At 41.5% G+C, this 105,717-nt stretch overlaps 1 protein-coding gene across 1 annotated transcript; it reads left to right on the top strand.

The window, feature by feature from the left end:
- The first annotated feature begins 38,019 nt into the window (after positions 1-38,019).
- AGPAT4 (1-acylglycerol-3-phosphate O-acyltransferase 4) lies at positions 38,020-102,731 on the top strand. The gene is made up of 8 exons (XM_086626831.1): positions 38,020-38,197; positions 69,010-69,179; positions 77,808-77,969; positions 80,921-81,074; positions 87,562-87,664; positions 89,829-89,904; positions 95,169-95,367; positions 102,640-102,731. The coding sequence occupies exons 1-8, from the start codon at positions 38,020-38,022 to the stop codon at positions 102,729-102,731; spliced, it is 1,134 nt and encodes a 377-aa protein (XP_086482957.1).
- Positions 102,732-105,717: the final 2,986 nt, after the last annotated feature.

Below are 105,717 nucleotides of genomic sequence, written 5' to 3'. Positions count from 1 at the left end.
AAAACCTTAAAAAAAAAATCTAATTCATATTGTGATTTGAAATAAAACAAAACAGAGCAAATTAAGTCTTTAGTGCCTGTTCAGCGTGTTCCTCTTATTTCAGCTCTGAACTATCAAGAATGGAATTCGTCTCACCGAATTTAGCTATATAGCTGGTTCGGCAGCCTCAGAGTCTCATGCAGAGACCTGTTGTGCATGTGTATGGGGAGGCCTGCTGAGTTTTAAGTACAATCAGTTATGGCTAAAGGCGTGATGGCAACATCCCCGCCAGAGACAGGGTGCAGCTCCTGACAAGACAAGCAGGACTGCAGAGCTCCCACACGCTCTTGGCATGGAGAGACGGGTCTTCCTTCTTTTTAAAACTTATGTACTGGCATTGATGGCTAGCATCCATGAAGCCCAAAGCCAGCCTTGGCAAACATTTCCTCTGGTTCACCACATACATCTTTGGAAGTGGTCCTGGGCAGCCGTGGGGGTAATGAAAAGAAACAAGACTCAAGCACAAAACACAATGGAAACCCACCTGAGGGCATAAGCAGATGCAAAGGTTTCAAGAGCTTGTAGGTTTATGTTCTCCACTAGCATTACACTCTGGAAACACTAATACTTAACTATATGTTCTGTATATTCAAAGATGGTGATTTATTATGGTGACATAAAGCAAAAAAAGAAATCTGTATCTTTTTACATCTAGGTTTGCCTTGGTTAATTGAATTCTCTTTACCTCAAAATTTCTTCATCTTTCATATTAAAACAATTACAGACTTGTTCTTGGCACTGCAATCCGGCTCCTTTTAGTGTATGTTAAATGGATTAAGTACAGGATGTATGCTGAAGTATTCAATAATTATTATCTTTATAATAATTCGGCTCTATAACAACAAAGAAAATTTCTGATATTTAATTCCAGCTGGCAGTGAAATCTGAATACCAAGTAGATTAAGAAAAAAATATATAACAGCTTGGCTCCTTAAGGAAAAAGCATATCTCAAAGCTTAGCATAAATATACCCTTGGGAGCCGTGACTTTGACTAAAATATCATTTATACGTCTGTCTTATCTGGTCGCAAACTGCAAACCAATTTCATTTAAAAATGTACACTTAAAAAAAAAAATCAGTAAATGGCACTGCAGAAGAAACATTACGCCACTGTTGGGAAAGAACAGTCACAGTCTCAAAGGACAGCAAGCAGTGGGGTTTGCTTTTTGCATATGAATAGTAAGGTACCATCTATAGTGCAAACCAGTATGGTAGCAAAGCTTTTTGCCTAAAGATCTTGTAGATCATATAAACTGAAGTAAAATTTGCATTTTGGGAGGGAACTTGAGGGTACTTGAAGGTAAGAGGCCAGATTCCAAGAGGTGCTGCTGCCCTGGAAGTCTGGGAGGATTTAGCCCTTTGAGCCAAGCTTTCTCACACTTTGAGGCAACAACAGCTGCTACATCCCTCATTCACTCTGGCGCTCAAACCACTATACAAGTACATCTCTGGGTGCAGTAAGCTCCATAAACAACATTTGCAACAAGATCGGAAGGATAAAGCATACTACCGACTCTGAAGACTGTTAGCCCCGTGCTAACTTAATTTATCTGATTTAGTGTTGACTACTGTGGTGATGGCTGATTTAGGGAAACCCTATGCGAGACGGAGAGCTGCAGTATAGCTCTTAGTAACTAGATTTTGTTCCCAGGCAGCAAATTCTCATGCTCCCTTTAGTTCCCCTTCAAGCAACAGAAAAGCCTGAAGAAGACAAGCGCTGGACCAAGGCTGCCAGAATAAGGAAACCCCATGTCTAATTGATCCTGATGGTCTTTCAGCAACTTCACTCAGATGTATCTGACAGGACAGGATTGACAGCGCTTAGGCAAAAGGAGACAAATGTACTACTTTACATTTTATCTGACGTGATTACAGTTTGTAAAGAAATATTTCTATCTCTAATTAGCAAATTTAGAAAAACATCTCTCCTGTTTTTTCAATATATTTGTCTACTGATTCCTATTCTGTATATTTGTGTATGTGTTTGCCCCTGTGATTCCCCGTGTACATCATCTACTGATTTCCAGCTGTGGCTCCTCTTCAGATAGTTAATGCTCTGGTAGTTATCAACTTGATTGTCTAGGAGCTACTAGAGTACATGCACAGAGTAGTCCCTTCTCGTATTCTGGGTAAGTATGTGCAGACCAGAAAAAATATAAATGGCTTTAAGCAAGCAGTAAGATAAGCCAGTTGAGAGAAGCTCATTTAATCATATAGAGAATCGTATTTAATGTAGTGGTTTGTGTATCTGCAGGGATTATTTTTTTTTAGAAATCAGGTCATATGCCATTTCAGTTTTCTTCATTATTATTAATAGTGCTTTTTTCTTTGCTTTTAATTTGTTTTTCTTGTCTGTGTCTCCATTTTTCTGAATAATGGAGTAATGGTTCTATGCCAGTAGATAAAATATGCAGCAAGACATCACCTGTTACATTACTTTTTGGCTTTTATCCCTAGAAAGCTTGAGGAATCCACATAATCCATGTAGGCAGGGAAGTGCCATTATCTGTATTTTACAGTCAGGGAATTCAGTCGAGAGAGCACAACCAGACTACATGGAGACAACAGCTCAAATACACAACCACCCTTTCCTCATAGCTGGGGAAATCTGTGGCTGCAGCAAAGTGGAGACCACCTGCGTGCTGGCACGGTGATGACACAAGCTCAGGAAAGCAGGAAGCAAGTCTGAAGTTTAAGGTCCAGAGGACACCAGTATGACATTAGGGACACAAAGAAATGGTAAATAAAAAAAGGTAGGATTTTCAATGGACTAAAGAATGGTAACCTAACCTGATATCCTTTGCAACCACTGGGAATTTTACCACTGGCTTCACTGGGAGAAGGCTAATTTAGAGACTTCGAAACCACCATTTAGTTTTGACTTTTTAAGCAATATATAGGAGACACTGAGAGAACTTCATGTCCCGGTTTTCTCTTTGTCTCTTTGTTAGCTGAATATTTCCTCTACAAAACACATTCATGCCCACTCTCTTCACCTCATTTTAGTGCAAACTAAACCAACAAGGCTTAGTTACCAACCTGATGTCAGAGTTGGTTTAAAAATCTTCAGTTAAGTACCGCTGAAGCAACACACTGTGCACTCATTCTTACTTGGTACATGATTGTATTGTCTGCCTCATAAACAGAAATCTCGACAGCCTGCCGGTTTTATCTGCTGGTTACCAGGCCAAAAACTGGTTAGATGAAGGCCTCGAGTAATGATCAAAAGGTGGTGCTAAAATGAAAAGCACGAATCAATAAAAAGATATGGTATTTGGACACTACTTCTGTTGGGGCCGGTATAATGTTTTTCTTGGAATGGATGCTAAATGCTCTTGAATAGGTTCAGCCAAGTGAGTTGTGTATGCCTGGAAGCCGAACCTGGAAAGCCCTACACTGCTCTTTTCCAAAGTAAAGAGATCAAAATATGGTAAATGGGTTTGAAATTTTTTGAATGAATAGCCGAAGTCCATGTGTTTGCACAGCTGATGGAGTTAAAAAACAGAAAAAAAAAAACCACATCCTCACTAAGCTACACTGACATTTTTCAAGTGTGCAGTGATACAACAAATGCCAGGTTTGCTTTTTTTTTTTTTTAAACCTGCTTTTCAAAGCCCAAAATGACTGTGATATTTACATTAAATAAGTCAGTTAATGAAGCTGAAATCAATTCTGAGTCAAGCTTGTAAGTTTTAGCAGTGATGTAACTGAATCTAACACTATACCAAAATGTTACTCAGGCTTTGCTTAGCAAATATTAAGGTGCTTATTAGCTGAGTTGCAATCACTCAGGTCCTTATTTATTTCAGAATTAAAATGGTCAAGGCTATTCCTATTGCCTCATTCTGTTGGATTTTACAGAAAGCAAACACAGGCTTCAAACCAGTGCTAGCAATAAGCTCCTGCATGGTAGAATATCTTCTCCTAAGTAATCTCTTCTTGTGTGACATTTACTGTGCATGTTTAAAAACAATCGGTGGCATTTCATTTTTAGTTCTCTTTTTTGTGTAAGCTTTGGAATAGAATGGAATAAATAAAAATATAAATCCAAGTCTACACATCAGAAAGCCTACTTTTCTAGCTGTTCCAATACAGCTATACCACAGACATACCCAATACAGTATACCAGCGTGGTAGACCAGTACAGTATACAAATAAGCTGTAGATCAGCAAATTTACATATTTATGTATGCCATTATATTGCATATTTTTTTAAAGACCTTTGTCAGTCTAGAAAACTCATAAGGCCCTTCCCTTCTCAGGAAGAACCCATTCCAATAGATCCCTGTGATGAGTCTTGGCTGGGGCAGCTCAACTGCTCGTGCATAAACTGTATCATCATTTGGATGAACTGGAGCACAGGTTGCTGTCATACCTGGACTTCGATGTTTGTAAGCACTCAGCTCCCACTCAGGAACCGAAAAAAAAGGCCAGGTTGTCAAGGTAGTTTGAAAAAAAATGCCTTCTTTTGGTACCTAAGCACAGGTAGTGCACATACATACATAAAAGAGAGCAGTTGAAACTTTATCTCTGATTCTGATACTGAGCAGTATGGAAAAATCTGGCCCTAAGAAACTTTAAATCAGTTAAGTTTGCTTCTTCAGAAAAAAATAAAAAGTCCATGATCCAGAAGCCCTTTGTACTGAGCACACTCAATGTTGCTTTTCTGTTCCATTTCCAGCAAACAAGGTATACTTCAATATATAATATTTTCCTAGTTGTGTTTTATTTAAACATTTGTATTAGATTGTAAAAGGCCTTAGCAGAGCTTTAGCAAGTCTCAGATAAATGATGCATACTTATTATTACACAACACTGCTTGGGTCCAAAGAAAAACGGATTTTCTTATTGCCTTCACCCCACTATGGAAGAACGCACTATTTTTACAAGCAGAAGGCCTTGACAGATAAGATGATCTTATGAGATCACTTCATGTATGTTCCTACAGCATGTGTTGGCCTACTCCTGAATGAAAATTCCAACTTTGAAGACTATCAATCAATTATTTAATTGCTTGCAGGAAGAGAGCAAACATCCAGAAGTCTTTCTTATTAATGCAGTCATTGTCTCAGATCCAGCAGCTTCCTTGCTGATCAATGGCATTACCAGACAGATGTCCATACCAGAAGGTTTTCCTGATACTTAACACCACCTTATTTCTTTCCCTTTCATGATATTAAGATCTCAGGAGTAGAAATGTCATCTTAGTTTGTTGTGTCCAGCTTACCCTCACAGGCACCTTGTTAGGTAAGGCTTTCCATGCATTTCCAGAGTACTCCTGCAAGCAATTTATTTAAAGTCTCATTTGCTTTCATGGCAAGGCAATTCTGGAACGTGATTCCAGTTGCTAGTGATGAGAAATCTTTCCCATTCAAGGTATTAATGGTCAGCTTATTATTATTTATCATTACATCAATACCATTTGTAAGTTTAAGGTTTTCTTTTTCCTGTTTATGTTGCCTATTCCCTATGTTCCCTGATTGGATGGAGTAGACAGATATCATATTTCCACTCCATTTGTTTTATTAGGCTAATAGGCCAAGCTTAAAAGCTTGGATCACTATTTCTCTTAACAACCTGGAATCAAGTTATTCCGATTTTACTTTACCTTTTTTCCAGTATTAGTGACAGACTTTTACATACAACAGCAGGTGTGGTTGCACCTCCGCCTTCCGTGACATTCACACCTCTGTCTCCCTTGGAAATACTTCTGACACATGCCAGATCACAACACTTTGTTCACAGACACATCATGCTGACAATTCATAATCATTCCGTGATGGTCTACACCACCCAAAGCCGCCTTCACCTTGTTTCCGCATGATGCATTTCCAATTTATGAGGTGTCTATGCTTTCTTTCTGACTTTATTTTTCTCAGTTTCTGCATTTATAACAGTGCTAGCTGGCTGCTGCTGTGCATCTCAGGATACAAGCAAGTTACCGCAAAGTGAGCAAGTACAGTGATCACCCCTGTGCATGTTTGTATTCTGTTATAAATGCTTTTCCCAAGTGCTACAAGAGCACTTTTTACTGCTTTTCAGTGCTGTAAACCTGCTGTGTTTAATGAATCTAGGACCTTGATGGGTTTGAATACCTCCAGTTTGGTAACTTATTTAAGTGTCTGCCAAACGTGTTTCAGTTTTTCATCCTTAAAGTTCATCTATGCTGCTATTGATAGACCTCATGTAGATGAATGTGGTCAGCTGACCCTGGCCAGCAACTAAGTACCCATCCAAACACTCACTTGTTCCCACACCCAGCAGGATGGGGGAGAGACTAGGAAGAGCAAAAGCAAGAAAAAAACTCTCATGGGTCAAGATAAAGACAGTTTAATAACTGAAGGAAAGAATAAAAAAATAGTGATACAAAAGCAATCAGTCTTAGCCTCCCACATGCAGACAGATGCCCAGCCAGTCTCTGAGCAATGACATCTTTAGAAGGACAACCTCCCAGGCTTTATTGCTAGGCATGACATTATATAGCATGGAATATCACCTTGGTCAAATCAGGTCATATGGCATCCAGTCATTATTAGCCAGCTGGATTGAGTTGAATATGATGAACTAATTACTAATCAACTCAAGGTACCGACCCTGCCTACAAGAGGCAGGCCATTTCCTCCTGGCTGTGGAAGATGCAACAGCGTCCTTGGTGCTGCAGCCCAGGCTGGTGAGCAACAACTGGTGACCCCGACGTGATACATCCATGAGACCCTGGAAGCCCCGACTCCCTCGCTGGAGCCAAGAGCCCGAGCCAAAAGAGCCGGAGCCGGAAGCCTGAGCGAGAGTCCTTTGGAGAAGAAGGTAAAGCCGCAAGCCCTGATGCGGTATTCGCGGGAGGGAAGCGTGCTGGAGTTGGATGAAGGGACCGGGTCTCTGCTCACCCTAAAGCCTTTGTGAAAACAAAAAATGGTTTAAAACAAAAAGGGGGAATTATGGCATCCAGTCATTATTAGCCAGCTGGATTGAGTTGAATATAATGAACTAATTACTAATCAACTCAAGGTACCGATCCTGCCTACAAGAGGCAGGCAATTTCCTCCTAGCTGCGGAAGATGCAACAGCGTCCTTGGTGCCGCAGCCCAGGCTGGTGAGCAACAAGGTCACCTGCCCCTGCTGTGTCCCCTCCCATCCTCTTGCCCACCCCCAGCCTACTCATTGTGGGGGACAGAGTTAGAAATATAGAAAGCCTTGATGCCATGCAAACACTGTTCAGCAATAGATAAACACTGGCGTGTTATCAACACCAGTTTAGTCACAAATCCAAAACACAGCACTATACAGGCTGCTATGAAGAAATTAAGTCTGTACTAGCCAGATCCAGTACAAAGACCTTGCTTTAAACTAGCTGCTGCAAGATAACTGCTACACATGTGGTCACGGTAGCATAAATCACCTCCTGCCTTGGTGTCTCTAAGTGCTCTGATGTGTAACAAGGATTGAAGTAACAATGAAGTTTTTTCTCAGTGTGAGTATTAACAGGGTTTCTTTACCTGACGGGCAGCCTATTTTTACAAATTTAGTGTCTTCAAGATCTTTTTGCCTTAGCAACATCTGATTGAAATTGGCTAACAGCCCCCCTTCTGTGGGAAGACTGACAGACAGCTGCACAGACAGACAGATTCAGACAGCAAGGAAGCTAGGCTAAAACCCAGACAGCTACATTAAATTCTCACCAAGCTACTGACAAGTGTGGAGTGAAGTCAGAGAGGTGAAGCTAAGGAGGCTAAACAGCCTCAGTTTATCATTAAGTGATGGCTACGCAAAGCACTAAGCATTCTCTAGTCCCTTTCTACTTGAAATTGAGATCAGAAGCTTCCCATTAACTTAAGGGGAATAGAAGTGCATAAATTTGGATAGGTGGCTGTCATAAATAGATTAACTTCCCCTCTCTCACTCTTTGAGGCTGCACAGGAAGCATGAAGAGGAAGTTGTTGGATGAAACCCAAAAGCTGGGCCTTGTCCTGCAATGTTAACTGCTGTTTTTTCTACTGACTCATGGGGAGAGTAAGGTTGGCGTTAATTAAAACACATCAGTGATGAAAATTGAAGAAATTATCTGATTCATTTTCATCAAATATCTGTCTCTGTCTTGACTACAGATGAAGTTTGGAGGAACCATGCTCCTGACTCGCATATCTCAGTTGAGTACCTTGACTGGTGGGATGACACCAGTAGCAGACAGCCTGCTTTTGGCTACTATTTAAAGATCATTAGGACCCAGGCAGCACAACTCCCAGCTCACCAGGGGGGACGTTCAAGTCACAGCTGATTATAGTCAAACTTTTTTCTCTGGTGGCAGTAACCCAGTGATACACAGATTATGGAACCAACCTTCTCACTTCAGGCTGATTCAAAGCATGTAACACCCAGGAGAAAGACAAGATGAAGAAAGACATAAAGGTGGCTTTCAGTGATCTTGATCTTCTGTCTGCCAGCTTCCAGGCTGGGCCCAGTTTATCAGCAAGGAAGGAACAGCAAGTTTTCCAGAGGGGATTATAATGGCTCTTTAACAGTAAGTGCCAGAGTTTGAAATAATGCCACACAATCACATCCTTATATTTCTACTTAGTTTAACATCTCATGGGGATTTTTTAAAAGTACGTTTTGTCTTCTTTTTATTGAACTCATTGTACTATGGTGATTGGCAGAATACGAACTATATTGCTAGGTAACAACTTTTTTTAAAAAATGCAAACAGGATACATTTTTAAAGAGCTTTTTTCATTCTTTATCACAGTATCTAAGAAATCTGAAGTTAAAATAGGATTTTGTCCTCTCTACCATTTATGTACTTCTGAACATTTTCCACAGTTATTTTTGTCTTATTCCACTTACTAGGGACTAAATAAATTGCATTCTATAGACATTGAGTAGAATATTAAGAAGATACACCATATAGCAGGTATGATTTTATTTCCTATACGTGCTTCTTGGAACATATGCTGCTCTATAGCATGGATAGAGTTTTCATTTCTTTCCGTAGGAAGGAATAAAAAAGTTCTAGACTCCTTACAGGGTTTTTTTAATAAGAAAACAAAAATATAACACTTCACGGGGTCAGAAAATTGATTCAAAAGCTACATAACATTTTAGCAAACTGCTTAGTGAAAAATCCAGCAGCAAATGCCAGCACCACCGGCTAAGTGGCCTCAGTGCACGCTCTCTGAAGAGAGCAATGGCTTGTCAGAAACCATTTCTCAAAAATATGGTTTAATGTTTCTGGAGACCCTAAGACTTCCACATTCTGAGAGTAAACATAATAATATTAAAATGTGCTCGTATAGTTGTGCAGTTCATTCACATCCTACTTCAGCAAGAAGGAAAAATAAGCTTTTTATGTACAACTTTATCCCTTTGTTATTTCCTAGTTACAGACATCGTGAATCTTGTATTGTAAACTTCATAAACAGTGGTACCATACGCCTGCTGAACTACCACAATTACAGGAGCAACACTTCAGCAGGATTAAGTTAAAAAAAGGTAGTCTTTGCATCAAGAAATGAACTTTGTTATAAATACATCAACCAGCATGGGAAGTCAGGAACACTGGAATATGCATCCTGACCTGCCTCTGATGGCTTGTCTGGCCTCGAGCAAAATGCATTAATGTGTACTTGCAGAACTCTCGGTAGAATTATTCTGTGATAAAATATCTCCTTCTGTAGTAAACAACTGAGGAGCAATAGTTTCTCCAAATATTCTTCAGTATTTCTTATTTAATAGCAAAAAAAAGACACAAACCCTAATGAGTGCTTTGCTTCAGTCTTATTATCTTAAATAAACAAAGCAAGACCTTGTAATTTCACCAAAAATTGAGTCTTCAAGAGTGAGCAGTGGTAGGAAATTTCAGTTTGAAAGCTGAAAGTTTTCTAGGGTTATATGCCATTGGAAGAGCTTTGCTGTTAAAGGAAAGTACTAGGCGTGCTTTTCACTTTGCTATTGCAACCTCTTATATCCCGACTCCGTAGTTTTCATTGATTACAGTAGTGACTTTTATATCTAAGGGACAGTGTTTTGACCCTGTACACACAAATGGCCGGGTTATCAATGTTCTGTTTTACAGTACAGAGGAAGTTGTTAAGTAGGATGATAGAAGAATTTCATCTTTCCTCTGCCACTCTTTCAGGCTGCCTCTGCATACTTCAGTCTCTGCCAGCCAGGATTGCCGTGCATTACCACTGAAAGAGGCTGCACGTGAGGAGTTGTGTGACTAGAAACTGGACATAAGAGAATGGAAAAACTGCATTGCAGAACAAAATTTGGACTTAGCAACACACCCTGTCTCATTGACAATCCAGATTCCTCCTCTTTGAACTCTATATCGAATTCATTCTACATCTCTCTGGTGAGAACCTAACTCATCCCAGATGATGACTATCACATTCCCACATACCTTTCTGGTGCAAGGGGGGCATTTAGAAACAGCACAATATGCTGACTTAAATTAGGCCCAAATTTTCTTTCCTTTTTCTGAAGAGCAGCACCAGTAATCATGAAGGAAGTTACTTACCACTTAGGGTAAAGCTGGCAGGATCAGACTCATGCCCCTGGCCTCACTTCACAGACAAGTTGTGAAAATAAACTTGGACACTGTTAACGGTCAGTACCATTAAAAATGCCCATGATGATTTAAAACATATGCAATAATGTTAGCTTCTCTTGTTGCCACACACATTGAACAAGGAAGAAGAAACAGTTTTGAATAACTTCTCATTAAACGAGGCCTGCTTGGTCTTTGCTCCGAGTATGGGAAGAGGTCTGTAGAAAAGAACTGGGCAGCCATGTAAAATGAAACCTACATAGCATATGAAGACCCACAGAGGAGGCAGTAAATTTGGACAGGCCACTTTCTTTCTGGCGTTTCCATCTTTGCGTGGTTGACTTTGCAACATACTTTTTGCTGTTTATGTGCGTGTGTAGCATATAAATCTGAACTGTAACGGTGTATTGAAACACTTATTAGCTCTATGAAGTTTGAAATCTCATGCTGTAGCCACATTTTGCTACTTGGACCCATTTCAAGATCGGTTGCATGTCTGTTCCCTCTTCTCATTTCTTAGGGAGCTAACTGTGAGAAGTAAGTCACTGTACCTTCCCTACCTTTCTGCATAGATCCAGTTTCAGCGGGGACCTTGGCAAACGTCCTCTGAAGAATTTTGCTGAAGTGGCCGAAGACGCTACCTTGCCCGTCTGTGTGCCCTGCCCTTCTTCTGTTACTTGCCTTATTCCAATGAACAGTTAGCATTGAGCAGTTCACCTTCAGAAGTGATTTTGCTGAAAAATTGGGCTATGCCTTGGAGTAGGTAAGACACAGGCACTTGTTGCTTCTGCCTCTTCTATAGGATCAGCAACCCAAGAGGGTAAGAAGGGCAGCTAGGAGACCAATAACATCTGAAAGTGCCTCTGCGAGACTTGTCCGAGTCTGTCTGCTAAAAAGCCCTTAGCTATGTTGGTAAAGCACAGTCAGAGGGCCACAGTCTCCTCTAGTGTAAACCAGTATCTAGTCTCGTGGAAATCCATGGAGCTACATTAGGTTTACACCAGTTGTACCTGTCATAGTTTATGCCCTGATAAATATTTAGCCAGCAGAAGGCAAGGTTCCCTATACTCTACACTGATTAGATGCATGTCAGGCCAGGGCATATCTTCCTCTACATGGAGCTGCAGGTCTATCCCATCCCCATCTTCCCCCACATCACCCCAAACAGTGCTGCCACAACCTGCCCCAAAGTGATTTTGCAGTTGCTCAGGTAGCGAGCTGAATGCAACATTAAGGAATTCAACTCTTGTCTAATTAAGACAACGCAATCAACTGGTCCACAACCACTAAGGATCTTCTTAATAATTCTATTTTTATCAGCTTGAGTGCCAGACACTGTAGTGTGAGGTGATCATTAGTGCTGATATTTGAATCAGGAAGTTTTATCTTACTGTATTTTCCCTCATGAGCATTTGCTCTCTGCTAACCCACTCCCTCTGCCATTACTGTGCTGGCTCCCATTTGCTGCTAGCAACCAATATAAAGTAATTTGCTCTAAATTACTTTAAAAGTACTGATGGCCATGCTTCCCAAAAATACACTCTTAATAACTAGCTTCTAGGCACAATTTTAAGATACAGGAAACTAAAAGAAAAAGAAAAAGGAACAAACTCAAATTGCCTTAAGTGAAAAAATTTGGGAAAGAAGGTTTTCAAGAGCTACTTTCTTGTGGGAAGAGGCATATTGTCTCTTTGTTCACCTTCATTTCCTAATTCAGAAATGGCTTTTAGATTCCCAAGACATTTATAATAAAACAGTTTACCTATAAAATTAAACAATTTCTGCTGCACAAGCTTGTCACTTGTTGCCTCCATTTAGCTATGGAGTAGTATTAATAATATTTCAGCAGTTCTTATTAAAGCCTTACTGTGCTCCATATTGTCTACCATTATAGCAAAAGAAGACTGTCATGCCCTTAAGGTGTCCTGTCCCGGGTGTCCGGTATTTCCTCCCTCCCACCCTCTATTGTGAGCTCTACTGTAGTAACAGAGCAACAGTCTGAGAGCAAGTTACACTTGGAGACACATCAGATTCCCAAAAGGTCCTATTCCATTAAGAGAAGAGCTGAAATTTGACAGCAAAATCCACCAAAACGCTATGAAGGCTGCCGGACCCCTCCAGCTACAATACACAGTGATTCGGCACACAAGCCCAGGAATCTTTTTTCGGCTGTATGAAGCATACCGATCTATGCAGAAGTCTTTACCACAGAGTTGTGCAAACCTCAGTTTCTCACATGATGGAGACTCCCACACACACAGGACATTGCTGTTTCAAAGCCCATATGTCTGGTGAGTGAACGTAACACTGTCTGTAAGATCCTTACACTGCACTAAACTGAGCACTGGCAAACTCCTTTGTCTTCGTAGAAGCTTTATTAATTTCAAGCAGATTTTAGGAAAGACCCCCTTGGCACAACTCAGTGCAAGAGGGAGGGTCCAACTAGGATTGCAATTGTTTGACCAGTGCCAATACACAGGATTTATTTTCAGAGTTCATTTCTTTGCCTAAATAAAGTATTTGAATTAAGAGGGAAAAAAGCTTTTCATACCTGCCAGGTAGAAAGTTTTCCCTCTGGCAAGCCTTTTTAGTTAGTTGTCATGATGGTATCACACTGCCTGATGTAGGTCTTGTAACAGTGCTAGTGCGAGGTGGAGATTTTTCACCCATGGGTTTTACAATTATATCATCTGTGTAGAAATAAACACCAATTTTTTCATTTTTTGTGATTTCCCTTTATGACAAAAAAAAAAAAAAAAGACAGGAAAAGGACACAACGGGACAGAAGAGACATTTCCAGTGTATAAAGAAACTCAGACTTCTAGGTCTCTGATGTGTCAAACGGTACAACTCATTGGGAGTGGCAAGAGAAAGCAATGCTGAGGGAATCAGCTGCAGCCGTCTGTCTCCAAGGAGCAGCTGGTGACGAGATGCTGTTATTAATGAAATGGGATTGCTCAGTGCTGTCGATTTACTGCAGCTAGTGTAGCCAATTCTGATGCATGCTACCATGCCTGGGAGGTGGCAGGCTTTGTTGGCCAGTGCTGATAATACTTGAGACACCTGTGGTTCAAAAAAGTGTGAAAAGCAGGAGATTCAGAGTGCTTACGTAGACTGTTTTGTGGTTGAATTGCCAGGTGACTGATTGACAGATCCCAGAGCTCAGTTTCCTGGGTTAGTGATTCTTAGTCATCTGTGAGTTGGTGAGTAGGAAATGACATTAGCTATGTTATTCAGATTGGAAAAAAAAATATGAATCAATGGGGTTTGTAGGATTAATAACATATTGCTAGCACAGAAGTGAGCATACAAATAAGACACTGTCAAACCACTCTGAGAATGGTTGTGCCAAACCTGTAGCTACATGAAACAGCTGGGGCTGATCTCGCAGATCCAGGAGCTGGTAAGGACATGGGCTCACCAGGCTGTGTGTGCGCACACCGAGCCTTCTTTGATAATGTTGATGGCTTGAGCTCAGGGGCACCTGAACTCCTGTGACAAATGACAGTCAGTAGGATGACATGAGGCTTCTCCGCAGAGCAAGAGGTGCCTCTTAACAGCAATCCAGGTCCTTGGGCCCAATCAGAATTTAATATATCACACAAAAAATGATCTGACATGTACTGCGTTCGCTTTGGTACTTCTGTATTTCCTACTGTGTTTTCTATAAAACAGCATTGTTGATGTGTTTATGCTTCCTTCTAATACAAATACATGCCTACTCAAAGCAATTCTGATGCTGGGCTATAGAGTCAGTCTTTCTCAGAAAACAGTCCATTCTATGTGCTGCATATAACAGTTTTTCATGAGGAAACTATCTAAACTTGTGGTTGTCACGCTCATCTGACCACAAAGTCCTGGCTGTTTGAGTCCCGTTTGTGAAGCAGGCAGCCCTTGATGAGGTCCTTGCCCAGCACCTGTTCTAAGGTACCACCTTAGTACCTTAGTATCAGGTTTAGGTGGCCATCTCCAGGAGGTTCGCCCTTCAGGGCCAAGTGGGAGAATTGCCCAATTTCTGGCTGAGCCATTTGGGCATTTAGCCATAAGGTCACTTAGCACAGTTTCCTACTGGAGAGGTATTTGGAGCAGGGCCTTTGCCTCAGGCTTGAGGAACATATTAAATTGGTGACAAGGGACTCAGCAGTCTCAGGCAATGTGATGCTCGAGGAACTTGAGGATTGGTTCAGGACAGCCTGCCAATAGTTTGTAAGAGGTTGCTAATTACTATCAATTGCAGTGATTTTTCCAATGGAAGTGGATGCAATTGCAAATTCATAATTGCAATTTCACATCGACCACAAAGAGTCATCTGAATAAACAGCCTTTAATTCACCACCATCCTTTGCTGGATTCAGACTGCTGACTAGCTCCATACCCTGTTGTTGCATCCCTAGTTATCCCTTAGGCCCCGAGATTTTCACAGAACCAAAGAACAGAAGGGAGGAAGTTACAATGGGGCAGCTCATGCCTTGAAGCCAAGGTGGAAGGGCTGGTTTCTAGCGTACAAGAGAATCAGGGCCCTTTATACTGACACACTGCTGAGGGTTGCTGTGATTTGTGCTGGAGGCCACACTTCGGACTGAGGTAGACAAGAATACAGACAGCACATGGGGGCAGCTGGAGGCAAAAGCAAGCTTTTACAGAAATGGCCTGATCTTTTGTATCTGATAGTGCTTATGGAGAGGCTCTGCCATGGCACAGTGGCTGGCACTGTTTGGAAAGGGAAAAGGTGTGACATCATCGCTTTGTTTGTAACTACCAAAGCATCCCTGGATTACATGCCTTTCCTACATCTCTGGCAAATCCTTTAAGCTTTCCCTCATACACAGGCTGCAGGACAGCAGGGCATGGTACAGAACTGGAACCAAACATGTATAAAATACAAGTAAATAATTAGTAGATCCCAGCAAGACACACAAAATCTTTCACACTGAGGCAATTTCACTTCAGAAGTGTAGCATCACCCTTTCAACAACGTTTTCTTTCCATTATGGCCTGCCTTAAGAGCACTGAGGTGTTTGAAACAGCCTAGGCACTACGAGGCCTGGGCTTCTGAGAAGTACTCTGCCATTTTCTTACGTGTGTCCGTCCAGTCTGCTTTTGATTTCCCGGATCCTTTTCTTTTTAAGCGACTGCTGCTGAGGGATGATCAGATGTCTTCATGAGATTTCCAGCTATTTTATGTAAAAATATTCCTGTTTTAAGGTTTTCATTCTTACTTAAAAGTTTTATATCCAGGAACTATTTCCTTTTCTCTGGAACTTAGTAATTTTCTTAATGCAGAATTCTTATGCAGTAGCCAGTTACGGAGCTGTGTCGGCATCCACTGAAATCAATGAATCACCACTGGGAGCCAGATCAGGCCCAAATCATAGAAAACAAATAACTAAGAGGTCAAGGCAGTAGACCTGTCTGCTGCTGTGACATTGGAAATACGTGGGCTCCCAAGACCACAGCTTCAGAATGGCAGAAAGATTAACTGGAGCAAATTGAAGGAAAAGTAGTGTCTTGTACAGTATTCACACAGGACACAGATTTCCTCTATTAGTGGGATAAGGCAGTGTAAATGTATAGTGTACTGTGGTTTTTTCAGTGATATCACAGGTATTTGGCAGCCTACGAGGCAAAACTAGTAGAAAATCTATTTGACCTTTTCACCCTTTTCTCTAAGTCCTGAGCTTCTAATGCTGTTTGTGTTCTCTATTATTATAGCTATTCAACCTGTTTCTGCAATTTAGTATCAAAGATGTCGTCCCAAATTTTTTCATTTCCTATTGTCCATAATAGACATTTACAAGAACTGTAAGTATTCAGCTTTTACCCAATTAGCTTTTAGCTAATGCCTTTTTATTTAAAAATCTATTTCATCAACTACCGGCTCATTTTAAGAAAGCAAGCAACAGTACAGAATGCCAGCTATCTCCATTTTTGAGGGGTCAAATTACTCACACCAAGTGTCCTAGTCTATAAGTGTACCACTAAATTTAACCCTTGAGTCTTCACGAACCGTACTTCCCAGAATCTCTCTAAAGTGGGGGATCTTTATGAGAAATTAATGGCTCTACTAAAGTATAAATAAATAAATAATTTATTGACACAAAACTGTTCTTCAAATACATGAGACTGCACAGAATCAAATATATATATCACCATCATACCATACAAAGAACTGCTGCATAGTGGGATATTTCCTGTCCACCTAACCAGGGTGTATCCCATAATTTTCTGGGGAATAGACAGCTCCCTGATGTCCCTTCAGGTAAAGCAGTCTTTACAAAAGTAGCACATGAGAAATACTAGATAGAGACTGCAACAGCTGATAAAGACGAGAGTTGTGTCCTGTCTTGTATTTCCAGTAAGGACAGTGTGGTGCAGGGTGGTGAGAGGAGCTCCCACAAGAAACGTGTTCTCAGTGAGCAATGTGTAAGGATTTTCTTGCACTTGTTAACAAGTTTTGGGGTTTTTTTTTAAATGACCTTTCCAATTATGAATGAAAAAGTATTCAAATGCTAGCTTCAATGTAAATTTGTCAAGGGAACTAGCGTTGCTTCCCTGGCAGAACGAAGATGAATGCTTTAAGTGTGGCTTAGAGCTGCCGTCTTTTACGGGCAGGCGTGAGCATGCAGCCATTCACTGGGTGAGGACCACCGCTACAGAATCCCATTACAAGCTACATCAAGCAGCACACACTTATTGCAGGGATTGCCATTTTCTGTAAGTTTGTAAAAGCTGAAAATGGCAGGCTGGCACAGCTCATCTCTACATATTATTGCAACATACAGCAGCCTTGTCCTCATCACACTGAAATAATTATTTCCTCTTCTATGGGGGGAACTGTACATGTAGAAACAAAATGAATGGTTGTGTGGATTTGTTTCTGCCTGTTAATGTCTGTGTAACCTATATATGCAGATTAGGTATTGCCCTTGAAGACCTGGAGAGTAGCCAGTGTGCCTCTTCCCTGGTAAACTTAATGTTTATGCAGTTATGCATAAGCAGCGTGTGTTATTACAGGGTCAGAGCTACTCCAGCTTCCAAGTCACTCAGGCCAAGATTTTGTGCTACAGTTTCTTATCTCTGCTTCTGGAAGCGTGGCAGGTTTCCTGAGTACCCTCTAATCTAAACAGCACTTACCCTTGCAGCTCCAAAGTGATCTTTCCTCTAAGATCTTAGAGGAATTTCATCCTCACGCACATACCCATGACAGTAACAGATGTTGGCATCTTTGTGTTTCCAAGGTGCCATAGAAGCCCTCACCTTTTTGCCACTCTCTGAAATGTGTTTGATGAGAGCTGCAAGGTTTCCTCTTGCCACATCAGTGTGTGTTTGTTTGTGTAGTGGGGGTCCTACTGTCATTTGAAGTTATCGCTGTGATGCAAAAAAATTGTTAAAACATCAGGCTTGTCTGTGCAAGCCTTGGCGGAGGAAAGTGGCAGCCTTGCAACCCTCTGAGCAGGGCACGCCCCTTAGCTGGCAGAATCACCCTCCCGGGTACGTTTCACTTCAGTTCTTATACTAACAGATTTGGATATTTGCATTTTTCAGCCCTACATTGAAGTCCAGGTGGCTTAGCAGCTCTTGTGCGTGTAGTCATGTAGACTGTCTGAAATCTGCCATTTGCGCATACAGTTATCTCTAAAGCCAGTCACCTGAGACAGGAAGTTTGGGCCCAAAGTGGTCCATACAGAAGACTTCATTTTAACCATGCTTTAAGAAAAGAGGAAAAAGAAATCTGTGGTATTTTGTATTATTAGACACGTGTATAGAGAGAAAAAAAGGCGCCTCCTCTCCTTATCAGTAGGCTCAAGTTGAATACTTAAAACAGTCATGGAAATAGTATTTGCTTGTGTGTAAGTGCTTATTTTGTGGATGTCAGCAGATGTGAAAATATTGAGTCTAATTCTGCACAAGGTAATTTAGAAAACTTTTTTATGGTATGGTCCTTGGTATTTGTTAAAGGAACGGTATGCTTTAAAAATGATAAATGTACCATAATTGATTAGTAGCCATGGTCTTGTTGCAGAAAATGAAGCATGCTGAAAGAAGAAACATGTTCAAAAACCCCTGTTTTTTTTCTCTGTCTCAGCCGGTATTCTTTCTGTATGTACTAGACTTTGTAAAGGATCAAGTTGGAGAGTCTGGAGCTTAAATTCCTGTAACACATCTCACACAGCTCTTTTGCTAATGTGTATTCAATTAAAGAATGAGACTATTCTAAAATTAACTGTGGCCTCAGGGTTTAGTTTTAACAGGATGTTTCCATTTGTGGGTACTGTGTGGCTTCCATGCAGGGAAGTGGGGTTTTCTATATGGAGACAGTGGATCCACTGTATAGCTGAGGTAGAAGAGGAGCTGGCAGGTGTTCCTGTTAGGGCTAGTCCACACTAGACAAACTTGCCCAGAAAAAGCTAGTTACACAGGCTATGAGCTACACCGCCACCCTGCCACTGGCATATTTAAACTGATACACTTGCATCTGTATTAGGACTTCTGTCATTACAACAACACACTGTATCAGTACCTTTCATTCTTGGTTTCCATATTTAAATAAACTGTTAGCATATATTAACTTATGTACACATATTTTCACCTGGTTTCCTGAAGGAAAAAATTTGTGCAGTCATGCTATATGCATCAATCCTTACAATGATGCCTGTACTTGTTAGCTGATTTTAATTAAGGCCAAAAAAGCAGCAGAGATCTCAGACACAATTACTTTCCCACTGATGTCATAAAGACGGATAAGCCAAGCACAGGGAAGACTTTCTGTTATTGCCACAGCCTTTATGACACTCAACCTACACAGAAGAGAAACATGAATACTTTTAAACGCAGGAAACGTCTTTTATAATCTGCACCTTATTAAATATTAGAGAATCTAACCATTAGACGTACAGCAAGAGCAAACTGGGCTTCTTGAGTCCAGCTGCTCATGGCAGCGTATCATAGCATATCCCTATATAGTATCTACATTATCAATCTAGCAGCATCAATGCTACAGGTGCTGCCTCTTTCTATAGGCTGGCATAGATAGAACCACAGAATTTTCCAGAATAGAGATTTTCCAGAATAGCTTTTGCCTGCAATTAAATTTGTGAAATCAAATTCATGAGGCACTTAAAAGTGCATGTGGTGAACAGGGTTGGGGTCCAGCTGTTAGAACCAGCAAGCAGTTAATTTCACTTCAGTCATGAGAGATCACAGAATCACAGAATCATAGAATGCTAGGGATTGGAAGGGACCTCAAAGGATCATCTAGTCCAATGCCCCTGCTGGAGCGGGACCACCTAGATCAGATACCTCAGTTCCTTACCTATTGGAATGTATGCTTTGCCCAGCAGGAGCTGCAGGGTTTTTTGGTTTGTTTTTGTGTGGAAGGGGTTTACTGCTGTTGTTGTGGTTTTTTTTTTTTTTTTGTTGGTTTTGTGTTTGTTTTGTTTTGGGTTGCTTTTTTTTTTCTTACAGGGAAACACATTGGGAGTCATGCATTTCATGCACAGTGAGAAACGGCCCTTGGATAGTTGGGAGGAGTCATGCCTGGTGTAAGTTCCTGACTCAACTCTTGAGTCTTACCCAGTGCAAATAAAGTATTTGCATGCCCACCATCAACAAGGAAAGAACTTCATTGAGGTTGCAAACTCAAGCACTCAGAAGAAGGAAATGCCAAAATTGAGGCCTGAAGAAACTTAATTTAGCTCCCCTTGGCCATATGGTGTGGCTTTTTTTTTTTAATTAGCTATACAAATCTTAATATACTCTATTCAGTGCTCTGGAGGGTAGAATTTAAGGTAAGAGAAAGATAATCTGATTCCTTTTTATCCTCCTTGCTCATAGCACCTAAAAAAATACACAGTGAGGACCTTGCAAACCTTGCTTTTAATACAGAAGTATTTTTTTGCTATGGGCTTTCCAGTCTCAGTCTTCACTATGGTATCCAACAGCTTCGTAAGAGTAATGCGTTTACCTTTTAAATCCCAATTTAAATAAGAGAGTTTTATTATTCACGTTTTCCTGGTTAGACTTTTAAGAAATAGATACCGCATCAAAACTAAGATTTAACTCTCCACTGGAGAGTTTTATCAGGTGTAAAGCATCTATAAATCCTGTTACGTTCAGCTGCAGCTTAACACTATTGAAAGCAAGAAGCCAGATTTTTATTACGGCTTCCCAGAAAATGGGGAGCATACAAATAATCAGCTGCAGAGATCTTGGTCTCAAGGTCAGATAAATAAAAGATATTCAGGCACTACCATACTCAGTATCAGGGTGCCTGACTTTTAGACCTTTGGCTCTCAGTATAACACCTAGACCCTGAGTGAGATGCCTTGAAATAAATGTCCCAAAAACCTGTACATGTAGTACACAAAGCTGCTTAAAGTAGCTAGTAGGGGATGCTTAGGACATAGCTGTTCTGCAAACCCAGCCACTCTCCAGAATTAAGTACCTCATTCAGGGATTTTAAGCCTTCTCCCTCTGCCTGGAAGTGTCCCTTTTTAAAAATGCAGCCACAGGGTCAGTCTTTTAAAGTATGGCTGTAGAAACACCCTTTATCAATCTCCCTCCGTGTAATACTTCAGCAGCTAGACCACTGGTCTGAGGACGTCAGTGAGCTTGATTCAACTCCTTCATGACCAAATAGGAGGAAGGTTGCCAAATCTTGACCTCCTGAACATTAACGCTCACCCATCCCACCAGCAGGAATCTATCAGGGCCCTGATGGCAGCACTAGGTCCTAATGGCCCTAACCAGCCTCACCTGGGACCCCTACCCATACACTTTGCCCATGGACTAGGGCTCCATTTAAGCCCAGGTCTGGGCCTTTATCTATTAGTAGATGCATGCACTTTCAGTTTGGTCTCCTGCCTTGCTTCCTGTATGGATTGATGTTGTAGCCATGTCTCCAGCTGTGGTGCTGCCTCCTGCTGAGCCTGACTGGATTCCCTGTACAAACTCTGCACCCGATTCATTGCTTCATCTTGGCTGGGACTGTCAACGGTCCCTGCACCGTGCTCCGACTGCTCTGTTCAGGTACTGTCGGGCAGTGCTCTGACTAGTGAGGATATCGCCTGCGCCATGATCCCCCTCAGTTCCAGGCTTGTCCTCCTTTGAGCAGCAGCCTTGCTCTTGCTGCTCTCTGAGACAGTCGTAGCTTCTCACCCTTCCCAAACATGGTATTTTAATCGGGACACTTCCCTCTTGCTCCCTAGTGAACACGCTCCAGTGACTAGTCTGGAGCTAGTGTACATCCTCCTTTTGCCACTGTTTAATGCATAGTACAATTTGCATAGTTCAGTGTTTGCTTCAAGTACTTTAAAAAAAAAAAATAAATCTACACTGAAGATGTAACAGTGATGCTATGCAGCTGTTACAGACCAAGACTGTGACAGGGCTGGTCCTGCCCCCCCCCAGCCCCAGAAGCCCCCCAGCCGCGGTGCAGCCACACCCTGCAGAGCTGACAGCGCTGTCCCAACGATATGTCACCTCAGGCATCATCAGCATCATCATCCTCCGAGTGTTTAACAGGCTCCGTTCTCGCTGTTCTCTATTCAGAGAAGCTTCTTGTCACTCCACAGAGCCTGACGGCAAATGTTTGTGTTTTTCACAGACGGCAAACACCGCGTGCCAGGGTGCTCGGTGCTGGGATGACTGCTGTCTGCATCTATTCTTCTCCACAGCGCCAGGCCGTGGAGTTGGTATCTCGTTCCCCAGTTTCTACTTGAAGTGGCAGATACTCACAGGTGTCCTTCACCTCACGACAGCTTGCCGCCTGCCCTCCGGCAGGGCCTCCGCGCGGGCACAGCCCAGCCCGCCCTCTCCATCTTTACCCCGCGTTTGCCCTCATAAAGGGACCAGGAATAGCCGGTCCAGACCCAGGGGCCCTCAGGGGAGGGGGGCTGCCCCGCGCCCCTTCCTGCGGGTCCCCGCTCCGGCCGCCCTTCCACCCCGAGCGCCATCACCGCACGCTCTCCAGTAGCGGAGCCCTCCTGCTCCGCTCCCGCCTCCACCGGGCGGTGCCCCGAGGGGTAAGCGAAGCCGGTGCGGGGAGGGGTCGCCCCTTCCCACAGCTCCGGGAGGAAGTGACATGGCAGCGGCGCGGACGGGAGGGGAGGCGAGGCGAGGGGCGTCCCGTCCGCCCCGGAGCCGCCCGGCGGGTGGAGCCTGGCGGCCCCGCCCGAACCGCCCGCCTCGCGGCGCGTGCAAACCGGTGGCCGTGCGCGCGGCTCGGCTGCCGCCCCGCCGCCCGCCCGCTCCCGGCGCCTCCGCGCGGCGCGCGTGCCAAGGCCCGGCGGCGCCAGGTACGTGCTCCTTCCCTGGCGGCCAGCGAGCTCCTCAGGTGCGGGGCCGCCCTTCTCCAGCCGGCGTGGTGCCCGGTTCGGGACAAACGGCCCCAGAAGCAGACCCACCCCGGCCTCCCTCCCCGAAACGGCCGCTCCCCGGCGTGCGGGAGCGGCGAGGCGAGGGGCCGGCAGCCGCCGGCGGGGTGTGCGAGCGAGGCGGGGCGCGGCGCGGCCGGGCGGGAGGCGGGCTGCGGACAGAACTTCTATGATTTATTCGCCGCCGAGCCGGGTCTCCCCCGCCACCGCCCGGCCCCGTCGCCCCGTTTCTCCCGCGGCCGCCGAGAATTTTCCTGCCGCCCGCGGGCCCCCTTTGTGTGGCGAGCGCGGCCCGCGCCGGGGTTTCCGTGGAAACGGCAGAGCTGCGGCGGCCTTTGCCCCGCTGGGCCCCCCCTCCGCCGGCGGGCTCGGGGCGATGCCGGTCGGTCGGTCGCGGCGGCCCTTTCCACTTTCGGTCTTCTCCGCTGGCGGTGCCGGGGGAGGGGGCGGGAGGGGCGGTTGCCGTGGGAACGGGCGGGTGCGCTCTCCCGTTTGCTGCTTCCTCCCCGAAGGCGCTTCTCCGAGCGGGGAGAGCGGAGGGCGCCCCGATGGCGGGGAGCGGGGGTTTCGGAGGGGACGTGCGAGCGCAGTCACAGGTCGCGGTGGCTGTTTTTTCCGTGGTACCGACGAGCCCGTGAGCGGTGGCTGGGCGGGGAGAGGGGGAGCCAGCCTGCCTGGTGATGTGCTCGCGTGTCGCAGGGGCTCTGCCTTTCATCTGTCCCTGTCTCTTCATAAAGATGTTTCGGCCGAATTAAATAATGGCCGCAAACTGACTTAAGGTGTATCGACTGATATCGTGCGGTGCAGGGAAAAATCCAGGGGAGGTATTGCTTAAGAAGTAATCCTTTGTAGCATTTATTTCAACAAGTGAGTAGTCACTCGTATGGCTGAAAAGACAACCTAGAGAAGGGTCAGTTTGAACAATGTCACACGGAGACTTCTGGTGTTTATCTTTGTTACTCGTTTCTAAGAGTTGTAAGTGTTTCAAGACCATGTGCAAACCTGTAAGAATGATGCGCCTTATGAAGGTGCTCGTGTGGGAGAGAGCAACCTTGCTGCTACATGAGAACTGAAAATACTTTACAAGAGGTAGAAGGATGCCAGAAACTCTCAAAATAAATAAATATCTCCCAAACATTTCTTTAAAACAGTGATGTGTCCAGCAAGGAAGTTGCACTAGGCGATTGTAGCCTCAGTTTGTACTGATGGTAATCACTTCACTCTAAGAGTGATTGCAAAAGAGTTAAAAGCTGGTGGAGTAGGGGTGAACTACTACTTCAGCTGAAATTTGCAGCCTTCTTTCTTCTCTAACTTCTCATGTGAATGATAACATTACTGTAAATGTACAGAGGTCTGTTTATCATATGCCAGGACTACCTCTGTATAAATACCGACTGCATGAATCCCTAAAATAGCTGATGTGCTGTAAATGTTTGCTGTCATTTACTGACTAGCAGCTTTCTCCAGCTGTTTGTATCTGATCTTATGCTGTGTTTTTCTGAATACTATGGATTAAAATACCATTTCAGGAATTTGTGTAAATATCGTGCATAGCTTTGCTCTTTCCTGTTAATGTTTTACAAACCCATGTCTGAATAAGCTGTATCTAAAAATGAGACTTTAACCATGTTTTATGGGAGACAGAAGGCCAGGATTCATATGGAAGAATGTGTCAGCCTGCAGTGAACAGAGAAAGTATTGTAAGCTGCTGATAGATAAAGGTTGCTCTAAAGCAAAGTTTGGTTGTATTGTTGGCAAGCATTAAAATAACAGATTTTAATGAATGCTTCACAAGAAGCTGTGAAAGTATTATATTTTGGGAGTGGAGAAATTGCACAGAAAGGTCAGTTCTTGCCCAGAGTCACAGAACGGAGAACACTGTGCCCAGAGCACAGTCATTAACTGTGTTTCTTGAAACCCGGTAGATGTCAGTTTGGTGGGAAGGTTGTTTTTTTCAGTAAGCCTTGCTCTGTCCAGCCAAAATTCACAGGCACTGAAGCAGTCTTCATCTTCTCTCTGGAGTGAGGCATGCTTTCCTGGAGTGACGGTTTACATCATTTACAGTTTCATGTCCTTACTATGCCATAACAGAGAAGAGCTTCTGTGTAGGAGAAGGGTCCTCTTGCAGGTGATGGATGAGGATCCTATGACTGTGCTCTGTCCTACTGAAAAGAGGTGATTTATTGTCTTCTGTTGTATACCCTGATTTTATTGCTGGAAGGTGAAAACTGGGAATAATGCTCCTTGAAATCTCTTCAGTGCAGGAAGACACTGTCACAGCTGTGCTGAGGTTGGCAAGATATTATTCTTGTGTCGCAAACATGCACTTATGCCCCTTAGAACTTGTATTAGTAATTTGGTCTTAAATTTTAAGAAGTCGAATGTCCACTGCCTGATGTAGAAAAACACTTCTGTAACTAATTGCATCATTACTACTGCTGTTGGTATATCCTGATAAGGGAGCAGATGAACAAGAGGGCAACAGCGCATTGTAGTGGGCCTTCCTCATTAGGGAAAACGTTATATGAGTCAAAGCAACCGTCTCCTCCAGTGTGTTTGATTTAGCTGTACTGAATGCAGTGGGCTTTTCTGTAAGGAAACAAGAAACGTGACTGAGAGCAGTACCTAGTAAGCTTTGTTGCTTTTTCGCACTGGCACGCAGCAGCTGAGTATGTGTTTTTTCCCCAAGCGCTTTGTCTGCGGGGTGGCTTTCCCCAGTGATTCAGTTTCTGGCGTTTGGGAAAATTTACCCACCAATCCGTCGTTTGGTGGTCTTAAGTTCATTCACATCTAACTGTGTGGTGAGTACCCTGATCACCTCTGACTAATGCTTGTGTGCTGCTCAGGAACTGCTGACTCACTTCGTTTTCATACGTTTTCCCTGTCCTCCTCCAGTGCCTTGGACTGGAGATGTGATAGGGTCAAGGTAAGGTCAGAGAAAGAGGAAATGGAAATGAATGAGAATAACTGTGTGTTGTGGCACGGATGAAGATACTGTAAAGACCCCTCTTTGATAATATGAGAAAAAGTTGATTGACTGCAATGGATTTCCTGAAAAGGTACATAAACCATGTGTTAGGAACTGGGCAGAGCAGTCTAACAGCTGTAGTGAGCCCACGGTTGGGAGATGCTGGGTTATGGTCTCGCCAGTGGTCTGCTCTTCATTTTGAACTTAAAGCCTTTTTTCTTCTGTGCCTCTGTTTTCACCTTCAGCCCTTCTGTCTGTCTTGTTATATTCTGCCACAAAGAGCTTAACACTGAAGACATTTTCTGCTGCTTGCAGAAGGGCTGACCTCGCTTGAGGTTTCTGCTGTAGCATAAATAACAGGAACAGGGAAAGACAATTAACCAGTTCTAGGCTGGAAACAAGTCAGAGGTAGAGGTCACTGAGAGAGGGTTTACTTGCTGGAACGTTAGGAGCTGCAGGCAGAGACAAGCACACTGATTTCATCTGCCTGTGTGACTGTTTATTAATGTCTGAAAAAGTTCTGACATGCACCAGATTTCCTTTTAATCTGACCAACAAAGTTAAATTTCAGTCATGTTTTTCCAGCAGGATCTAGGTGAATGAAAAGGTTTGCCTGTGCAGATTCAGTTGGCAGATTATGCAAGTTTTTTCACTTATCAGAAAAAGGGGGAAGACCTATCTCAAACCTGCTCTTAAAGACAGGGAAAGAACATTTTTGAGAGAAGTCTATGTGTAGAAATGGCACGTGATTTTTAATCCATTTTAAGTGGCAGCTACTGTGTGACAGTTAAACTGTGTTCTGCTTCTTCTCCTGTCTCCACGTTATACTTGTCTTCACACATCATAGTTTGCCTCTTTTTACCATGTTTTTTAGCACTTTAGAAATAATGTTACTACAGATCCTGCTTTGCACGTCTGGAATGTCTGGAAGCATTCTGTCTGTAGCAGCCTACACCTGCACTTGAATGAGGTTTTTCCCCTTCAAAACACAGGTGGTTTGTCAGGGGTTAACAAGTTTATTTTAAGGTTCTGAGGATATGTTTAGACAGTGCTGAAACTTGCACAGACATTTACAGTTTTTTTCCCCTTGATCTGATATTACTGAAAATTACCATAAAACAATGCAGTAACATCAGTGTTGCCAACTGTGCAGATGATAGGCAGGAGTGATACCACTATCTTCCCACAACCAACAAATGTAAAATAAATATCTATAGAATCAAAGTAATTGAAAGAAACTGTCCATTCCTGTTGGCCAATAGTGGTAGAGACGCAATAGAGTTATAATTAGGCAGAAAAATAACTAGGGAAGTGCTATTCCCAAGTTCATTGAGCCTTCATTGTGTCACTGTCTGGTTTTTACATGCCTATGCCTGTTCCCCTTAGAGTGCATTAGTAACTGTGTTTCACCAGAGATGGAGACAGAGAAAGCTGCAATCTGAATTTATGCCTTGTAAAACTGTCTCAAATTTATTCGAAGTTAGCAGGTCAAATGCCTAAAGCCAGGCTTTTAAAAGGATTTAGGCACCCGAAGTTGTGCAGAGGTGTTGTAGAAAATCCAGGTAGATTGTGGTGTACCTGATGGTTAATTTAGTGCAAAATTTATAAAAATGTTACTGGATTCTTACTAGCATGTTTAGGAACTGTAATATTTGCATGCTTGCCATCCGGTAAGGTGAACACTGTTGGATCAAGCACTATCTCTGAATGATTTTGCTGGAAGTTTAAGGTGGTTGACTAGCTCTGGCTTTAGATGCTGAGAATACAAATTCATTGATTAGTTATATCACATTGGCTGTTTTTGAGGGATAATGTTTTCCAAACAACAAGGACTATTGAAGCTTGTTGAGAGATTTCTTTTGGTTTCAACAGGATTTGAATCAGGTCCAAAATGAAACCTCCCTGTATTATTGGACTTGATAAATCTGGTGCCTGTGATAAAGACTTTTATTCTCGGAAGTTCTCAAATTAAATCAGGGTGTCAGGGACTGATGATTGGGGAGAATGAGGAGGCTGAAAGTATTCTGAGTTCACGGTGTAGCAGAACGGTTCTGAACACTTGTATCTTAAAGGCAGAGGAAGGCAGAGGTGAGTGAAAACTGCTGTGGAATAGGACCGCTGAAACGTAGGTAAAGCAGTCCCCACATTTGTTTGCATTTTTACCTGGCATCTGGATATCCGATTGTTTTGTGTGTGCAGCTGAGTCTTTCACTAAAGCCAGCATCTTATTTTTTGGAACCATGCCAACCACATCTCAGCTGTAAGACATATGTTTTTCTAAGTATTGGGTGTTACCTCTTTAAGGCAGGAGTTGGTTTTCTTTGATTAATAAATCTGGAAGCTTCCCTGCCACATTCATACTTCAGTTAAACTTGTTCCTACACAAAGAAGCATTAGAAAATACTTAAGGAATAAATATTAATACGCAGTGTATCCCTGTCTTGGTGCGGCTACATCTTGTGTATACACTGTCATTTCCAGTTTGGGGATGTGATTTTCGTAAACGAGAAATTCAGCTACTTCATATTCTTCAGTATCAAATGATACTGAATCATATCATTCTATCATATCATACAGCCAAATTAAATTAATACTTAGAAGTTAAAAAATAATCTTGCAAATCTTTTTCCGTTTAACATTTCCTTAGTATTCAAAGAGCATACTAGTGAATGTTATTTCATATTAATTAAAAATATGCAAATGGCTTAGCTGAAGGAGGCAGTCTGCTGTCACAGAAGAACAGAAAAACTAACAGCTCATTTGGAGTCGTAATCAAGTGGATGGCACTTTCCATTTCCAGCACTGTGAACAACATCTTGTGATTTGTACTGGAAACTTTTGGTTCCCTTCACAGATGAGGTCAGTGCTGTTCCCTTGCATCCCTGTGTTTAGGAAGCATGGAGGGTGCAGCCTGTCCCATGTCCCCCGTGCGTCTGTGGCAGCGTGGTCAGCAGGGCTCAGACCTGCTCAGTGACAAGCAGTTGTCTCCAGCAGGCAATGCAGCTGCTCAGAGGGCACACTATCTGAAAGATTTTATACTGTTTTTCTGGGGGGAGGGTAGAAAATTTGTTACCAGCCCACAGTCTGGTGGTGGAGCCCCACTTGTAACCCGTAGTACTGCCACGATGGGTATTTTTTTCAGCTCATGACTTATGCCCTCCTATCTCTGCTACTTGTTGGTTTTTTTTAAGATTTTTGCTGCTGCAAATTCTATATTGTTCATACTTGCATTTTCCGTCTTTCTGAATAAACTAAACAAAGCCACACAAGTTAGGAATTGGACTTCTAGGAAAAGACTTAAATAGGCTGCCCAGAATTTCTGAGATATAAATCACAATTCCAGCAAATATAAAGAGGTCGTTTCATAGGAGCGTACTGAGGAAAGAAATTATTCTTTTCCGGTGGTGATGATTTTTGTCTTCTGATTGTTGTCCTTGAAGCATCTAGCAATGCCTTTAATTCCTTCTTGGGTAGGAATAATGAGAGAGATGTGGTGTTTGTGTGCACATGCACACAATACTGTTGGCTTGGTACTAAAGTTGTAACTTCTAGTTTATAGTACAGAGCCATCCAAGTTGCTGGAAACTTGGTTTTCATTTCTTGAGGAATGGGGAAAGGAAGGGAAAGTAGAGTTCATGCGATCGGCACATACATCCTGATTTAACCATTTCCTGTGTTTATACCCTGTTGCATCATCTGCTGCTACTGAAGATCCTTGTGGATGTGTTCCTTCCCTCTCCTCTCTGTACACGGCCTGTCAGAAGCTGTTGCAAGGCAAACTTGAGCATGGGCAAGAAGGCAAGTAAAGGAGGATGAAAAGTACTGTTTTGTGCTGAAAGCTGGAGCCCAGGGAACTGGCAGGTTGTGGTCTGGAGTTGGCTCTGCCATGCATTTGCCATGTGACTGTCACAAGCTCTCTTAAGAGTCTTGTTCTGCGTTCCTGGTGTGTGAGATGGGGGCAGCAAGACAGATCTTGCCAGGCTTACTTCACATAGTGTCTTCTAAATGGCTGTAGCTTTTCGTATGAGAGGGATGGATAAATTCAGGAAAGAATTAACAAAAATCCATACTGTTTTCTAATCCTATCCATAAAGTGTTTGATCTTGCATATAGAATAGACTTTCCTGTGCTACTAAGTCTGCTGAGTGGATGTGAAACTCTCTGCCTGGATTAGAACTGCTTACCTCTGTAGTTGTGTGGCAAGCTGTCTGTTGCAGAACTGGGGTTAGGAGGTGATACTTTTGTAGTCTAACTTTGTAACTAACTCATTGTGGTAAGAATAGGAGGATTAAATATTAGAGCTTTGAAACAAACATGTGATCCATGTTTCCTTGTTGCCTCACATGTAAGCAGGCTTGGATGTGCGGGAAAGTATTTTGTCTGTTGAGAGTATAGGCAGTTCCGTACCTTGTGCTGAACCTCTGCATGTTTGGCAAGCATAAACCACGAGCCTTCGTAGGAGAGACCTCCTTTCCAACGCTTATTTCTTATCAAGAGAATGTTTGGACTCCCAGCACAACCTTTTTTTTTTTTTTTAAAAAAAAAAAAAGCACAACCTAGTTTATATGCCAGGTCCTGAATAATCCTTGATCCTGCCTTCCTCATCCCCCATTTTTTTTGGCTCTTGTAAAAACAGTACTTTTATAATAACCACTAGAGAACTCAGTAGCTACTCCTGTGTTGGATCTGTTCCTGAAATGCCCAGGGTATCAGCTATAGTGCTGTGTGCCCTTCATGCTGGGTGAATACCACAATGCAGGTGGCAACATCCTGCTGTACTGCCCCTGCTGCCTCTGTCATTTTTAATGTGTTAATTTCCTGTATGCAGGAGTGATGGTCTGGATCTTATCCATTGAGAGATTTCTCACAGGCTGGGCATTGAGGACTGATGGCTTAACTAGTAAGGCTCTGATCTCTGTACCTGCACAGTTGCCTCAAATGGTCCACGACTGTTCTGTACGCAATTCATGTATCGTAAACTCAAAAGCATCCGTACTTATATACATACATATATTTATATTTGAGAAGATTTAGTTTGTTGCAGACATTCAGATTCTGTTATTTGATAAGCCACTGTACTTTTGCAGCAAGCCAGATGATCCATTGAAGTGACTTTGTAGAAACACGTTTTGGGGGGGTTTGGTTTTTTATAGAGAAGGGTGCCAGATGATGGTAATGCGTGGGCCTGGTTACCTTTGACTAAGCACTTAATGTTGCCTGTGAAAGCAGATATTGAAATTGACTGTGAGCATGTGATATAGTTGCTTGTCCTAGACTCTTTGCTGTTGCTCACTCCAGTTGTTTTTGAGGACCTATCCATGTTGCTTGTATTTGTGTGACAGCATAGCCCACGTCCAGCTTAGATTCTCTGTATGCTTTCTTGTAAATTTTTGTTTGCTGTTTAGTCATGCTCCTTTGCTTAGTCCCTAAATTTGACTTGTGTTTGTTATGTTGCCGTTGTTGACAGTGCAAGTAACTTGTTAGATTAGTGGATTCAGATAAAGAGGAAACAGAGGGCCTCTGTGGTCCTCCAAACTGAACTCTGGGTCTGAACTCTGATAGACTCCTCCAGGTCTTAAATATCTTAATGGAGCTCTTTTTTTTTTTTCTTTTTTTTTTATTTTCCTAAGCAAATTGCAGATAATTGTGCTTGGAGAAATATGTATATATATGACGTATTAAAATACAGAAACTTGTGTGGAAATCAGTTGAAGAGCAGCACTTGGCATGCTGGAAAGAAGCAACTTGCCTTCCACTGCTGTTTTGTGAACTTGATGTTCTGCACCCAAGATAACAGCTACACTTCACCCTGACATATTTTTTTTTTAAAGATCCTCTCTAGGAGCTTGAACAGAAGTGCTTAACTTCAAGGGTTTACCCTCTTCAAATAAATGCCTCCCTCAGCATCGAGCCCTGAAGTCCTTAAACACTGCACCTCCAAGGAGTTCTATATTACCGTGTGTTTAAGCCTGGCTCCCTGTGGCTTCCTTCTTCAGCTCCTTCCTCCCTGAATATTTCTGCTCCTGGAAGAAGGAGCAAGGCTGAATTGCTTCTCACCAGAACTTGGGCAGCAGCTCTCTTGTCTTTCCCACTTCTTCCCCGAGTATGCATGCCTCTCCCAGGCTGCCTTCGTCCCCTATACGCTCCTGTATAAACACTTTACTTTCTACGTGGTCAGGGGACAACATTGAAGCTATTGGGGCTAACAGCAGCTGTGCTGTGCATTTTACCAGCAGAGATTATGCACACACAGACAGAGAACTTGCGTCCTGGCAGGCGTGTAGAGTTTGTGGAACTGTCCTTGTTCTACATTAGATCACAGCAGGAAGAAAATATAAAAGGGAGAGGGGAAAGCTTTAGGATATGTTTAAACATTTCAAAAACCTCCTGGGTTATTCCATTTCTTCAGTTATACCTGTTACGCTAATTATCTCTGTACTCAGTAGAAAATAAATAAAAATTCAGTTTTATAGCAAATTGGATAAATGAAATTGTATACGGAACAGTCATGGACCATTTGAGGCAACTGTGCATTTGGAAATCCTAAAACACTTGCTCATAGATTGTGTTCATTCTTCATCAGCCTTTGAAACAGCCAAACTGACAGATCTCTCTCCTTGTACGGTGTTTGTTACAAAATACACAGTTTCAGGAATGCATGACTCCTCAGGAAAACCTAAAAACATTCTTCAGTTCCCTGAACTTTGGGGGAAGGACTTAGATATGCTCAAATTCTTCCCTGATGGGGGACTTTTCTGATGAGGTGGGGTGGGTTGACCTTGGCTGGCTGCCAGGTTCACATCAAACTGCTCGCTCCACGAAACTCCCCTTCCTCAGCGGGACAGGGGAAGAAAACAAGATGAAAAAAGCTGTTGGGTTGAGATAAGGACAGAGAGACACTCAAGAGTTACCGTCACAGGCAAAACAGACTCCACTGAGAAGATTAATTTAATTTATTGCCAATTGATAAAAGAGTCGGGCAGTGAAAACAGAGACAAAACTAAAACTGACTTCCCTCAAGTCCCTCCTATCCAGACTCACCTTCACATCCTGACTTTTCTACCTCCCTGCCTCCACTTCACCCTGAGTGGCACAGGAGATGGGGAATAGGGATTGCTCTCAGTCCATAACAGTTCCCTCTCTGCTGCTCCTTCTTCCTTGTGCTGTTCCCCTGCTGCTGCTGGGGTCCCTCCCACAGGGTATGGTCCTTCAGCAACAGACTGCTCCGGTCTGGGCCCCCCTGGGCTGCCAATTCCTGCCAGAAAACTTGCTCCTGAGCGGAACTCCCCTCCAGCTGCTGCTTTCTTCAGGGCACTTGCTGCATCATGAGATCCTCCATGGACTGCAGGGTGGATGTCTGTTCCAACTTGGTCCTCTATGGCTGCAGTGGGACATCATGCCTCACTAGGGTCTTCACCACAGGCTGCAGGACAGTATCTGTTCCAGCACCTGGAGCACATCCTCCCCCTCCTTCTTCACTGACCTTGGTGTATGCAGGCTGTTTCTCTCACACTTTTCTCACTCATCATTCATAGCTGCTGTGCAGCACTTTTTTACCCTTTCTTAAATATGTTATCACAGAGGTGTGTCACCATCATTGCTGGTGAGGTCTGCTTTGGCCAGCAGTGAGTCCCTGCTGGAGCTGTCTGGAACTGGCGCTGTCTGACGTGGGAGGCAGCTCCTGGTGTCTTCTCACAGAAGCCATCACTGTAGCCCTCCCGCTACCAAAACCTTGCCATGTAAACCAGCGCAGCAGGGTAATGCTCTAGTAGTTGCATTTGGGGAAGGTGGAAGTGATTCAAACCCTAATTAAGCATGAGGCAAATAATGGATAATTCTTCCTCCAGACTTGGGTCTTTTTGTGTGCATGTACAGATATATTCTCCTTGAAGATGATACATGCATAGACACAACCTCACTTTTGCTAAGGTTTGACACTCACTAACAGAAAGAGAAGAGCACAAGGGCATCCGGCAACTTGCCTTGCGTATGTATTTCATATACAGAAACATTGTTAAAATGGACTCTGATACGAAATACAGTGCTGCTATCTGTGCTGTTCTGATGGCAACTGAAATTCACATAGAGGCAGTGCTGAAACTGCTGTAATCTGACCTGAGTATGTTTTCATAGTCTTGGTTTCTTTAACTCATCTTTCCAAGAATCTGGTTTAGGTGAGAAAATGCAAGAATGGGCGTCATCATCATCATCATCTGCTTGGTTGTTCTTAACTTGCAGCAAAGCGTTTAAGGACTTTATCAAAGAGTAGACATAAGTGAAAGCCTTTGCACAGGCTTGAAACATGCTGATCTGGAAATAACTGGGTATAGTGCTGTCTTGCCTCTATTTGTAAGTAGGACAATATTAGCTTAGTCCAGATGCTGTCACATAGGTGCCATGTTGCTTTCCACACTCCAAGGACTCTATTTACTACATAAACTTTGGAAAAGGTGGGTGACAGTTCTTTGCTTTGTTCTTGTGCTTTCTGTGAAAGTGCAAAGAGTTGTGTTCTTTACGAGATCACTAGTTGTATTTTCAAAACTCTTACAGACTTTCAAGTACAAAATAGCATTGTTAATTGGCAGCAGCATCTGCTGGAAGAGAGGTGTTCCACTTTGCATGTCACTTCTATGTCCTCCTGGTCAGTTATTCTAAGCAGAGGGAAATGCTGAGAGTGGTTGAAGTAGAAAACACAGTGGATCTTGCTGAAGAGTAAAACTTTGGGGGGAACGAGGTAGAGTAAATAGTTGTGGAGTTGGCTTTTACACCTGATCCTGTGATCCCTTAGTCCCATGAATAGATGCTTCTTGACTTGCTTCCTAGACAGACATTTGAGGTTCGGGTCTTTTGTTTTGTATCAAAGGAAAAACTCTTATTAAATAATGTCCCTGTCTGTTTTTGATGCTCTGGCTGGCTATTTTCTCCTCATTTGTTTTAAGGGGTGTTTGATAGAAGAGAGCTTCTTGGCAGCTTTCCGATCTTAATAGCTTCTGAGAAAATGCATTGATTGGCCCTTTTGTTTTCAAAGATTGCTGTAATTTTCAGTCATTATCTGTAAGGAAATCAGCATAATTTATTAAACCAGCATCATGGATTAAGAATTAAAGACCTGATTCTTTATCACTTGAGTTTGTGTTATGTTGATGTTACCCATGAGGAATTTTAGAAAGACAAAGAGCAAGTGGAAGAAGTTCCTATGAACTCTTAAAAAGCGAGTTTTCTAAACCTCTTTCATAAGCTCAGAATTGATTTTGAAAATAAATTTTTAATTTTTGTCACTTGTACTGAGAATAAACTGCATTTCTTGGAGTTTGGGTCATGATAATAGTCCAAAAAGTATCATATTAAAAAGATCTTCTGAGAATGAGCTTATGCCTGAGAAATAGAACCTTAGCTAGCAGTCTGTATACAATGTTTGGGTTGCAAATTTGTAGGGAAAACAGCTTGCATTTAAGCAGAAGAGAAGATTAATCTCTGTAATGTCCCTACTTTTCAGAAAAGCAAAGTTTAAGCTAATTTCTTGTTCCTTTTACGAACAAGTTAGGTTAGGTGCATTTCAGTGGTACTTGTTAAGTGGATTTAGTTTGCCTTTAAAACGTGTTAGAAGCTTTACAGAATTGAAATTTGATGACTGAGGTATGAAAGCAAGGAATAAATTACTTTCAAACGTTTCATCATGACTTCATAAAACTGTAAGACAGTTATTATGTTTTTGCAGGGTCATCTCATCTTTGTTTATTTTAATTCTGTGAAGTTGTGTTTTAAAGACCCAATATGAAGTAAATGATTCACATAAACATAACATTTTACCACAGTTTGACTACTATGACAGTGAAAAAAACCCGAATTGGTGGACTAATGTTCTGCTGGGCTCTTCCTTGTCACAAAGTTTGTCAATCAGCTGCTTACTACAGTAGATTTCTGTGATTATATCAAATAGTGAATTTTCAGGTCTCCACTGTAAATGTACAGTGGTTTAATCTTACTTTATGTATGGATTTTTTTTTGATCTGGTCCCTTACTGATCTCTGGGAATTACATTAGATTAGAGTGATTCTGTGGGATGGAAATTAAAACAGACAGCTAGAACAAAAACTTTTGATCAGTTTTAGCCAAGGATGGTAGGATAAACCCAGTCATCAGAGTTTCAGGCACTGCATGATCTTTTAAACCATCCAGTTGTAACGGGTTGCTTCCATTCTGACTGTTTGAAGAAGTGATCTAATCCTGCTACTTGGTGAAGTACAGTGGTCTGAATTAGGAAGTGAAATCTTATCTTTCACTGTAAGCGTTATTCAAAACTCGTTTTTTTCTGTCTTTTTTTTTTTTTTAAAGTGTTTGGCTCTGTCTTCAGGGTGTGCGATGGAGGGGCTGAGGCATGAATCACTGATTCCTACTAGACACCATTTCTCATTCTATTTATTCTTCAACAAAAACAATGCCTTTGGTCAAAACCGATGCTAATAAATTGTCTGCCACCCTCAGGAACGTCTCGTTAAGGGAATGGTTGGTTAAAGCTGGAAAAGCTTTTTGCAAGGGTCATGACTGTAGTTACTACAATGACAGAGGCCTGATCTGCCATTCTCAGCTACAGATAGTTTCTGCTTTGGTACTGAATAGTACAGCAGGATAAGAAATAAAGTCTGTGATACACAAAGGGCACATTTGGTCTGCTAATAATAGACTTGGGACTGCCATAAATTCTTTATATAAATTATACAACAATACAGATTCTCTTTCTTGAATTTTTCTTCATCTTCCTTGTGGCTAAATAACTTCCTATTGCTTTGCAGCAATTCTTGTGTGCGCGCTTTGCTGTGGTAAGCATAGTCAGCAAGGGCAGTAAAACAAATGTTTCAGGACACTGATCTAGACTCAGTGCCTCACATAATGGGGTCTCATACAATCTAAAAGGATAGGCATAAAGATTTTTTTCATCGGTTAATTCCCTGGGATGCTGACAGCTGCCGTTTTGTTATTGCCTGTGACTGGCACATTCAGAAACACTGTCTCAGGCCTTCCTCCCTGGGCAAACTCTCCTGTGCCTCGGAAGGAGAAACAGTGTAGGAATGGAACAGGATGGCAGCACCTCCTGCTTAACTGTATACCAAACATACTGGGTGGTGTTTTACCGAGAAATCATGTCTTGATATTTTTTCTCCTAAAAAGTGAGACTAGCAGTGGTGGTAGTGATGATGGTGGGAAGTCAATATGGTGTTTGGGAGGCCAGAGTACTTGACAGAGGACACTTCCTCTGAGTGCTCAGCTGCCAAGGTTGGGCTGGTCCTTTCCAAAATTATACAAACATTTCTTAAGTAACCTAAGGGTTGATTTTTTTTTTTCTGGAAACAATGCTGGGTCATGGGTTAGTATTGTTATTGATGTTTCCTTTCTGGGCTTATGGAGTATAACTGACAGAATTGCAGTGTCAAGGAATAATTGAACAAATTGTGTGTATTGTGCATAGCCAAGCTTTTATTCTTTTGCCAAAATCAACTGATATTTGAATGTGACAAGGGAACAAGCCCATAAAGCTAGAATTAAGCAGCTGCTGCTACTTCTTGGTTGGGGAGCGTGGCTGGCTGTAGAGGAAGGCACAACTTCTAATATAAAGCTCTAAAGCTTGTGCTTACTTTGGAGCTGCTCTTGAAGATAGCAGAGGCCACAGTATATGTTTTATAAAGTACAGACAATTCAAATAAAAATATAAGTTGGGTTTTTTTTCTCATATTTTAACAATAAAGACTTGATAGAGGAGTATCGTAGTCCATGGAATGGAGTCATACGCTCATGAGTTTTGTAAAATTAGGACCGATATGTGAAATTTGTTCCAAAGGCAAACGTAAATTGATTCAGAAATATGGTAGTCTCGTTCCATGCTTACTTTTGCAAATATTGTCATTGGGCCTTTTTCTGCAATAGAAGTAACTTTCATTTTACTGTATTTAGTGTATTTAAGTGTAAAACATAGTAAGTCATATATTAGTCTGTTTGTAGAAATAAATGCATTCTGTAACCACTGATACTGTTTGGTTTTGCAGGTTGTCTTCTGAATTTTGGATCTGAAGTTACACTCTTGCTTTCTCAGCAAATCATGGACATCGTTGCCTTTCTGAAGTCTCAATTCATTTGCCACCTTCTGATCTGCTACATATTTATAGTGTCAGGACTGATCATTAACTTCATTCAACTCTTTACACTTATACTTTGGCCAATCAACAAGCAACTGTTCAGGAGGATCAACTGCAGGCTGGCTTACTGCATTTCAAGCCGTAAGATTTCATTTTGGGTTTTTGAAATATTTTCGTATTTTGTCTTGAGGGAATTGGTAGAAAAGTTCTGAAACAGATTTCAAAGTAACCTATATAAAGGTCATTACCGCTTCCTACTGCACTTGCATTTGTGTGAAGAGGTGTAGGCTTTGTTGAAATGTCCCGTTCTGCTGAAATGTTTTGCTCTTTTATATTGGGATACTTGCCTGGCTCAAGGTGTTGAAGAAAGAATGTCTCTCATTTGGCTATCCATCACGTTCTATTAAGCCAAATGAGAAATATTGACCAAATAATAGCTGAACTTGCTGAGAGGCATTATCTGTAGACTTACAGTATTAACAAGTCACTTCCAATAATGCTTTCAATCTTGCATGGTTTTGTTTATGATCTTGGTTTAAGTGTTTGCTGTGTGAATACTGTTCAGAACTGGGAAATAACAGTAAAAAAAAAAAAAAAAAGAAAAATCTTTGATTCCATGTGCTTCTTTCTTAAGCCAGTTGTAAACTGTTGTTTCTTTGAATAGGTATTTCAGACCTTAAGCTGCATCTGTATGTATTCAGTATACACATATAGTTACAATGTAGAATACAGCAGGTAGCCTGTAAGCATTGAAAGAAGCAGAGGTTGTGATTATTTTTATTTTCTAGGGGACATGGGAGCATAAGCTCAGGATGTTACTTGTAGAAAGAGCACTGCTTTGTAACTGCTGAGAGACATGACAATTCACTGACACTTGACTAAACAGGTAATTCCAGTGGAATGAATGAAACCTGTATCCATTAATTTCTTCTTAATTAGAAGGAGGCTGGTACAATCTCCATCTGTCAACAGTGGATTATCAGAGCATGTGTAGTTTTCTTGATATTATCAGTTTGCTTATATATTTGTCTTTAAAGAGCTATGACTGCAGTTTCAGCACTGATTCGTTGCAGTGAAACTTCTGACTTCCACATAATTGCTCTCAACTTGCAGCAGAGAGTATTATCCACAGAAGCTGTTAAAAATATGGTAATGTCCCTGTGTTCAGTAACTGAAACCAGGACAGTGCTGTTAAGTGTGTTCACCTTCCAGAGGGATTTTGATGGGCCCTTCTGAACTCAAAAGTGCTTTCTGAAGATGAAAACTGTTGCAAAGTGCGTGCCTTTTGAGGCTCCCTAAAGATCATTCAAATGTGATGTCCCTGTCAATGAGTGAGTTATGGGTGGTTTCACACTGGGGAAAACAGCCCTCCAACACAAAGTTCAAGAATCGTGTTGCAGAAATGCAGCAAAATGGTTTCCTTCAGGTCACCTGTTCTGCTGCTAGGAACCTGAAAAGTGAAAGGATTGTTAGTATTCACAATGAACTGCTTGAGGGAGAAATCTGCCACGTGCCTCAAATTGGAGGCCACTGGGGATTATTTCTCTCTCATCATTGACTCTGATGCGTAATTATTCAAAGCATTTTTTTAAACATACTTTTGACTTAACAGTCAGAACTGCATCAGCATGTATAGGCCGAAATATGGGGGTACATTTTTGTTATTTCTGTAATAAAGAGAGGATGGCCCTGCTGAAAAAATTCATTTTTCTGTCCGTGTGTACATCCCTGGAGTAGTGAGTTTGCAGGTACTATATATTTTTATGTACAGATAGTGGCATGAGTATGGCCAGATTTTTACCTTTTGCCTGGTAGCATAGTATATGTTTGAAGCTATGGAATGTAGAAGATGCTGTAGAACTGTATACAGGTATATATAGGTATATTATTATTATTATTCATGCGATACCTTCTGCCTCATTCTTCCTTCTGGCTGCTTAGTGCAGAGATGTCAGCTACTCTAGAGTCTCCAGACTGAATCCTTTAGCTGCCCTCAATCTTGTCTCATCTATGCTGGAGGCTAGTCACTGTGTTAGAGCGAGTAATACTGCATGCCAGTCCTTGGTTGGGCAGATGGCTTTGTACTCAGGGTTGCTGATCTAGTCTTCAGTGTTGACGCCACTGGAAAAGGTTGTGTTGTGAGACTTATGCCCAGGCATGCTCAAAACAAAGTACCTCTAGGTTAAAGACAGTTATTTTAGCTTTACATCAGAGCAAGCTAGCATTTGATGTGACTCACCTTAATCTGAGTGATATCTGAAAGGAGGAAAATAATAGTTAATTAAAAAAAGTATTTGGAAGAACTGAAGAATGCAGTAGACCAGTTAATCAAAACAGATGTGTTTTCATAGTAGTGTATGTGTGAGATAATGCTTTCTGGGGGGCCGTTGGTGTGCTGACTAATAAATTACTTGGGTCTGTATCAGTCTGATGAAAGTAATGGAAACAGCCTACAGTTTAAGACAATGAAGCTTAGCCTTGGAGAATGTAAAGAGGCACGTGCTTTGCAATGGTTACAAGCATTATGTTGCTTTGATTGGCTGGTACAGCCTGAGTCACTAAGTCAACCAAAGAGCAAAATAGAGCAGGCATGGTTTAACTTAAGAATGGAATGAAGCTGCCTTTAGATTTTGCAAGTTCAGTCAGTTTCTGTTTTATGTCAAAGGTAGAGATAAAGGATTCCATAAAATCAGGGGAGAGCATTTAATCTTTGACACTATGCTCTTTGGGAAAGTTTGTTTTTTTGGTATTTCAAGTAGTGGCGGTGTTTTCTTCTACCCCTTTTCTTTTATATTGAGTTTGTGTGGTGAAGTTTTGGTAGCAGAGGAGGGACTACAGAGGTGGCTCCTGTGAGAAGCTGCTAGAACCTTCCTTGGGTCCAAGCCAGGCCCACCTCTGGCCAAGGCTCCTCTGGCTGCTCCTTCTGTACGGTGAGTATGGCAACAGCACTACAGCTTCTCACTTGTAACAACTGGCAACCCAGCAGGCTAAAGCTAGCGACAGTGGTAGCGCCTCTGGGATAACATATTTAAGAAGGGAAAAAACAACAACAACAACGACAACAACAAAACAAAACAGCTGGGGAACCTGTAGCAGGTCTGTGCTGGGCTGCTGTCTCTCACCTCGCGGTGGGGCAGCAGCTGCGGCAGCGTGGCTGGGGTGCCTCGCAGGCCCGTACACAGCCCCAGGCTGGGGAGTAGTTCCCTGAAGCCCAGTGTTGTTGGCCACAGGACTTCATTCCCTCTAGACTGAGACTTGAGGAGTGCTCTGAAGCTCCCTGCTCTTGGAGCACTAGCTGAGTGGAGCTCATCCAGCTGGCACTGCTGGGGTTTGTCGGGCCTGGTGTGATGGTGGGGAGAGAGGAGTGGAATGTGAGAGAAATAACTATGCAGACACCAATGTCATGGAATCATACAAAGGTTTGTGTTGGAAGGGACCTTAAAGATCATCTAATTTCAACCCTCCTGCCATGGGGAGGGACACCTATCACTAGATCAGGTTGCTCAAAGCCTTGTCCAACCTGGCCTTGAACACCTCCAGGGATGGGGCATCCACAACTTCTCTGGGCAACCTGTTCCAGTGTTTCACCACCCTCATTGTAAAAAATTTCTTCCTTATATCTAATTGAAATCTACCCTCTGAAGATTCAGTGAGGTCAGTGAAGAAGGAGGGGAGGAGGTATACCAGAGCAGAGATTCCCTTGCAGCCCATGGTGAGATAGCAGGCTGTCCCCCTGCAGCCCACAGAGATCCACATGCAGCTCGTGGAGGACCCCATGATGGAGCAGGTGACTGTGTCTGAGGAAGGCTGTGACTCCGTGGGAAGCCTGTGCTAGAGCAGTCTGTTCCTGAAGGATTGTAGCCTATGGGAGGGACCCACTCTGGAGCTGTTTGTGAAGAGCTGCAACCCATGGGAAGGACTCACATTGGAGAAGTTCGTGGGGGCCTGTCTCTCGTGGGAGGGACCCAGTGATGAAGCAGGGCAAGAATGTGAGGAGGAGGAGGAAGAAGCAGCAGAAACAATGTGTGATGAACTGACCACAACCTCCATTCCCCGTGCCCCTGCGCCACTGCGGGGACGAGGTAGAGAAATCGGAAGCAAAGCTGAGCCTGGGAAGAAGGAAGGGGGTGGGGAGAAGATGTTTTTAAGATTTAGTTTTATTTCTCTTTATCCTACTCTGATTTGACTTGTAAAAAATTAATGTTATTTTTCCCCAAGTCAAGTCTATTTTGCCTGTGACCATAATTGATGAGTGATCCCTCCCTTTCCTTGTCTCAACCTATGAGCCTTTTCTCCTCCCTGTCCCACTACGGGGGGAAGGAATGAGCGAGCAGCCACGTGGTGCTCAGTTGCCAGCTAGGCCTAAGCTGTGACATCTTCCTACCTCCTTTCCAGTATAAGAACATAATATTCTTACTTCTCCACGTGAAATGTCTGCTGTCATACTGCATAGGGGAAGCTAAACTGCTATCGTGAGTAACGACTTGTCCTCACTTCAGTAGTCCAGTTTGAGTTGGGGGTGCTTACCTATTCTTATGAATCAAGCCAGACTAGCTCAAGTAAAAGTATTCATAGAATCATTTAGGTTGGAAAAGATGTTTAAGATCATCGAGTCCAACCGTAAACCTAACACTGCCAAGTCCACCACTAAACCATGTCCTTGAGTGCCATGTCTATATGTCTTTAAATACCTCTAGGGATGGTGACTCAACCAGCCCGTTCCAGTGCTTGACAACTCTTTTGGTGAAGAAGTTTTTCCTAATATCCAATGTAAACCTCCCCTGGTGCAACTTGAGGCCATTTCCTCTTGTCTTACCACTTGCTACTTGAGAGAAGAGACTGACACACACCTTGCTACAGCCTCCTTTCAGGCATTTGTAGAGAGTGATAAGATCTCCCCTCAGCCTTCTTTTCTCCAGGCTGAACAACCTCAGTTCCCTCAGCCACTCTTCATAAGACTTGTGCTCTAGACCCTTCACCAGCTTCATACTATAAAATGGCTGTATGGACTAACTGTGGTTTGGTAGCCGAGGTCATGCAGCGGTGTGAGCTGCTCCTTCTGTATGGTGAGTATGGCAACAGCACTACAGCTTCTCACTTGTAACTACTGGCAACCCAGCAGGCTAAAGCTATAGACTTCAAACTTCTCATCACTGCAAGTTAGAGAAGAGGTAGAAACCTGGATTCCAGTTTGAATGTACAGTGAAAAGCAGTAACTAGAGCAACAACTTGCTTTTAATGGAACAGAGCAGGTGTAATGGCACATACCAAGTTACCTTCAATAATTGGTGCTGAGAAGTTGTTATCTTTCTTCAAACCAATTTTGAATCCTGGGTTGGTCAAATAGGGTGAGTTTAGTTTCTGTACTGACCTGCTTCATTATGTATTAGCATTAGGGAGAACTTTCTAATGACAGCGTTGCAGACAAAAAAATATTGGTTCTGATAAACTGCCAGTTTTTCTGCCATGGCTTTTTATGAAATTTGAATTGGGTAAATTTTCTTTAATTGCAGATTGAAAGCCTTGTTCAGCTTGAGTCTTCTGCTTCCCTAAGGCAAGTTAGTCATTCACCAGATTGCGGTTTGGTTTGCATTTATATCTCCAAGATACTTTTCATGTTTTACTATGAATAAACTCTTCCTGTTTGATCCCATTTGACAAATATCTGCAAGGCAATGGTTAGTTCTAGTCCTTCTTCCTCTGTATGTCTCAACCTTTACTGAAGAGTGTTAGTTGCAGAGAGTGGACATTCAACTTAAAAAGAACAGACTGTTGTCTGTGTTGGTCTTGAAATGAGCTAAAAGACTAGTAAGAGTTACACACTCTCTGTTTGTTTTAAGTTTAAAGAAACAACAAACCCAAAACAAAACAAAAACCAAGGCCTTTGGGCTTCTAACTTTTAGAAAATATTTTCTGTCTCCAAGTATATATTCACTGGCTGGTTCAACTGCCAGTTAATCTCCCTTTTGTAAAATGACAAGCCTGATAAACTCTCCCTAATACTCAACTCCACAGAGTGAACCTCTAATAAGGAAATTGAACACTGCAAACCTCAACAAGGTGGTAACAATAAACGTTTTTAAAATAAGTATGCTTGGAAGATGGTATTAGAAAAAAGGTTGGGCAAGCAATCAATCTTGGTTTTTTATTTTTAAATAATTTAGAGACATCTCATCCTCAGTCTCTTTTTCCAAAAGACTGAGAACCAAGATGTATGCCAAGGAAGGAAGCACTTGGTGTGAAATATCACGGTTTTCATGGATGACATTTGTGCCTGAATTGGAAGAGGTAGGAATACATCTTCCTCCTTCCCCTCCTCTGAGGACAGCAAACCACCACAAAGGGTACGCATGGCTTTTCTGCACTAGCTTGTAAAGTTGGCCAGGCACGTGGAGAGAACAGCTTGTCTTGGGTGTTAGTGCTGTGTGTGCACACGGCTGCATAGCTTGCTGGGGCAGCGCGAAAGTGGTTTGTACTTCCTGAACCAGTCTGTGCTTGGCAGACTGGTGCAGTGCTAGCCCAGGGTGAGGAGAGTGTGCTGGGCTCCTGCGCACTGTTTGGGACATAACTCTGCCATGTGCCAAGACTACAAGAATGGGACATACGCACACAGGACAAATGTGTCGTCTTTAGTGGTGGTGGGTGTATTTACTCAGGAAGGTATTTGCCTGTGAGTGGAGCTGTAGTTGGTAACTTGTCCTCTTCCTGCCGCTGTACTGGGGGAAAATTAGCTTCCCCTTGTGCTGAGAACCACCTTGTGCTCACAGGTTGAGTGGCAAACTGGCCTCCCGCTGATTCTCTGCACCAGTTGAACTTTGCATAAACAAAAGATCTACCAACAATGGCACAGTCCTGTGGCAGGTGCATAAAGGCTTTAAAAGCAATTGACTTAGCTTCTAATCTGCCTTCATAAATAAATTATAACAGTACTAATACCTATTCTTGTGCTATGAAAGGGTTGTTATTACACCTCTGGGTAAAGTTACACTACGTAGGCTTCGGTTTGTAAATCCCTCTGAGGGTAAGGCTCTGCTTTGCATGGAAAGAGGCACTCTGATGCCTGCTTATTGACTACAGCAAAAACAAGGTGGAAACTGACTCTTCTTATGACTGAGCTTTCTAGAAAGAAAACCAGAGGAAATCGAGAACTGCTTCAAGTTTATCATCTTGGCTGGCTGTTACGAGACAGTGAAGCTAATTCATTCCACGCACAACTGTAGGCTTTGCAATGTGAGAACTGGGCATCCAAATAAGGCTCTATGGTAGTATCAGGGCCATGTTAATCCCCAAGGTTATGTTGTTTCCCTGCAGGCAACCCACTGTCTGCTTGGAATTCAGAGGAGCCCTTGGCCGTTTTGCTTGTTGTTTGTACCAGGGTGGTTCAGAGACAGAGAGAATTCTCTCTTCTGATGCAGTTGACTAGGTGGGAAGGGGTGGGCAGCAGGAGGGCCCTGGAAAGGCAGAGCTTTCTTCCTCCACTTCCCTCTACTGCTGTTTTACACTGCAGAGGAAGCAGTCTGCTGTTGTTCAAAGTATGCCAGAGTGTCCTTAATATAATCCTGTAGTCTTTTATTTATAAAGCAAACTGAGTTATGCTTTTCAATGTAGATGTAGCAAAGAGCTTTCATAGGGCACCTGGGACTGCTTTCTTAGGCTGTTTACAACGTTGTTTTGAGTAATATGTGCAAAATGACTTTTTCTCAAGTACTACTTGTCCATATAAGCCTTTGTTACTGTGGTTGCACACACGACATCCATATGAAACCACTGGTAAAGACTATGAAAAGTTTACAGCAACATTGAGGGAAGATTGTAGGCCAGACTTGATAGTAATGCAAAGAGGAAACATTGATTTGAACCTTTGGAGAGCTATACCATCACCTTAGCCTTCTTGTTTTCTCTCAAGCCACACCATGGGGCTGTAGAAATGGGGAGTGTACTAAGGAAATGCCTCTGTTAGTTTTAATCTAGATAAACTCTGCTACTGAGAACAGGATAGTTATGGTAGCATGGAGATCTGAGTAGGCAGGTGCCCAAGTACCTATCCGGGCAATGGGGTGTTTGTTGCAGCCTGCATTGAGCTGCATGCTGCCGTGGCAGTTTTGTTCTCAGCACTCGTACTACCTTGAGTATCTCTAGACAAACCATTGTCATACCTCTTTTGTGCAATGTAGTCTTAGATTCTTTCCATGTTCCCTGCAGATCTGAAGTAGGGGTTTACATGTCAGATGGGGAGGGTTGTCCTGCTTGTAAGTTCCAATCGCTGGTGTTGATCATTGAGCTGTGTACAATAAGGCAGATGATTAGCTTTCTCTGCTACCTGCTGTTGTTAGAATGATGAGTATCATTGAATCTTTGGATTCTTTTGCTCTCAAAAATTAAATTCATAGGCGTATATTGTATATGACAGATTTTGTTAAAAATAAAACATGCTTGGAACAGAGAAGAGTATATATGTGTCATCATATGATAATGTTTAATTTTCCAACTTGCTTTGTCTTCTCTTGCTTGTAAGTAATGTAGTAACATAGTTAGCATGGCATCATAAAAAAGATCTAGTGAAAAACGAGCAAAGCAACAGGAGTGATCTCACCTTTTGTTGCTAGCAAGGACAATAGCATGTGAGAAAGTAGTATCTGATTTACTGAAGCCATCAAAGTAGGGGCAGCAGGAGGTATTCCTCTGGTTTAAAAGTAATATATGAGAAGTTATGAACTCTGTAGCGGTATATTGTTAGCTTCTACAGCTAGATTGCCTTTTAGTGTTTTAAAAAAAAAAATTCATTAATATGGGGAAAACTGTGCTCCAATTTTAAACAGTCTGCGTATCTAAATTTTACAACTTCAAGGTTTTGTTTTTGTTTGCCCAAAACATACTAGTAGTCAGCAGTCTTGCAAAGAGCTCTGTGGATTGTACCTCTCCTGAAAACATGCCTGTTGATAAACAAAATGTGTCAGTATTTGTTCGCAAAAAAAATGCTGAGAGATCATTAGATCAAATGTTTCAAGCTGTGAAGTACACTGCAGCCTGTATTGGTGTGTTTTCCAGGTCTTGCTTGCTTCATTCTGGAGTCTGAGTCTTCTTCTAGGGACAGGGTGACAGAAAGTAGACTTAGAGATGTATGCTATAATAGTGAAATATGAATCTCTTGACTCTTCAAGTGATAGGCTTTATAATGCCATTTATAAAATGAGCCAGCATCCGTTTTAGGGGTAGTGAGAAGATGACACCATTTTTGCTTGTGGATGTGATTCTGAAACGTGTTCTTTTTGTTGCTGGGTATTCTCTTCTCATATGATGGCATGTGCCCCAGTATCCTGCTGTTGGCTTGTTTGAATTATTGTCCTGCAAACTTGTGCATGCATGACCACATATGAGCATATACAGTTTCCTTCTGGTAGATCATATTTACTCTTGTAGTTGGTTTCCCTTCTGAAGCCTTCCAAAGGGTCCAGGTAGATCTCTGTGACCCTGAAATGAGTTTTGTCCTCAGAAACTGATAGTTTCCTTTGCTTTGACAATGTTGATGTTTTGTTAGAGTGGAAATCATCTACTCTAAAGTTTCATCTACTCTAATTCGTTAATGCCTTCCTCCAGCCTGTTTCCTTGTACCCTTTAATACCTGTTATGTACTTGTGGCAGTGCTGCTGTTATCTGTACAGTTCCTCACTGAGACCAAACCTTGAACTTCTCTGCTTTAATTTGGAAAGACCGAAGAAGCCAATCACTGCAACAAGTTCTCCATTACTTTACTGGTAGAGTAAGATAATGTGTTTTTTCTTTGCATCCATCACCGCTTGAACTCCTTGTTTTCCAGATTGTGTTAGCGGAATTATATTCATCACTCTGCAGTGCCTAGCGAGTGCCTCCCTATTTTCCCTACTACCATTAACTTGCTGTATCAAATGATAACATTTCAGTCCCTCTCATTTTATGCCATTTGCAGGTGGTGTTTTCCAGTTTTCATAGTGGTTCAGGTATTGACAGTGAGCTTCAGTGGATCTGCCAAGACCATATGCTGATTGCAGGCGTGCTGTGTGAGTGTAGTGCTGCTCTGTTTGTGAAGGTGTGATTGAATGACATCTATGCATGACCTTGGGCAGAGTTCCTCGTTCAACCGAAAAGGGATATGGTCTGTTATGACCAGCTCTTAGTTTAGGAGAAAGGGACTGCTTTCTGGGAAAATGGATGTGAAAAAAAAATCTTTTCATACTGATACTTGCTGTCCAAGACTGGTGAATAGCTAGAGAGGCACTTAGTCTGATCTTTAATGAAAAGAGCATCTTCATGATCACACGATCACTGATACTATTTTGCTGTTGCTGGAGCCTTTGTAGAGGTTGCTTGTCTTCATTTTCCTTTTTTTTTTTTTTTACCTCAGATTCCTGATCTGAAGAAGGGTGATGGTGATAGCCTGCAGACTGGAGAGAGGGATGACAGGGAAGCAATAGAAGGTGAACCACATTCTGTTTGGTGTCTGGCATCTCACATCACAAAGTTTCTGGTGCTTCTTGTTAAGTATTAGATCTGCCCAGCAAGCTTCCTAGCTTCCTGAACTGGGGTAAATATGGAGTGTTTGTATGAAAGTACTTCCATCTGACACAACATAACTCAGGAACATGATACCTAATGATCCAATCATAGCACAGAATGTGAAGACAGTAATGTTTATACAAGTTTGGTGCTACAGTTGTTTATTCATTAAGGGTGAATACCACAATCAGAGGATCAAATTCTTCTTGGGAGACATTGTGTATTTGTAGAAAACCCATTTTAGTTATAGGGCTGATTTTAGTTGCTAAAATGGTACTAAATCTGAAGGATAGCTGCTTGATCTTATGTAACCTTCCTACAAAGATGCAGATAGTAGTTCATTCATTACGGTCACCAGTTACAAGCAAATGTAAACTAGCAGAAATCCAACCCTGTCTGGGGAAGAACACCACCTCCATAGGCAGAACTACTGGGGAAATTTTGAGTTATTCTGTGTTTGGTCAAGGAATAGCTCTGCTGTTGTAACATCCAAGTGAGGTGCAGTGTGTCTTGTCTCATTGGTTAGCTACGTCTTCTACCCCCCTGCTCCCTTTTGAGCAATGTTCACCACTGAAACTGCATATCTAGGTGATTATGTCTCTCCCAAAAGCATGAAAGTCACATATTAGCAAGTTGTTGTGGAGTAGGTTTTTGGGCTTGTCCTCCAGTGATGATTTCAGCAGCTGGTCCAGTTAAAGTATCTGGTGTCTGACTAGCTTTTTGCAGGAGGATATCTAATCCAGCAAGAAGCAATGTTTCCTTTTAGCAGGTACTTGAGGTCTTTCAGTGCGATGCTTGAGATGAAAGAGGTTTTGAGTCCGTATGTTTGGTGCTCCTCTATGACTAGATGATTATTTCCTGTGACTTATTTGCAGCCTTCAGGTTAAGGCTTCTTACTTGAGGATTATGTTATTTTCTCACTTTGGAGACTGTTTGAAGGTAGCAGGGTCTTGCGAGCAATGTAATTATATGTTGCTAAATTTCCTTTACATCCGTCTTGGTGTAGTCTATGCTTAAACATGGTTCTTCCAACACTGTGTTCAAAAGTAGGAATTCTTTAATTCTGGAAATGTGCACAAAACAATTCTTTTGTCTGCTTTGTGTTGGAGAGGCAGTTACCCTTTTGCCAGACCCATTTTGATCCTTGCTGAAACAATGTTCGAAACAAAATAAGGAACCACAAAGGCATAGAGGTATAAGAGATTGCAGTGCAATTGCTTGTGAGTACATTGTTTTGCTCTTCTGATAGCCCATTTTTATTAGTATTTTACATCTGTGTGCTTTTTCTGTACTCACGCAAATTGCATTGGAGTGTCAATAACATTTCCTTTCTCTTATGGTGTTAAAGAAGTGGGAAGTACACTTCAGTCTGACTATTCTTCAGTTCACTTAGCTGTGTTTCTAAATTGAATCTCTAATATATTGCATCTCTGAGTGTGAGGTTTTCTTTTAAAGTTAAAAAACAGTGAGCTTCCTAGTACATGAGAGTTTTTCCATTGTACATAAATTTCTTACTGCTCATTAGTACTTAGGTAGCTCTGTTGAAATAAAAAATAATCTGGGAATCAATATGTATTCCTCCTTTATTTCCAGCTTGTATCATTGATTTGTTGCTGTAGAAAAGTCCTGTAATCATGATCACATTTTTAAATAGGGAAACCATAAAAGGGATAGGAAGGTTGTCTGCTCTCATCTATGAACAGTGCCTGTTGCAGGTGGGTACTTCTGTAGGACATCTTTCTTGAGACATGAAAAATAAATGTTAGTAGAAGAAATCCATGGAACCAACCTGTCTGTCTGGAAGAGCACTTTTACTGAATTCTGGTATTGCAATTGGAAGGTCATTTGTGATGCTCCCTTGGTGCCTCATGAGGTCTTAAACAAGGAGTCGTGTGCTGGCCTTCAGGGACAGTCCTGGTGAACGGAGGAGCAGGAGGAAATGCCTGCTTGATTGTTATCTGCACTGACTGATCCTGTTGCCACGAGGAACTGCTGGTTTGTTGAAACTTAGGAGTATTGCCAAATTCCTTGGGGACGAAGGATAAGAGGAGCCTTCAAACGTGAGACAAATATCTCTGACACGTGGCTGTTAAATAATTAATTTTCCCAAAGGGTTGGAAAAGAGCATTTCAAAACACTGACTACTGCAGATCTGTCTGTGTGTTAAACCTATTGTACTTGCGTGGCTGACTTTGTTCCACACGCTGCGTAACTTGGAGAGAAGAAGCTGTTTTGTAGGCAGATTGTGTAGGGATGAAAGATAAAACAAGGCTGTGAAATTAAATGCTTGAAATGTGTGGCTGTTTTTTTCTGAAAGAAGGATTGCTTTTAACTTTCAGCATGCAGGTTCTTTAGAAGGAACAGTGGCTAAAGAAATGAACAAAACTTGTTTCTGTATTCCTCCACCCCTCTAGCTCAGGACTGCACTAGAGATGACAACATCAATTGAAACCTTTTGTTTCAAGAATACACACGCTGACTTAAAAGTTCTTCTTCATCTGAAGAAAAATTGTGGTTTACATTTTGTAGGCGTTATGTTAGAAAGAGAGAATCTATTTGGTCAAAGTTGAAAGGTGCATTTCGAGAGGGAAGGCAATATGGGAATGGGAGCTGGGGGGAAGCTGGGAAGCGAGGTGGTGTGCCAACACACATGCAGGAACTGGAAGGGTCCTGTGCAAGGCTCGTGCCCAGATCAGAGCTGCTGGCTCAAATACTAGAGGCATGCCTTAATGTACGGGTTTTAACCACAAGTGCTCAGTGCCTGTCATAGCCCCTATGAGGATCCGAAATACTTTCAGGATACGTTGAAGGCTTGTGCATTTAAGATCTTGCATTAAATCTGATTCTGACCTTGGCTCTCAAAGCAATTAGAGCTTGGCTGTGTTACAGGAAGCTTGGTCGTATTAAACTGTCTGGGGTTTATCTTGTTTGGCATGTTTCATCTGAGAAAACATTGATGACACTCCATCAAAAGGGTGAAATGCTTTTTATCAATAAGGTGTTTGTTGTGTTCATTCTGTAAGAAAATGAAATGGATCGTGTTTGTGGAGCTGCGTCACAGCAAACACCAGAACTGTCGTTGTGTAGTGTCAGCCTTCGAACTTACAGCCATAATGTTTCAATAAAGCAACATATTTTTCACTTGTTACACTAAGCAGTTCATGGAGATACATGCAGGTTTTAATTCTATGACTAAGCAAGCATTGGGGTTAGATTGCCGAGAAGATCAAAGCACAGATAAAGCTTTAGCTTTGTAATGGATGTGATGAGTCTAATCCTTATTTTGTGTAACTCAGCGTCGTGTAACAGTGAGTACACTGGAGTCAAGGATTATTTTCAAGCCAGTTGAGGATTTGACTGACTTAAGTAAATGTCAGTGTGTATATGGGGGGCTGACGGGAAATCTGTGTACCGTCAGTCTTCAGGAACTAATTATGACTAATGCAAAAATCACAGTTCAGATTAAAGGTTCATTTGATTCCTAGAGTTTACAGAATCAGCTGGGAGGGTAGGATTGCCTTTTTTTGTAGATTTGGTTTGGTTTTTAAGTACATAATATATCATCCTCTCTCCTAATCTGTGAATTTTATCTTGAAGTATGTTGACAAATTACTAAATGTTGGGAGGAGGTGGTTGTTATCACTTTAAAGTGGTAGCTTTGTTTTTATTTTAATACTCCAAATAACACATGTATGAAGTGTTCCTTTTAGCATGCTATTCTTTGCCAGTCACAGGGGCTACCTCTGCGTAGAGCACGCCTTTGAGCAGTTACCAGTGAGCTCTGCTTTCAGCAGCCTATGCGTACCCTGTGCTCTACAGAGGAGCACCGCCTTGCATCCTTGTCTGGAGACTGTTTCTGTAGGCTGCATGCCCTGCCTTTGCTCTCTGTGTCTAAAAGCTGAGCACTGGCAGTGGACAGCCTAGGGCTCCCTCTGTGCCTCCCACCGAGGGATGTTAGCTGAAACCCTGCTTCCTGTCTACGTTCCTTGTTGAGTTGTGTGGGCTTATTTTTTTTTGAGGAATGGCCAGCTCTGGTTTGAAATTAAAAGTGTATTTTAAAACAGAGTTTTGAATCTTCTTTTAGGTTTGTTTTTCTTTTGCTGTTTAGCTATTTTTTCTTAGCTAAGAGCAGAGAGAGACTTCCTCTTCAGGTTTGGGACTGGCCCCTTCGTCTGGACCTGCTGTAGAAGAAGCTCTACTCCCTCCCATGCATCTTTCTCTGCAAGAGGATGTACCTCTTGCACAAACTTCATAAATCAAAGCATTCCTTGCGAACTTTAATATCTGCTTGCTTGGCCCACTGCTGTACTGTGTTAAGGAATGATCTCATGGGCTGCAACATCTGGATTTGAAGGACACTGGGTTGAGTTCTTCCTTGTGGAAGCCCCCATGCAAGCTTCATCCCACTGAACCAGGCTGTTGGAGGAGCCATTGTGTGCCTTCTCGCTGGAGTGTTGTCCTCTGCCTCTGCGCTGTTTTTTTCACAAGCTTCTCAGTCACACCCTTGACAGTCAGCAAAAATTGGAAGGAATAATGCTCACAGCAACCTAGGTCATGAGTGATTTCTGTCCTATAGCTGAACTTGTGACATTGTTTCTTCCACTGCTATCAGGCTATGTGGCAATTCCAGTTAGGGAAAGATCTGAACTGGTAAAAATTACACAGTTTTCAAATAAACAGGGCCATAATGAGAGAGGACTTGAGTACCTCCAGGCTGTTCCTATCTCTTCTTGGTTCTATTGTGGTAGAAGCTGTTGCAAAGACATTGAAACAGCAGTGTTGATAACACAGGAGGTTATTGTCTAAGCCTTCAAATAAGGTCAGTAAATTCAAATGCTAAGTAGTGTTTATTTGCACTGGCTTTCTGCTTTCCAGCTTTTTAGGCAAGACTTTTAGAGAAGATCCACATGGCCTGCACAGAACCTCAAAGACCTCAAGTACAGTGCCAGCTGGCAACCTAACAACTCTGCAGTGTGCTCTTGATGGGGCTGATATAGCAGCCAGAACTGGTGGCGTATTACTGTGTTTCCTGTAATTTCAAGCGGCTGAAGTCCTGTGAGAAGTCCAGATGACCATCAAGAAGGATCGATCTTAAAAAGTTGTAAGTCTTCCTGATGCAAAGAGGAAACATCAGCATGCATAAGTTAAAGCAGAGTATTTCAATCAGTTGTAAATCAGTAGTTTATACAGCCTAGAGAGTGGGAAGAGGGTAACTTTGTCTCCATCACTGTGGAAGCTGATAAGTGCTGCATTCAAGTCAGTGAGTCACACGAGTCCTGTATATCTTTAATTTTGAGAAAATTGAGGCAACAAAGGTGGTAAAGATAATTCAGAAGGACTTCTCTAGCTAAGTTCAAGAAAATCACCGACTCTTGCAATAGGCTGCCGCCTTTGTTCTGGGATTTCTGTACGGTTTTGATCAGTTTGGCATGGGAGAAAATTCTGGTACCTGATACACTTTGTGCAATATTGTATCCGCTGCTTAAATCTTGAAGTTTTTCATGTTTTTTTTTCCTGTGATTCTGTTGTGCTAGAAATACTTGTGATGAAGTTGAAAGAAATATCAATAGTGCGTATGCATCTGATCTTGTGATACCTCTCTACTCTGACACATGCACGCGTTGTTTGAATTATCAGTCCTTATTTTGCTACTGCTGTGACAAGTCAGTGCCTTTTAAAAGAAGCAATAGCTGTTCCTCCTGTACGTACTTGAAACGGTATGTCTGGCTGCTGCTCTTCATAATTTGCAAAGCATTGAATAGGAAAATGTCTTGGTTACCAGAGAAGCATAGACTGCCTTTTGTAACGGGCAGAGGCTGTCTTTTTGGCGACTGAATAGAAGAGCGAAAACTGTGAGCCTGTTGATTATGCAAGGTTGCCATGTACCACATAAGTTAAATCTGTTTCCTAGGAAAGTTATTAAACGTGAATAATTCTAAAAGTACCACATTGTTGCAGCAGACATGCCAAAGCAAGCAGCTAGTTACCTGTGTGTGCAGTATTTGTGCAGTGTTATATTGAACCACTGGGCCTACGGAACAGGAAGCCAGAAAAATGCTTTTTTTTTGTGGGCACCCTTTTAGCCTGAGCAGTGAGAGGTTAGGCAGGTTTGTGGTATCTTCACATCCTTGCCTACTGGAGCACACGAGCTGCAGGCTGGCTGAGCAGGTCCTGATGTAGATTTGTTTTCTAACTTTCTTGCTGCACTTAAGTTTTGAGGAAATACTAACACAAGCACAGTCAAACTAAATGTGATTTGAGAGGAACTGGTGTCCTTACCTGTGGTGTAATATTGTATACTTTGTGTGTATGTCTGTCTTAATAGAATGTACTATTTCTGGTGTGTATTACATTTTGGTAAGAAAAAGTGGGGATTTTTGTATGTTTGTATATTTGGATAACTTCAGCTTGAGGGGTTATACACTACACCCGGTACAAAAATCACAGCTTTATGTGTACTTGAAAGGTATATTTGATCTGTAGTACTTTATTTTTAATTCATGAAAGCCATTTATTTGATTTGTAGTTTCTGACCTTATTGTCCCTTTAAAGAACACTTTGTGAAAGTCACTGTTAGGGATTAGGAAGCTAAAATAAGCACTGGGACATAGTTCTTGTCTCTCAAGACCTCATGTGATGAGATGCTGTAAGATTACAGGCAGAGCCAGGGAATTCATGGAATGCAAGTGAAAAATGAGTAATGGTTTTGTTCTGAACAATGTTCTCAAAGTGATAGAGGTTCCATGGCTATTCACCATTAACTCTGATAAAATACACGTACTCAGTCAGCTTTTTGTTTCCAGTCTTGGAATTCAGATAGAATGTCTTGTGCATAAGAAGACTAAGTAGAAGTTATCTGCCTTGACTTAAGCTTAAAAATAAATTGTTTGTAGCATATTGTTTCTGGTAATATTTAGGTATTTCCTACCAGTCCACTAGTTATCTGAAATCAAAAGCCAAACGCAAATATTATTGGAAAAGTACAGAAACCTTAGATGCCATTGCCCCTGGTTCTTTTGTTGGGCTGTTCTGCAGAGACAGTAATTTTATGTGTTTACACCTCTATGAAATGTAACTCTTAGTAACTAGGGGTTTTATTTAAAAGTACTGTAGATTTTCTTAGAATTTAAATTACCTTTTGCTCAGTTTCCTAATCAAAATCACTTTTCTTCCATTTTTTGCTAGAGATTGCTTTCTTTGGCAACTGGTAATCTCTTTTACCATCACTCGTTTTTCTTTGAGATAAATTTACACCCTTTCTTGTCAGTAACTGAAGATATGGGTTAAACATGTTGAAGGCATAGATTTAAAGCAATAGAAATAATGGAATTTTCTCTCTTGACGTGCCATTTTGTTCTGAAATGCTTTCTTCCCAAAGTCCAAGTCTTTGTTTGATTTGAAACTAAAAAGGATAAACTTGCTTTATGTAGAAATAAAGACTATTGTAAGAATACATGCTAGAAGGAGAGAAATTACATGAAAATAGGTTTCTTTCCTAAATACGTGGATTAAACATGAAAGATTCACTTAAGAGTCAAATAACTTCCTTAATCTTGAGATGTAATAATATAATTGAGATGTAATAATACTAATTAGTACATATAAGTAATGCATATGACAAAAAAAAACAATCACATGAATGTGTGGGCTGTTGTTCTAAGTGAAAGTGTGAGTCCGAAGCTTGGACAATGTTGATAGCCCTATAATTAAAGAAATGCTAATGATTCATTATGTCAAAGTAGTTAATTGTGATTGAATAAATATAAGTTAAGACTATGACATCTATTAACTTGGTTCATGTTTGCTTTTGTGCATGCCTGAGTTTTCAGATCCTGGACCCCTGGAAAGTGATTTTTGGCTGAGAACTACTTTGGGAAAGGTTGCTGGCTGGTGCTACCCTGCTTAAACAGAAGTCTTGCCTTTGCTGCAAGATACCGGCTTCCTGCTTGTCCAGAGAATGCTCATTGCAGCCTGTGGTACCATAGCTCTTCAGTGTGTTTCTCAGTCAGTGATGGAAGAGAGCAGACATTGGTCTGTAAGGCAGTCTGTTTGGAAAATCTCACTTGTTTCCTAATGGCAGGAAATTGGACTAGAAAGGAGTTCCTGTATCATTGAAATAAATTCATACTGTTTCTAGCAGCAGTATAATGTACTCTTTTTTACAATTAATCTTGTTCAATTTATAAAGCTGTAGATATTTTTAATCTGCCAAAGCAATTAGATGAAGCCTCAGAAGATTAGATATCTGTATTTTCAGTCACTTTAGGCATGGTTGTTCTTTTGCTAGTGGTATTTAGCTTAAATTGTTCTTTTTCTGCAGTTAACCTCCCACATCCTTAAGCTGTATTTGTGGGGAGCAACCCGATCCTCTTTCAGCATTTTTTTGATAGCTCGAGCATGCCAAGCTTTTCTATTTTCCAGTCATCCTGATAGCCCTGGTCTGCATCTGCTTTGTTTCAGCTTTTCCTTCCGAGCATGGTTTTCTGATACTGATGTGCTGGCCCAGAGATTATCTCAGTATTATAATGCACTATTCCCTTTCTCTCCAGGAACAAGCATCCTAATGCCATCTTTTTCCTTCTTAAAGCTGCATAATACAAACAGAGCATAAACTTTCAACAGCAAGCTAATGCTCCCAAATATCTCTCTCGCCTGTCATATTCAAATTTTGAAGCTCTCTTTAATTAGTTCTGAAAGGCATCATGCGAAGATCTGTCCTATCAAAATTAATTCAATTTCTGTTACCTTTCCGTCTCAAGGTCATCTGATTCTTAAAGTGTGTTCTGATGTTGTATCATCCACAAAATATATTATTTTGCATTGAATGTTTTAGTCCTCAGAAACACTTCAAGATCTTTCTTTATCCAGATTGACCAGAAGACAATAAAAACAGATAGTTGCAGTTTTTAGTTTATTTCTCCTTTACAGCTGTTTACTAATCTTCAGTTTCTCTTTGTTTTAATAGCAATTTCTTTTATTGTACCATATGAATGGCTTAGTATAGCCTGTGTGTTAGATTTGAAGTCTCTCTTCTGCCTGTAAAATCAGAGTTATCAGATAATGACATATAGACTTGCCTCTGAAAAATTATAGAGGATTTGTTTTTCTAAATTCCAGCTCTTGCAGACATCTCTTCTGAACAACTCTTTTTTTGTTGTTTTTGTTTTCATTCCCGTGTAGTACTGAGGCCTGATTACTGTGCCTGTAGTTACCCTGATCATTTATCTACTCACTAGTCTAAGTATTAGTAGCATGTTTCTACTCTTCTCTATTTTTAAAAAACATGGTGCCATGCTCAATCTGAAACTATTTTTTTGATGAGACTTCGTTTCACCTCTGATTCAGTATTCTGGGAGGTCATCTGGGTCTCCCCAAGTTGGAATTCTTTAGATTATGATTTTTCCATTACCTTTATTTTTCATACTGTTTCCTTGTCAACAGTTTTCCTTGTTGCTTTCACATTGGTGATACTAGGGCAAAAGCTCTTGTTGTGTTGTTGAGACACTCTTTACTAATCTAAAGAAATTCCTCTCATCCTGGCTAGGAATGACCAAATGTATTGGTCGTTAATGGCATTAGCTGTGGTCATTTATCTACTCACCATGCAAAGACGGAAATTAATCATAAAAAGTGAATTCTTAGCGAATTCTTTATCGTTGTAGTGGGTCTAGCTGTTAGGATATGTATTTTTTTTTTCCTTAATAGCCTCTATGGTGCTGTGTTTTGGATTTGTTACTTTAACAGCATTGATAACACACCAGAGTTTAACTGTTGCTGAATGGTGCTTGCACAGCATCAAGACTTTCTCTTTCTCCCGCTCTGTCTGCCGCCCCAGCAAGTAGGTTGGGTGTGTGCAAGAAGCTGGGAGGTGATGCAACCAGGATAGCTGACCTGAACTGACCAAGGGGATATTCCATGTTGTGTAACATCATGCTCAGCAATAGAAACTGAGAAGAGGGCTGTTTTTTGGAAGGTGGCTATTAGTTTGAGACAGAGTGGGCATTAGTCTTCTTGTGGAAGGCGACTGCTTTTGCATCACTCATTCTTTTTTTTTTTCCCCTCCTTTCTTCTTCCCCTTTCCTTTGCTTGCTAAACTGTGTTTATATCAACCCATGAGTTTTCATTGCTTCTGCTCTTCATATTCTCTCCCCTGTCCTGCTGGGGATGGGGGGAGTGAGTGAGTGACCATGTGACACTTAGCTGCTGATCAGGGTTAACCCACAACAGTCCTTTGTCACACCCAGTTTGGGGCAACACAGCTGCTGACTGAGGTTAACCCACAAGGTATGTTTTTCTCAAATAATATGAAAAAAAAATCCTTCCATAATCAAGTGAAGTATGGGCTTCATTAACAGATTTCTGGGTCTATCCCAGTGGCACGGATTGTCCATCAATTTCCCCTGCTCTCCCATTCACTCAAATCCAAACCAGCCTGACTTACTCATACTGTCTTATCACAAAGAGAAATATGGCTTCAGCTATTGAGGAACAAGAAACAAAAACCTCTTTTGTTTTAAAATTTAAATTGCAGTACTGACTTGCACTTCCACTCAGTCTCTCCTCGCTTTTTCTGTGCTAGCAGATGGGTTCTTTTTTGACCTCTGCCATGCAAAAGTTTACAAACATATCCAGTATTTCTTTCTGATCTCTGAAATCCTGGTCAAAACTAGTAAAATTCTTTAACTGACTGTGCTAGTCTATTGCCTCCCATGTTTAAAAATATTTGTAATATTTTCTTCCTGTTACCTAATGAGTTTTTTACTTGTCTTTGTATCTTCAATTATTTGCTTTTCTTTCCTCTGTACATGCTGTAAGTCCTGTAAATAGCTGATGTTTCTTCTGAAAGTTTATTAAGTTATGGCAGGTTGTCAACTTTTATTCAGAGTAAGTTGCTCTTAGCCCTTCTGGTACCAGGAAAGCTTGAAAAGAAACTGTAGGGATTTAAATACCTGGTGGCAATTACTTGTCTATTCATTTGGTATTTTATAATAAAAGTTTGGGAATGGATTTGTAACCACTGCATAATTACTGGATTTGATTTTTTTTGAGTCTATCAATTTAAGATGGCACCTGCTTATGCTTAATATAGGTCACCCTGCTCTCGTTTAAGCTTCTGTTTTGGGATTCAGACAGTAATATGCCACCCTAACCATCAAAATGAGAACTGGAGTAACCTCATATGTACTGTTCATCCAAGCTATCATTGCTGCAACAATTTCATCAGTGGGACACACAAGTTACTCCTTGCACACTCCCCTGGGTAAGGCATGATGCAGGGTCATACTTGATGAAGAAATGCCAGGAGAGGGGTGTATGATGGATTAGGTGGTGTTTTGCTTTGTCCCAGGGTGGATCTGTGTGCCAGAGTATGAAAAGTGTTTGCGTGTCTCTTTAGAAAGCGGTTGCTGCGCAAGCCCAAGCTAAACTAACTGATAAGGGCTATTAAATTCTGTGTTACTGATCAGTGCAGAACACTTAACACCTTCTTTTAAGTGGTGTCTCACCTACTCTTTTCATGTTTCCTCTCCCAGCACTCATCTCTTACGCCTGTCAGTGCTCATACAGATGAACGTACTGGACTTCCTGGTTTGTGTACATTGAATATCGAATAATTTAATAAAAAGCATAATCTAATATTCATGGAAACCTGACCTTAGCTACTGCTTGCTGAGATAAGATACTTCCTTCTAGTAAGGATAGAGCAAAACTTTTCCTGATACTCTTTATGTACATTTTTCATTCAGAAAAGGTGCTTCATAGTCCAGACCCTGCGTGGCAGTTGGGGCAGAACCACTCCTCTGAGCATACGTCTCCAGAATGCCTTCTGCACCCTAACAAGCCACCTCAGCAGAACGTAGTATTGAAGGGTATGCCAGAAAGCCATGTTAAGCTTCAAAAAGGTGATATGTAGTGTGTAAATCCTTCATTTTGAAATTCATATTTACTTTAGAAGTAGTTGCGTGCGTATAGCAGTCAAGATAGGAGATGATGCAGGTTGCTTAATGTCACGTTAAGACACAATATCCTGTCGACAGAGGACAGAACAGGGGCTGCCTCGAGCCTTTATCAATTTGACCAGTCTGCCCCTTTCCCAAGGAAGCACAGGCAGCGGCACCAGTACAAATCCCTTATATTCTCTATGTCAATTATTGAAGTTTCTGGAAACTTCATTTATATATGACAAGTTTTATTACAGATACTCGTGACAGAATACAGATTCGAAGATAGCCGGTGATAGTGACTGACTGCGAAAACAGATTTGATTAGAAACTAAAATTGATCAGTAATAATACTAAATAGCTAGCAAGATGTTAGTAAGTAAATGTGCATAACACAGAGCTCTTACCCAACAGGTGTCCCAACTGGGGGGGGGGGGGGGGGGGGGGGGGGAGAGGTCCAGCCCATCAACTGATCCCAGACATTTCAATGGGGGGCTTCTCCCTAACATCCCCTTTCTCTTTTGCTGTTTTATACTATTTCTTTACTTTCAGGTGCAGCTTCAGTGACTCTAGTCATACATACCTGTATTAGGATTGGTGTAAATTTTTCTCGCTTCGATTTAAAGGTACAGGCAAGAAGAAATTCAGGGCGCCTGCTCGGTGAGGGGTGGTCGCAGCCCGGAGGCAGGTAGCTTTTGAGGTCGAGGTGTGTTTTGGTATTATAATGATGTTATAATGAGCAAAGTTCAACTAAAGGACAAGATTTTACCATTATTGCTGAAGCAACAGTTGCGATCCATCTTCCTTGATGGCAATTAGAGGGTTATCTCCACCAGATGTTCTGTGCCCCTGATAACAGGGATGAGCCATGGTACCTCCGTACCACTCTAATCCCCACTTCAAGGACATTGCTCTGACCTGCAGGCCATGTCCGTCCTGGGAGCAGCAGCTGTGTCTCACTTCAAAGTTGCTCTAATATTGCAGCCTTTGAGCTGAACTTTGCAAAGCTGTATTTCTCTGTTTTCCCCAATTTCAGTTATTTTCCCACACTTAAGATAGACAAAGTTTGTGCAAGCTACAAGAGTAGGTTACTTCTATTAAATTGCTACTGACATCTGGACTCCAACCTACTTTTCTTGGGAGTGATGAGGATTACTTGTGTGAAGTGCTATTTGTTAGACATCATGAAGTACTGTGACAGAGACAGTGCCTGTCAGCATGGATAACAGGAGGCTGTAGTGTATCTGGTCTTTACTGTTTAGGATGATGTTGTCTGATTGACTGAAGACAGTTGGGATAGAATTAAGAAAAATGGATAATATAAATGACTGGCAGTCAGAAGTATTGTTTCTTATTACACCAGTTGACATACCTGGAAAACTGGAAAGGATTTGCATGCAGAAAACCCTTCTTCAATCTTAAAAGAAAAATTGCAATCTTGAGGTTAAATTCAGATGGAGAACAGTTGGTTGCAGGTTAATTTGTCTATTCATCCATTAGCTCATGAGAGGAAGAAGGTTTGGTACCTGTGGATTTGGGAGAGTAGGGATACAGGACAGGGAAAGACGGAATTGTCTATGGAACACTGATGTTAGTTGAAGGTACACAGGCATTCTGTCACACAGGTAATAGACACCATAACTTCATAATCATCCTTTCCAGCTGTCTTCTGACTGGCTTTATTATATTATAGACTAGTCTTTCTTCTGAGAGGAAGCGAAATTCTTCATTTGAGTCTACCAATGTGGAAAACACGCATGTGTGCTCGGGACAGATATGCGTTGTTTCCTCTTCTCAATTAACCTTCTTCTGTAAGAGCATCAGTTACTTCTTCCCAAAAACTTTTTGGGGATCACTTGCTAGCTGGAATTGGTAGCTTTAGGACTTTGTTTTGGGCTGTCATCTCCCTCCTGCTGATAATTCCCATGAAGAACTGAATGTTGAGATTTTTATAATAAACCTAATAGTCGTAATGTACCATTCTTAACAGTGAAAAGATTTACTCTAAGCAGCTAAGTAGAGACAGTACTTCTTATTTTTAAGCCTGCGCATCTTTAATTTAATAAAACCTGCAAGTAGGCCAAGGATGCATAAAAGAAAACTATTTTCAATGTGTGTGTATAGAGGAAGTTTCTTAAAAGAAAGTGTTGAAACAAGTCTGGTGTTCCTTTTGTACAGTGACTTGCAGTGGATGCACTTTTTCTATGCTAAGCAGGTCCTCTGTGGCAGTGCTCCTGTGCACAGTAGGAAAAAGCCAATGATGTTTTGGGCAACAAGAAACCACATCCAGAAGAGAGATTACTGCCTGGTTTCTGGTTTCATGCCCATGCAAAACAAACGTTGGTGTCATGGGAACTTGCCAAGCAGTATGTTGTCTTTCACTGTTTGTTGGTAGTAACTCCTTTGATCAGTACATGCCATACCGATCTCAGTCATTTGTGGCAAAACCAGCACGTTGTTGTCGTTGAAATATAAGACTGGTGAAGAGAAGTACATTAAAAGAATTTGCTGCAAGCAAATGCTGAAATAAATGGGTCTCAGAGCTTGAATATATGAAAGGTCTGGGCTGTGCTTATCTTTTTCCTAGCTTCTTCTGATGGGTGGGGAATTAAGAATAGTCATTCTGCCTGCCTCTCTGTTGGTGATTTCTGTCCCTAAAAGCACAGCCATGTAATTCATTGAAGTGTTATTCAAGGGAGTTGCTTAGAGGATCTTCTGTGGAGATTGGGGCAAAAGTCTCCAAAAGCAGACTTGCAGCCAATAGAGAAAAGTTTTGTTTGTTTGTTTTTGAATCTGTGTGCATGGTTTTGCTCCCATCAGCCTCCCACCTTTTGCTGCAAAACAGCTTTAAAGGAGGGGAAAAGATGTCCAAAAAAATAACAGTGATTATATCACCACCTAGGGTAATTGTGGCAGGGGTAGGTGATGGGTGGTGGCGCTTACACAAGAGGTGGCTGGATTTTGATTTTCTCTTCTGTTTAAACCAGTCAACTTGCCGGAGCGGGTCCAGAGGAGGGCCACAAAGATGATCCGAGGGCTGGAGCACCTCTGCTATGAAGACAGGCTGAGAGAGTTGGGGCTGTTCAGCCTGGAGAAGAGAAGGCTCCGGGGTGATCTTATAGCAGCTTTCCAGTACTTAAAGGGGGCCTCCAGGAAAGCTGGGGAGGGACTTTTTACAAGGGCGTGTAGTGATAGGACAAGAGGCAATGGATTTAAATTGAAAGAGGGCAGATTTAAATTAGATCTAAGGAAGAAATTTTTCACTCAGAGGGTGGTGAGGCACTGGAACAGGTTGCCCAGAGAAGTTGTAGATGCCCCATCCCTGGAAGTGTTCAAGGCCAGGCTGGATGAGGCTTTGGGCAACGTGGTGTAGTGGAGGGTTTCCCTGCCCATGGCAGGGGGATTAGAACTAGATGATCTTTGAGGTCCCTTCCAACCCTAACCATTCTATGATTCTGTGATTCTAACTTACGCATTTTCCTACAGCTTGAAGACCAAGGCCTTTCTCTTAAAGTCTGCCAGTTTACTCCATTACACCTCATCGGTGCTCACATGCACACCTGCATGTGTTGCTCATGCAGAGTAAAGAATGGGAGAGAATCTGCTTGAAGCTGGAGAGATGATTCTTTGTCTGACTGGCTCTGTCCAGGCTCCCTCATCTTGGGGAAGGGGGGAAGGCATTGCTTGATTTGCCAGCTGCAGGTTTTTTTCCCAAGAACTAGCTTTTTGTTCCCCGCACAGGAAATACATATATGCTTTTTTATAATACTAAGTTATTTTTACATATTTTCATGTAGACATGTAATAATGTTCCAGCTCTAAGCTCAAAGTGTTTCATGGACCTAAACAGTGCAAGCTTACAGCAGAACTCCGTCAAGTTTTCCTCATAACTACTTGTATGTAGCTCCTGCAGAGAAGAAGAGAGTAGAGACCAGAAATAAATGACTGGTCAGGTTAGATGGCATAAGCCATCTAGTGAAGCACTAGAATAGTGTGTGTAAGGAGGCTGTGGAGTCGTCAAGACTTGGAAGTGTTTTGAAAACTTCCTGTGCAGCTTTGCAGTTAATATAGTAGGTATCATTCAGGCGTTTAAGTCTCTCCCTGGTGCACAGAGGGCTTTTGAGTAGTCCAGAGAAGATAATAGACTTGCTTTTCTTAGTTACTTGTACACTTAATTCGTTCTATGGAAAATGTTTAGGAGATGGACCTAGTAGAAGTAGTCTGAAAATCTGGAAAGGGAGCAAGTTATTATTGTAAGTCATTCTTCCACAGACAGGCATGGACAGGACTACACTATCTATTAGTCTGTCTTTAGCCTTATTTTTACTCTTTTTTTTTTTTTTTTTTAAATGGTTTCCCTTATCTTTCATGCAGTGAACTCATTCACCCTTCTGGTCTTTGAAATGATGTTCACAGCTTGCCCACTTGTCTTGCCTTTTATTTGTATTGGAGAGTTTACTATGCTTTTACCATTTATCCCCATAAGAATATTCATAGGTTAAAGAAAATGAAGAATGTCAGAGGGCTCTTTAAAAAGGTCATGTACCTACTTGAGGTCTTCAAATTATTGTACTTACTGAGTCAATACATAACTATGCTTTTAGTTGCATTTTAGAGTAGACAATTTAGGATTAATTTTGTAAGCAAATGCTTCCATGGCTTATCAAGAATAGTTAGCTAAAGGAATTCTTGACAACTTCTGTAGAAGAACAGTGTTTACTGTTTCAATAACTCATTCTTGAAAATCTCTGAGGTGGAAAATAACAAGTCTCAGTAAACTGTGTGTTTCCCTTCTTCCCTTAAATGTTTTTCATAGAACCAGTTATAGTTCAGGTCAGCCTTGGAGACGTTTTCTTTTTAGTTATTTGTTCTATAAGTGCAGACATTGAGGCTGTTCAGATTTGTGCAGTGAAGGGCTAGGAAGCAGCCTGCTCTCACAGGTGGTAGGGACTGTTCTGTGTAGCAGGATGAGGATAGGGAAAGGTATAAAACCTCAAAGTTCTTAAGCAGACACAGTATCTGTATTAGACATTTGAAGGCATGCTTTCTTCCTGTCATCAGCCTGTCCTGAAGCTGGTTGTAACATACTGCAGGGACTCTGCCTTCAAAGCAGGGGTGAGAGATTTAAAGTTTGTTTGCTTTTTCCCCTTCCTTTGCATTAATTGTGTGCAAGTGTCACTGAAGGAGTTGTAGGTAGCAACCTCCATGACATGAGTGAATGTGTATTTACCATCTCATTTGTGATGTTCAAATTCCAAAACCTCATGAAAAGAGGGTGGGGAGAAGCCTTAGAAATCTTGGACCAGGCCTGGTTGGGAGCAGCAGAATCTTTTTTTCTCCTGTATAAACTGATTTTTAGTTATACAGTCTGACTGACAAACAAATAGGAGGAAACTTGCACTGATCATCAATACTGTGAAGGAGAGAAGGAGAAGAGTGTGTATGAGTGACCTTGTGCTGCTGAGCCACCACAGCAAGTTTCTGGGTAATAAATTTCTGTGGCAGGTTGTGGAAGTAAGCTGGTGGCATGATGCAAGAGTAGCACAAACTGACAGTACTAATCATTGCTTGAGAACCACAAGAGAAAGGAGGCTGGAAAGAAGGGGAAAGAGAGTAGGGAAGATGAGGGGAAGAAACATGTTAAGAACTTAAAGGCTGGCAGATGATATTTGTTGTGTGTAATACAGAGGCATTCAGTGCTTGCTTTGTGTTTCTGCAGCAACTGCGTGAGCACATCAGTGACAAATGGGCATACAAGGTGAGGGATAGGGACCTATTTCTGCAGTATTTGTTCTAACAAAAATCATTCTTATGTGAGCCCTGAAGAATCAAACCACATATAGAAATAACATATTTGTCTATGCTTTTTTGGAATGTATTTGAGACTGAAAATATGTAACCGAAGAGCTCTACACATGTGGCACACCTGTATAGTGAGATTTTTGGTGTATTATTAGTTTTGTTCAAAATCCTTAGGAAAAGGCAAAAATAAAAAAAAAAAATAAAAACCCCACACTTGAACTGGGATGACTTTGAAATTGTTTTTTTTTCTTAGGTAAAGTTGGCTTTTAGTTCAAGAGGGCCTGAGTCATCATCTCTACTTGTTTGTTTTAGGCAATAGCTTTAATGGCAGCAGAGGTTAAAAAAGAGAAAATCCCATCTGGCAGTCATTTCTTCTCTTAGTTGGGTTCCTAGTTAAGCAAAAGACAATCTAATCCTGTCACTAACATTCTTTCTTTTCTGTAATTGTGTTCTGCCCCGGAATATGGCTGTAGATTCTGTAAAGATTTGCAAATTACAGGTGTGGTTCCCCCCTCCCCCCCCCCCCCCCAATTTTTATTCAATTTTGCTGTGTTTAGGGGAATGGAAGGCTTTTATTTCCAATACAAATCTAATAGAAAGCTACACCCTTAATAAAAGGTAAAATTGTGAGTGTGTGTCACAAAGCAGCTGTTGGCAGGGGAAGTCTGGAAGCGCAGCGTGTATACGCTTCTGTATCTCCACAGCTCCCTTGCTGAGGTGTGAACGTCTTTGACTTTATTTGGGAAATCGGTTTCCAACTAGTGAAATTGTTACTCAGTTAACATATGGCAGTTTTGGTTTCCTTCCACATTCCTGACTATTATTTTGATGCATAATAGCGTGCATTGAATAATATGTACTCCTGCCATGATAGCAGTTACCTGCCCTGATTAGAAATAAGCAGGAAGATTGAAAAGTCAGTCATTTATCCATACTATAAACATGACTTTATTATATTAAGGTAATGTTATTTGAATAGAGATTGTCTATTAGCCTGACTGTAACGCTGTTAGATAAAATTCATTCAAGTCACTAACGCCTGTTCTCCAGTGTACAGCACAATGTCATCCAAAAGCTTCAGGTAATTAATTTCACTAATGATGACTGAAAATATAGGCGACTTGTTCCTACCTGTTTCCTGGTTTTGGTCACTAGTTGAGGCCAGTAGGAGACCTGAATTGAAAGGATCTCAGAAGTGTTTCAAAGACTGGACTGGTTTTGATCTTCCCTGAGGTGAATGAGGATTTGTGGTGCTTTCAGGCTTACCTGAAGCCAGGAGAGCATCTCAGGTGTCTCATCCTTCCGGCAGAGACATTCATACGGCACAGATATGCCCTGAGAAGGTGATATGTTCCACTTAGCAAAGAACAACCGCTTGTGTTAGACCTTTGCTTTGGTGCTGAAGTTTCATGATAGCTTTGACAGGAAGCAGACATGTCCCTTAACTCCTCTTCTTTTCCATCTTGACAGACAGCTCTCATTAGTCCTATGGTGCCCTCGACTGCAGACATGGATTGCTTGAGGAGATCCACTGCTTTTAGTTTTTTTATCTCCATGGAGATAGAGCTCTCCAAGCTTGTTGACTTTACTGACTCACCTCAACTTACCATGCCGCAGACCAGGGAGACTTTGTTAAATAAGGGTTTGATTCACAAGCTGTGTGATCAGGCTTATAGTGAGAAGCAAAACAAATACAAATCCTACTTCTTGCCTGTGCTTGATAATGGGATAAATAAATAGGAAAGCTGTTTGATAGTCGCTAGGAGACTGCTGAGAAACCACTCTCCAGCTCGTAAGTACAGCTGTGTTTTAGACAGCTCTCGCTGTCCTACCAATCCTTGCATAATTTCTAACAGATTTTGGAAACAAATCTGGGTGCCAATCCAGGACGATTTTGAGTTATTTAACAGGGATTTCCCTATTTCCTCCCTGCCTTTGTCTCCCATTTGCTTCATGAGTTCATCAACTAAGGGATGTGCAGATAGTTATGCTATTAGTAACTATTCTTGGCACTTCATACTTTGGCAGTCGCCTACCTTGTCTTTGGTCTGAGAATGGATGTTTTTCATCCAGTCTGAGCTATCAGCTTTGCTCTGGGGGATCGATACACCCCTGTCGAATGTAGACTGCATCAGTTGTAGCAGAGCATATGACTTCTGACAAGTTAAGGGGATGATGCATAAGGTGTACATGTAACAGACCTGGTCCAGGTGTCTTATCCAAGCTGCTTTCTGGTCTATAATTGTGCAGGTTGTAGAGGAGCATGGGGACCTGTGTGTGGCAGGAAGAGGTGTATTTGTTTATTCTACAAGCTTGTTATGTTCTTTGTGTAATTTTGTTGTACTATTGTAAACTATAAATGCTAATTTACATGTATGCTGATAAAATAATTTATAGCATTGAAGTTGCAGTTTTCAGATAAATGAAACTCCTTTTTCTCAATATCACTGGAAAATTTCTGCTCTCTCTTTCGTGCAATCTCTTTATTTCTCTTCTCTGCCCTGTCTGCCTACCGTGCTGTACCGAGATGTGTGACTGGTTTATGTTTAGCATTTCAACCTCATTACAGCCCTTTCGTTGCCATGCGCTGTTGAGGTGACTGATGCTTTTCAACATGTTACTAATTTGTGGCTTTGCGTATACTTTGTACATTCATGTATTTCTTGTTCTTTATTCCAGAGATGGTGATGTTGCTGGAATGGTGGTCAGGCACCAATTGCACCCTCTACACTGACCCAGAGAGTTACCACAAGTATGGGAAGGAGAATGCCATCGTAATCCTTAATCACAACTTTGAAATCGACTTTCTCTGTGGTTGGAATTTTTGTGAAAGATTTGGGGTCTTGGGGGTGAGTTTTGGTTAGCATTTGAAATGAACTTCCTCTTCTTGGATGCAAAAAAAACCGAAACAAATTCTTTGTGCTTTTGGAAGCTAACAGATCTGTCCTCAAATTTCGCTCAGCCAGTGTCCAGACTTAGAGAGGCGAACTTAAAGCAATGCGGTGCAAGTATGTGGAATGCTGCGACAGGATTGCTTGGGCATTCACAGAAATTTTAACAGCATTGCAGTGAAAGCTGATGAAGGAGGTATTTTTTTAACCTGTGGACATCATTTCGGTTGTTTTTCTCTGTGTGCTTGCTAGGTAACTCTTGTGGTTCATTGTGCTACAGAAAGATGAGCTATTCTGTGATTCTTTCCCAGTAAATTGTAGGATTTGTCTGCTTTCTCCAGTGTAGTCTTACAAATCCGCAGCTAGAGTTTGCGTGACGTAGTCTCTGTCTCTCAGAATTGAAGAGCTGCCATCTCGAGTGAAAGCAGTAACCAGACTATAGCTAGTAAGAGGTGGGGGAGGAATGAGTTATCCATAGTTGAGTACACTATTACATTAAGCTAGGAGCATGTGTGCATTTGTTTTCAGGGTGGATTTTTTGTTTTCCCTGTCAACTCATGGGGATGATTAAGTCAAGCCACCTGGACAATTCCGTGATGGTGACAACATTCTCTACCAACAAGGGATATAGAGAAGAGTTCCTCTCTCCTAAGAAAGCAGACTGATACTTCATTTTGGCAGTCTTCTGCAACATCCTCTTCTAACTTTGCTACTGGCCAGTGGCAAAAGTCCTGCCCTTGAGCTTGTGTAAACCTGTGACGTTTTGTGGCTTTTGCTTTGGGCTCTGTGCATTTTCTGGGTGTTTAGGCACCACACCAGTCACTTTGACATTATAATAATGACAGTCTGCTTAAAAAAATAAAAAGAGGCCTTAAAACTGAAGGAAAATGAACATAAGCATTAGAAGCCCTGCATATTACTGAAATGGTTGTTGACTCCTGCTTACTGAGGAGCAATTTGACTGTCATGTCTAGGACTTGAGCCCAGAGCAGGAGGATAACATGAGACAGCAGGAGATGTAGGGAAATCTTTTCCTGGCAAGCAGGTATATATGCCAAAAAACATTCTCCCTTCTATGTGCTCATTATACAGTGGTGCTTTAGTATAGTTTATCTAGTTTTGTATGCCTAATGACTACAGTTCTCTAAACAAAGCTGTGTTTTAGAGGGTCAGGTGCTTCTTCAGAAAGCATCATTGTTGAAAATTAAAGGATTATTTCTGTACAAACTATAGGAGCCTCCAAGGTCAAAAATATCTTGTTTTATGTTGGTGCTGTGTGGTTGGATTGAATGTCATTAACTTTAATGATTTTTTTTTTTTTATAGTTCGGGATTGTGTTTTAGTTTTTTTATACTGTTCCCTACATGTAAGAAAACCACTACGTGAAAGCATAGCCGTTGGACAATTACTGTGCTGCACTAACTGAAAATAATCTTTCCTGTATTTAGATGATTACAAGTATTTCTCAGTTTGTATTTTTGCTAATCTTAGGATTCTTTTAGGAACTGATACATGTTTTTTATTTTTATTATTTTTTAAACTATTTCAGTCTTGAGAAATGTACTGTGGTTTAACTTTCCAGAAACTGTTCCAGGAAAAAATAGTTCCCATGTCTTTACACAGCAAAGCAGTGTGTTTCCCTGCTGGGGCTACCAGTTGAGGTTCATATTTAATAACCAAGTTTAAAAAAAAAAAAAAGGAAAGTTAATACACTATCAGTTTCCTGAAATGGATTGTCTGTATTGGCATACTTGACTTGGGGCAACGCAGAAGTGGATGAATATGGAAGCATGGGGAGGTGTAGCTTGGTTTGACTTTGTGCTGCCTTACACACATTTGCAGTGTGCATTGCTTCAAGGTTTGGTGTGGCAGCACAATCAGGAATGTAAGAACCATTATGTTGAGGGCTAGTCTTGCTCTGTCTTGAGCAGAGGCTAAAAGTGGATGTTTGGGGAACGAGGTACAAGAAAAAGGCAAGTGTCCAGAGAGATTTCTAAGTGATGTCCCAGCCTCCAGCATTTTGTGGCGGCCCAGGGACTTTGTGAGCAAACGGGGTTTTGTATTTAATGCTGTTTAATTTTATACACCATGAAGTTTCTATGCAAACTTTAGATATCTGCCAACATCTTACTAAGCTGATCCACTGCTGCTGAAAAGGAAATCTTGCATATGCCATCCTGTCTCCTGCATCTGTTCTAGTGTTTGTCTGCCCTGTGTTGGCATGTTTCAGACACCTCCCTCTCTCTCCTTTCTTAACTAATCCAATGAAAAAGGAGGTGACTGGGAGGGGGAAGAGGGTGAAGGTGAAGACAACTTACTGCCAAAGGGGTGGGACTGATTATGCTTGGCTGCAGCAGGCAAACAGAATGGTTTTGTTGTAATGTCCAGCTGTACCCTGGAGCCCTGGCAGGCAACGGCAGTGCTCTTAACAGGGTTCCAAGTGTGTGTCCAAACTCTCAGTATTTTACAGCTTGAACTTTTAATAAATGAAGCCAATAAGAACTGTATTTTCTTTGCTTGGTTTTGCTCATTTAAAACCAAAATTAAACTTCCTTAAAATTTTCTTGCCCCTTCTGGCCCCAAAAGAAAAAAATCTTTCCTTTTTCCTCTATGTTTTTAATCATGACATGTAAACCGTCCCTCCTGGTCTTGGATGCAACATTCAATCTATGCATTGTTCTGCTCCTTCTTTTGTTTCTCTTCTGTAGTACTGGCTTTCTCCTTATAGCCAAATTGCCACAGTCCCAACAGGTTTATAATGCTCTATGAATGTGGTTTTTATTTTATCAATGTGGTTTTGCTTTTTTCCTGTTTGCAGGGGTTGGGGTGGGGATGGCATAGTCTCTTGCATGTTGTTGTTAGGTTTGTGAACCTGAGTCGTCTTCTAATGACTCAGATCTTGTACTTTTATGGCATGAGATTCTCTGCTTTCACAAAGATTTTTAAATGACTGTGGAAGAAAATTGAGCAAAAATAACCAAAGGAGATTCTAAGAATATAAGCAGTGTGTGTGTGGAGGAGAGGGGAAAAAAAAAAAAAAGAGAAAAAAATGCAATTCTAACATTTATTTTACTTTTTGATTTTGTCTTTAATATGATACTTTTGGAGCACCTATTGAAAATGCCAGGAGGTATTTGTTGATAGTACTGAGTGAGAGCCAGAGATCTATTCATTTATAGTGGAGAAGTAGAAAACCATATCAAGAAGCAATTCTATGCTCACTTTTACTCTTGCAAGTTATTGTAGCCGCTGAAGTTACTGATGTTTAATTGTCTGCAGCACCACCACTTAGTAGATTTTTGGTTGCTTTTGGAAATTAGCAGAAGGAAGCAAACCACAAAAACTAGAAGTTGACAAGGATTTCAGGCAAACCTGTGTTCTGCCCAAGCTATTAATGACTTGCATGTGTATTCCACTTGTGTTTTTTTGTGAAGGGATCTTCCTGTTTTAAGTCCTTGACACCCATCAGCCATATGTACCTGCCTCCTTGTGCTGCTAGACCTTGGTGATGTGCACAGGAAAGAGGGAATATAGGGGTCCTAGATGCAAAGTCAGCATCATGCTACCTTGGGCATCATGGACATCCACGGAGATGGCTGAGTCCTGACTCCTCCTGACCCAGAGGTGGCTGCAATAAGTTGCAAGGGAAGGAGGAACCGCACTGCCAGTTTGACTTTCTGTAGAGTCGGAAACAGCATAGCCCCAACAGGATGGAGCTTTGTCCATGCCAGTGTTTCCTAATAAATGGCAGGGCTGTTTGTATGATCCTAAGTCAGGGTGACTGATGGCTGTGTTGTGGATGGTTTGCTTTTCTGCCCCATGCCAGTGCAATGGCTAGGGAAGATGCCAACTCTAGTGTCTGTGTGTCGCTCTGTTATGTAAATAGAGACGTGGTCTTGGTGACACGTCCCTGCACTCTGCTGTGCCCTTCCTTTTTCCTGCCTGTAACATTCTGGTCATAGGACTTACCTTCTTAGTGGCAGACAGCCTAGCTACTGTATCAGAATTTAACACAGTAGTTGCATTTAGTTTCTTTAAGGTGTGGCTAGGTGACCCTTTGACAACAGACCCATTGGACACAAAGACTTGAAATGAGGACATAGGCATGTGAGGAGGGAGGTGTTATTCAGGACTTACACCAAAAGCACATTAGTACGCTCCCTGCCAGGATTCACTGTATCCTTCTGCTTCATTGCTTGATCTGACCAAACAGTGATAAAATAGCTTTTTTAGTAATTTTGGTAACGCTTTTTCTGAGATGAAGATATTTATATTAGCAAAAATGGCCTGTGCTTTGAAGCTAAACCTACTGGTTTAGCTGTTCATCTTCTGGTGTCCTGAGTTTCAAGTTATTAATGCTGTTGGTCTTTTTACCTTGGCAAAACATAAGCGTTATTCTGAGTGGCTCATTATATTGGCATCAAAATATGTGCATTTCCAAAAGAGGCCATAGTCGTTTATTCCTTGGCAGGGTAGATGAGGCAGAAAACCTTTATGCAAAACTAGTTGTTAACTGTCTTGCTTTAAGTTTCTCGTAAAAAATTGTTAAGCAAATGTAATAATTTTTAACCCTAACTATCTGTTCTGTATGTCAAGACCCCCAAATTTATTTAAAAGTTGTTTATGTTGAAGCTTGCTGTTGGAAAAACTGAGCATGCCCTTAAACATAGGTGTGAGAAGAGACTTTTGCTAGGTTAAGTTGCTAAGCCATTATTCATCATATTTGAGAAGTTGTGGTAGTCTGGTAAAGTTCTCATTGACTGGAAAAAGGGAAACACAACCCTCATTTTTAAAAAGGGAAAAAAGAAAGACCCAGGGAACTACAGGCCAGTCAGTCTTACCTCTGTGCCCAGCAGGATCATGGAGCAGATCCTCCTGGCAATTGTGGTCTCCAGAAAAGCTGGAGAGGGACTTTTTGCAAAGGTGTGTAGTGATGGGACAAGGGGAAATGGCTTTAAACTGAAAGAGGGCAGATTTCTATTAGATCTAGGCAAGAACTTCACTCTGCAGGTAGTGAAACACTGGAACGGATTGTCCAGAGAAATTGTGGCTGCCCCATCCCTGGAAGTGTCCAAGGCCGGGTTGGATGAGGCTTTGAGCAACCTGACTTAGCAGAAAGTGTCCCTGCTCCTGGCAGAGGAGTTGGAACTAGATGATCTTCAAGGTCCTTTCCAACTCAAACCATTGTATGATTCTATGATTACTAGGTGTTATTGTATGGGACTAATAGGTGTATGAACATAGTAGTTCATTTGTGTATTTTAATATATTATTAGAAGTTATGCAATTGTTCACGTAAGCAGTCAAAACTATGCTATTATTTGTATTTAACACAACATCTTAGCATATGCTTAGGCACACATCCTTTAAAATATTCCCGCGTTACCTGTATGGAAAAGTTTTATTCAATATGAAGCATTAGAAATCAGGAGCCTAACTAAATTTCTGGAACTGTGGCTTTGAGGGACTAAAGAAACATATCTTTCCCTCTTGATGTCCCAAAGAGTGTAATATGAAGGAGTGCTATATTTGAAAAATAGAACAAACAGAATAATCAAAAGTATGTCAGTGCTTAGGGCAGCCTGGAGAACAAATAATTTACAAGGCAAATTGGTGCTGCTAATGATTTGCAGCTACAATGATTTTTGTTTTGAAACTGTGGAACAAATTTTGTTAGACACCCTCAGCTTGCAGAGTGGTTTCATACTGTTTGTTACACTCTGTGATCGTGAGGTGTTGAATAACTGAAACTGGACATACAAATTAAAATACTTTTTTGTTTCTGTGACAGTATAGTTGTGCAAATGCATCTAATGTAAGCTTGTCAAAATAATATTTTTTTTTTATGTGATGTTAGTGCAATCATTCACAAAAGGAGAACTTCATGGGTATTTCCTATCTGAACAATGGCCAAAAGAAATTAACCTGGGTTAAAATGCTATTATTGTAGACAAGTTGTCCCCATCCAGCAGTAATGTCATTAAACATGTGTTGGAATTCAGTTCTGAGCACTGAAAACGTTTGGCTTCCTTCAAGAAGGCAGCTTACATGGAATAAATCAACACTTTTAAATGAAATTTATTCTGTTGAACAAGCTGAATTTGAAGGTTAGAGGTAACTGTCACATATTTACCAAAGCACTTTGGTAAAGGAAAAGTTAGTGGCCGGAGTCAACTAGAGCCGCATTTTTCCTCTCAGGTATTTACACAGGAGCTGTGCATGAGTAGACGATGAAACAGAAAAGATTCTAGCTCTAGTTATTGTAAGAGAGACAGTAGCTTCCAAGGGGAGACCTAATGTATTCCTTCCGTACGAGAGCAGTCGTGGCAGCATAATGCACTGAAGCGTTTCCTTTCTCTAATTAGTTCTGTGTCACTTGCCTTCCTTCTACTCCTGGGATAGGTGGGGTGCACAAAATAGCATAAGGTGGTTTAGTTTATTTTTATGTGCATCTAAGGAGTCATACACTCACATGTCTGAAAGAGCGCTTTCAAATTTTAAAAATGTGTTGGCACCGAAAATGAATAAGAACATGCCCTGGGGAAGAATTCAAACATCTCTTCTGCTTTTGTGGTTATACCTTCACTGCGTGACACCTTAGCTCACAACATCATTTCTTTGTTTCACAGGGGAGAAAAAAAGAGTGGCAAATTCTCTCCTGCTCCTGTTTAACTCATATGCTTTTTAAAATATGCAAAACATTAGAAAATAGCTATGGCTAAATTGTTACTTTAGCTTGCTTTTTGGACTAGGAGTCCTGCATTTTAAAGTCTGTGAGGGAGGACTATAAGATTGTCTTTTCTGACTCTGTGCTCTGAGAGCCTTGTACATCCTATGCAGGGCACATTTAACATTTGTTTATGGTAGGTCTTCAGCTCCTGAACACTTACTGTAAATAAACCTGAAGAGCATGTATTTTTGTCCATTTTTGGGAGGTGACACTGTTGCTGTTTACCTCATTGTGCAGAGGCTTGCACTAGGCTGTGGCCGAGGGCTGCCCTGGTTGTGGTTGAGGTGGGCAGTAGTTCCCTAAGGTTCCAGCCCTCCCGGCTCAGCTAGAAACACTTTGCATCCGTTGGAGTTTCTTGAGTCAAAGCCTTGGCTCAGCTGTCTTCCTCAGGCATATAGGGGGGAAGGGATGGAAGAGCATATGAACTGGTCTGTGTGCTTTTAGCAGAAGCTGTACTGTACATGGCCTACAACAAAAAATGCTCTTTGGAGGCTTTTAAAGATATGTGCTAGAACTAGTTGCGTTTGTGTTGGAAATAAGGAAATTACTTGTATTAAGAGTAACTGAGAAAAGGAAAAACAGTAGGGTGGGGAAAAAAAACAGAGAGCTAGGAAAGTGGTAGGAGGAGAGCCTGTTTCTCTGTGGCGAGTTTGGGAAGCTGGAAGAGGAGTCTGGGCTCTGCGTTGCTGCTCCCATGTAATAGGCACTAACGTCCAACATGGCTTGAAATTGAAATGGTAGAAAGTGTACTGAATCCTCTAGCTGCCAAATCCTCCAGCTTCCTCTTGAGGGAAAGCTGGGTTTGGAGTCCTGACCAGAGCCCATTACTGAAGCTCTTGAAATGACCAAGAGGGAATGCTTTACTATAAAGTGTTAAATCATTTGACAGAGATGATTTCTACATTCTCAGAAATGGAATTGTCTCATGTCCTCTTCTGCTCTGCTTCTGTGTAACAGTTGCTAGTGAAGTTATGTCATCTGCACTTGCCTTCCAGTCTTATGAGCTTTTAGACAGCCTAATTATTTATGGTATTTTCCTCCTCAAGGAATGAGTGCAGATGAGAGAAATGAGCTGAGATAAAGAATTAGGTCAAGTCTCTTCCCCTAGTAACCAAATGGACAACAGTGACCAAAACATAAAGGCAAATAGTTTCTGTTCATGGTAATTTCTACCAGTAAATAATTCCTACTAGTCAAATGTGACGTGAAACCTGTCTGCAGAGCACTTTCATGAGATGGCTTATAATGATATCATAGACAAAAACTGGACTGTAATTTATCTATCTATCCTCTAGGAAAATGTCACTTTTTCAGGAAGTGCTGAAGCAAGAATTTTTATACAGACATGTGTGTGCCATGTTATTGATTAAATAACAAAGTGAAAGGTAAGACAGCTCAGCAAGGTGGGCTAACTTGGAAGACAGGAAAGGGTCAAGTGGAAACAGTTCTCCTATCTTAAAGGAACTTGAGTTGCCACTGCCTAGGGTCTGCTTGAAGTAAGAATTTAATTTTATGTGGCTCAGGTCTTTTGCATGGATTCCTCAGTGTTTTAAGGAATTTGGCTTGTGTTTTGAATTTCAGGGTTCGGGCAGGATAGATACATACAGACACATATACATGCGTATATTTGTTTAATTCTGGAAAACTACTTTCATGCAGATATCTGAGATCAGATTTAACTATTCCATAATATGAGGAAAACTTCTTTTTGTTTGTTTTGCTTTTGCACTGGTGTTAAAAACTGGGACTGGTCAATATGAATCAATATATTAGTGTTTAACTGTGCATGTGTCATACCCACAGAGAACTCTTAAGTGGTGTAACTCTATTTTACATGCTTTGCCTTTGTCTTGCAGAGTTCCAAAGTGCTTGCAAAGAAGGAGCTCTCCTACATGCCTATCATTGGCTGGATGTGGTATTTCTTAGAGATAGTCTTCTGCAAGCGTAAGTGGGAGGAAGATCGGAAAACAGTCATGAAGAAGTTGCTGAATCTTCGGGACTACCCTGAAAACTTTTGGGTGAGTGACAACTAACAAGTGGAGTGCCAGGTGCTGTAGTGCTTGTGAGGGATGAAAGGCATAGACAATATGTGATAGTCACCAGGTTGCTCCTGAGAACTTTGATTCATGAGCTTCTTGGCAGTATCGGGAGAGTATTCTCTAAGAATTGAATTCTCTCTTGAATTTCCCATGTGATTGTCTTATCTGTTTTCTTCCTCGGTAGTATGGAGCCCTACAGATGATATTGCAAAAATACCTCCACTGTGATCCATTCAGTAAACTTTGTGGTCCTCTAAATACAGGAGCTGGAGAGGGGTAGATGCAGAGGTTCATGGCAGTGTAACAGATGCATGTGACAATGTTGTACTGAAACACGTTAGCTGTATTCTTTACTTAAGCTCCCCTCTCATCTTAGATCGCAGAGTTCATACCAGTATTTTTTCCTTCTATTTCCCTGTGATTCTGCCATTCCTGTGAAGGTGCTAAGTCAGACATGGCCCAGTAGAAGTGGAAGCCACAGATAAGTATCTGATCAGAGAAGTGGCCTCTAGGGCCCTCAGCTGTGTTTCAGGGAGAGGACTGGTGTCACCTTCAGTAACAGGAAAGTGTTAGTTTTTGCATCATCATTATTTTTTGTATTGAGCCTGCCTGGCATTTCCTAGATGAAAAGCCTTTGAATTTTTTCTCTTCTCAGTAATCAGAAAACTCCTAGTTCTCGTGAGCTGGTGATGGCAAGAGAGAGAGACGGTTAAGAAAATGGTACCTGAAGAAGCCTACAGAAATTATTGCTTAAGAAGCAGTTTCCTAGCGAAGATATAGATGCTGTATCTCTTATTCTCTGAAATAAAACGTGATCTTTTTTGGCATCGATTTAAATGAACGCTAGGCAACTGAAACTAAGCTCTGTGCTTGGATAATGGTTAAATGACTTCCAGGCAGGAGGCTGTGTAGCAAAGGGACAATTCTTGGTTTCTAGTAGTCTCTCTCACAGGGATTCGCCTGTGCTCTGTGACTCTTAAAAGGTGTTGAATGCCTTTTGTACACCTAGGCAGTTCAGCTCGTAATTGTTGAGCACAGACTGCCAGTATTCTTTATATACTGCTGTAGAGGGATTACTAATAAGGAGCTGTATCTGTAGTAAGAGATATAGAGTTGTTGATGTACACCTGGGATTATTGCAGTGTGGAGTTTTAATTTGCCCTTGTGTGGTGACATAATGTCAAAAGGCACAGCAATAGCACCTTGGAAGGTAGAAAGACAGAGCATGCTTAGTGGGATAGAAAGATTTTCTCATCAGTTTCTGTATGTTTTGTTGTCGTGACTGAACACCATGACCAGCTGCTCGCTCACCTTCACCCACCCCTGGGGAAGGAGGATGAGAATTAAAGTGGAAAATGGAAGGACACTTGTGAGTTGACTTAAGAATAATAATAAAATTGAAAGTAATAGTGATAAAATAATAATTATATATATATAATTATGATAATAATATATACAAACAAGCGATGCACAGTGTAATTGCTCACCACCTGGTGACCAATGCCTGTCCCATCCCGGCAAGCAATCCTGGAACAGATAAGTCCTGACACCGCAATCCCTGATGAGTGAGAGGCCCGAATAGAGAGCCAGAGAGAGACAGAATGCCAAGAGACCAAGAGTCTGAGAGATTCCTCAGAACAGAGTTCACCAACTCCCTGATCAACCCTCATCTATGTACTGGGCATGACATTGCATGATGTGGAATACTCCATTGGCCAATTTGGCCCTCAATACTAAGTATAACTTCAAATCATGAGAGGAGTTGTGGGCTCTTACTTCCCCCCCTGTCTGTTGTGCTTCTGCACACTGGCAAACACATGGGAAGCTGAAAGGTCCTTGATGTCTCAGTACCATCTATAAACATCAGCACACTACTGACATTCTTCTCATAACAAATCCCATATTAAATGCAAAACACAGAGCTCTTCTAGCTGCTAAAAAGAAAAACTAACTGTCCCTGTCAAAACCAGAACATTATCTAGCTCTTTAACTCCTGTGATACATGAATAGAAGTGCTCTTAGATGAGCTGGAACTGAAGCTGGCTACTTGGCTAGTTTTCTTCAGTCTCTCTGTCTTTGTTGGCTAAATCTTTGCTGTGAGTTTTGGGGACTTAGCTTGTGCGATTTGACAATGCTCTCTTATGTATTAGTTTGCATTCAGGCTCGGCAGAAAGCAGACGAGCAAGTGGTAATTTCCAAAGATCTGTCTGCTCTCCCCAGTCTGCCAGTGGCAAAACTGTAATCATTAATGTCTGAATACTTTCACTGTGTAGTTCGTAAGGAGATGAGGCTTTTAGTTGTCCTGCATTTACTGCCTTACATGTTACCAGCTTGGTCATTGGCATCAAAGTTACTGTCTGCAGTTGTCAGTGGTCCTCATGCCATAGAGAAAGCAAGTGAGTCAGAGCGAGGGGAAGCAAGCTGGGCACTGAAGCATTTCTTAGAATGTGTTTGGTTTAGACACCTACCGAGTTTTAGATACCAAGACACGTGAGCACCTCACCATCCATGAGAGAGTTGCAGCAGGACGTATGTTTCAAGTGTTTTCTAACATCTCATTAGAGATGGAGTGACTCATTTAGAGAAATCAAGTCAGTCAGACAGCAAGTAGCAGAGCAGATGATAAAGTTCAAAGGGTAAAGTTCAAAGCAGAGGTTTGAACACAACAGTTGGATGGGTGGGGGCAATTCAGAGAGTTTGATTTTGGTTTTGTTTTTTTTGTGTGTTTTTGTTGTCGTTGTTGTTTTGGGTTTGTTTTTTTTTTTTTATTACTTCAGGGCAATTAAATTACCTAAAGGTGTATGTGGCTACACCTGTCCCTGGTAGGAGTGTTCATTTGTGCTGTGTTGGTGGGAATTAGAGATGCCTCTTGTCAGACAGATGTAGAAGACCTGAGCTGCTTTCTAACTGTACTTCTCTCTTCATTTTAGTTCCTGATTCATTGTGAGGGCACAAGATTCACAGAACAGAAGCACCAGATTAGCATGCAGGTAGCTGAAGCCAAAGGCCTGCCCAAGCTCAAGTATCACCTACTGCCACGAACAAAAGGATTTGCTGTCACTGTGCAGTGTTTGAGAAATGTAGGTAAGGAAAGTCACAAGGAACAACGCAAAACGGTTATTTCATGTAACTACTGTCACTTTGCCATGCTCTTCTTTTCCCTGTAGCATGTGTCCTAGCAGAAGAGCCCTGGGGTCCTTTGTGACCCTTCTTCCACTAGCCTGCAAGAATTAAAGATTAGGTTTTACTAACTGAAGTCCTGGGGAAACTTGGTTACTTTTCTTATTTTTTGTTTTCTGTTACTGTGAGTCTCTATTGGCGAATCTCAAATTGCATGTTTCGTACGTATTGCCAAGGTACTATTCCTTAGTATTTACCAAGCAATTCTATTCCAAATGAAGCAAATACAGCACTAGAGAATCTGAAGCAGTGTGTCTTAAATATTTTCTTGTGATAAATATCTGCCTCAAATAACATAATTTTTAAATAAAAAAATATTTTGCTTTAAATTTCTGTGTAGATGTACTCTTTAGAGTTTCTTAGTAACCTTTGTGGAGCTTAGGAATGGGATTATACCTCAACTGAAGATACATGTAGGAGAAATTTATAAATAAATTATTTCTATATCACAGAACATAAGTGAGTTTTTCTTTGTTACTGTTATTCTGAACTCCCCACCTCCCAGTTATTTCTGGTTACTTGAATTTGCCAACTTTAAAGTGCCATCAATAAGAATATGGCACACATGCCTTTGAAGTGATCTTCTTTGACTAATACAGTCTCTCAAAATATTCTGCTGTGTACTTCATGGGCAAAGGAAAGAGAGTGTTAAGTAACCATAGTGCTACAGTATCTTTGGGGTTTGGTAGATCTGTGTGCTGTTAGAAGGCTGATAGGTAGAAAGGTAAAGTGGTTAGCGGTTTAGAAGAAAATGTTCTAGCTTGTCTGAAGTTAATGTCAAAGCTTCTTTTGTCTTTGAAGACGTGTTTTCACGTGGCATATCTGGGATAGCTGCTGTAAAAAAAGCTTTGTAGTCAGCTGTCTTGCTATCTGTCGTGTTTCTTCTACATATCCTTTTGCAAGTCAGGTAGATGATATCACTGTTGTAGCTTGTCAGGCATCTATGACTTCCTACTCCCAAAATGGAAAGCATAGCTTGGATCTTTTCTGATATGTGAAGAGGAAGTAAGTTGCGTGCAGCATCCAGCAACTCTGTTAAGAGCACAGTTTAACCTTCCTTTTTGAATAAGGGCGACTGTTTTGCTGAGGGCAGGGGGTGGTAGACTTGAGGCACTGAAGAAGAGCTGAGGCAAAACTCTGTGACCTCCAATGCCCTCAGCTGGAAATCAGGGGCAGGTTATTTTGGTGGTGATTTTTGTTCTTTTTCACTAGCTCTGTGTAAAGCAAGCAAAATATGGTAGCTGATTTGTGGAAAAAATGTTTCAAAAGGAATGAATTTTAGGGAACCTAAGTAACATTTATAAAAAGTTTTGGGCATTCATGTGATACACTCCAGTAACACTTTCTAGGATCCTGAATATTTGAAATACTTTCAGGAAAAGAAGACTAAGATTGCTAGATTATTTATGTACTTAGGGAAGTGTATGTTACTACCTCAGACCAAAAGCTGTGTCTTGCTACATCAAACAGGGTAAGGCTAATAAGTTAATATTTCTCTGTGAGAGTTCAAGGAAAAAAATAGAGTCAGAACAGAGAGCATTTGAAAGGCCTTTGTAAACAATATCTTATTTTTAGAGCTCCTTGTAACATTAATATGTACCTGTAACGAGGAAGTCCATAAATGTTTTTTGAATAGATAATGTAATGGAAGTCTGTCTTGACAGCCTATAATCTAGAAATGTAAGTTCTCTCTAGAAATGATTCCTTTCTTACATGAATACTGATAGGATTTGGCCACTTATCTCTGTTAACCTGCACTGACATTTGGTACCTACGTCATGAGCAGTAACATTTTGTTGTAGGTGTCAACATATGCAGAGGCTATATGCTGTAGTAATTTGGGCATTTTTTTTGCTTTTGAATATTTACATTGGGAAATAGTACTGTTTGACTTGTTCACTGTAAATCCCCCAAGTCTCTTTGTTGTGCTCTGCCTTATAACGTGGCCCAGAAAATGACTGTATCCCTCTATTACAGCCTCAAATTGCTTGTTCCAAACAGCATGAGTGTGACTGCTGAATTGCTGCTTTGTCTGCAGAAGAAGCAATGGCAACATGCAGATGTCCGTAACTTCAGTTCAGTGACATCTCTAATGATCTACAGGACTGACTCTTGCAGGCTGACCTGTCTGTCTTGTGGTACGATTCACATCCATTCCAGTGGCCGTCACTGCAGTAGGATGTCCCTGCACATCTCCTCCGAAAGGGAGAGATTGGTGCCAAGCTGCCTGAGCCAATTTTGGGGCTGCCACTTAGGCGAACGCGCTTTCTGCCCTGCATAAGGGGTGGTGGGCATGGCTGGAGCACCTTGCTGAGGGAGATAGCTGCAGCACGACATAGCAGTGAAGGCAAGCCAGATGTTTGGATCCAGTTCCAAGCTGGGTGTGACAGAGGTCAGCATGTCGGTTTCTTCTGCTCTTCTGACAAGGGTGTGATTCAGCCTGTCCCAGGCCGTAGTGCTGTAGGATGGGGTGGATGCTGGTTGCTGTAGCTGTAGAGGTGGTTCACCCACAGTAGCAGTCATCACATCTTGGTCCTCTTTGAGACTTTGTATCAATCGTTAATGCTACCTGCTGGGGTAGTTCTGTGTCTGTTGGAAATGGGTGTTGGTGACTTCGGTCTGGCCAGCCGATCTGTTCCGAAAAACTTAGCTTCAGAAGGAGTTTATGTAATGTGCATACATGGGAAACTGTTTCCATACCTGTCATATCTGTCAGCATAACCAGATATATTTGGATAAAAATGTCTTTCACACAAAATAACAAGTAAAGAATCTTCCCTCCTAACTCGTTTCCTTCATAAGTGATAATGGAATTCTTTTCTCCTCAGTGACTTTTCTTCCACAAATTCAGATCTCTGCACAGTTTGATTCTTAAAGGAGTGCTTTTAATGTTTTTTGAATTTGTTCTGATGTTTTTAGTGGTGGCCGTCTCTACCAGTTTGGTAGTGCAGACGCAGTCCCAAGGAACTTCATTTCTAAAAGCTCTTTGCTGTCCTAATAAATTGCTGTTAGATTGTAGAGTTTACTACCTATACGGTTCATGGAAGCAAATGAAAATACAGATCTGCTTCTAAAACACTCATCCATTACTTACAGTAAAAATAAATGTCATAAATATTGCAAAAGATATCTTTAACTGTTACTTTAATTGCCTGGCTGTATTTCAGCTGTTTTTATTTAGTTAAGACTTGTATTTAAAAATATGCCTCATGATGGGTTGTAGATAACTCAAGATTGTCCACCTTTTCCTCCAATTGTGCATACTGGGAGCTACTGTCGTAGAGGGAACATGTGAGAATAAATTCCAAGGTGGTGTTCTCATGGAGTTCAATATGACAGTGTTTGGGGGTTTTGCAATGACTTTTTTTTTCCCCATGATCTGCACTTTAGTCCTGGATTTTTTTCAATGTTTAGTGAGGCTCCTGGTCATCCTCCTGAGCAGGCTATCGAGTTTGAGGGGATGAGTGATTTCTGACCAAGATAACCAGAGCAATGAAATGTTAAATCAAAGGATTGTGTCAAGGTGGCTGTCATACCAGCAGTACAGTGAATTCCACTGTCTCTTCCCCCCCCTTTCCCACTCTTCACTTCAGATCATAGTGTGCCGGTATGAAGCTGTATGTAGGCATACCCGTTGCCTGTAGGTTGATTTGTCGAATGATCATTCTGGCATAATCCACCATGTCCACAAAATAATGCATTAAATTCAAGAGGACATTTGAACTAAGAAAAATCCTATCTATATATATAATCTGAAGATTACTTAGGTTGAAATTAAGAAATGAAATCTTAAGTTCTTAAGCATGTAGCGCTCTCTCAGAATGCTGTAGAAGGGACCAAAAGTTAAAGATACAAACCATAGCTGGACAGAGATTAGAAAACCAAACAAAAAGACTAGCTTTTTTTTGTCAGAAAATAGCAATTCAGCTTGAAGAAATTTGTTTTCAGTTATGATCATGTTTTGAGCCTTTGAAAAGGCTTCCAAGTATTGAGTTGTGTTTGTTTTTAAATGAAAAAGATGTTTTAAGATAACTTCTTCGAGGAAAATATTTTTATTTCACAGTTGAAGCAAAACTTTCAAATGCTACCTGAATTAATCTGAGAGTGAGACAGTTGGAATGTTTTCAAGATACTGTGGAGTTATTTTTTTACTTTGTTTAGAATGTGAAATTTCTGGACTCTTCAGTTTTTGAATAAGAAAATCAGGAGATGTCGAGTTCTAATTATGTAATTATGAAATACACATTTAATGAAAAACAATGTTAGTGTCTCACACAGCATGCTAGTGCTGCTTTGGCTGTGGAAGCTTTCTGGCAAATTTTAATTCTGTGCAGACTTTTTCTCTGGCACTTCTACTGTTGTTCTTTTCCTGCACTTTCAAAATGGAAAAGCTTAAGTCTTCTATTTTATATCTGGGTATTACAGAAATATGTTTACTCGTGCATATGCTGTCATTGTCTTGGATTTGGCACTGTTTCATATCAGAAGACTTGAGTGTGATATTTAAAAGGACTGGACTGAGTATCAAAGTACAGACCAGTTACGAATTGGAATGGGATATTTTTTCCCTGGAATGAAGGAATACTGTGTATTGCCATGAGCACATAAAGATGGTCCTGACCAACTCTGCAGAAGTTTTTCAGAACAGGAGAAGCGTCTTCCAATGTATCGCTCAATTCATATCAAAACTCAAATGTAGGCGTCCTAAAAGTTGAAAGAACAAGTGCTGTGTACATGTTGCACCCCTGTTGTCATTACAATAATCTCATGCTATTAAAGAATAAACTAAGAAGCTTACCCTGTATAAACCAAATTGAGCCCTTGTCTTCCTTCGATTACATTGGATTAGTAAATTAGAATAGATTAGTAAAATCCTTCTACACTAAGAAGCTTAAAAATGGAGGTAGATATTTTATTTAAAAAAAAAAAAAGTAATTTCCTACTTATATTGTACAGGGAAAGTAGTGTGCTTGAAGTAGATTTTGGTTTATGTGTTGTAGTTTTGAGTTTGGGCTAAAAACCCAACAGTAATAGGAAAAGAATAAAATTGGTAATGAGGGATACAGTCTGTATGCAGTGACAGGGTTCTGGCCTCTGTTTTCAGGATTTCCTTGTGGCACTGAAGCCAGGCTGTTCTGTTCGGTGCTATGAATTCTGTTTTGCAGTAACAAATGTTGTGGTGAGTTTCTAGGGCTGAGCGTTGTGACCAAGCTATATTTACCTCTCATAGCTAGAGAGGCTTCAAAAATAAAAGCAGATCTGTTCTGTGTAATAAAAGGCTTCCTTAGGTGGGTTGAGAGCTCTCACAATAAAAGTTCATCACAGTGTTTATTATTGCAAAACTCTAGAGCAGAAAACCTAAAATACAGCAAACTACAAGTGAAGTGCATGTTAGTCCCTTCTGTGAGCCAAAAAAAAAAAAAGTTTCGTTGCTGGCATTGATCTTAGAATTTGTACCACAGCGCACAATTGGTTTCAGTGTCAGGAAAATTAATTGCTCTCTGGTAATTTTGTGACATCTAGAAAACCGTGTTTCTAAGGATGTGCTAAAAGAAAATTTTTTTGAACGCTTTATGTGGTTTAAAACAGTGAATGTTTTTTCTGTAGAAACTGCTTGTTAATGCTGTCTTAGTTTAACTACGGACAACCTTTGCAAATAATTTTACTGTTACTGTGCAGTCCTGAACTGCAGAAGCAATGTTTTCTCAAGGCTGAAAGTTCTGCTGCAATTTTGTTCTGTGGAACTTGGATGTTACATTGCCCATGGCTGCATGTCTTCACAGCAGCAGGCAGCAGCCCAGCTCACGTGGGACTTGATCTGTTACTCAGTCTCTGCCTTTGTCCTCAGTTATCAAATAACGGACGTGGAGGGGAGGTTGTTTTGAACTCCAGTGATTCATAGTTGCATTAAGCCCTCTTGCTGTCTCACACACACTTCACCCATTCTTAGTCAAACTGTATATATTGTTTGTTGTTCATAAAGTGTGTCTGCCTGGTTGTTTATCCAGATTTGGAGGGCAGTTGTGTTATTCACAGTGAGTTTAGAAAGCTAATAGTTTTTCAACCATTTGACTCTTAGGATGTCCTAGATATATTAACTGTCAGAAACTAACTGTGTTGCTTATGCCCAACAGTCTGCAGCTATGGGGAAGGAGACAAGGGTGAAGAGAAAGACCTTCCATTCTACTGGTGCAGTTCCTGAGTCACTGGTTATTTGCTTCTTAAAACTTGCATGTTGAATATTTCATTGTCATCCTTACCTTGGTGACAGCTCAAACTATGATGATATTGCTGATGACTTCATATTTAAATATGCTCGTTGTCTGAAAGAGAATGACTGACTTCCATTCTATTACTACAATAATCACATAACCTGTTTCTCTTCTTGTAGTTTCTGCAGTCTATGATTCTACCCTCAATTTTAGAAATAATGAGAATCCAACATTGCTGGGAGTTCTAAATGGAAAGAAGTATCATGCAGATTTATATGTAAGGCAAGTAATCCATATGGTAATTCCTTTTTGGCATACAGAAGTGTGTACTTGCAGTCACAATTGCACAAGTAAGGATATATTTTCAAGTAGGTAAAAGCAAATCTCTACCAACCTGGTTTCACAGAACTGCAGATAAAAACTCATATGGGATGGGAAGGGTTTCTTGTAAAGTTCTGTGACTATAAATACGTGGGGACCCTATAAAGCTCTATAAGATTTTTCATTTGTTATTTTTTTTATTCATTTGTGTGACTTTTTGTCAGCTCAGCAGCAACAGTGGGGCCATTTTTCACTCAGTTGGCTGGAATACGAAGCATCTACTAAGTGTTAAGATGGAGTGGCTTTACATCTGTCTCTGGCACAATGGTTCCCACCCAGCTGAAGGCCAGGCTCAGGACTGTTCTGTCTCTTTGGTGTAGTTGTTGATGTATTTGACTGTCGCTCCCTCCCTACCAAGAAGGGGGTTGTTTAATGAAAGAACAATTACCTAGATTCTGTATCATTAATGTTTCTGTAAGTGATGAATACCTCAATGGCTTCCCATAATCTTAATGAGAATGAACCAATTCCAAGGCCCTTATTTCTAGGCCAGGTTCTACCAGCAGCACCCATGCTGCAGGCACTCAGGATATGTGATAGACTAGGGTTGGAGCATAGGAGCCTAGAAGTGATCCCTGTAGTGTTCAGGAGTTCTTCATAACCCTCATTATAGCTATAATTGGCTGGTCCAATTGGTTTATCTTGCGTACTGACATGAAGTGGAGCAGGGAGACCTTTTCTTCTTACCTCCCCTTTTCTGTCTCTCTTAAAAAATATTTTCTTCACAACTGTTTTTGCCCAAGGGTAAAAAGAAACTTTCTCCTAATTCCTCATGGATGCAACATGAGTTTGCATTCCTGCTTGGCTCTCATGGGTAGCTCAGCCTAGTGGCCTTGTGTTTGGTGTACATGCTCCGGCTGCCCATGTACATGGAGGAGCAGCTGGCCCCACCCGTGTGGCCCATTCCTCCAACAGTGTAGAGGTGTGCATCTTGCTGCATCTGCCTTTACATGCTTCCAGCCTGCTGCAAGTCAATCCGGCCGAGCAAGGAAGTTGCTTTTCACGACTCAGGCTAGCTATTTGCCCTTCTGTCCATCTGAGCTTCCTGAAAAGCTCTTACAGGCAGTGTAAAACTCATGACAAAATTTGTTTTGGCAGTTAATTGGTCACCATCACAGACATTCTTCAAAATCCTCCATATTTGCTTATCGAAGTGCTGTAGATGTTGCACTCAGCAAAAGTTTGTAAAATTTGGATGGCCTTGTTTGTTTCTGCTTAAATTGTGTTGACTTCTAATGTTTGTCATCTTATGAATTTCTCAAATAAAGGAACAAAACAGCAGTGTTCCACCTCTTAATTTAGTAGCTGCAAACAGGAGCGTCCTGACTGTGAAAAGTGCGCTCTCCTGTGCTGAAGGAAGTTGATTTGATGTTGCTCTTAATGGATATTAATTAAAATATATGCTATACTGAAAAATGTGGAATTATTAAATATTGCTATTAACACAAGTAAATGAAGATGACAAGGGGATTTTTTTTCTGTCACAGGAAAACTGACCAAAATTCATGTAATGTGATGAAAACTTTGTTTTGTCAAGAGAGAAGTTTTCAGTGATAGGAACCATTTTACTGGAAATTATCCAACCAAGCTGCACATAACAATTGGAAATGTTACCTGAAAAATACTTGAAAGAATATAAAATATAGAATAATAGAGTGCTTTACCTTAGGTGTAAGGAGACTAGTTTTTTTTTTCTCTATACTGCCTAGCTGATTAAATACAGTCTTGAACTCCATAGGTGAGGTAAGAAATTAATTCATTTAAAACTTTTGTTTGGAAACAGAAAATTGCAAACCTTTATCTAGAAAGTGGCTCTAGTGATCTCAAACATAATGTGTTGCTATTTGAGAAATCTAAATTTCTGAATTTCAGATACATCTAAAACCTGAAGTTGGCTCTAGAAGCAAACTATAGTTTGCTGATCTGGGAGCTGTAACCATAAATTGAAAAAAGGTGGAAAATGTAGTGAGTTTCCTGTCAGATAGATAATCTGTATAATGTAAACGCTCTTCATGGGAGCCAAAGTATTTAATGTTCTTCAATTTCTCTTGCTTGCCATTGACAGGCGGATTCCACTAGAAGAAGTTCCAGAAGATGAGCAGGAATGTTCTAACTGGCTCCACAAACTGTATCAAGAAAAGGTTGGTTTTTTGTCTAGACAGCACTTGCAAGCCACTAGTGGTCAGTTACTTACACTGCTCGTAGACCTTTACAGTGTGCATACGAAGTGGTCCTGCTTTGGGGGCTAGGAGTTGGTTGGTTTGTTTGTTTATCAGGATAAGTGCTGTCTTTCCCTGGACATAAACTGGTCTTGTGCTATCAGTCATGGTTGCCTTTGTTTTGTACTTGAAGAGCAACAGGAACAAAACTTAAGCAAGCCTCAACAGAGTAGTCTTAAAAGTCTTCTTTAGAAAGTTGCATAAGGACACAAAAACTGCAACTATCTCCTGGTTGGTAGAAACACCTCTTTCCCCATAAAAGCACCTCCTAAATCAAGAAGTAATTCATGAGCTCAACGAGGTATATTTTGCTTTACTGTATTAAAATTTTTGTCCCTTGTTTTACTGTCTTTTTTACCAAGACGAAGATCCAGTACTAATAGGACAGGATGATAAATTGCTTTCACATTGTGTCCATAGAAGATGTGCATGTAAGATTCCTAATTGCATAGGATGGGGGCAGAATAATAATCACTGTGTGTTTGCAATTCTTTTTTTTCCCCAAATACTTTCATATGCATTCTTCAGACTTTCAGAATTTGTTTCTCGTGGGTTTTGGTTTATGAACATAGGAGATAATGATTGAGGGTTGTGCTCTTTGAATACAGGCAGCACTCCCATTTCAGTCAGTGGGAGTCATAGGCATGCAAGGCATGAGGGCCTGGCAGCTCAGTTTGCTGCGATAAATTGATCTAAGTTATGTATTCAGACTGGAATAGAGCAGTGCTTTGGATTTAGAAGTGCTAGAATATAGCTATGCTCTGGTTTCCTGTCTCTGGGATAGCAAAATTCTGCTGTGCCACTCATTGTACTCCACCCAGAACACCTCATTAACATTTCTGTATTGACTATATTCTAATATTTCTCAGCTTCAAACTATGACTGTTTCTGATTTAATTCATAGCCCTTCTAAGGAGCTTGCTCACAGGAATGCAAAAAGTCAATGCATGTTGAGACCTCAGTTGTAGATCTCCTAGCTTTGCCTCTGACTTCCCTTCTTGTCAGTTGTGCCACTAATTGAGACATGACCCCGAACACCTTTCTGCAAAAAGGCGTGATTTTACCCATGGGCTTGGGCTCTCTCTGCAGGCACGTAAATGCAAATGGTCCTTTTGCTGAACATTGCAAAGGTCCCTTTTCTGCTACTGTGACTTTGTCTGTAACCTTGTTTCGTGTTCCTAAGAAATACTTAGACGTTTGCAAGACAAGAACATAAATCAAACAAGAATGTGGTGATTGTTTTCCTGAATCCTTTATTACATAGTTTGCAGTAATTCACTTGAAGTTTTTTCTGGTTTTCCCTCTTCGGTGAACACTCAGTTATTTCTAGTGCAAACAGAGCTTACTTCTATCCTGCGTTCCTCACAACAACTTAGTTTGCTGGTGGGTTAAATCCATACTTTCCTATTTAAGTATAGGAGGAATGTATGTTCAGTTTTCCTTTCCATTAAACATTTTTGGTTGTGTGGCGGGTTTTTTTTAATGCTTTTTTTCTGTTTGATGGTGGTTTTCTTATTTTTCTGAAGATAGTATGTTCCTCTTCCTTCAACTGTTTTACCTCAGTGAAACTATTATTTCTTTGCAGTCATTCCTAGTTACACAAGCCCGTGTCTAGGTAAAATCAAGACTGGGAGAATACAGAGCAGGGACAATTTCTTTAAGAGTTCTGAGATGATGAAAGCCCACTCGCAGGGTAAAAATGCAATTCTGTTTCACCTTTCTGCCATGCGTCTTTAAAAAGATAATTGGCTCTTAGTTTGGATAAAAAGCAGCATTGCCACCTACGCGTTGTTTCCAAAAAGGAATTCTGTTTCAGGTTAATGTCTTCAGAGTCAGTAAATATTTATGATAAAATGTAACAAATCTGTATTCAAAGGGCAGTAATTCATTGCAAGATAGGCACCCATTCCCTGCTTTGTCTATTTCCTTGTAGCACTCCGCTTTCTGTTTCAAAGTGAGACAAGGTGTGCACACTGCTGAAAAACAGAGCCCCTATTTTATCGTGCATTATGGTTGGCATGTGCCCTTCTCAGTGATTTTCATAACTTTGCAGTACCTTCTCAAGACTTAGATACTATCCGCTGAATTGAGCTCTAATAGCATGATTTAGTAGGTGGGGTGTGCCACGGGTGCTCAGGTCAAGGCTGGAGTGACATGCACTCATGATGATCAGAGACACAAAGCTGTTTGAATGAGTAATGAAATCAGCAGTTAGTGGACATGAGAGGACGTGACTTTTTTTTTTTTTTTAAACTGTCATTAGTAAAGGAGTGAGACTCTTTGAGGAAATCTTGTTCTGTCATTTTTTACCTCATTGCCTGATCTCAGTTACGCATACCTCAATCTGAGATATTGCTCTCTGGGAATCTGTTGTGTTCATGTTCTTGCTACTTGTCACTTCATTCTCTGGTTTAGCCACTGCTGCAAATGCAACGAACAGGGCCTTGATAGATAAATAATGTCACTGTGCTGTTCTAAACCAAACACTGTTCTCCCTCCTCTTCCAGGCGTACAGTAAGCACCATGTCCACATACTTCTTCCTCACCTGTGGTGAATTTTGGCCAGCATTGTATCAGTTAATGCCAAATGATGACAAAGGTGCAATTTGGGTTGCGTGTTGCCTTTTCTTGCCACCCCACCCCTCTACGCCTTTTTTGAACTGCCATTCCTAGAAAGACTCCCTTTGATTCTAGCAAGGACTAAGTTGAGCATCTTAGTGCCTGGTTTGAAGAGGTGCTGTATAATAGTCACAACTCTGCTTGCCCTTGCATGTTTGATTTCTTTTTTCACCTCTTTACAGCCTCAGCACCTGAAATAGAAGTTTTGCTTGAGAATCTGGATTTCCATTAAAAAGAAAGCGAGTTTCTAACTCCTCTCACTTGTAAGAGAAGCATGGAAAACAGGGCATGAAAATATATGCCAAAATGCCCCAGGGAATTAGCAAAGCATAACTGAAGAGGGGAAGTGTGCAGAGCTCTAGTGTTTGGGAACAAAGGATTTATTTTTGGATACTGATTCTTTGTGGGCAGTGCATACCTCTGCAGTCAAACCTCCCTGGTGGGAGCAAGGAGGAGGAATCCAGTTAGCCTCTCACAAAGACAATGGATGTTCCCTGATTTCCCCCCACTGCATTACCCACCCCACTGTCTGAAGTAACTCAGATTTGGTGGTAGCATTACAGAGAGCATGTTTCCATGTCTGAATATGTTACTTGAGCGGATGGGAGGGATTTATTACAAACTGAAAATAAGGTCTGTATGTAGAGGAATGAAAGGAACATAATTTAGATGAGGTGACTGAGAGAAACTTTGAAGTACCTCATGGGTTTAAACGCTGACTTGAGCTGTTGATGGGTACCGTAGGCACCCTTGCAAAAGCTCAGAAGACAGATCAACCCACAGATCTCTTCTGCAAGGAATGTAAATGTTTTTAGGGTTAAGGAGTTGTAACTGAATTGAAGAGCTGTTCCTCACGGTAGTGTAAAACCTGTAGTGGAGGTGATGGCATTGACATTGCTTTGCCCCTTTTCTTCCATCTGTCACAAACCTCTTGGTGAGATTGTGGTCAATGGTTTTGCTGCCTCTAATGCAGTGCAGAGCCAACAAAGAGAAAACTGGCTGGGCTTGTTCTCAGTATGTCTTGCTCTTGGTGGTAACAGGCCCCCTAATGGTGATGCCAATAATAGTCAGAAATTCCTAACTTTTCTGGGTAATACCAGTATTTAGAAACATAATTGTATATAGCAGAATTCAATTTACTGATGATTAGTAGCTCTGTGTTAAACCAGACATAAACCAAAATCCCCAAGGCAGTGTAAAGCAAACTTCATACACTGTGTAATTTGTGGAAGACAGCTAATTAATTTGCTATAATGATCCCAGTACAGTCTAGCTCGCATGCGCAAAACAGTCATAATTTTTCTAATCTCAATAAAGAGAACGCAATGCTTTAATTACTGTGTAATCTCTTAAAAGCTAAATGTTCCCTTTGAAATAGATAAAATGGCAGCAGCGTGTAATTGCTTGAGTTGCCATTAAATAATTAAAGAATTGTCTGTGTCAGCTGGAGTGTAAGTAAATGTAAAATCATAGCACAGTAGAAAATCTTTTTGCGGTTGATTAAGACAGTTGTCTTTGCCGGAATTTTTGGAAACAGTCATGAAGCATTCTTTTCTTTGAAGAAATTTAGTACTTCATTCTAAACTGAGGTTCCTTTTTATATCAGTCTAATGCTGACTTCATTAATTAACCAATTTTATGTGGTAACACATATTAATAATCTTTGCTTTTGAACCAGAGGAGGGTTTTTTTTCCCCAACCACTTTGATATCTTGGGTTGATCACACTGCTAAAGGCAATGCCATTCACCCATATGGACTCTAGAGGAAGGTACCAAATTCCAAGTCTTCTGTTCTTTAAAAAACACACACCACAAAACAAAACAGAACAGAACAAAATAACAAACCCCACCCCATTATCTTCCTCATACTGTACTAAAAGGGAGAGTTCTTTGGTCAAAACCAGTGAGAGATTCTAAACTGTTTGCTTACTCAACTGTGTGTAGAGAGGTTCAGCACCCAAACTTTCTTCCGTCAGCTTCATGGGAACAAGACGAACAAGACCGCATCTATGGGACAAAGCAGACAGGAGGGGGTGGTGTTTTTTGGAATGTGGGACAAGATGGTGTCTGCTCGCCTCTTCTGGCAGGGCTGTGGATGCTGTTTTAGAGCAGTGGTTGGAGAAAACATTAGGGAACAGAGGATTCTATGATTCTATTCTTCTGTGATCTGCTGCTGAACATGTAGCCCAAACGCTTCTCTGGCTTACCAGCAGTATTTGGCCAGTGGCAGTGGCTCTTGCAGGAGGTTCAACAAGGACGTCTACATTGCTGCAGGAGTGTACATCCCCTCACCCTTCTTGTTTTACTGGGCTTGTTATACTCTCCAGACAAGCCATTTTTCAGGCTTCTGTGTGTAGGAGAAAGAAAGGATGTGTACATCCATGTAAGCTCTTTTTTTTTTGGACTATGTGTTCATTGACTTCAAAGTACAAGCTTTCCAGCCATGACTTGGTCTTTGATCTTCCCCTGTGGTTACAAGCCTGCAGAAAGAGGAACATCAAAGTCAGGAATGGCTATTTTAGTTGGCAGATGTGGATTTAATTGTTGCCCTCCTTTGCTCTACTAGGATGCATTCCAGGAAGAATACTACCGAACAGGAACCTACCCAGCAGTCCCTATAGTACCACCCCGACGACCATGGACGCTTTTGAACTGGCTTTTCTGGGCCTTATTGCTGCTATATCCTTTATTCAAGCTGCTCATCAACATGATCAACAGTGGATCATCACTGACATTGGCTAGTTTTGCATTTGTCATTGTAATGGGTGAGTTTTCTGAAACAGAAAGATTACTTACAGGGTAACTGTCAGACATGATTTACTGAGGCTTACTAAATATAAACATGATTTGTCGATTCAACCAACCATCTGATACTATATCCGCTTTACCCTGGAACAGGTTAAATAGATTCTGGTTTTTGTTGTTGTTTATTTTGTATAGTTATATTTTTTGTAAGAGCTGCATATAAAATTTTCTGTTTCTTTAGAAATCAAACTTTCCACTGGGTTGCCTACAAGAGGCTTTCTTTTCTTGTGTAGTGTGTTGCTGGGTTGCAGTTTGAATGCCTAGAAGCAATGCTCAAGGATAATTTATTCTATTGAGAATTCTTTCATCTAGTCATAGTCCAGTACATCATCCACTGGAAATCCATGAACTTGTGATTTTTGGACAGCCCGTTGTGGCCATCTACTCTGACTAACATAGTGCAGAGCATAGACTATCACAGGTGATTCCTATAGTTCCTATGGAAGTACTAAACTGCCTTGGTGTGTGTTTAAACTAGGATGTTATTTAAAAGGAGGAAGGAAAACAAAACGAGCTGGCTCAGAGAAAGGGAGGGAGATCTCATTTGGTGTCCTTCATGGAAGCAGGAACCAGGTCTGTTTGGCAAATTACATCATACCTAGGTGTCTGTGCCTTTTGGCATGTTGGGTGCCTGTTGGAAGAATAAGTTCCCTTCCGAAATAAGTCATATGTTTATAAAGCAAATATTTTCTATGGCTGCACTGACCATTACATGTGTTTATGACTTCATCACCTTCATGTCTGTGTATATTACAAACATCCTTTGAAAAAGAAACAGAACTTCACAGTCCTTCTGGCTTTGAGTGAACTTGAATGCAGAGAGATTAGAGTTAGCTTAAAAAGCCATGTCCAAAATAGCACCACAGAGGCAATAGGAAAACAGAGAGCATTTTCTTGTCTTAGAAGTGCATCTTTGCTGTCTACCTAGGAAATTGTTCATAACACGTATTTCTTTACTTTCTCAAAAAGTCTGAACTTTGAGCAGGTCCCATGCTAGTCTGATCTAGTGTACTTTTGTCCCATCTGTGAAGGACTTGATATGGTAGGCACACAATATTCTTTTTCAGAAAGTGCCTACTAAATCAAACTCTGTGGAAGCTTCATGTAAAGATAATTGGAGAAGGAAGAATTTGTGTTTATGTACATTTGTGTGCGCATGCGCGAAGGATATTTGCTACAAATCTTTGGGCCAGAGGAAGGAAAATAAGAGCAAGGATATGGTCCAACATAATGGTTGGTACATTAGTGTGGGCAAGGTAGAGGGGAAAGGGAGGGGAATCCTTCTCTTGTCCTCACCTGGAAAAATTGATGGTGCTTTTTACCTTTGGAATGTTTTATGTAAAATATGTAAAAATTTCTTGGAGCAGTGACTACAACTTAGAAGGACCTTTTGTCACCCACCTTACTTGTTGGAAGGCACAAGAAGTGCTCTCACTCCCCCATCTCTCTCCAATGAATAGGATGAGAGCAAAGAGTGAGCACCATGTTGCGCTCCTCAGGAATGGGAGGTGTTGGGGTCAGATCCCCTTCAGTGGCAGAGAAAGGTCAATCAGTCTCCCCTGTGCTCTAGTTCCAAATGAGAATACAACAGTGGACGGGATGAGGTATGACACCATTGCAAATGCTGCGTCCCTGGCCAAAGCACTCAAGAGGGCATTTGTTATGCCTTTGGAAGAAATACTGGCATAGTATTTGGTACTGGCCTGTGGAACAGTGGCCTTATGGGGCACTGAAGCTTAGCTGTTGCAATATTTTTTTTGTTTCTCATCTTTCCCTCAGCGTTTTCTTCTTAATTCAGTTTCTCCACTCAGTGGGCTGGTTAGTTGGGTACCATTTCAAAGTGCCTCTTGCCTTGTGTACCCTCCACAAGGAGCCTCACTGCGTAATTCAGCGTTGTGGATTTTAACCTTAGGGCCAAATGCTTTAATGTTTGGCATTGTGGCATCTGTGATGTTTCTGGATTTAATCCTTATTAATTTAGTTGAATGACAACGCATCCTTCACTGCCCACCCTAACTCCAGTACCACCTTGCCGTTAGTGGCCTTTACAACTAGGTCACGCCTTCTCTCTATCAGGAAGGGAGGGAAAGAACCTATGAGGGGAAAAAAGCTGTGATGCTACTAAGACTAGACAGCAAAAAGCCTTTTTTTTCTTCTTCTTTTTTTGCAGTCTTACTCCCCACTTAGCTTTCTTCTGCATCTAGCCACAAGGAAAGATTAATAAGCAGGCTACTGTGAGTCCTCTTTTGCATGCTGTTATAATCCAAAGGACTTGTTCTCAGATTATTGGTAATGCAGGAGCTAACAGAAAACTACAGCAGCAGTCTACTGCCAGATCGAACTTGTGAGCTCCCAGGCTGCAAAAGCACGGCCGAGGAACGCATTAAGAATGGTGAGATTAACAGGAAACTGCAATGTGCATTGCTGCCCCATACATATCCACCACATTTGTGGGATGCTGCAGGTTGCAGTCCCCTGCAACCTTTTGAAGACCCTTGTGCTTAGCACTAGCTCTGTTCTCCCTCTGAATACCTGGTGTGATCAAACCCAAAGTGCTTCTAATTGGCCAGGATTTGCAGCGCAGCAGAAGACACCACATGTCGTCTTCATTACATTGTGTGTAATAGAGGCTGGTGCCTGATTAGGCTCAGCCAGCCACCTCTTGCTGGTGAGCAGGCATAAAGAAAGATGATGTTGTCACTTATTAGCAGATAGCAGCTGCTGTGAAGCTGTGGAGGGAAGAGAATCCGTGGGAGTGGAAGGAAGCTCAGTCTTCAGTAAAAACAATCAAAAAAGCAGAGCTGGTTTATCCTGGTCACTTAAAAGCGGATGTGTCATTACTCGTCAAAAGAGCAACAGCTCCCTTAGTACGTTGTAGTCTGTATCCGTTTTACTATACCCCTTTAAAAGCAATGTTATTGTCAGTTGGGAGTCATTGAGATGCTTCCACAGAACGAGTACAACTTCAGCTGAAGCTGTCACCTTGACTTTTGTAGCCAATAGCTGAGTTTCTGTAGCAGGGCAGTTCTCCTAAAACTGCGCTTTTTATCCTGAGGGATGTCTCTGTCATGAATGTCCTGGGAGCGATGCAGCCATCTTCTGACAGAGGAGCAACCAGCGTTTTATTTTGCAGTTCTGCCTCCAGCTTTAGGCAAGGTCTCAGAAGTGACTTTGGCAATGGCTGGGAGGTAGCAGTAGATGAACACAAACGTACCTTGGAGGTTGTGACTCTTGGTGCCAGCTGGAACTGCTTGGCAGATCCAGTTTGTAGCAGGGAGGACTGTATTTGCTGTCTTCCAGTGTGAGCAGTAATTAGCACCTGGTGGCTTAACAATGTAAAAGGAAGCTTTTTCTGTAAATCAGAGGGATTTATTTACTATTGTGATCAGATGATAAAACTGCCTTTTCACATTGCTTCTAGTAGACCTTTTACCTCTGTTAACTGAAGCAGCACAGATAGCATTTGGGACATTATTTTTTTATATGGCAATTTGACAGCTCACCTGATATTCCGGAATTGGGAAGCTTATTGCAGTCCCTTATAGCGCATTACAAGTAGATTGCTGTTTCTAAGGGCAGGTTTCAGTACCTCCTAACAGTACCTTTATTAGCATAGGTGCAGGTAGCACCAGATATGCATAAACCTGCTGTGATACGAATGAGTGGAGGAACCAGGAACTGGTACCCTCTGCTTTGTTTCCAGAGTGTCATTTGTCTTTTGGACAGTCTCTGCTAATTGAGCTCTGCAGTAAAACGCTTAACTAACTGACTTGTAAGTAACTGGCTGCTCAGGTGGAAAGAGCCGTAAGAGAACTGCCCCATGGCAGTCAAGCTGGAGTGAAAGCACTGTAATACCTCAGACCCTCACCCTCAGATCCAAGGAATGAATAACCAATGTATATATAGCTCTGCTGGTTCAGCTCAAACACTTCCAGCCCTAAATAAACGATGTCTCCTCTTTATACAGAGAATGCTGAGCCATCCCCTCTTGCTTTGCTGGGCAGCAGCTGGGCTATTTATACTCATAATAATCATCACATTGTGCTAATATCTAACTACTGGTCTGGGACCAGAAGCCCTTCGTGGTACTACTTGAACCAACACAAGGCAGTCCCTGCTCCAGAGGATAAATGCTCAAGCAGTTTGAGGGACAAAAGTCTCTTTTGAAAACTGGTTTTTGTTTCGTAGGGCAAGAGAGTTGTGTACTTAGCTCACAACTGCTATTTAAAACTTGGGGCTGATATTTTAGTGTTAAAGCAGTGAGCGAGTCTGTCAAATGTCAGTATTTGTATTTGACAGCAGCCTCTTTTTTTTCCCTCCTCCTGCTTCCCCAATCTCATTTGACTCCAAAGAAGCCAGTGTTAGGTTGCCTTTCGTGTTTTGGTAATTTGTGTTGAACAGGACAACCTTCATACTCTAGAAGTATTTTATTATAGAGCTGTCAACGGCAGTTAAAAGGAGATTGTTGGTTCTGCATGCAAAAGATGAGAGGGCGTCTCCTGGCTTTTAAATAAAGCAGTAGCTCTTACACCTCTAATGCTAAAAGCATAATGGCATCTGGGCTTATGGCAGGGGCCAGCAGCTAAGTATCAGCTACAGGCACGACAAGTACTTCACTTGAACCACACGTAAGGAGTAATGAGCCAACCTGGATTCTGCAGGAGCTGTTATGTGTCTGCTATACAGTGTGCGCAGCACTACTGGGAAACCTGCTTCCATGGATCATGGTACAAACTGTGAGTGAGTCCTTGGTGACTTGACAGTGTCTGAGTGCAGAATGTGGACCAGAGGGTCAGGGCATGATGTGATCTGGGCCGCAAGGCTGCAAATGCCTGTAGGCTGACATGAGTGGAAGGCAAGGAGGGCACGAGACAGCAGTAAGTTTTCAACAGGAGAAGGATACAAACCATGTGTAGGACTTTGCCTGTTGGTGGAGCTGCCAGACAATCTGCTTTTTCAGCTTGGTGCCTAAAACTGGTATTTTTTTGTTACTTGCTTGTTTCTTCTCCTTTATTGTGTGTAAGATAGGCCCTAAATGCTGATTTTTACAATTCATATAAGCTTTAATTCTACAAATCTTCATTTCAATGTATAACCTCAGGCGTACAGCAGACTATATATGGGAAATTTTTATACCTCTACCTGTTGTGCCGCTTTTATATATAGGAGTTGCTGTGTGGTACAAACTCCAGGTAACAGATTAGAAGAAGTCCCGAGATGTGAGAGAAAAAGTGGAAATCCTCTGCTCTGAGCTAAGGTTTTTGATGAGCAATGTGGTACCATGTGTGGGGGCTGGTGGTTTTCTTGGAGCTAAAAAACGTTCCAAGGGATTCCATTATTGGCTGTGTCTATTTGTGTTAGCTCAGCCCCCATGACTCTGGCCAGCAGAGCAGGTCTCAGCAACCTCTTGCAACTTTTGGCTGGTAAGTAGTGGTGGGCAGAAAGATGGCAGGAGCTCCATTACCTTCGTTTTCCTGTGGAGCAGTGCAGGGATGCCTCAGCTGATAGCTTCTCTCTTTTGCTCTTCTCAGAGTGGGCTTAAACTCTCGCAGCTGTTAGGCACAATTCCTGCTTAATCTGCCTCTCTCCCCTTCCTTGTAGTAAAAAACCCTAAGTAAGTGCCCCTTATTATAGTTGTATTTAAAATAACAGTGGAATAAATCCTTAAATGCGCTCGTATCACTAGGGTATGCACTAAGGCTCCAGGAGAGCTGTGGAGAGGAGGCAGGCAGTGCACGGAGAAACCCTGAGGACCCCCAGTGCTTATCCCCACTTCGCTGTCACAGGCTTGGCAAACATGAGCAGTCCCTTCTCCTTGCACTCTGCCTTCCCCAGGGTGCTGAGGGCTGCAGGGTGAAATGAGGACAGGACAGTGGCAGCTTCTGCCAGGGAGCAAAGGAGAAGAAGAAAAAAATTTGAACTGCTGAACTAGGTATTTTTTGGTGTCCAGGCAATGGCATTCCTCTAACTGGATGAAATCCCCAATGTGCTGTGTGGTTGCTATAACAGCTGCTCTTATTTATGCTCTGTGTCCATCTCCAGATGCTGTTTCTCTTCCTTCTGGTTAAAGTCTTAATGCTTTCATGCTGACTATTATGTCATGATCACAGACTGCAGGCTGCATGTTGGATCTTCCTCTTGCCTTCCCTAGCTCATGGCCATTTAAATGTCAGAGATGATTTTTTTTTTTCTTCTTTTCTTTCTGTGACAGTGAAACCCTTCACTTGACCCAGTTGTGCACGTTTCCCTTCACAGACTAACGGAGTGGAAGTGACAGTGAACCGCCAAGTAGCTGTCTCCCTCTCTGGGCTGTGCATTGCACAGCTCCTCTGCCTGTGCAGGGTCCTGCTTTCCTCATGGCTCGGTAGCCTGGAGACCTGAGGGCAGCCCTATGGGCAGCCCAGCTTCCCCATTGTGCCGCTGTCTGTTCAGCCACTGCTGTGTACTGGATATGTACAGTAGCTGAGCAGAAGTTTGGGGCATAATAAATTTTGGGCAGCTGAACCTCTTTCCAAAAAAAAAAAAAAAAGAAAGAAAAAAAAGAAAGTTGTGAGGGCGGGAGGAATAGGGCTAAGGGTAAGTTGTGTTTAACTTCAAACAGTCACTTCAGGCACTACAAATGAATTATAAAAAAAATTCCCCTAAATCCCTGTGCATGGTGAATTATTGCCACTAAATCAACTATAAAAGTCTTTCAAATTAACCTGGCCTCTGGTAATGGACTGTTTCATGAGCTGTAAATAGAAAAAAATGCCATAACTTTTTTCTTTTATCAAGACTGAAGTGCCCTTGCTCGTGCTCTTCCAGACATGGGGGCTGTTGAAAGCAGGCAGAGTTCCCTTCCCTTCTCACCCCTCGCATGCGGATACATTAGTGCAGCTTGTCACTCCTGGGAGCCAGGTCACACCAGTGGCCCCAAGGCACCTGCGTTTCACAGCCAGCCTTGTCCAAGGTTTAATGGGGCCTCTCACCCATGTTGGTTCATGTGGCCTTTTCCCTGCCGGTGCGAGAGGATGCGTCCAGACTGAGGCCAGCAACCTGGGACCTTCCTCAAGGAAACACCGCAGGCAACTTACTTGATGCAGGGGCGCACCCTTTCACCAAAGGTCAAGAATGGGTAGTTAGTCTTCATGCTGAGCTTTTGTTAGTCTCTTTTAAAATGCTGCACCTGTGCAGACCTTCAATTTCTGTCTGCAAACTGCTTTTAACTTTATTTTTTATTTATATTGCAGCTTCTGTTGGTGTCAGATGGATGATAGGCGTTACAGAAATTAACAAGGGCTCCACCTATGGCAACAACGACAACAAGCAGAAACAAAAGTAGCGTCTTCAGAGACTGCTTCAATCCAAAGGGAACAAATGCAACTTCTGAAAACTCTTAAGTGCATATCACGGTCCTTCAAGTGAGATCAGAGGAAGGGGTAGGATGAGCAATTGCCATGTGTATTTGAATTTGAGCTCCTGTTATTTTTCTCTGGGGGTTTGGGCTGGATAACGTGCTTGAAAGATGCACTCCTTCCTATACTCTCCACAACAGGTTTGCATTTGGTTGGTTGGTTTGTTTTCCTATAAAGCGTCTTAAGTTCTGATGAAGGGGCAAAAAAATAAAATTCCAGTGTGCTTGTATGATGAGACTCTACCTGGAAACTAACCAGAGGTGCAGGATTTATCTTTCTTAAAATTGCTCTGAGGAATGGATAAATGTCAGTAGATTGTTACAAGATGATTAAAATTGATAGTTGTGCAGATCACACATTAACAGTTTAACAACCATAATCTGTCAGTGTTTAAATACAGTAAGATCCTCTGCTTGGCTACACCAGTAATGGACTGAAGCAGCTCTACTGAACTGGCAGAATTGCCATAGAGTTCTTCTATATCTAGAACTTATTCCCACAGTGTGCACCACACGGGCCCTCTAAAACTTCAGCCAGACCCTGGCTAAGGGCCCACTTTGTTAGATGGGAGCCTTGCAGTGGCATAACCTGGAGTGGCATTTGGCCTTGTGGCCCGAACAGAGCGTGGTACCTGCTGCCACATCGTTCCCCAGGCAATACACCAGCTGAAACGCGTAATTCTTTTGAGACTAAATGCCATTTATAGTTTGGAAAAAACAAGGGAATAAAATTCCTTTAGAGTTTAAACACTGATTAAAATTCTAGGCCTTCCTAACAATGATGGAAACAAAACAACTGGGTACGCTTTAACTACGTAATGCCAAGTGTGCAGTAAAAGTTACGCCCCACACCCATACTGTTGTGATCCCAATTAATCTGCTTGTCTGTCTTCTCTGATAAACTAGTTTACGTGGTGCCTCATAATGGTCAGCCTGAGATAATACTTAAATTACCTTTTGCTTTTCTTTTGGGGAGAAGAGAGGAAGTAGGAGAGAGACCCAGGACAGTGGTATGGCTTAGAGTTTTTTTATGGCAGGCTGGACTTGCATTGACATCCTTCTGAATTAAACAAAACTAGAATCAAGCCCCTTAGGAAAACTGTTGCTCTGACATCCCTGGTACTGCTTCCAGGGCAGCCTCCTCTTGTTTTTAAACTTCAAGAGTTAAGGATATGCAAGTTACTAAAAAGAGCTTTTAAAAAAAAGGAAAAGAGGGGACTTCCAACTACCAGCAATTACGACTGAAACCCCCCCGATCTTTTACAATCTAACTAAAGCTACTGATGCTGAGCAGTGAGGATTGTAATTGGCACTTTCAATGATGGTACATTTTCATTGCATTTAGGACTAAATCGTGATAGTCTAGGAATGAAGAGCCTCTGTGTCTCTAATGAAGACAGTGAGCAGTCTTAGTTCTAGCAGCTGCTATAAAAAATATTTCTCTTCTGGCCTCAGTTTTGTTATAGGAAACAGGGGCTAATACAACAGATGATGAATCATTCCATGAAATATGCATTTGCTGTTCAGTACATCAGATCATCTAGACACTAGTCTTTTTAATGTGCAGCACCTAAAGAGCAGGTGGAGTAGCGCTTAAAGTTTTTTGAGAGTGGAGGCAATAAAACGTACAACATGAAGGAACAGGCCTTGGGAACAGTGAGGGACTAGTTTTGGAGGCTTTTTTCTCCACTCGTCTTGTGTACACATGCATTCCCTATTTTCTAAAGCTTTCTGGAATAGGTTGTATAATGTCCTGAACACAACAAACAGGCGACTTAGTGTAGTTCTTCAACACATGAATAGAGCCTGACAACAGAGAATACTGCCACGTTTATAAAGTTATTCTCTTCATAAAGCACATGCTATTATTTGCTAGAACAATCTTTAACAGTGGAAAACTGAGTATTATAACCTGTAGTAGTGTGTGAAGGTCCAGCTATCCTGTAGTAATGCATCAGTCATTTTAATGAGCCAGGCCTGAAGCCACAGTATACAAGATTTTGAAAATGGGTCGAGTGGGAGTGAGAAAAGATCTCTCCAAGCTAGCATTTTACTGTAAGTGTGACAAATACAGTGGGCTTTTCTCAGGGTGGTAGAATGAACCCTGTACTCAGGGGTGAGTAGTTCTGAGCAGCAAATACATATTCATGTAGCTTTTTTGCCTTTTTAAAGAGCCACTGACTTAACATACTGGTGGGGAGACATCTAACATTCCTTAAGAATCTTAGTCCTTTCCTCTCCAGCTGCATGCAGTGCCACTTCTCCCAGAGGAAAATATCAAGCTTGTAAATACTTCTGAAAGAGTATTTAGACTATTTAATACCCATTGCCCTGGGACCAATCCTTAGAACAGGCTGGGGGCCAAACACACCACTCCTGGATCCATCCTCCTAAGCACTTCTAGAAGTCCCAGCACACCAGGACTGCACCACTGAGCCCTTCCGGCGTTCACTGGCAAACAGGGAAAGCTTCACTGTACTCGCCAAAGTTAAACTCGTCCAGTTCACTGTATTAAAAGAATGACATATGTCATTAGGAAGCAGTGTTAGCCCCTCCTCCCCACAAGCAACTGTATGTTCTACAACTGCCTTAACAAAAGTAGTCTTAACGTTTGTTTATACAAAAATAAAAGTATAAAAAGCTGACGTGCTGTGAATGAGTTTTCTTTTGGCTGGCAACAATGAGCTAGTAACAGTTTACTTTTCACCATTATCCTGACTCCTAAAAGCTGTCCTCGGTTCCTGTTTGTGTGCAAGGGCACCTGAAATAAGGCAAAGGAGGACACAAACTGCTCAGATACTTGTGATCTACCACAAAGCGAAGCACACAGCAGGCCAGGGGCAGGGGAGGAAATTTTAAGCTCAAGTACCTTCACAGTCAGTTGCTGAGGATGACAATGTACTTCCCCTCCTGT

This window comes from Tauraco erythrolophus, chromosome 2, assembly GCF_009769465.1.
Source record: "Tauraco erythrolophus isolate bTauEry1 chromosome 2, bTauEry1.pri, whole genome shotgun sequence".
Classification (NCBI taxonomy): domain Eukaryota; kingdom Metazoa; phylum Chordata; class Aves; order Musophagiformes; family Musophagidae; genus Tauraco; species Tauraco erythrolophus.
The sequence above is the reverse complement of the archived record's forward strand: the minus strand, read 5'-3'. Positions and strand labels throughout refer to the sequence as shown.

Bases quoted from the DNA above. Each gene is read 5' to 3' on its own strand.
- AGPAT4 (XM_086626831.1), top strand. From the start codon at position 38,020: ATGGACATCGTTGCCTTTCTGAAGTCTCAATTCATTTGCCACCTTCTG. The intron at 81,075-87,561 runs GTAAGGAAAGTC...CTCTTCTTGTAG, and splicing joins GCAGTGTTTGAGAAATGTAG to TTTCTGCAGTCTATGATTCT. The intron at 95,368-102,639 runs GTGAGTTTTCTG...TTTATATTGCAG, and splicing joins TGCATTTGTCATTGTAATGG to CTTCTGTTGGTGTCAGATGG.